The sequence below is a fragment of the Lepeophtheirus salmonis genome, chromosome 4 (assembly GCF_016086655.4).
Source record: "Lepeophtheirus salmonis chromosome 4, UVic_Lsal_1.4, whole genome shotgun sequence".
NCBI classification, from domain to species: domain Eukaryota; kingdom Metazoa; phylum Arthropoda; class Copepoda; order Siphonostomatoida; family Caligidae; genus Lepeophtheirus; species Lepeophtheirus salmonis.
This window is the reverse complement of record NC_052134.2, coordinates 12,630,902-12,775,080: the sequence shown is the minus strand read 5'-3', so window position 1 is coordinate 12,775,080 and position 144,179 is coordinate 12,630,902. Positions and strand designations below refer to the sequence as shown.

General features: G+C 32.0%; 7 protein-coding genes across 9 annotated transcripts; 3 read left to right on the top strand and 4 right to left on the bottom strand.

Annotated features, from left to right (window-relative positions):
* Positions 1–11,754: 11,754 nt before the first annotated feature.
* Positions 11,755–16,941, bottom strand: LOC121116770 (salivary peroxidase/catechol oxidase). The gene is made up of 11 exons (XM_040711055.2): positions 16,740–16,941; positions 16,358–16,673; positions 15,874–16,023; positions 15,351–15,803; positions 14,870–15,216; positions 14,298–14,818; positions 14,076–14,235; positions 13,851–14,018; positions 13,592–13,790; positions 12,168–12,273; positions 11,755–12,093 (listed from the first exon to the last, which is right to left on the bottom strand). The coding sequence occupies exons 2-11, from the start codon at positions 16,482–16,484 to the stop codon at positions 12,027–12,029; spliced, it is 2,298 nt and encodes a 765-aa protein (XP_040566989.1). The 5' UTR covers positions 16,485–16,673; positions 16,740–16,941; the 3' UTR covers positions 11,755–12,026.
* Positions 16,942–51,103: 34,162 nt separating this feature from the next.
* On the bottom strand, positions 51,104–63,022 carry LOC121116821 (transcription factor RFX4). The gene is made up of 12 exons (XM_040711118.2): positions 62,576–63,022; positions 55,070–55,727; positions 54,416–54,558; positions 53,926–54,352; positions 53,709–53,858; positions 53,536–53,650; positions 53,362–53,471; positions 53,218–53,299; positions 52,943–53,153; positions 52,662–52,886; positions 51,772–51,839; positions 51,104–51,716 (listed from the first exon to the last, which is right to left on the bottom strand). Exons 2-9 carry the CDS (start codon positions 55,706–55,708, stop codon positions 52,987–52,989), a joined length of 1,833 nt encoding a protein of 610 aa, XP_040567052.1. The 5' UTR covers positions 55,709–55,727; positions 62,576–63,022; the 3' UTR covers positions 51,104–51,716; positions 51,772–51,839; positions 52,662–52,886; positions 52,943–52,986.
* A 24,635-nt stretch (positions 63,023–87,657) lies between these two features.
* Positions 87,658–92,619, bottom strand: Karybeta3 (karyopherin beta 3). 2 transcript variants are annotated; one of them, XR_005863943.2, is made up of 9 exons: positions 92,437–92,619; positions 92,002–92,381; positions 91,720–91,921; positions 91,082–91,651; positions 90,762–90,915; positions 89,103–90,705; positions 88,825–89,044; positions 88,446–88,739; positions 87,658–88,054 (listed from the first exon to the last, which is right to left on the bottom strand). XR_005863943.2 is itself a non-coding variant. In XM_040711056.2 (8 exons), exons 1-8 carry the CDS (start codon positions 92,509–92,511, stop codon positions 88,632–88,634), a joined length of 3,312 nt encoding a protein of 1,103 aa, XP_040566990.1. In that variant the 5' UTR covers positions 92,512–92,619; the 3' UTR covers positions 87,658–88,631. The 2 variants fall into 2 exon arrangements, 1 of the variants encoding a protein (XP_040566990.1); XM_040711056.2 differs by having other exon boundaries at positions 87,658–88,739.
* A 1,150-nt stretch (positions 92,620–93,769) lies between these two features.
* On the top strand, positions 93,770–97,799 carry LOC121116772 (UPF3 regulator of nonsense mediated mRNA decay). Its single transcript, XM_040711057.2, has 5 exons — positions 93,770–95,197; positions 95,266–95,480; positions 95,539–95,751; positions 96,418–96,963; positions 97,025–97,799. The coding sequence occupies exons 2-5, from the start codon at positions 95,369–95,371 to the stop codon at positions 97,387–97,389; spliced, it is 1,236 nt and encodes a 411-aa protein (XP_040566991.1). The 5' UTR covers positions 93,770–95,197; positions 95,266–95,368; the 3' UTR covers positions 97,390–97,799.
* On the bottom strand, positions 97,740–99,020 carry wds (WD repeat-containing protein wds). Its single transcript, XM_040711058.2, has 2 exons — positions 98,484–99,020; positions 97,740–98,405 (listed from the first exon to the last, which is right to left on the bottom strand). Exons 1-2 carry the CDS (start codon positions 98,815–98,817, stop codon positions 97,780–97,782), a joined length of 960 nt encoding a protein of 319 aa, XP_040566992.1. The 5' UTR covers positions 98,818–99,020; the 3' UTR covers positions 97,740–97,779.
* A 31,839-nt stretch (positions 99,021–130,859) lies between these two features.
* LOC121116775 (glycine receptor subunit alpha-2) lies at positions 130,860–135,145 on the top strand. Of its 2 annotated transcripts, none has more exons than XM_040711059.2 (4): positions 130,860–131,499; positions 132,921–133,963; positions 134,068–134,274; positions 134,364–135,145. In XM_040711059.2, the coding sequence occupies exons 2-4, from the start codon at positions 133,080–133,082 to the stop codon at positions 134,602–134,604; spliced, it is 1,332 nt and encodes a 443-aa protein (XP_040566993.1). In that variant the 5' UTR covers positions 130,860–131,499; positions 132,921–133,079; the 3' UTR covers positions 134,605–135,145. The 2 variants fall into 2 exon arrangements, with proteins under 2 accessions (XP_040566993.1, XP_040566994.1); XM_040711060.2 differs by having other exon boundaries at positions 130,860–132,852; positions 134,364–134,802.
* A 2,576-nt stretch (positions 135,146–137,721) lies between these two features.
* On the top strand, positions 137,722–140,480 carry LOC121116776 (glycine receptor subunit alphaZ1). Its single transcript, XM_040711062.2, has 3 exons — positions 137,722–139,105; positions 139,183–139,389; positions 139,448–140,480. The coding sequence occupies exons 1-3, from the start codon at positions 138,186–138,188 to the stop codon at positions 139,686–139,688; spliced, it is 1,368 nt and encodes a 455-aa protein (XP_040566996.1). The 5' UTR covers positions 137,722–138,185; the 3' UTR covers positions 139,689–140,480.
* The last annotated feature ends 3,699 nt before the right edge of the window (positions 140,481–144,179 follow it).

The following is a 144,179-nucleotide window of genomic DNA, read 5'->3' as shown; positions in this document are numbered from 1 at the left end:
TAACATCTCGATACAAGGATGTAGTTGCCTCATCAAAATTGTTAAGTTTTCAGCATCTTATGAATATGACATCATTTAAAAATGTTGGATGATTTAAGCTTCTATGTCATGAGCATGTCATTTGACAATCATCCAATTAACAGAAAAAGGCTTGTTGATTATATGTGTAATGGATGTCTTTCGACTTCAATATGGAATCCAATGAACTCCAACAAAAACAATATATCGTTTTTCCATATGGTACATAATTTTAAAAATTGTGTGTAAATACTCTACTCACTCAAAGGTAACTTCCCAAGCTGGGTTATTCCTCCATTGGAATTATATTATATATTACTTAAAATTATTTTATTTTATTAATTTAAAATTTGGGAAATCGAAATAGTTTTTTAATCTATCGGCTCCAGTTTGACACCCAACAAAGACACACTTGTTTACCATAATGAATGAATTATTTTATTATTACAAGATTAATATCTATTAAATAAAGTTAATATCATTTGAATGAAACTGATACATCATAATCTTGTACAAACACGAACTGAAGTTGATACTTTATTTTTGAAGGACAAATTTATCCATTTAAATAATTAGTTCAATTATTTTTTTACGATTTACTTTCGAAAACCTTTTGAAAAATATCTAATTTGATTTTGACCCTGTGAACATGAAGTAAGTCCATCATTTTGGGCCCAAAAACCATTTTAGGTGATTAAAAATGCTAACCCAAAATGGAAGAGTTAAATAAAACAGCACGTGATGTTGTTAAAAACTAAAAGAAAGTCAAACTATTTATATTTGGACCATATGAGTTTACCAACAGGAATTTTTCATAAAAATTGATGTTTATCACCACAACAGGTTGTGTGATTGGAGCTTGTACTCCTCCAGATAGTATAAGGACTCATTGCCTTTACTTTGACCAGATAAAAATTACCCGGCTTTTTTGGGGCTTAGAAGGGAGAGGAAAATCACATTGAAAATGGTCAAATTAATTAAGAAAATTAAAAAAAATATTCAGAAAATACTTGTATATACTACATATACTAATAATTATAATAAGAATATTTCGTTAAGGTAGAACAAAATCCTGATAATTCTAATTCTCTTGGATTCTTCAGACTATATCAATCCGGTTAAGTCAGGTAATCTACAAAGTCTCAGCATCGCAAAAAAAAAAAAACTCTTATTATTGTCTCTTGTAACCTTACTAATATTATATTATTAAGAAAATAAAAAAAAATAATATGTTATATAAACTTAAATAACAGCCCAACATATATGCATGTAAAAAATTGTCTAGATGAAAAGTACATCTTTTATTTACTTAAAAAAATTCCTAAATCGAATTTCGCGAAGAAAATTGAAAAAAAAATTTGCACAAATTTTGCAAAAAATCAATAATATCATTTATTAGAAATGTAAAAGAAACACAAACCTACCATTATTTTTTTCGTACTTGCAAAAACAAAAAAGTTATGAAGAATAATGTTATCAAAAAAATAACACTCGATAACTGGTTCATTTTTGCTAATATTGCAAAAATTATGTCATAAAATGTTCCAAAAATTAAAAATACTTTCCAATAAGCATCGTCTAGTGACAATTCTTCTTAAAACTGATAATTGACGTTTGATGAAAAAATGTGGGAAAAAAGAGAAAAAATGAAAAAAATTGAAAAATTATTAAGGAAATAACAGATATTTCAGTTAAACATCAATTTTTATTTCGTAAATTTATATGCAAACGAATCTCCAGACTAATTTCTACAAACTTTATTCCATTTACTAATCCCATATTCTATTGGAGGCTCTCTTTTTTTGTACCTGAAATATACGAAATTGCAATTTTCACCGATTTCTTTATTATTTTCTATATTCTTTATATAGCTCATAACTTTTTTGATTTTGAATAAATTTAGAAAACTTAATTACTCCTATAGTTGTTTATTGAAACACCAATCACTTATTGATAAATAACTCAACCCCTTATCTAGTCTCCATGAGCTGAAAAAAACGACCTCTGTTATCTCCCCAAAAATCAACACCACCGGCAAGCTCAAAAGAGGGATCCATGCAAAATTTCAGCCTCCTAGGTTCGATGGTATGGTTTTTATGTATTAAAAATATCAAGTATGAGTCCCAAGAAGGCATACACTATGAGAGAAAGGAAATAAACACAAATCTCATTCCGTATATAGCAAGGACATATAGGCTGGAATCCAATATGATCCTCAATTCTACTCCGAGTCCAACGAGGGCTTACAATCCTACCTCCCAAGCAAACACTCATTGTTACTCTCCGTCTTTCATGAGTTGAGGGTAAGGACTAACTAGGGCTGGACGTCGAGGGAGGGCGAGGAAAGGGAGGGAGAGACATATTGTACCATTGATTAAAGTTTATTTTAAAAAGTCAGCTCCTTATGATGCTATGGTTTAAATATCAGATGATACTGCTATAAAAATGAGGATCTTAAATATATATTTATTAGAAGAATAGAAAATGCATTGCAGACAAAAGTGAGGCACATTATCTTTAAGATTCTAGAATAATCTTCCACTCATTTTCCAATATACAAAAGTAATAAAGAAATCAAGGGTCCAGGTCATATCCATATAAATTATAAGTCACAAACTCCACTTAATAAATGTGATTGATATAAATTACTTCTGGATTATATACCTACTCGTACATCGAGGAAACTGAAGGACTCTTATCAATGAAATATTTTTCTTAGAGTAAGAGACGAAGCAGAGTGGACTTAAGAAGAAAAGGACTTCAGAATTTCAATATAGGAACAGTGGATGGAGGATGATAACTATTTATGTTCCTCAATTGGGCTTTCATTCGATTAATCTGTCTTTTTATGGAACGCATTAGTTTTTATAGTAGTATACGATTATTCCGTATAAAAAAAGGAGGAATTTATGTATTTTTCAGCATAGAGGCAATGATTCACAAGGTCAGAACTCACTATTTGAATACTGTATTTGGCAAAGTTTCACAAAAGTGTCTTTCTAAAAAGAGGCAAATGCCGGACAATCCTATTCGAAAGACGGGAATCGCTAAAACGTTTATTTGTAGCATTTTAGCTCATTTCCAGATTCAAGGGAGGATCTCAGAAATGGACACATTCTTTATGTCATTCTAACATCTGGAAACCATAATGCAATAAAATCTTCAGGAAAGTTGAAGGAAATATGCGAATCAAGATATTGGATGTCAAAAGGTTTTTATTTTACTTTGCTCTTAAACGGATTGTCTTAAGGATATATAAAAAAATCAAGAAACTTTCAGATAAAAATATGATGGCAAGATTCTCAGACGAATGTAATAAACCTTTCCTTTGGTCACCTAATGCTTTTGAGCCTATAAATCCTTCTTCGTATATCTCAGACATCTCTTTCTCAAAGTGCCTCCAAAACAACTCAAAATACCTCCGAGTTAATGAACCCCAAGCTTCTCTTTCCTAAAGTGTCCCTAAAACATTGTATGAAATATTTGTCTTACTTTCTTTACTCCAAAATAAAAGCACAGACTTAGAAGATTTAGTATCAAAATATAAGGTAAAGTACAAAAGAAATTCCATTTATGAAGATTTTAATAAACCTTCTTGTTTAAACCAACTTCATGTTCTAGCTGTGCTAGGCAAACTTCCGACGGGGAAATGGATAAAGAAATTTTACAACTCATATGATAATCAATTGAACTATCTTGATGCGATTCAAATAGTTAAAGAAGTTTTCAAACGATTAAAAAAGAGTTTATTTGATCCTACATCGATTTGTAAATCAAAAAATGATTTTTTTTGGAGAACCATCAGTTATGGAGAGCATCATTCATAAACTTTCAAGAATTAAAATTAGTTATTCCTTCAATGATATGTTGAAAGCTTGCATTTCTTCCACAATAGCTGTTTTAGTGAGGCAATATAAAAAGTATATTGAATTAGACATTGATAACTTATAAGTCATAAAAATCCCCTAAGCTTCTAACCTCCAAAACTAAGTTTGACACAACCCCACACCTAGTACTGTGAAGAATATAATACAACCCAAGTACCTTTCTAAACAGCTCCCCACTCCATCAACACTTGAAAAAGGAAATAAAATTACCAATTCTGAACCAAAACTATAAATACTAAAGGAATTATAAAAAAAAGTAGAGAAAATATTTTTCGAGAATTAGAATTAGGATTGAATCCACAGTCAGATGGCCCTAGCTTGTTTAGATTTATTTTACCTCTGCACCTTAACCTAAAAATAATGAAGCCATATTCCTTAAGACGTATCAGAAAAGGTAACAACATGACATCAATATATGTATTTGGTATTCATATATCAAAAGTAAAAGGGGCTGTAGTCATCTCATTAAATATTGCTCGTTCATTGCAAAACAATACATTCTGATTGCATTCCTACAAAATAAATTTTGTTCTAGTTGCAAGCTGCATTCTGTGAAGGAGTTGACTGAAACAAGAGTACCCTTGAATGTAACCACCTCTGAAAGTGAAGGAGAGTCAGAAATACTGGAATAATCGGATCATTCCGAAATTATGAATACTAAATTCCAGCATGAAAGAGACACACTTCTAACATCAATATACACAGCCTTGAATGAATTTGGAGAATATCCACTAAAGTTTCACAGCTTGAATAAAAAGCAAAAACTATCAAAATGCAGGGTTGGTATAATAGAAAATGTGGGTGGAAAGCATGCAGTTGTTTTAGTAAGCTTTATGCATCAAAAATCATCAGTACAATTTTTTTGCCCACCAAGAGAAGATAAATGTTGGAATGGGTTGTAATTCTATAATCAGGAAAATGAGTTCTCCATCAAAAGTAAATGGCAGATCTAATAAAGAGAAAATTCAAGATGCAATACAAAAGTGTAATGTGCTACTCTAATATCACTCAATATATTTACATAAGAATTTTGTCATTTTTTGTTTTAATATTATATCAATGTGTAATGATATTAATGAACACAATGGCTATTACATGTATTTCAACAAATAAAGCTAATTGTCAAGTACAAAGTCTATAGGCGTTAAATACAAATACTAAGTTCAATAATAATATTAAATTTGCATTATTGAATTAAAGTTGAAGGAAGAAACAAGCATAAATACATTTTTCATATGGAATATGGAACTCTAGAAGAAATAAAAAAAATAAAAAAATAAAAATTTTGTACTATCCTTCATCCTCAAATTGGGCACCAAAGATATGCCTCTCAAAATATAAAACATTGAAAATCATTGCTTTTCCTCAGTTTTACAGTGATTAAAATATCAAATTCAAGCTCCTCAACCCCAAAAATATATAATTTGATACCAAAATCATACTTCTATCATAACTATAACCTCTAAAATCAGTGATATAAGTCTTTCAATATGTGAGCGCCATCTAGGGGTAAATATTTTAAAAGGGCCATATCTTGCCAGCCAGTTGGCCAATTTTAAAATTATTTTTTTGGAAGTGTAAGTTTAACTGGATACCTACCATTTTTAAATATATTTTAAGATAATTCAACCATGGGTATATTGCATTTGTTGAAATATAATAGAAATACCCTTATCTGAAATATTGAAGGGAGAAATTATGTCGGCAATGTGCCACAATTTGGACACTAAAGAACTAATAGTATGTTTTCAGCAATAAAAATTAATCTTTAAGTGCTACTATGGACTAAATATCATGTCGATTAAGAGCTTCAAAGAATGGTACTATGCATTATTTAGAAAAGATGGATCCACAGTCCTGTAAAATGAAAGAGGAACTGTCTTTACTTGAATGCAATCCAAACAAAGCGCACACACTATTTATTATTTAGAGATTAATTAACTACAATATAAATTGAATTGAAAATTGTATCAATATAATAATTATATACGAAGGTCTTTCATTAATATAAAAATATAAATCTTATGTAATTCCCTTTTTAAGCTCATAATACGTAGAGTCAGTTGCTTTAAATCATACAAGATTCAATAGTCGATTCAAAGGAATACCAAAAAGAAAGAAATAGATCAATCTGGCTGAACGTTCGTCTTTGTTATTCCAAGAGATGCTACTAATTAAACATAACCACGATACGCACGAGTAAAGCCATCTCTCGGACTTTGCATGGACTTTTCAAACAACACTCGTATGTCTAAAGCTGTGTAGGTGAAGGCAAGAGCGAGACATATGATACACTTGACTTAAGGGCTTTTATTAATATTATCTACCTGTTAGATGATTTGGTTTTGGTTGGGAGGGAGAAAATGAATTTCTGTTTTAAGGAGGAGAACCTTCAACATTTAAAATAGCATTAGTGCAGGGAATATATTGTAATTATACTTAAATTCATATTTATATATTATGATATGGGTTTTTAAAACAATTTTATCAAAAGAACGGTGATTTTTCTTAGTTCAAATGGAGAAGTTAACATCTCGACAACCGATTGAATAATGAACAAAAAAAGAAGAAAGAGCACACGCAATAACCATTTTTTCTTTTCAAATTTTTAAAGGTAGTTTTTTCATTACAAACCTCTCAACTCTATATAGTTATGTCATTGTAGCAATTTATCAGTTCTTCAACTAAATTCTTAGTAGGAAGGCTTGAGCCTTTGTTTACAGTTTTCTAGTATTGCATGACTAATTATGGAAATTCAGTGTAGAATGGTTATGTTAAAATAAAGATACCGAAAATCAGCATGTTAACCCTAACAATTTGAAGTATGTTTTGGAGGAGAGAACGAATAATACTCTTGGCGTTTAATTAAATCAGCTACAATCAGCTGTGACAAGGGACGAAGGAGAGAAATAAATAAATAAGGACATTTGCTAGAATTATTTCGATGTTGATCCCCAATTCTACTGTGAGTCCAACAAGGAATTACAATTATAACTCCTCAGTCTTATATGAACACTCAAGAATGTTCAATCAGATTTTGAATATAATTGAATCTATTTATGAAAGGATATTCACTACTCAGGGATTAAATAATAATGACAACTGCTAAGGAAAAGAAAATTCATTCTTTAGACTAACAATTCCAAAAAAAAAGCGGGCTGGTCAAAAAATACACCGGATTTTCATTACTGTGTATGAGTTATGACTGAGCCTTATCTACGCACGCTTAAAGCCCTCAAAGAAAGTAGCGCATCGAGGCAGCTGGCCTGTAAATATTCAATGTACCTGGGTTGCCATTTTTCTTACAAGATTTCGCTTTTGAATCAACATTCTTACGTCACAATTCCATACATCATGTATAGAATTGTGACGTAAGAATATTATGACATATGATGCATGTTATTAATCTCATTCATATATAATTTTAAATTATCATCCATTCAATTCTACCTACTTCATTCTTTAATAATAACGAGCATTTAATGTTATAATAGTATATATCCTTATAAGGAAGTACTTCAGGTAAGAGGGAACAAATTGACTAAGTACAATTTTACGAAATTCTGTCAATTGATTTTAAAAACTAAATATGAATTCTACTGATCTATTATTAGGTATCTTCTCGCGTACTAACAAAAATCCATCTCTTGATCTATGTCAGTGAGCAGTGCATCCTGTATACACACTCAATGTTACATGCAAAGCGGTTGCAATATTTCATTAATGGAATTACATTATTATTTATTCGATCAAAAATCACTGTTTTTCATTCTGACATACAGTTATACCTATATATGTACATATAAATATACTTTGCTTAATTAATATAAATTTTTTTACATGAAAACTATATTTTTTTTAAACATAGCCGCCATAATTATATTGGCTTATCCAAATACTTATTAAACATGCTACTTTTTCAAAATATCCAATTCTTAAAAAATATAGGCAATACATTTTCTGATTAATTTTTAATATACAAAAAAAAAATATTATTTAAACTAGTTATTTTAATTCTTACATTCAATTTACATAGTACAAACTCCTTAATTATGTATATTAGGTTGGGGAAAAAGTAATTTCGTATTTCCTAGCCTTTTTTAACTATGTATATCTTGTTCATTATTGGTCACATCAGATCATACAATAATGTGTTGTAAAGGTGTGAGTCTATGCTACAAACACACTTGAATAGTATTACGCTTAATTGATTCAATTGTGAATTATTGTGCTTCGAGTATGGAGGTGTCAAAGGAAGAAATTCGCCATATTTTAAAAACTGAAACAAAATCTGAACATTTCTGAAGCGGATTGTGACTGGCGAGGAAAAATGGATCACTTAAGTCAATGTCAAACAACAGAGATAGTGGTCGAGAGGCAACAAAGTGACCCAGACCGTTTCCAAGCCAGGATTGACAAACAAAAAGGTGATACTTTGTGTTTGGTGTCATTGGTAAGGAATGAACTGAATTGCTATGATCTGATCTTCTATGGCCAAACGCTGAATTTTGCCCTTTACTTTGAACAACTAGCCTTAAGCTGGCGATTGTTGCGTCTTGACGAGATTAATAGACACAAACTAATTAATTAAAGGAATCCAGATCGACCAAGGAGTAACGTGGAGGAAATAAGACTAGGAACAAATGACGTATATTATATTGAGACATAATACATACTACTCTAACATACAATACGGAGATCAGCCCATTTATACTATGCAATCAAACAGTACTTTAAATATACATATTAAGTAAGAAGAAGAAGAAGATGGAAAGGAGAGAAGGCCTCCTTATCTTTCGTACTATCATAACAACGATCGAACAGAAGCTGCCAACGTGGTTGAATAGTAGATCAATCCTGTTTCATCAACACAACCCCAGGCCGCACACATCTTTGATGACGCGCCAGAAGCTCTGGGAGCTCGGTTGGGAAGTTATTATGCATGCAACTTTCATTTGTGACATTCTCCCAAGTTACTACTACCCGTTCCTGTTTATGGCCGACGCGCTTGGGGGTACAAATTTGGTCTCAATAGAGGCCTATGAAAAGTGATTGTCAGAGTTTTTGCCAATAGGGAAAAGGGCATTATGAAGTTGAAATCTTGTTGGCAACAAGTTATCAGACAGAACGGGGAGTAAATTGGATGATTCTACAAGTTCTTTATTAGCATTGAAATAAAGCGAAAAATACGAAATTATTTTTTCCCCAACCTATTATATAACTTCTTCGTGAATTCGTATCTCAACGAATTAATAAGTTATAGGCTTTTTATCCCATCTATATTTGCAATACAAGTTTAGGATTAATGAAACAAACGAGTTTTTTTGTATGATATTTAGTATTTAAACATCTAAACATCATTCTTCCATTACATATTTCTACCTTGTCATATTATCATTTTCCAAAAAAAATTGGTAGAGCATAAGGGTAATGTCATTTTTAATGGTTATGAACTACAGTTCCCTTAAGTTCCATATATTGGTTTCTAAAGATAAGAAAAATCAGTCCTTGATAATGTTTTAAAAAGTGTTTATGGGTAGATTGTATAAATCTTGCACTTTTACAGATGCATTTGCGCCTTTTATATACTAAATTAAATTGTTAATAATATTTGATATTATAAATAATAAAGACCATAAATATGTACTTGATTGCAGTGATTAGGTTTTTTTACACTTAGGAATAATTCTTCACTTCTCGATTTACTTCTTTATTATATTATCTAGACATGATTAATATACGAAAAATGAATTACTACGCATAAAATGTAACGCAACTTAAAGTTACATTAATAATCACGCAACTCATCCGTACTCAAACTTACTTTTTGTTGACATCACAAAAAATATAAATATGAAAATACTAATTGTACAAGTTGTGTTACACACTTTAATTCCTTAATCTAAAATAAAATATCCCGAATTGCTACAATTTCCTTCAAATTAATATCTTCAAATATTTACTGTGCAAATCACACTCTTCACATGAAAAAACTTCTTTTTTTTAAAGAGACGTCAGTTGCAGATTCATGTGAGAGTCCTTGTCCTGGATCAAAATGGGGTTTGAGTTAGTTGTACATTCAAAATTACATGCTAAGTGTGATTTTTTATAGAGTTTTATAGATTTAAGATAATATTTTTCTTTTCATTACACGAAAGCAAAGGAACAACATTGTTCATAATATATTCCATTCTTTCCTCCGATTAGTTTTTTTATTTATTATTTTTATTAAAAACATGCTCTTTAGAAATTGAAAGAATTATTCATTGGACAAAATTTCATGTTTTAATAAGTTTTACAGGAAAAGTTTGTGAACTACCAGACTTCATGGAATTGAATTTAGTAGATGCTTTGACGACAACTTCTACTAAATCTTCCACACATTCAATATTTTGTTGATATTAATCATATTAACAACCAAGCTGCGGTCTGCCAAAAACTTAAAATGATTTTGAGCAAAAAGAGTATAGAAACTTGATCAATTGCACCACAAATAACCACCTATGCTACAAAAGTCATAATTACATTATTTATATTCTGGCCTCTATAAATGAAATTAATTGTAGAAGAACTTCCCACCTTATTCTAACTTTCTTACCAACAATTATCACATTGAATTTCAAGACGCAGAACACCACTTGTACCCATCAATTAATAGAGAAAGAGAGATGTCGCATAATTTGAACCTCTCTAAATAATTACCTAAAATTATTTTAGAAAAAGATTACAAAGACTGAAAACATTAGATAAAAATGTACCTCCCCAATCTCATCAAATAAGTAGATATAGGATGTGAATAATCATTAAACGTGTCTTTCCAACTTGAATTGACGGGAAAGGAATCGATTTAGCTTCAGAAAAGTCAAACGTCAATAATATAACAGCTTCGGGACGGGACGTATTGTTATTTTCTGCATTCTTTTTAGACATGGTCTATGTGCTCCTTAATACTGTCGTTAATATTTAATTTCTAGTCGACCAAAGAATTTTTTTATAGATTATCTGAATAATTAGACCAATTCTTGAGAATAATTATAAAAAATATGGCAAACATTGCTTCGCCGTTCCAGAAGTCCGGATTCGGGACACACAGTCTTCCTATGACAAATAAAAGAGGATCTACTACAATATTTATCGTACACTTGATCCAAGAAGGAGTCTTTATATTTATCATATAAAACTTCCCACATTCCAATGACTTGGGAAACAAAGTGCTTTAGATCATAATGAGATGCTATATTTCCACGCCCGAAAATACCACGATCCTTCATTAGGTTCTCCATAAAATATTTAATGCCTTTAATTCTTTCATTAATATTTCGATTGTACGGGTTATTTAATGGATTTCAGGTCAACTTATGTTGTTTATGAGTGAACTTATTTTTCAAATAATGAGTGTAAAGTTCTTTAACTCTGGATTTTCTCATAGTCATGAACAAAGAAAAATTGTAAGACCATCTCTCTATCTACTGATTTGGAACTTTATCATTTTAATTTAATATTATATTTTGTAGATCAGATCAATTACCTGTGATAAGATAGGAGGGGGAGAAGGAAATAAATAAGACATTTGGCAAGAATTACTCCGATGTCGATCTCTAATTTTACTCTGACCCCAACAACAACAACATACGATTATGACTCCGAAATAGATCCTCAGGGTTAAGCTCCGTATTTTATGAGCACACACGAATTTTCCTTCAGGTTTTGAATATAATTGAATCTATTTAAGTAAGGAAGTTCACTTCTCAGAAATTAGATAATAATGCCAACTGCTACGGAAAAGGAAATTCATTCTTCAGAAGACCAATTCCAACAAAACGGGCATATAAAAAATTAAACGATTAACATCACTATTTATAATATATTCTTTGATTGAGATGAGGGAATTGACCGCTGACAACAAAATAAACTGGGTATTTTTGTGTTAGCGAGGTAACGCCGTGACATATATCGCTCAATATGAGTACTATAAGTGTCTTTTATTGTTAGTGAGGCTGAACAATACACATTGAGAAGGAAACTCGAATAAATTAAAATATATAAATAAAGGAATAAACTTTGGTCCTGATGAACTTTCATAATAGAACAGTCATCCAATGCTGCATTTCTTCAATGATTTTAAACAGTCCATGGAAAAAGATTTGTTTTAGGAATGGCAGAGGATCTGCATGGAGTGAGGATATTGCTAATGAGAAAGAAAAGAAAAATAATGAATTGACAAAATATAATCATAATAATTCATTTATCAATCGGTCTTACTATATGTTATCCGGTTGCTCCAACGCCAAAGGTTGTATTTCCTTTATGTTTGTATTATCACAGATGAGTCTTGAGAGAGAGAACTTTCTTATTTCGTCTAATTGGGCTAAATTAAGAAACAAATTACGAATTAATACTTTTAACATTAACATACATTTATTATGTCTAATGATATGAAACAAATAACATGTCGTGAGGATCCTACATTCAAAAAACTTGTTTATTTTTCAAGTTATACTCGTACATAATGATTAATGTCGATCAGTTACTTATTATAAATGAATAGTCATTTCCTAATGCCTATTATTTTATACGTATCCGAAAATTCAAAAAATGGAGCTTATTAAAATAATCATACAAATACACTCTAATTGAATAGTAAAATATAGAAATGTTGCTTTAATATACATCATGCTCAGATAAGCTAATTCGCCAAATACCGATTAATCGCCAGTGATTTATCGAATAAACCCGATTGTATATCAATTTTCAAGTAAACTCTAAATATAGTTAAAGCAAGCCCAGTAAATGACAGTAATACTTATAACTAATGCAGAATAGGCATGTTAAAAAAATCGAGATTAACATGATAACCCTGACAATTTGAAAAATGTTTTAAAGGAGATAAAGAAAAATACTCATGAAATTTCATTAGATGAGCTAAAATATGCTTTAGCAAGGGAGGAAGGAGAAAAGGATATATTGCTAGAATTACTCGGATGTCGATCCCCAATTCTACTCTGAGTCCATAAAAGACTTACAATTATACCTCCGCAACAAATCATCAGCGTTACGCTCCGTCTTTTATGAGCCCACAAGAGTGTTGTTTATTGTTCAATCAGGCTTTTATGAAAGGATATTCACTACTCAGGAATTAAATAATAACGACAACTGCTCTGGAAAAGAAAATTTATTTTTCAGATTACCAATTCCAAAAAACAGACCAGCTAAATAATACACCGGATTTTCATCCCTGCTGTTAGCATTGTAAAATCTCACTGGCAATATTGGTTTGGGATTGCAACTCTACATGCTATATACATATTCGTAGGAGTGATTTAACAAGGGAAAGAACAAACAAATGTACGTTAAGTTTTTGTACCTATATTTTTTTTAATGAATAAATACATCATTACTAAATTTTGTAATACATGAAGAATCTTTACCATAAAATGTTTTTGCATCATAATATTAATAAAGGCCCACATTTTTTCAAAGCAATTAATTATGAAGAAGATTGACTACTTCTTTTTTTTTTTGTACACGAGTATAAAACACTGATCAATCAGTACTGGAGTACGCCTTTGTAAATGTTTTTGAATACATACTCCGTAGTTAATAATTTGAAATTATAATTACGCTCAACAACTTTCTAGTACAAAAATTGTGCAGAAAATTGTGAGGTTAAAATAATCATTCCTTACCTGATGTAAAAGAACCAGCTTGATTTGACAAGTCGTAAAAGTATCGATCTCCTTTCTTTAATCGTGCAAATTGATCACTAATTATGCATAAAAATGTTCTTCCAATAAATGCATCTCTAAATTTGTCCTCCAAAGTCATTCCAATAAATAAATCAATGTCATCAACACTTTTGTAGATACTTTTAAGTTGAGCTATTTTCTAATTGATTAATTATATTGATATTAGTGAAAGCTGTATTTTAAATAAGTTTTTACTTACTCTTCGAGAAATATTAGAACCTAGATCTTCAAAAGTACGAGCCCTTCCTAGTCCACAAATCTCTCTATATCTTACATACCCAGGAATACCGTGATCTCTAGCTCTCTGGATATTTAATGCAATTAAATCCAAACCGTCACCATTCCTTTCGAATAAATGATCTGTTATCTAAAATAGGATAAAAAATATCTAAGGGGTATTCCGAATTGTTAGGGTGTTAATTACCTCTTCAGTAAAACTATTATCAAAATCTTCAACATTTTGAATAACCATTCCCAGAGCAACTTCATCAAACACACCAGGGGTTTCTAAGACTCCAGGATCATTAAAAATAGATCTAAGTTGCCATCTTCGAGTAAGGCGACTACTAATAAGGCTGTAAGCTCTGAAAGGAATATTTGAATATGTATTTCTATTATGTACTCATTTTTTTTTTTTTTTTTTTACTTTAAAAAACTAGGAATCAAAGTATGTCCAACACGAAAACCAGCTGCGGCGAATTCATTAGTAATTCTTGGGTCAAAATCATTTCTATAGTCAAAACTAAATCCTCTTCTAAGAGTCCAAAGACCAAATGATTCCATCATGGTTGGGCCCAACATTACTGGAAGCCATTCATTGAAAATTACATGCTGCCATTGAGCTGATACTATTCTCTTGGCTTCTTGGAATAAAGTTTCATCATTCCAAAACGGATTGAATTGAGCCAATTCATCTGCGACTTTATTGTGTTGACGAACCCAAAGAGTATGCATAACGGCGAGAGTTAATTGTTCGTTTACACGAGAATCTCCTGCTAGAAAGCACTCGAATTCATCAACACATTCTTCGTTTTCATTATCCTCTGGAAGGAGGGAGCTTCTCATCATACGAAGTTTACCTCCTCTAAATGATCGTAGCTTGTTTGTTTCTTCTTGGGTCGAACCATAAATATTTGAGCCATCTATCCAATGAGTTAATTGATTCAGCTATAAAAAAAAATTGTTAAATTAATTGATAGGGAAATTTGAAAGTATTACTTGTTCATTGGGCCCGGGATTACAATCTAGGTCAGGAGCAGATAAGGATCTAACAAAATTGATACAGGTACGTGAACCGAAGGATATATCACCACGAGGGATTGAAATGGGAAAACACTGTAGAGAGTTGTTTCCAAACCTTGTAGAACAACAATCAATCGTATCTCCGTTGTCTAGTCTATGAACAGGAACATGAACTAAGTCATGGTCTAGAAACTGACCCATACTCATTAGTATATTAGTATATTGAGAAGCTGTGTTTTTATTTTTTCGTGTGATAGAAGTTGATACGAGTCGAGCTGATGGAAGTGGGCTTCCATTTGAATCTCGTCTTGGTATTTCAAATCCTGAAACATTGAAAAAAAGTGCATTGATTATTACTCTTACATACAAATATAATTTTATAAATGTGAACTTATAACTTGGAATTGCTATATTTACCATGATTATTAAGAACAAGTCGTTGATTTAGTGAACTTACCATCAAAGTAGGCATTTCGAAGGATTCGTTGAACTGGTGTGAAAACAGCACCAAACAAAGGCTGGCGGAGATTATTGCACAGTCCTCTGGGATTTCTATACTTTTCGTTAGGATTACATCTTGGGCTTCGTGGGCAATTTTGATCAAAAACTATATTTTCAGTTCTAGTAGTACACTGTCCATTTTCAAAAGGTAAAACAAATGATTCCCTTGCAGATTGGAGTCCTGTGAGAGCAATTTTTGAGGAAAGAAGAGCCCCTGCTTTTGGAGCCTGATGACCGTTATGAAAAAAAGCAGAAGAACTTTCTGGAATTTGATTTGCCGATCGGAGAACTGTAACAGGAAATCTATCGCTTGTAGAAAATGATGCAGTTCTGAGCAATGGATTGGCTGCCACATTGGCAGGGCATGTTTGACTTCTTTGAGCTGTTTCTCTTACATTAAATGCATTTACTGAAAGACACAATTTAAACAAAAAAATTCAAATGCAAAATTAGTTAGCGGTAAAGAATATCATTTTTACCATCTCTATTTGATAGAAGACGACAACATAACCCCGGTTGAAAGTTTTCTAATGTACATTTGTTAAAGGATCTCTCAGAGAGTGTCATTCTTCCAGCACAATCAACGACAGGCTGGCAAACTCCAGATTGGCATCCACGATTACGGCCACCTAAAATAAAATTTAATTAACTAAGTAAATACTCAAGCCTTAATTATAAGTGCTGGATTTGGGAGTGAAGGGGCAAATGCTTAGGCTTCTGACCTTTTGAAAAAAAATAACAATGAAAAGTTGGGAGATCATGAGGTGTTATCAATATGTGACATCTTTTTTTTAAAAAGACTGGCCTTACACTAATGAATTGATTTCTGCACCCTTTGAACCTCAATATTTAATTTTCAATAGGGGAAAAAAATGTGTTTAAACCTTAAACAAGTATCTATTTACATTGTACACACTAATCCATGACAGACTCGAAAGCCAAAATATGTAAATTGGTACATACCATTGTTAATATTTCCACGGTTTTCAGAGTTGGCAAAGTTTCCAGAGCTTCCAGGGAAAGATATTTGGGCATTAGTACCCAAATATATGAATCCCAAAATGAGAAAAGTGTTTTGTAAGACAACCATTATACTAGTATAAAAACAATTTATTAGGGAATGAAGCCTCTAGCTTCGGATTTCTTAAGAATACTAAATTCAAAACGATTGTAAACCTAATAAGTAAGATTGCTAACTTTAGCCGCCGGTTTAATGAGTAACTAAAGCAGGAAAACCATGTAAAATTCGACTTAAGCGTATGAGCTGGGAATCTTTACTCTAGAACAGTAACAATTATTATTAGATAAATTAGTGTACTCGTACTTTGAGGGTATGTAATGTTACCAGTATGAGTAGTATGGAGTAGAGAAGAAGCTTGTGTCGAAATGGCTCCCGCGTTCCTAGATATATATCTATTATTTTTTTTCCCATGGATGTACGTAAACACTAAGCAATGTTTTTAAAATAACATGTTTATGTGTTATGTATTTTACAAGCTGAGGAATACCGAATCCATGACTTAGTGTACTCATCTTTTTGCAACAACAAAAAATGTAGGTATATAATCTGAGCAGGTACATAGAGCATTTTTTATAGGCTCTAGTCATTTCTTCTAATAAAAAAAGCTCATTCATCGCAAGCAATATGAAATGGAAAAAAATAAACGTCAAATAAACTAATGAAAAATATCTAAAATCTAAATCAATTCACCTGTCGTCTTTTGTTTCTTCTTACTTGAACATTATTGAAACAATTTTGATGATCGAGGAATTTTATAACCTAATATAGGTATACTCTTTGTTAACCCATTACAGGCGATAATTATTAAGGACAGTTAGAAACAATTCGGGGATATAGTATATACAGAGTGTTTCATTAAACTCTGAGCACTTTGAATTTTAAACTTCAACAAGATATAATTAATTTATTGATTAACAATTGAATTTCAACAAAATTAAACCTTTAAATAGATTTACGTCTGAGCTCTTTTAATCTTTAATGTAGCCGCCCTTGGCGGCAAAGATGGATTCCAGGCGGTGGCGGAAGACCTGTCCCCCTCTGCGGATGTAGTCCTCTGTCATGGCGTTCCAGTGCTGGCTAACAGTGGCTTTGAGGGCCTCGATGTTCGGATTCATGCAAAAAAAAAGTGTATGGGATGGAGTTATCATCAGGGGTGTTGAGGGTCAAAAGTGTCAAGAAAGAGTTCATAAGAGTCTTGTAACCGAAGAGATGAGTGTCTTTCATTGCAAAGTGTTAAAAGTGGCCTCTCCACACTCACAAGGCGCTTTCCACTCACTTTTTTGATAGCTCTCTCTGGACAGTCTGTACAGTCTGAAACCTCGACATCATGCATTTAAGTCATTGGACTGGGCTGATTTTTTTAACTCCTCCGGATCCAGTTTACTTTTTTTGACAAAGCCCCACTTCCTCTCCAACGTTTTGGACTTGATGACGGCGTAGACGGGGATCCTGGAGACGCTTAACTGTTTAGAGTGCACGAATGGAACTTTTTTTGATCACACTTAATTGTCAAATTCTCGACTTGTCCGTAAGCTAGAGAGCTCCAAATTGTTTTGTTTTGTAACTAATTGTTTATGATTTAATATATCGAAATATGAATTAATTTCAATCCCTCAACCTTCATTAATTATATAATTAGTAAGTGTTCAGATTTCAATGGACCACCCTGTCAAATAAGATCTTTATAAAAAATCTCAAAAGATCCATTGGATCCCGATAAGAGCCGGTAAACAATCAACCTATCCCCGGTATCTGAAGCATTAATATATAAAGATAACATGATTTGGAGAAATATTTGTTATTAAATTATTGCATTATATAAATCTTTAAAAATTATATTAACATATTCAGATAGGTTTATTTTGTATTTTGGGATAATTATTGAAGCATTGTGGATGTAGCCCAATGTTGCTTCTAAAACACCCAAATTTCGTGTTTCTCTAACAGTCTTAACTGAGGGTTATACCTAATAAGTAGAAGGTCATTGTTGTCTCTCTAGCTCTTGAGTAATATGGCGCTCAGTAAATAAGTTATACTTTCTTTTTATATACAATATTAACTTAAGTACTCAGTAAGACACATAAACAGAAATCAATCAATAATTTTTTCATGTAGATTAAAAGGTGCATACTTATATTTAGTGGTAAATTAATTAATCTATCATCTTTAATGGGTTAATTACCTCCGACGAAGAAGTTGAACGGAGTTCCGTTTTCCCCTTGTTTCTTAGTCATCAGAATTATGGTAAAAGTAAAGGATCAATTTTTATCAAACTTGGTAATTATATGCTCACAGGACGAGGCCATTAAATTTGAAGAGGTCAAAGTAAAAGGGAAGGTGACATAGAGCGTAAAAACCTTTACTTTGTAAGAAATTGAGATGCATCACTCAATTTGATTTTAGGCGGTGGTTTTTCACTCTACCGAATTGTATAAATGCAATTTCATCCAAGAAAACAAAGATTCCAAAAATAATCTCTAATATTACACACATATTATATCCTGATAACCCAAAAATGATTTTTTTTATGAGTATGAAAAAAATTTCCCAAAAATAGGAGTAAAATTTTTTGAGAAGAGCTGTGAATTAAAAAAAAAATCCAAAAATTTAATTCTTTGTGAATGACTGTTGAGTTTTTAAATTTTTGATAATAGTGTGGATTTTTAAATTCTTTTGTTAATAGGAACTGTAGATTTTTGAATTTTTTTCGAAAAAATTTATTTTTTGTGAATAGCTTTGGATTTTTGAAAATAAAATTTAATCAATATTTTTTTAAATTTTTGTCAAAAAAGAAATTTTTTCTGAACAAATGTGGATTTTTGAAATTTTATACCAAAAAATTAAATTTTTGTAGGCAATTGTGGATTTTTTCCTTACAAATTCACAAAACCAAGCCCATTCCCCAAAAAAAAAAAATATATATATATAATCCTACTGACGCATTTATGAAAAATGGTCATAAAATGCAACAAAAATATCTGCCTAATTTTTTGTTTCGGACCTGGATCCAAAAGTTCATGTACCTGAAATTTACTCAAAATAATTACATCTAAGGATCTGAACAGACCCGGATCTGATAGAATGTAGATATGTCCTATTTTTAATTGAAAGTTGAGGAAGGGGTGATTTTGAGTTTTTCTTATGGAATAAATTGTTTTGACTTTCCAAGAAGGAATTAAACTTGTATGAAAATGTATCACTGTATTTTGTTGCCAGCTGTCAGTATTTATATATTTTTTTTTAAATTCTTATCATTGTTCAGAACGTTGGTTGATTACATTCAAATTAGCTGTTGTTAAGCTAAAAATAAACCATTGTATGATTGAATATGAATTCCACAATTGACCTCTTTTCTCCCCGTTTCTTTTTAGAAGATAGGTTGCAATTATTATACAATTAAGAAAACGACGTAATTGAATGGTTCAATTGTAAATTATACATACGCATATTATAAGGGATACATCTTATTGAATCATTAGTTCTATCCAATCCATATAATGATTTTCTTTCTTTCAATGCGAAAAGAAAATACATAAACGAGTTTTTGGGATTTTTTTTTCCTCTCTCAGAAAATAAATTAAAATTAGTCTTAAATATTAGTACAAGGGATTTTCCAAATCACGATAAAACTGCATAATATCTTTATCATGAATCGGAGGGGTATTTCTAGGAATGATTCAATTTGTTACATAACTTTTTTAGGTAGACAACTAAAAGAGCAAGACAGATTAATGATACTGAATCACAGAGAAATGGGGCATTCCAATAGATCAACAACGGTCTTCCACCGTGCCTTTCATGTTGATCCAACATTTACTTTTTAGCAGTATAATTTGTGCACAATAAGGATATTTAGATAGGTATTAAAGTATTTTTATATTACTTATATGGGGTTTGATCAAAATAGTATATTTGCAGAATCAATATTTATTTTTATACTTGGGAAAAATTTACTATTTTGCAGAGAGTAACATGTTTACTAATATCTTTTGTTGATACAAGCCTACGGGTTCACCTTGTTTGAGAAAAACAGTAAAATATGGCTGGTCACAAAACTGTCTGTAAAGTTTTTTTACAAAATCTTATCTTTCTTTATGATATCCAAATGATTCACTTAAATGTGAATAATTACAGACAGGTTATCACATTTTCTTGACGGATTTTTTTAAAATTTTATTTTTAATAGTAATAATAAGTATATTTCATACTTTTCACTATAACGAACATTACATATTACACCACCATTATTTTTATATTGTGAATTATTTCAACTAATCGAAAACCCATCTTTCTTTACTTAAATAATAAAATGAGATCAACAATCTAGTTGCACAACTTTAATAAATATATTTTTCTCTCTCCCCCCTCAAGCAGGATAACAAATAAGTAAATCTTTCATTAAAAATTCTCAGAGATAGAGAAGAAAACGAAACAAACAACGCTCCTGGGATGGACGCTATTTGTCAACAGTGTGATTAAAAAACTATTATGTGGCTTGTGTTATGCCTCCACCTGAGAAGGAGCCCATGATATTAATTAAGGTGAGGAGACAGAGCTTCGGACTCCGAGTGGAATAATTCCATTTGTATGGTTCTCCCCCTAGAGTACTTCCTGGACCTTATATACAATATAATCGCTGTAGCTCATAGACAACGCGTTCGGGATAAGTTATTCCCTTGAACTTAATGTGTGTAGGTTATCGCCCAGGGGATTCCTAGAGAGAGAAATATACTTTATGTATATGGATCTCACCATAAAGATACCTAGGTTAGATGGAGTAAGTGTAATACTATAAAGTTTATTCATATCTTATCAGTACATCTAACCAATTAAAGGAACATTTAAAAAAATGTTCACTGACACTCTTCATTTGAAGAAGACGTGACATGACGTATTGATCATCCCTATTTATAAAGAGAATATAGATAAATTCGGTAGGATACATTAAATTGAAAATTAGTGCAATAGTAACGTCATGGACTATGAATGGTTCGTGTTTTGTCAAAGTCTTCCTATTTTGAAAAATTCTAGCAAGCCCAATTACATGATGGTCTAACTTTGTATTTCCACTAACCTTGGTCGGACATCTATTACCCTTGATATATATTTGTGTCGGTGTGTGTGCATGTATATAGTATCTGTGCAGGTTTTTTTAGTGTGTGTTTCTATTTTACCATCTATTTGATGAGCTTTATGAGAATATTTTTTACAAAAAATAACAAATTACATTTATTTTTATAAAATTGTACTTAAACAAAGAATGAATAAAAAAAATCTACAGATGCAAGGTTCCACATGGAGGTAGGCCAGAAGTCAGGTATATTGTTGCTGCAGAAGTTATGGTGCTTCTTGGAGGTATGGGAAGGGTGCGTCCTTAATGGACTTCTTGATGATGTAGGCAGCTCAAATGGAGATGTCAATGGTCTCTGCTGCCTTCTCGGCACTAACAACGATGCGTTTTTTTGTTTTTTTTTTGTTATTGCTCCGACATTTTTACACTCACAGACTTGGAATAAAAACAAAACTATTTTTTTATTATTTCAGATGTTGTTAAGTTGTGAAATGAAGGCTCGTAATTAAAAATATGCAAGTTTTGGGTCCCCAATTTGTATTTAAATAAGCATATTTATATAAGTAATTATATTAGGGTGTTGATTATTTTTGGGGCTCAGCCCCTCCCCCTCTCAATATGGAAAGCTGGGATAGCCCCTGATCATGGCTATCACCTCTCAATAATGTAGTATACTATAATTTATATTTTATTCGTTGATTGATCAGAGGTATAAAGCTTGGAAAGGGAATAATGGATCCCATATTGTGTACTTAATTGAAGCATATGTTTATTGTAAGTCGGTGACGTAGATTCATCAGGTACATACATCTATCATTTGTCAAATACATAAAATGTATTTATAAAGCTCGAAAAGTTGTTAGTGAAGCAACATAATTTTTATCTAATAACTTAATGGGCATAATCAAACAGCTTTCGAAATGAAATCAAATTTACCTTTTGGCCTTTAAGATCTGTGTAATTTTTATCTGAAAGTATTACTAAAATATTCTATGGTAATATTCCGACTAAATTCATTGGAAGAGTTTGGAATTGGAGGGCAGTAAACATACTACAATTAATGATCTAAGAACAATGACACTACTATTTTTCAACCCTTCCCTCTCATATCAAAGACTTATAATGTCATATATTGAGCGTTTTCATGTGACATAAGAGATTCGTTGATAGTTAGCCAATTAAGTCAATCTTATAATTTATATACCTGACTCGTGCCTATTCGCCTTTCTAGAGCAACAACCATTATCCCTATCAACACAACCGTCCTACAACATTGTAAATAATCATAAAGCAGTTCTTCAAACACATTACTACATATACCGGTTGTTGCATAAATACGCGGACTATTTGTGGCAAATAATTAAATCTGTAATCAAATTCGTTTGACGTATTTTTTTTTTTGAGAATTATATAATAGAAAATTTATTCTGGTATGAAGTTCAATATAATTACTGAATATAACCGCCATCAGCTGCTATGACACCCTCCAAGCGCCCGTGGAAGGTTTTGCACACATTGATGATGTAATGGCCTTCCATGGCTGCATTTTGCTCATTGACACTGGCCTTCAATGAGTCCAAACTCGGGTGGTGGGTAGCACAGGCCTTCTTCTCAATTTGCCACCACACACTGTAGTCAAGGGGATTCAAATCAGGTGATTGAGGTGGCCAAATGTTTTTGTTTCAAAATGGCATGTTGGCGGCAAGCCAATCCTGAATCATTCCAGAGGTATGGGCAGGTCTTTCAGATCTTTTCCCTCCTTGACAAGCTTCAGGACCTTGAACACAGTAGTCCTGGATAGTCCAATGTCCTTGATTATATTTTTGACAGACCTACCGGCGCTGAGGAGAGTAGCAACTATATGACGTTTGGCCTCCTCATTCATCGTAAACGACTTTGTTTGATGCGAGTAAGAAAAACAAAAACAAAGCCAAAAGATTTACCGAGTTACTTGTGCTGGAATTTTTTATTTCCGGTCACGGAACCTCGAGATATAAGCGGCTTAAATATTAGTTCGCGTATTTATGCAACTACCGGTATAATATGTGATTGGATTTTATTATATCACTTAAGTTCATTTTATTTTCTATTTGGATCCGTTATTTCATTAATCTTATTTTGAAAACATTAAGAATGTGCACTAGGTAGAGCGCAAAACCTCCTTCTAAAATCAAATTGAGTTTTGTATCTTAATTTGTTTCAAAGTTTTTACAATAATAAAAACCTTAAGGGTACGTAGACGAGATAGCCACCTCCCCCCTAAAGCCTCAAAACCCCCAATTAAATGCAGCAACCCATTTAACATGCCCCTTAGACTATATTTTCATATACTAGTTTTAAACTTCAACAAGATATAATTCATCAATTATCAAGCGAATTTCAACAAGATATAATTCATTAATTAACATGTGAATTTCAACAAAACTAATACTATAAATAGATGTGTGTCTGTGCTCTCTGAATCGTTAGTGTAGACGACAATAATGGGCTCCAGGGAGCGGCCAAAGGCCTGGCACCTGCTGGGATTGTAGTACTCTGTCATGGTTTCCAGTGTGGGCTGAAAGTAGATTTGTGTGACTTGGGGTTTGACGGATGGACACTGCAGGCCTTCCACTCGATCTTCACCCAAAAGGTGTAGTAAAGCAGGTAGGCTTCATGGCTGTAGACCGGCCAAAAGTGTCAAAAAAGAGTTCAAAATAACTTAAAAGACTCTGGATAGTGAAGTCATAACAATTAATTCGTTATATTGCTGTTTCCCTGTATCATTTATATTCCTTTTTTTAATATGTCTCCTTTTGATATTGTTTTCGTTTTTTCTTATTATGTACACGAGCGAGTTGCACTCCTGTATATATATATATTACTCGTCGTTGTGTGTGTTTGAAGGTGGCATGTGATCGCTTTTAATAAAATTAAAATTACAGTCCATTAATTAATTTGTGTTGTGAATTAGGGCCGTCCTTGCCTCTAAAAGGAAAGAAAACGCTCGGGAGAGGTTAAATTCAAAGTCATTCAAAAGAGTCCTGCAATGAAGGAGATGGGTTTCTTTCATTGCTGGTGTCAAATGTGGCCTCTCGGCCATGGAAGTCGACGGAATGGGAGGCATGGTCAAGTGGGATGTTAGCACGGCTGTGTTCAACCGACACTTCAAGCATCACCGTAGAAGAGGTAGGTGACTCCTATGGAGATTAAGAGCTTCACAGACATACAAGAGCTGGAGGGCAAGTGGGAAGATGTGCCCACAGGGCAAGATGTGCCCACATTTCATGGCAGACAAGGAGTGCCTCATGTCGAGGTTATGTCATGGGGACAGATCAAGCACAAGATGTGCACTACTACTAGGAATCATACCTACGCATTTTTCTCTCTTCAACCACAAGAACTACAAAAAAGACGACACAAGAACCGAAATTCAGTTCCTACGAAAAAATAAGGTGATTTTGGATCCATTCATTTTGATTTTCACATTTAAAATATGATGATATGTTTTCAATACGTCTTTAATATGCTTTAAGGCCTAACTTTTTAGCTTGTAAAAAAAGAAATAATAAATCCCCGAGTGAGAGAATTAAAATGTGTAATGTGTATTTGGTTGATAGTTATGTGTGTGATAGAACTGTATGATTCTGCAGGAAAGTATGAAAAGATAGGCATAGATTAGATATGTGCACAGTCTCTGACCAGAAACACTCTCCATAACTTTCTTAACCAACTGAACAGTCAACAGTTTGCAGTTTCCAGCAGAGCGATGCGTTCTCTCTGTTTGGCTGACAAGCAATATTCCTACACCAAGCAGTATAACTAAACAAGAATTGGCTCTCCCGACTAGTTTGACCCTTTTAAATGGACCACTGAACTTAAATATATGTGGGTAAAGCCCCTTTTATGACAGCGTTTTTTGTCTATTTCAGACGTTTAACATCCATTCTAAATAGGATTTTCTGGTACCTCAAAGCCTTCCCTAGAAAACGATATTTAAAGCTGTATTTATTCATGCATCTTTTTGGGACGAAACTTTTCAGACACCCTTCGTATTATATAAGCCACATGTTACGCAGCTATTTATAATATTTATCATTTTAACTTTATTAGCTACATAGCTAATATTCTTGAAAAGGACAATACTTTTTTGTTAGTTCAATTTTGTAGATTTATAATATAATATAGATAAATATTTTCTTGCATTCATTTTGCAAATATTTTAGAGATTAGATAAATAATCTTTTTGAAAATTGGTGGGGATTTTGATTTTGTCACATCTCTAACAATGAAAGATGTTTTAAAGTTTTGCTAAACGGGTTTAATAATACGTCTGCAGGGGATTGGCTGGCGGAGAAGTAGCCCCCATCCCCAAATTTTGGATAATTTTTTTTTATTACTAGAAAATATAATATTTTTTTTTTTTTTTTACAAAAAATTTCATTTTCCGTGAATATCTATTTTTGGATGTTTCTCCAAAAAATTTCATTTTCTGTGAATAAACATATATTCCACTCCATATCTGCTAATGATATAGGGAAGAATTACAATGATGTATATGCTCAATTCTAAGCATAGTCCAACATGGACTTACAATTATAACGCCCCAACAAATTCTCAGTTTTACTTTTGTCTTTCGCGCAGTTATGACTACTTTATAATTATAAGTTTTTATATTATCTTTTCATTTTTATAACTTTTTGTATTATAGCAATAATCACAACAGCCTACGAGAAAAAAACAACAACATAAATTTAGTTAGACACTACAAAAAACCAGGCCTTTTTTTCCATAATAATATTATTTACATCAATGTAAATGGTTGTTCATATTTACTAGTTGAATTGTTATATTATATGTTACCTTTTTTCTTTTGTTCTCTGGATAGATTTTTAGCTCACCCGTTGTTTTGGATTTGGCAAACTGAAGAGTTCTTTTCCTGAACTATTATCATTATTATTTTTTGCACTGATTCAGTATAATTAAACAATATAGAATTACATTTTCTCCATCTCTCCTAAGAATCTTCTATGAAGTCCATATACATAAAGTATATTTCCATCTCTAGGAACGACCAGGGTGCAAACCTACGCACAATGATTTCAAGACAACAATTTCTTGCGAGAGCGTTGTCCGTTGTGCAACGTAGGTCCATGTTATCATTATTATTTAATTCTCGAGGAGTGAACTTCCTATTCTCCTACATTCAATTATATATAAAACCTGATAAAACATTTGTGTATTCTTCTAAAAGACTGGGAGTAACCTTGAGGATTCAGGGGCGGCCGCAGGAGCAGGGGAGCTGCATGGGTTGTAGTCCTCCTTCCCAAAAAAAAATCATTAAGATAAAAAAAAAAGCCCCTCTCCACCTCACCCCCAAAAAAAAAAAAAAAATCAAATCAATTTAAGAATTTGTTATCTAAATAAAATATTTTTGATTTCTTTTATACAAAAAGGTCATTGAGAGAAAAAAATGGTTTTTCGGGAGAAACTGGATTTATTTTCTTTAAAAAGGTCATTCGATTAAATTATCTATATGAAAAAAATCAAGCCCTCTCCAAAATATAATCCTGCGGACGCCCCTAGGATGTATTCCAGAGTTATAATTGTAAGTTCTTGTTGGACTCAGAGTAGAATTGAGTATCGACATTAGAGTAAATCTTGCACCTGTCCTTGTTTATTTCCTTCTTGCCCTCCCCCTCGGCATAGCTGATTGTAGCTGATCTATTGAAAAATCATGACAGCTAAGCTCTTTTTCTGCAAAATATACTTCAAATCGTCAGGGTTACCATCTTGATTTTTGTTTTATTTTTTTTAACATGCCAAAATGCTCCCGGTAAGCATCCCGAGAATAAAATATGTTCAATATTAGTTGATACTATAAATTTATCGCTCTCAAACTTTCAACGTCCCACTATAAATCTTAAGGAATGTCCGAGAATCTACACAAAAGCAATCTCATTCAACAAATTTTCTTAGCCAGCGAAGTAATCATCCAAATGTTGAATATTACTGAATCTATATCAATAAATCCAAATGTATCCATTTGCATTTGTGTAGGAAACTGTATATAGTGTTTATCATAAAGCTAATTTGATTTAAGAAATAACAATGTACATACTCGTATTAATGAACTATTGCAGGCTTGTGCATCGAACAGGGTGCACTAGGCGATTACTATATTTTTTTTAGCAAATGAAACCCCTTAATTTCGAGGAACGATTATTTTCAGACACATAAATGATTTCATTATTTTAGATACATAAAATAACTTTCCCCTGTTTTGGAAGATTTTAAAATTCCTCTTTTTATAACATATGAATTAAAGGTACCACTGCGGCATTTGTATAAACCAAAGTACTTTAGTTAGACATTTAGTCTACACTAAATAAACGAATGAAAGTCAGTGTAATATCTTAATAAATTAGTTAAGCTTGTATTTGAAATTATATTTATTTTTCTATAAACGATAAAAAATGTCAAAAAAATATTATAGAAACAAAATAGGATCTTAATATTCATAAGGTTAATCGACTTTCAAATCTTGGTCAGATTCGAACAATCGTCGAATTATTGGAAACTACATTCGTATATTCAGCAGTGAAAAGAAACAACAGGGTGGTACGAAAATCTGATCTGATTACGCATTAATAATAGCTATAGAATGAAATTTTTGATGTAGTCTATCTTTTATGGCTCTCTTTAAAATCAATGCACCCAAGAAAACGACCCAGTCCAACAATCCAAACTCTGCCTTCACATAAATTTGAGTACGGCAATTATTCTTTGCCTAAGTCAGTATCAATTTATTCGTCATTGCCTTCATCTCTGCAATGCAAGCCAAATAAAAGAAGAGCAGAAGCCTTACTGACAAAATTTTGACCTCTAATACACATGATAATCTTGCAACTATATTTCTAAAGGAGGGAAATAATGTACTTGCTTCAAGTCAGTCAGATATCTGGAAATGAGTGATGCCAAAAATTGGAAGGCAATTTAAAAAAATTACGGATTTGAAATTCTGATAGTATTCATTTTGATGACAGAAAACTAAGAGGTGAATAATATCATGTACTTCTGATACAAAAATGCCACTTTGAAAACTAAAATTAGTGTTTTAAATATTGAAAATGGTTCTTCCAAGTTTTTCAGAAGTCATAACTTATTGACTATCATCATCAAATTCCTTGATAACCTTTTGAAACATACAATAAGTTTTACTATCCACAAGACATCCATCAGACTTGAATTGAGTTAATCATTTATTTAAAATATATCCCTGCAAGATGATTTGAAGTAGATTTGTTAATTATGCTGGGCCTCTCATAAATATAAAATAACTTCTCATTGCCCTCAAATCAAGTGGAAGAAGCTTCCAAACTTAAATCAGATATAATAAAATTCAAATGCAATATATGTACATATTATTTTTTCCTTTTGCCAGATTCACTTATCAAACTAAAATGCAGAAAATGCTGTGAAACTTAAGGAGGAGCAACATTTAATTTCAAAAACAGAGGAATTTATAAAATTGAAAGTTCGTAGGAAAAAATCAAGTTGAATAATTTAATTTTTGTTATTCAATATAATTTATTTATGCGTACTATTTAATTTAAAAAAAATCAATTATAAAAATGTACATCACGTATACGTATGTATTAAAAATAACAGATTTTTAAAAAACACTAGCTTCACGTGAAAAATAATACCAATATTCTTATAACTACTACACGTAAATACTCATCGTTTAAAAGTGATTTCACATCAATAAAAAAATTTAAAGTTCCTTTACATTGTTAGGTAAAATGATTGGGGGTAGTTTGATTATTAAACAATTCATTGCAAGCAATTTTTATATATACATATTTATATTTAATAATTTTGTTTTATTAAGCCATTTTCAAGATATTTGATGGAATAGGTTCTGTGGAAAATATTTCAAGTGGCAATGCAGCCCATTATATTAGAAGGTTAGACACCCCTGATCTTGTGTATTTTCATTGAAATCTATATTGTATTCAGACAATCAAATTATAGCATGATAATAAATTGTCACAAGAAACTTCATTTTATTTTGCAAAATATACATCGGCCAACAGGTTGTGCAGGTGGACAGCTGGCCCATAAGATCAAGCCCCATCGCCACCAGTATCTTGAGTATCAAGGACACATTTGAATATACTATAATACCCTTCCAGCTCACGGGTTACAAAAGTGAACTGCTTGTTCATAAGGGGGATCAAAATCTAACGCTGCGGCTATCCTGAGTGTCAGACACCCCTTCTAATATCCCATGATACACCCCAGCCGACGAGTTGTGCAAGTGGACCATAAGTAAAAACAGTAGATTATTACCCAATACTACCACTTCCCTGAGCATCAAAGACTCATTTTAATATCCTATCATGTACCCCACCTACGGGTTGTGCAAAATAACCGTAGGCTCAAGAGCTGAATCATTACCTGCTACCACCGCTTCCCTGAGCATCAAGGACCCCTTTCAATGTCCTATAATATACTCCAGCCCTTAAGGTTTTGCAAATTTACCGCTGGCTGAAACGGTGGGTCACTGGCCACCGGCTTCGTTTCACTGAGCATTAAGGTTCTGTTTTAATATGCTATAATACACTTCACTCACGGGGTGTGCAAAATAACCGCAGGTTCAAGAGGTGGATCATTACCCGCTGCCACCGCTTCTCTGAGCATCATGGACCCCTCTTTCAATATCTCATAATAAACCCAGCCCATGGGTTGTACAAGTGAGCCACTTGTCGAAAAGGATGGGGCATTAGCCACCTCGTCTAATAGTCTATAATAGACCTATGCCAATGAGCTATGCAAGTGAACTTGTGCATCTCAGGAATCATATGAGAGAGCAAATGGAGACATTCAAGACATTTTTATGATGTGGCAACGTTGGAAAAAAAAAAAGTAAACTGGCTGATGGACAGTGGTTCGTTCAGTATGCCAAGAATCCCCGCTTTCACTCTAGTATTGGGCTAACTTCATACCAAGTATGTCCATCCGATATAGGTTGGACTTGAGTGCTTACATTTATTCAAAGAGTGTGATATAACCACGGTGAACCATGTATTAGAGATGTGTGGAAATATAGAGCAGGAGAGACATAGAGAGAACGCTGGTTGATTACAAGAAATGGGGATTCTGTAAAAAAATATGTATCTGGAGAACATAATTGTTCCATCTGGGGCCGTTAATGCCACGCTTCAGGAACGCAAGTGCAACAGAGAGGAGCGAATCACAAGCAAGAAGAACAAGTAAACATTATTATGCAACTCTCTTCAAGGTAGTTTAAGGAGGCCCAGGAAAACAATGTGTTCTAAGTATCGACCGCGGAAAAACAGATCCCCACTACGTCTTGGCTGTTGTGATCAATATAGCAGAGAACTGATATTATAGATTAAGGATAAAAAATGATGTCTTAAAACAGCTCAATGTAAGAAACCCGAGTTTGAGTCCGGAAAGGAGTCATTCCTCAGTTTTGATGAAGTTCCCAGAGAGAAGGAAATTACATTGCGACTGACTGCATCAATTATGTCTAGAGGAAATGAACAAGTCTTTAAGGGGTGCAATTGAACAGACTCTTAACAAATAAGTTCATCTGCAAAAAATGGACACCTCTGTAATAGTAAACGCCATAATAGCATATGGTTAATGTGTGTTTGTTAAGGATGTAATAAAATTAGGTACTATTAGGTATTTTCAAAAAAATGATTTTTTGAAATTATTACATTTGATGTTAAAAAATATTCTGTTTTTGTTCATTTTGAAGACACTAATGCAATTAATACTAAATATATATTGAACCTGCAGTTCTTTAATACAACCTGTAGGCCCGGGTGTATTATAGTTATAGTTGATAATATTGTAGAGAAAAAGGGGGGGGGGAGAAAGACATATGGTATAATTGTTTAAAATACTGATAATCACATCTGTATTTATCAGTTGTCTACTTTATTATGATTTTTGAGGGTATAACGAAAGTATTTATTAGCAAAATGTTTAATGAAGATATACTACGTATAATTGATTAGACGGTTTTTATCTGTTACAGTAGATTTGAAAATGTCACACTCCATGAAATTGTAATTCATTATGAACCATATTCTCAGGATAATAACTAATAAAACGACAAAGTAAGAGTGTTTCGAAATATATTTGAAGTTCCAAGTTTAAAATAGAAGACTTAAATGAAATATAATCTACCTACTAAAAAGTAAACCATCATACATTTAAGTTAAATATACAAAATTAAACAATTAGAATCATATAACTAATAATAACAATAAATTATAAATACAGAATATTGAAATAATAGATTGATCTAAATAATATTTTCTTGTTCTAACATCGGAATTCAGTTCAATATGTCATAACTTTAGGTTGCAAAACACAAGTAAGACGTGGAGTTTAATCAAAAATAAAATCACCCTTTTTTTCCTCATGTGCAAGTTGCATATACAATTGTGCGCAGGATAGATATACCTCTACCAATGAGATCTTAATAATTATTAAAAATAATGTAAATGTCAAAATAATAAAATAATGTTAGATTTAAATCCATATCTTCTTCCAATCTTAGTACGAATAGCTTTTAGAATCCCACTTTCATTTATTTTATGTTTATCTAAAAAAAGAAAAGTTAATCCATGCAGTCAAATTTTAAACCTTAATTACTTATCTTAGATATAAAAATAAGACTCCTTTATAACTAATAAGACAATTCAGGCAACCATTCTTGACTTAATGGAGTTTTCTAACATGACATCGTAAGGATTTAGAGCAAAAGCTAATTATGTAGTAATGTCCGGCGATATTACTCCTTATTAAGAGCATCAAAAAAATATTTCCCCCCCGGGTTATTTATGCATGTATAACAACATACCATTATCATGAAGGATAATCAGAATTGCTAATTATAATGCTACACCTAAGGTAACTACCCCGTTGTTATTGCCTTTTTATGAGTTTTCTGAACACCATTTCTTGGAGCTTATGCACCATAGCTAATCCTTAAGGGACAAAAAAGTAATATTTATTGACTATGTAATATTGGAAAACCTAATTATCATACCCAAGTCTTTAAGTGAAGAAATTAGTGTCAGACAAACTAGTTGCAAACCATCCAAAGCTACTAGTCCCGTTGTTGTGACCATTTAGCAGTTGTTTTTGCCATTTAATGACTTGTGTATCATAATTTATGATATGTTTAGCTAAAATAGAATCATATTTTATGGTTAGATCTAAAAAAAATTGAAAACTTACTGTTAGATAGTACAAAATTCAGAGTTCCATTTCGAAATTAGTAAATATTTTATATTTTTTACTGATAACTTGATTGTAATTTGGTGTAGATGACTTAAGACATGCTGAAAATTATCTCAACTTCACAATTTACAATGGGGGTATTTCTCTAAATGACATCATTACCAACATCCTCCATTAATTTATGATGGTTCCTCGGGAAGGGACGGGTTTACCCGTGTATTTCTCCATAAATTTTTTGAACGTAGAAGATGAGCAATGGATAAGGGTATATTACATGTAATAAGCATCTTTGTGAGATCAGAGTTAAAGTCCGACTTGATGTATTCATCATTAACTTGATTTTTTAGATGAATATCCATGCTCTTGATATGAGATGAGGATAATGAGTGGCGTGAAATTCTAGAAAGGCGACTAAAGGCACATTTATATCGACAAATCCGACAAGCTATCTGTTTCTCATCCGGTAAGTATTTTTCAAATTCCTGGGCCTCCATTTTCAGTAATCCAGACAGAAGGCGACGTTATTTTAGACATTTTATTCAGTTCTTTATCGACTATCAGCATCTAATGTTATATTAATATTGAATAATAAAGGTGGGAATGATAAAGTTCTTGATAGAAGAAGATGTATTTTATTTAATCAATGATGCCATAAGTAATTCTTCTCTTCTCCTCGCACGCTTTTGTATTCTTACCAAAATTATCACCCTTAATTACAGTATATCCAAAGGGGTCCTTGATTCTCAGGGAAGCGGTGGTTATATGTTTTGATCCCCCTTTGTGGACAAGCGGTTAGCTTGCATAACCCGTAGTTTGGGTGTACAATAAAATATTAGAAGAGGTCCTTGATACCCAGGATAGTGGTTCCGATAAGTTTTGATCCCCTTCAAGAACCAGCTGTACCCCTCCACAACCTGTTCAATGCAAATGTAAATTAACGTAAAACGACCACCCAATAGGAAATTTTATAGATTGCCCGGGCATTTTGCACATTGCCCGCTATAACGGGTATTTTGCACATTGTCCGGGCATTAAGCAAATCCCTAATTTTCTGCATTGTCCGTACCATATATAAAGAACTAGAAACGTCTCCCGAATGAAAGGAGACAGTAACCGAAAAGAAGAAACAATTTCAACCTTAACACAGTAGAAAAGTGTTGAAATTTATGTATATAACTTTGTTTTATGTCCTTGTAAGTTTTCAAATAATTGTTATATTTTCTTTCATAATTTGTACCATCGATATTGGTTTGCAGTAAATGACGATTTAAAAAAAAAAAAGTATATGGTGATTTCATACAAGAACAATAGCAGAATAGAATATGCCTTTGCAGACCAAATTATCAAGAAAAAGGGAGACTCATTATCGTAAAGAGTCTAGAATAATCTTCCACTTGTTTTTCAAGTACAAAAGAGACTCACAAGTATTAAGGAAATCATTAATCAGGGATGAGGGTTAAAGTATTCAGGTTATATTATTATCCATATATGTAGAACATACATCTCAACCTCCACCTTATAAATTGAATAGATATCATGATTGAGATGAGTTATTTGAAATATGAAATATTTTTCTTAGAGAAGCAAAGATGAGTTAGGAGAAAAAGACTCAAGAACTTCAATGAAAGAGCAGTGAGTATTAAAACCTTCTCTCTGTCCTCACTGGTTCTTGAGTCGATTATTCTGTTGTTTTATAGAACTCAACAATTCATATATATAGAGATATACGATGATTCCGTAGAAGATCTGGAGGAATTTATGGATTCTGGAGCGTGGAAGCAATGATTCACGAGGTCAGCAACAAGGCATTTAGATCTTTTAGATGAAGATATATTAAGAAAAAAAATATTAGTTTGCTAATCTAATAAGTAATAACAACTACGACAAACACGAGACTGAAGTAGATATTTTTAATACATATAATCGGCTGTTGACTTGGATGTCAGCTGTTTAATGCACGACAAAAGAAGGCTGCCCGTATTGTTCTATTAGTTCTTTGGTATGTTTTTTTTATTTTTCATACAGGGAACACTGGTTTGTTTGTTTTTGTTTGTGAGCGCTCGAGAGACTAAAGGACGCATCCCATAATATTAGTTAATTTTCTTAAACTATTGTTTTTATTTTTTCATTCTTTAGGAATGAACACGCCATAGGAATTGATATCAGTGTTCAGTAGCTACGTGTAAATGTGCTCATGAAAAACGAAGAGTAACAATTAAGATTTCTTGGGGAGTTATCTTTTATATTATTTAAACAGCGTCTGCTTGTTTCCATCCCATAATAACTCTGGACAATGCTCGCTACTACCACTAGTTCTTCAATAAAACCAAAACTAGAAATAGAGTAAACAATAGCATGAAAGATACTTAAAGGTTTACTGAATGAATGCAATTAGTAAACTGAAGTTTGTCAAGAACCGATAACAGCAACAGAACGGATTTTAAATTCTATATAAAAACTTATACAAATCTATTTATTAGTAGGCCAAATAAGTCCCAACTGTTAAACTATTTTTTATTTAATAGGTATATGCTAAATCAGTTCATGTAGATCAATGATTTACAACTGAAAATAAAAATGAAATAAAATTATAACAATCTCTAAAACATTTGAAGGAAACGACCAGGACCGTTACGACATGGAAAGGGTGACACTCTTCCGTACAATAAAAATTCCAGGCACGGCCCTGAGCATAAAATTCTTCTTTTTTTTTTTTTCATTTTAATGTTTCAAAAAGACGAACCTGTACATAAAATGTTTTCTTTTATATCCTTTTAATTATTGGGCCGATGTTTGCATCCATGTTCTTAAGTGCAATGTCATATTCTAGAGAAATGGCTGGCAAATTTCCATTAGCATCTCCTTTACTAAAAGCAGTCCTTCTACCTAGAAGTACATAAATTAGTGTCTTCCAAGGTGAATAGAAAATAAGGAATATTACTTTTTACCTCTAAGAAGAGAGTCTATTGAAGGATGGTTGATACAAGTGGATTTGCTCTCGAAAAAGATCATCAAAAAATCATCAAAAGCTTTTGTTTAATCTAACTAGAATCAAAATATTCACTAATTTTTTCATACACGTTAGAAAAATGAAAAAATTTTACTCAAAAAAGGGGGAATGAGCTCACAAATCCTAAATATGTAATGTGAAGAAGGTGTTGGAGTATATTTCTGTTTTAATTTACCATAGAATTGAGTAAATAAAATATAATGGACTTGAGTCAAAATGAATAAGATTGATTTGCATAGCAGTCGAAAAACTATGAAATATGCGGAAGTTTGATGAAATTCAAACTTCCGACTGCCCCATGTGTAGTTCTAAAAAAAGACTTTGAATTTGAAACTAAAGTTATTCACGTACATATAAAATGATCTTAGAAGGGTGGTCTGAAAAGTTTCCGACACAAAAAAAGATAAAAAACATTCGAGCATTTGTCAACAGATGCTAGATCGATGTGACTACTTTTCATTTACAGGATCTGTCATCTCTACGTTGAGGTCGGAAACTTTTCATACAACCTTCATTTAATCATAATAATATTATAGAAGAACTATACTACAGTTAAAATGAGGTACTGATGACTACATTCTCTAGTTATAAGTGACTTTGTGTGTGCAAAGCTAACTAAAAATTAGGCTTTTTGAAGACAATATTCCGCCTCGGTCATTTGTATTCGAGTAATATGTCTTGTTTTGTGTACTTGAGATCAAATATTTAAAAAAAAAGGGGGGGGGGTATCGATTTTTTTAAAGATTATTTTAATTTTACCGTAATATGCCTACATACACTTACATTAGTCATCATCAGTGGTAAATCCCAACTTACTCACAATTCCCGTTATCACGTATCTAAATATTTTCCTACAACATTTTGTACTTACATTTTCCTATTATTTTTTAATAATAACTTTGCCATAGATATACATTAAATCATGGCATTCAACATTTAATGTTCATTTTGTAAAACACTTACTGCATAATTGGTTTGGAAATTCCCAAAATAAAAACAATGACAAGAAAAGTATATTCCATATGAAGAACAAAGCTCTACTCCCTATACAGATTACTTTTTTTGAAGAAACTCTACCTTTATCACTCATTGCCTCTTCATATCCACAGCTGAAAATAATATGATCTGACAGTCTGCTAAAAAAAATCAAGTGAAAGGTATCGTTGAAGAAGAACAGTTTATCTGTTATGACGTTTCATTAAAACAGCTGCAAACAGCTACGAGATGAAGGAAATATACACAAAACCTCACTTCGTATCTAGCAATAAATTTAAAGTTGACATGTTTGAAAGGAAAAAAAGAGTGCAAGGAGAAGCCGGGAGCACGACTATTCCTATTAATGAATTGGTACCCTTGTTAATATCAGCTGTCTTGTATATGATTTTAGAGGGGAAATATTTTAGTGTGATAAAAATTTAATATCATTAGTGCACGGAAAATATCATAATTATAAATAAATTCATATATTTTTATTGTATTATGGATTTGAAAAAAAAATGTTAACTTCAGGGAAATAAATTAACACTTAATATTCAATAATGACCAAAAGACAAGAAAGAGGGCATGCAACAACGGTTTTTATATTTTAAAAGTAGTTTTTCCCTTACAAATTTGTCCACTCTAGCAAATAAAAGTCAACGACTAGAAAAAGCAACTCATTTTCCTTATAATATTATTTTAATCTATGTTAATATCTTTATGCATTGAATACTCAATACCAATAAGCACAAAAAAAGAAACTAAAAATCAACATAGACCTTAATAAAAAAAGGATGTAGATTAAGATTACATTTTTACTAATTACTGATTCCGAAACGATGAATAAGCCAGTTTTATTACCATTAGAGCCTAACTATTTGTTATTATTAGAATGAATTTTGTACTACCATTGGACACGTCGTTACCTATAATATATCTCGAAACATCTACTCCGAAAGGAACAGAATAGAAGGCCCAAATCAGTTAGTAGTTAGCCAATTCTTTCAACTACTCAATTATTATTTAATAGTTATTGATAATTGTTCGCAACTTCTTAAGGACTCTTTTGAATCCAACCAATCCCTATTAAAAACAAAAAAGAAGACTCTTTGACAGTTGGCAACCAATTACAGTGTATATTTTTGTGTTAGTGAGGTAACATCATGTGGAATAACCCAGAAAAGAAAATACTGTTTGACACAAATTTTATTCAATATATGATCCCTCAGCTCTAACAATTGCCTTAATACATTGAAGACCTTGACTATGTAGTCAGACTTTAGCTTGGTCCCCTCCTTTTTGACTGGGCACTCTTGTGAAGATTAGCACACACCCTTTCTTCCAGAAGCACCTAGATAGAGTAGCCCAAGGTGTTGAGGTATGGAGAAGAGGGTAGTCAGATGTTGAGGTCCCAAAAGTCCGGAAAAATTGTTTCTCATGAAGCCCTGGGTCTTAGCGGTGACACGACACGGAGCTCAGTCTTGAATGAAAACAATGTTGTCCCCGAACATTTCTCTGGCCCAAGGTAGCACTTTCATATCTAGAATTTCGATGTAAGCACCTGCAATGAGCCACATCTTCCCCTCCACAAAAATGAGGGCATACTCCACGAGGCCCACGACCATGGTTCCGTCTTGATTTTTTATCCTGACATGTTTCACTTTAGCTTTGTGTGGTTGTGTTCTTTGCCATATGTATGTACTGTTTTTCAATGCATGCATATATGTACTATTTCAAATATATGTATGTATTGTGGTAAATAGTAATGGATTCTTGGCTTACTCCACAACGCCCAAAACCATGGTTCCGTCTGGATTTTTATTCTGAGGACATATTTCACTGAAGCTGAGATATTGTCAAGAGGGTCGGTTGTTCTGCTTATTCACAGTTGCATCAAATGAAAAAAAAAAAAAATAATAATCCGAAAAGAATAGCTCAAATTTTTCTTGGCCTTGAGAAAATTTAGAATCTTCTTTGCTCTTTCCAACCGTCTCACCTTGCTTTGTTCAGAGATAAGATTCTTTTTGTCCTCTTCCTTGATTTTGCAACAATGTCATTCCGGATTGAAAGCAATAAAATGTGAACCAGTAGATAAGATCAACTCTTGAAGTTTTTTAAGATGAATAACATTTTGAGTGTACAAAGCCGGCTTGGATCTGGAATATTTTTGGATAATTCTAGTTTACTTATATCTTACTTGGGTACTTTGGATCCAGGTCTACGACACGTTCTATCTCTACCTATGTGAAATTAAAGAAAATTTTCTAATTAATAATCCACTTCCATGTATGGACAAAATTAATTAGTCACATTTTATCAAGGATTCATTTGTGGGAGGGTACAAATCAAATCCATTTGATAGAGAGGAACTTTTTTTATAGATCTACCTTCTTTGTAATTATGTATATTGCTAACTACAGTTATTTTAAAAAATAACCCAAATTGAAAATAAGCAAAACATTATCTAAATGTGCTTTTAATTCAGCATATGACTATTAATAGTTATTGTGTTATTATACTTATGCCATGCTACTCAGGTATGCATAAAATAAGAATAAGTATTGTACAGGGTCATTCAGGTACCTCTGGACCACCTTTAACTGCACTATGATCAATAAAGGAAGCAAGTAGAGGTTTGAGATCAAAATTTACAAGTTTTAATAATATAAAAGAAAGAAATTATACAATGTGTACACCATCTTCACCAGTCATTCGCTCGATACACAGCCTAAAGTATTTGTAGGCCTTGATCACGTACGTGGAGGAGACTTTGTCCAAGTACTTGATAATGGATACCTTCAAGTAGTCCATGCTCTTGTGTGAATTGGCAGAGACCTTCCTCTCTAACTCAACCTAGAAGAAAGTAATCTATTAGTTTTATATCGGTTGAGTTAGAGGACCAGGTCTGGGTGTCCCAACAAGGCACCTTCTCTTCTTTCAACAAGTTTTGGGTTTTGCAGGACTTGTGACAGGGGGGTCTACTCTTGTTGAAACAGGAATTCGACACCCTATGCCTCACCTTTCATCCAAGATATAACTTGGTCAGACAGTAGTTCACAGTATCTGTTGGCATCCTCTCTTTTGCCTCGAAGAAGATGGGTGTATAACACTGCCGTTGCTCCAATGACCCGAGAGTCATGATGCGAAACTTGGTTTTAAAGACGAGGGAGGATATGGAGCCAACTCGATGATGGTGTCATTCCGGGTCTCCTCCCTTTTAAATACTTAATTTGAATTAAAAGTTCCTCAACTAATTTAAGCCAACGGTTAACATTAAAATGAAATCACTTATTTAAATGTTTTCCTTATTGTTCAGGATGTAGTAAAAGATGATCCGGATTTACCTGTACGACCCTGTATATATTGGGAATTCCATTTATATAGAAGAATGAAGAAGATCCACCAACGCTTCTACAAAGATATATACAAAGAAGTGAATTCAAAAAGTGTGTAGGAAGCCTATGACTAGATAACGTTTTTTGTATACATTGGTATTAAGAAAATGGCTTATAAAGTACAGTTAAAGTTAACCATGTGAGGATTGCAGGGCAGGGTGGTTTTTTTTTTTTTTAATTTCCATTACGGCTAGTTCAGAAAAATTGTGATGTGATAAGGAAATAACAATATTTTGTTGTTCCATGACGTCATCTTTAGGAGCATATCTTGATTAATGATTGAAAGGGAACAAAAGTAATTTATTTCATCTATTAATATTAAAATACAGATTAATCCTTATTTTACATGAATTAACTGTGATAGACATTATTCCAAGATGACTATATATAGGGTTTGTCGGTCAAAGAAATCTTTGCTTTTGTTTATAATTGTACAGGCTAATTTGATGACGTCACAGATGAGACAATTGGGGAGGAAATTCAAATTTATATAAATAATTGTATTAATACATCTTATAATAGGTTGTATTTTATTTTCTTAATAGACAATTCTATTGGTGTAAATTTTTACCGTCCAACGACTACGGTACTAAAATCAATTTAAAAAAATAGATTAAAAGTTGGTTTGAATTTTTTTAAAAAGAGTTCAGAACATGCGTTTTAAATAAATATACTATAGTATTGCAAAGAAATCAATAATAATATATTCAGAATAAATGGATATGTGCACTAAATATGAAATGCTCATCTGAAAAACATAAACTTAAAATAAGATCTTAATTTGTCATTTATATTGAAAATAATATAAATAGAGCTGAATGTAATGATCTTGCAAACATAACCGAAAAGAATATGCTTTGCAGACAAAACTATGAAGAAAAGATAGCCATATTATCTTTAAAGTCTATAATAATCTTCCACTGGTTTTCCAATCATAAAAGGGACTCACAAGTAATCAAGAAATCACTAATCAGGGCTCAGGCTTAAGAACATCATTTAAAGAGCAGTGGATGGAGGATGCTAATTATTCATGTTCCTCACTGGATCTTCCATTCGGTTATTCTGTCGTTTAAGGAAATCCATAGTTCTTATATGTAGAAATATACAATGATCTCGTAAAGGATCTGGAAGAATTTATATATTCTAGAGGATAGAAGCAATGATTCAAAAGGTCAGAAGTCACTATTGTAGATCTTGATATGAAGCACACTTGCACAATACAGGATTCTTCCATTTCATAGGATGATATCCACCGAGTGAGGTACAAAGACCAAAAAGTGAGATCCCTTTAATAAGAAGTTGAAGAGAGGATCAGACGACGTAGTATTGGATAAAATGAAAAAAAAAAGGAATTCCTAGGAACAGAAAGGATGAGTGGATACAGATGAATATATCCGGATCCTTTGTACGAAAGATCCATTAAAAAAACCAGGAATTAAATGTATTTCCACGTAGTTCACAACTTTCTTATCTTCCTTCAGCTTCCAGTTTTTATAAATAATAAACACTTATCAGTAGTGAATAACAATGAACTTGGGTCCGTTGTGACGTAATCAACTTTTTTTGTAAGCTTATGTCAACCAGACTGCGTAAATTGCATTATTCTTATATAAAGTGTTTCTTTGAAACTTCCCCATGGATCCAAAAGAGAAAATAACATAAAATAATTAGAATTTTTGAAAATATAATATAAAAATAATGTCGTCATAGCGGATCCTCAAATTTTCCTAAATTTTTCCAAACTTTTTTGTTCCATAGGATAATTTAAAAAAATTAAAACGTTTAAACCCTTTTTATGGGCTAGAAAAAAATCTATCAAAACTATAATATACAAATTAACTAAAAATGTATTTTTAGTATATATGTTCACAAAATAAAGAGTTTTTATTTTTTCACAATTTGATCGAAACGTGCGACCTAAAGATGAACTCGGAGTACAATGCAGTTTTACATAGTTAGTTTTCTTAAGATATGGCAACTGTTCGCACTAGCCGTTATCAAAATTCGAAAAAAGTTGAAAATAAAAATCTACCTATTGTACAAGTTGCAATCAAAAAATGAAATGACTAATTTTAGATAAAGGATTTACAATCATTGTGAGGAGTAGTGTTCTGCCAGTCCTTATTTAGGACTGAAGACTTCAGTCCCATTTAGTTCACTCCCAGTTCGTTCCAGTTTAGTCCTGTATATTAGTCCTAAAAACTGACAGTCTTAAGGACCGGTGGTAAAACTGGATTGGAACACAAAAATTAGGATTGACACAACATATGTGATGAAGATAATCCAATAATTAAATAGGCCATGGATAGTCGATATAAAGCATTAAAATAAGGTAGGAAAACGTGCCTGTTAGATGTGAGACCTAAAGATGACCTCGTAGGACAATGCCATTTTGTTTTGGCTATTTTAATACCGTATGTTAACTTTTCCGTACTAGCTTGAATCGAAATTCGAAAAAGTTGAAAATCAAACTGCTCTATTGCTGGGGCCTCATGCATTTCCACCTAATGTCATGCTGCCACGGCACATGCATTTTTACTCCATCATCAATCATGGCAATATAAAGGACTCATTGAGAAACACAATCTTATTTCAAATGGGAGCTACCAACTCTCGTCCTGAATGCCTAAAAAATAGCCCAAAGAGATGTTTTATCCATTGAACGACGAATTCTAGTCGAGTTACGAGTCTTTTATAAAATCTGAAATTTATTTTTTCTAGTCCAAATCGAGTCCTCGTTGATTTTGAAGATCCATTTTAATGAGAATTAAGTACAACTCGTATCCGAGTCTCCAACTCTGGTTAGTGAGTTATAATTATAGATAATTGATGACAGAATGAACTTCATAATATTTACTTCCCTGTACTTCTATGTATTGAATGTAACAAAAGGAAACAACACACGTGAGCACAGAGGTTGCGTGAGTCATTTAAGTTCTCAAGTAAAAGATTTATTTTCGATGTTCAGTGTCGTAGCAACAGTATTTGTTTAGGTTGTTCGTTTTTTTTTAGTTGACAACCTGAGCTGTTATCATAATTATTTCATTCCTGAGGAGTAAAGTTCTTTTTTTTTCCTACGTACAACGGTCAAATTATCATTGATCTATACCGGATCTATACCCGTTACCGGATGTAACATTTGTGTTCGCTCTAAAAAGACAGATAATAATTCGAAGGATTGGTTGTGGAGTTATAATAGTTACAATAGTAATTGTTAAAAACAGAGTATAATTGAAGATCGACATTGGAGTACTTTATACTGTTTATTTTATTGTTCCCCTCCTCTCAGTCACAGCAGCTGTAGCAGATCTATTCAAACATTATGGCGGCTAAGCTGCTCTCCGCCAAGACATTCTTCAAATTGTATAGGTTACAATCCTGAGTTTCAGCTTCATTTGTTTAATATCCCGAAAATCCTACTGATTAACATTACTGCTAATGAGCTTATATTTTTTGGTAACTGTGAGATCGGTGAAGTTGTTTCAAAACCATGATATATATCTAGTCTGTATCCTTAATAAATAGTAGATCAACATTGGAAGTTGTGATTGACTGCACAATCATTTTGGAACAATAAACACAAAACTAAAAGCATTGAATGAGGTTTTGTAATACAAATTAGCTAGACCCTGGTTATTAATATTATTTTTCTTTTTTAATTTGAAAGTCGATTCATCATTTAAATCAAGTCGAAGAATTGTTCGTCTCAACACAATACTATGTAGTATATTTTTCATTGCAAATGTCTTCTTCTTAATTATTATTATTATTAAACTGGCGTAATTTACCTCAACCTCTCTTTGTAATTTTCTTAAACTTTTAACACAACTTGTAAATTAAAAGTTTAGTAGTCATACTGAAGAAGAAGAAAATACATAGATAGTGATTGAGGAACTTGATCAAAACTGTGTGTAAACCATATGGTATTGTAATCTTTTCCATGTCCAAAGGATTACAAGTGTTGTAGTAGCGGTCTTTATTTAGAACCGAGGACCGTGTTTCAGTCCAGTTCCACTTTTTGGTCCTTCAAGTAGGTAAATTGAAACCCCGTGACATCATTTTTTGGGATTATTCCGTTATATAAATATAATTTAAAAAAATATATACAAAGTAAAAATAATATATGATCGTATTATATTGAACTAGCAAAGGGTTACACGGCAGAGATATAAAATAATTGCAAAATTATCAGAAATACTTTTATATACTAATCATTATTATAATATGAACGTTTTGTTGTTGTCGAGAAAGATCCTGATAATTCTAATTCTAATTCTCTTACTATGATGTCAATCCAGTTTAGTAAGGTAGACCATAAAGTCTCATTATGGCAACCCTCTTCCCCCAATACTCATACTTTGGGCTGGGCATGGAGCGAGTGTATGTAAAAATCGGGAGCAAGACATATTGATTAAAAGTTATTTTATTGTACAAACTCACAGATACTTGGGGAACAATAGATTATTTCAGGAGTTGTCAGCGCAAAATAATTCGCGAAATAATGAATAAATAAGAAAAAAAAAGGAAATTCAAATCAATGTCAAAAGAGTAATTTATTTGAACAAACAGCCAAGCTTTACTCATACTATTGGCTTTTGGAGGGAATACTTGATTAAATAGTATCCGCTCCTATTTTTTTCTTTCCCTTTTTTTGACATACTGAAGGAAGAAAATTGAGGACAAGGGAATTAAACAAAAGAATAATTTTGACCATTATTTCATTTTTGTTCTTCGTTCTACATATAATAAAACTTACATAAATTTTCAAAATAATTTATTTAATATCATTAATTAAAATTAAGTTTTTTAAAGTATTACATATTTTAGATAAATTATTTCTTTTTCTGTTTGAATGAATGTTTGGTCCCATGAATCACTCAACCAAGTCAAGTCAAAAGAAAGAAATAGTCCTTTATTAGCCCGCTATACAGTGGAAATCGCAAAAAATATGGGATAATCATCGTTGAACGTCTCGTGAATATTCTGAGACAAGCATAGCTTATCCAGATCTTTTTTGATTGATCCAAAATTGTAAATTATATTCTCTCAAGCAAGTCATATATTCTTTGATCTTGCCATCTTTCTCAGCAAGGGAATTATATTACAAAATATTATACTCATATTTAAATGAAATCATGAGTGCTAGGTAATACATTATATGTATGTTTTGAACATCTACCTTTTTTGAAAAGTGGGTAATGAGGTTGATCTCTGAGGAGCTGGTAACTATGATAATTATGCCGGTGCCTCAGGGAATATTATTGGCACTGCATCCAATTTGAGGCTTGGAGTTTTGAAAGATGTGTATTTTTTAGCTCTTGTAGAGTTGGATTCTTTACAGAATCATGACTCGTGGAAATGTCTGCTACAGACACGAGAATGCTTCGAGGGAACAAAATCCACTCTTGGTGTAACTCAATGCCATTTTTTTTTTCAATTCCTGGTCCTTTTGGAATAGATGGAGGGATACTTTGGGTTGGGAAGCCGAAGGAACATAGTTCCTCACTATTTTAAAGCAGGAACCCCGGTTCGACAGCCTGGGCAACAACACATAAGCATCACCTGAAAAATTCACTAAACTTTGGGACTAAATAGATTGCGAACGATGAGATGAACAACACTTTCTAACAGAAAAGTTGAACTAAATCCCTTTTTTGCCTTTATTCCTACTTTGATGGACTCATGCCCACAGGACACCGGCCTTGTGTTTTTATAATAATTTTATAAAAATATAATAGTTCTCATAGTCTCTACCTATACACTGATATTTTTTACCACACCCCAAAAGTTCGGTTTTCAATAATATATGGAAATGAGTGGATTTTAGGTTCTCAAATATTTGTTTTCTTTACAAAGCCATTGAAAAATTATTCAGAAAATGACAGATATTTCAGTTAAACATTAATTTTAATGTGTTAAAAGTATATGCACAATAATTCCTAGACAAATTTCTAAAAACTTTTTTTTTTTTTCGAAACCAATATTTCATTGGAAGCTCATTTTTTTGCACCTGAAAAAAACATCATGCAATTTTCACCGGTTTCTTTTTTTTACCCATACCTCTGTTGATTTTGAATCAATTTAGTAAACATCTTTATTCGTAAAGTTGTTTTTTTTGAGACACCAATTAATTTATGATTTATAACCTCGATCTTGTCTGTTTGAGCTTCAAAAAACAATTTTTGGTTTCCAATATAGAAAAAGCTGCCCTTGTTTACCCCCCTAAAGACCGGTTGGACTGGTCCTAAGACCTGACTGGATCGAATAAATAAGAACTAACACAACATTGATTACATGCCTGCGGATATTTTTAAAGCATTTTTCGGTTGTCGAGGAAAATGTACCAAAGAAATACTGAACATCCTCATGTCCTCTTACGATTGGACAAATTGAAGTCACAAGCCATTTTATAAACGAATCAAGTCCACAACTTTGACATTGTTGTACATACATACCGATGAATAAACGTCGTCTCTAACTAAGCCTAGGCCTTAGGTCATTCATCCAAAACGTAAAGTTAAGGATACATATTATAAAAGGGGATTAGTGTATACGATTAAATATATTTACAACAGCAACTTGAGGTAGATACAACAACAACAACAACAACTAAATAATACTATGTGTAGCCATTTGATGTTATGCAACATTTGAAGTTGTTAAATGTAGTATAAAAAACCACATCTTGTAATTTAATTGTTTCTATGAACCTATAAAAAAGCTTCTGATTATCCAATGACTAATTTACTCTTACAAAAGCAAGATGATTTTTTGTTTAGTAAATACATACATATAATATAAAAACTGGAGTAATTTAGCTGATGTATACATACCTGTCAAGACAAAGCAAAACTAAATATAAAACCTTGATAATTTAATTTAAACAAAACTACAACTTGCAAATACTTCAACATATATTCGTAGGTACACAAGTATTAATTATATACCTGGAATCATTATCAGTATTTAATAGGTATTACATCATGAATCAAACGCTTTTTTTTTAATTTGAATATAGGTATGTTATCCAGTGTCCAAATTTCTTGGATTTCAAATAAATTTGCATCATTTATTGGGTGATTAATTGAGATCTAAACACTAATTAATTCAATAATAAATGAATGTTGAGTGGTTGAAATTAATTCATGTTTCGATGTATGAAAGCATAAGCAATTAGTTACAAAAGAAGAAAAAACGCTTAGCTCTCTAGCATTCGTATAAGTCGAAAAAATGATACTTGAACGTAATCGACGAATTTCCATTCGAGCACTCCAAGCAGTTAGGCGTCTCCAGTATCACCCTCTACGCCGTCAGCATGTCTGAAACGTTGAGAAGATGAAGGGTTCTGTCAAAAAGGTCAAACTGAAGCCGGAGGAGTTAAAGAAAATGTCCATGTAAGAGATCTTGGGGTTTCACAACGGATTGTCCAGAGAGCTATCAAAAAGTGGGTAGAAAGAGCCTTGTGAGAGCGGAGAGGCCACTTTTGACACCTGCAATGAGAGAAACCCATCTCCTTTTTTTAAGACTCTTTCGAATGAGTCTTTTGAGCACTTGTTTCATAATTTTACCCCTCCCTCTACAGACCTGATGCTAATCCCATAGACTTCAAAGGGAAGGCATGCAGTGTCCGTCATCCAAACACCGATGCTCTTAAAGCCTATTCGACCCAAAACTGGGACGCCATGACAAACGGTTACATCCGCAGTAGGTGCCAGTGCCTTTCGCTACCGTCTATAAGCCATCATTACCTCTAAAGGCGTCTAGGGATTCCAAAAAACGGACATTCAAGGCAGTACTCGGAGCAAATCCTTTTTCTTCGTGTTTCTATCTCTTTTCTTCCTTGTTTTCTCTGTGTTTCTATTTCTTCTAGCTGGGGCATACAAATATTTACGGACTTTTATCATGGGATCAATTCAAAAATGAGTTTTATCATTCAAAGGCCTTATCTCCAATTGACAAGGATATAGAGCATATTTGGGTGAGTTCTTTTTTTAAATTAAAGCTCATACGTTCAACTATCCAATGAGATACTTTTAAACTTTTTTGATTTATTCGTTTTGAAGCTACGAGCTTCCGAATGAAAAACATATATTTTCCACTTTAAACAGAGATGACTCGAGTTATAAGTATGATACAGACATTTCAAAAATAGTTTTATAATTTTTTAACATTCGGCTTTTAAATATATTAACATACTGTATCTCTATCTTCAACGCCGATGGCTTAAAATAGCTTTGAAGATTAAAAACAGGCAAACAAAAAATATTTGGCCTTTTTCTGAAGGGTGCAAGGCTCTGGGAGAAAAAATAAGGCTATATTTGTGATCAGGGAATCAAGCTCTATAAAATTGAGCATATACTGTTTTTGTACCATTTTTGTTGTAGGATAGTGTAATCAGAGCACTATTCCACTCAATTAAAATGAGGGGTTCCCATTTTTTTGCTGGTATAGGTGTATTTCAATTTGACAGGTCTTTACTATTGCAATTGAATTCAATATATTGCAAGTTTAAGTATGCCTTAGGATTTGTGACATCCATACATTATTTGCAATATCTTATAATAATCCAAATGATTAATGAAAAAGTTTGGGAAGCACCGTCTTAGGGTACATGTATTTACGAGGTTTTGGGCAATATCATCCAGTTAAGTTTGAGTTTTAAAAAAGGTTTCTCAAGTTTTTGAACTTATGCTTACTTTAGATTTTAAGTTCTTAAGTCAATTTACCATATAGAAATATAAAAAATCGTATTTCAGTTTAGAAAGCCCTTTTAAAGAAATAAAAATTTATGTTCCGACATTATCTCCAGACAGGAAGGAGCTGGTGAACTGATGCCTGATTCATCTTAGAGTGACCAGCTACATGAGCCGCAAACTCATCAATTGAAACTGCAAAGAGTCGCAGGCCCAGCATGGAAAAAAAAATTCTAGCTTATATTGAGACATAATTTCAGCAGTATTTCTTCCAATCTTTAAAATTATTTTTATCTCTCAATTTTTTTGATGTTCTCTCATAAAAGGTAGAAACAGAAAAAGTAATATAAACTTACATAAATAAGGGAAAATTCGAGCGATTTACTCACTTTTCTGAAATGAAATGCATGCTCCCACTAACACTCGTTATTCAAAACAATAAGTTGCTCCTGCTCACTAATGCTTTGATAATTGATCACAGCTTCATAGGCATTTATTCGAATCCAACCAATTAATATTAAGAACACTGATAGAGGGAAAGGTGAAGAAACATCGATTTTATAGACAGCCGTCGATGTTTCTGCTTCTTTTCTCTCAATCTGGTTCTTTCGGAGAAAAGGTTGCGTAATAAATAATGGTAACGACGTGGGCACTGCAACTTTTTGCATGGATCTTACTCGTGGCTCTAATCAAGATCAATACAGATGTGACGTGTAATATAGATAATGTAATATTTGATCTAAATTAGGATTAAAAAATCCGAAAAATCCCTCATACCTTTTTTAAGATCCGTAATATTACAAGTACCCATAGCCAGTATGGATCTCGGATCTTTTCGGATAGTACAAGTTACTTATACCATGTTCGAGTATTTGGAATCCAGGTCCACTACTTCCCTATCTTTAGCCGGAATGGGGGAAGGCATACTTTATAATTGTGACGTCATAGTATCGCAACCTTACAATTTTATTACATTAATATTGCTCTTTGTCTAAAAAAGGAGGGTCAATGGCACCTTGGCATTTATGGTTCCAGCGGCCTGATGTGACATTAAATATGAGCAAATAAAATGATGTTATTTGAAATTTAATGTACACTAAATAATATTATCAATGAAATAATTATTCATATGGGTCCAGTAGGATTAACAAAAACAATAAAAAGAATGGTGCACTCTTGGAATTCACTTTTCCAGTCGGGCCTTCCTTTATTATGTCCACACGAACCAGTAAATAATAATATCGGGTTAGATATTAATAATAAAATCTATAAATCAGATCACCTCACCTCATTCGGACAACTAGAGAATAGGAAACCCTCTTTGACTTTCCACAATTTCTTGGTGAGAGGTCGTGCAATTAAGCAAATATGTAACACACATCGGGAGTACCTGATATTGGGACCCTACACACTGGGTATTATTGATCTACCACTTTGATTATAAGCGGAGTTAGAAGAGGTGTTTCTTGAAGAGCCCTTGAGAATAAACCGAGATATTTTATTGTATAAAAATACATAATTATCAATTCCGTATCCCCCTCAACCACCCTAATTTATATAATGGGGATGTATTCTGTAAAATCCTATCACAAACTAAAAAAAAAACGTGCTTAAGCCATAAATTAACTACAGGCTTCATACAAATAATAAGATCTGAAACTCGCTTGAGAAATATTGTACCTTTTGTAAAATAGAAGTTGAGTCCTCTCGCAGTCTATTCCATAATAGCCCTAGGGTGGTCTCCCTCCGTAAGGAATCAGAAAGTTTATTGTTCAGTGCTTTTGTTGGGATGACCTCGGAGAGCGACTGGCTTATAATAATGAACCCAGCAGTGGTCGAAAATCTAAAGCTGGAGGGCATAGTAACATACTTTCTACTATTAATTTACAAAAAAAAATCCAGAGCAGTGCCTGTCCCACGCCTTCCTTAGTTAAATCATTGAGAAATTACATTAATGTGATGACTAGTGATGAAAATCCTGTGTATAATGGAAATGTTAAAAAAAAACAACGAAAATCAACATTGTAACCCTGACAATTTGACGAATGTTTTGGAAGAGAGAAAGAATAATACTCATGATGTTTGATTAAATCAGTTACAATCAGCTGTAGCAAGGAAGGAAGGTGAAAAGGATATAAATATGGGCATTTACTAGAACTCATCCGATGTCGATACCCAATTCTACTCTGATTCCAACAAGGATTTATAATTATAACTCCATAACAAATCCTTACTCTAGATTCCTAAGTTAGATGGATTAAATGTAATACTAAAATGTTTAATTAACTTTAATCAGTGCAAATCCATCTAACACATTAAAGGAACATTAAAAAAAATCCTTACTCTCCGTCTTTTATGAACACACAAGAATTTTCATTCAGGTATTTAATATAATTGAATCTATTTAGGAAAGGAAGTTCACTAATCGAATGAAATAATAATGGGAACTGCTAAGGAAAAGAAAAATTCATTCTTCAGATTATCAATTCCCCAAAAAAAAAAAAAAAAAAAAAAAATGTGCCTGATAAAAATACATCATGACACATCTTTGACATACTTTGGTTGTCTTCTATTAATGTCTGATTAATTTTATATTATTTTTTTTTACACAAAAACGCTAGCTTTGTTAATCAAAGTTTTACTTATTGTTCTTTTATTGTTTATTTTACCTTGGAGTCTTTGAAGATTAAAATTTTGAAAAACTTGTATTAAATTATAATTGCTTGGTAGAAATTAAATAATAACACTTTAAACTGAAAAATAAAATAACATCATTTATTGTGAGGAAGAAGGTTCCGTTGTCGAGGAAGAAGATTCATGGAGATTAAAGTGAGTTGAGTCATACTCTTCTTGAGAGGGAAGCATCCAAGGTTGATATGAAGATGTCTAATAAATGGAAAAAGTTATATAAAATTGACAAATCAATCTGGAAATAAATTACTAATAATTTTTCCGACGATGTTTTCATCATTTTGAGAGGAGGTGGATTGGAGGGCTCTTGACTCAAATCTAGGGATAATAAAAAAGTTGTTGTATTTTAATATTTGTCATATACATGGCTGGTTATAGGGGAAGACTTAGGTTTCAAGTGTCCTAGACCCCGCTGTTGACTGAGGGCACTGTATTGGGTAGGATTTTAAGAAATTTATTTTAAAAAGACCATAAAGAAATTATGGACGTTTGTCTTTAAAAAAAAAAATTCTAAGAAATAAACAATTATTCCCATTGGATTAAATATACATTTTCTAAAAAGGCTTTTACAGGGTCATTTGAAAAAAATAGGAAAGAACTAAAAAAGTGATTTTGTTCCAGGAAATAAAGAAAAGGGTTTCAACCATTTTTATATTGGCCTTAAGCCTGCTCACCCCAAAACCGCCCCATGTCATAATAGGTTGGTGTAAAAAGTAATTTCGTATTTTTCACATTATTCATTATGGTTTATACGAAGTGTTTCAGCCAAGTAGGCCCTGTTTTGTTCAATAACGTGTTGCCAATGAGAATCCAACTTCATAATGCCTTGTCGTATGATCTGATGTGTCCATTAATGGTCAAGATATATGTACTTAGTTAAAAAAAGAAAAAAAAACGGGAACACGAAATCACTTTTTCCCCAACCTAATATGTTGACTAGAATTGAATCAATCCTATGATTAGAACTAAAACAGTCTTTTTTCTCTTTTCAAAGTTAAATAAGAAAAAAAAACGACATGAAATACTTTGTCTTTTCGCCAAAGTAAATAAGAGTAAAATAAAGAGCTAATAATGTACTTAGTTCTAGAATGGATCCAACACTAATATTTACGGATAAATAGCAACAGTAAATAACTTTACCATATGCAGATCCATGACTATCAAAGGCTGAGGGTGACACCATTTCTTCACTTTTACTTAAGAAATCAATTCCAAAGGAGTCAGTGCAAGTGGCCTCCGACAATTCCGAGGGTTTAGCACTAAGTATCTTTGGAGACATGTCTCGAAGTGCGCAATTAAAGATGGATTTCTCAACTTCATACAAAATAACTTCATTCAGAAGCAAATACATTAAATGAAAACCGCCTAGAGGAAAAGGATGTAAATATTAGTTAGAGAATGGACGCAATATAATTGATTACTTGATGGACTCTCAGATCCGTATTTTTTGAGGGGTTTAAGTATTTTACAACCAATGGCTTGCCATACGCCGAGTATTTTTTTTGGCTTTTGTTCTTATATTTGAGATCTCAGATTTATGCTCGATGTGATGTCGGATAATGTTCACCATCCAATAACATACATCGGATATGGGCCTCTGCTCCAGCATCATTGCATGGAATTTGTCAATATCTAGAAGGAATAAGGTATGATATGTACTCAAGATAGGATCGTATATGTTTATCAATGGCCTTACAGCTTTGAATTAATTTATCATTACAGGTTTTGAGACAAATATCCTCAAAAAACGTAGTATCCATTTCAACCTTCTTCCAATCCTAAACAAAAAAAAAATCAATTTTGTAATATATATATGAAAATAATAATGTTCTTTAAAAACCTTGGCAAGTTCCTGGTAGCATTTGGATGTGCTCATGACTAGAGATGACGTTTGGTACAAATGGCAGACTGAAGTTCCTCTACGAATCATCTTTGCTAATTGCTTGGCCACTAAATAAATATATAGGCTGCTTTAATAATATTTAGATTAGCTTGGTATATAATATGGACTCACGCTTCATTTTAACATTAACTAAAGTCTCTGGCATATTTTTCAACGCGAATTGAAGACTCGCGACAAGGTCATAGGAGAACTTTCTTATGATTTTCAATATATTTTCAGGATACATCTAAAATTTATTTACGGATGTAGAAACAATATATATCCAGAAGCTATCATACACTTACTTGAATGCATGTTGGTAGGACAGCCTTCAATAGGGTTCGATATAGGATCATGTCGCAAACTCCTATTAAAGTAATTGCCACGTTATCGCCCAAATAGTTGGTTAAATGATCTGGGAGCTCCTTCCAAAAGTTTTTGAATATGGTCGAAATCTAATGAATAAATGATATTATGAGCTTTTCATAGGAAAATGGGATTAATATGTTTGACCATCATTACTTCTGTAAAGTTAAAACGTTTAATCACGTCCAACACTTTTTGACAGTGTATGTGGTATAGATCAATGAGGATTTGTAGATTCCTGGAATCAATGACACTTGAGCCGCATATATTCAAATCCACAATTTCTGGGAAGTTTGGGAGTTGCTGTGCAGCAGCAAATTGAACTAGAGAATTCAGAGGTTTTTGGTCCACTTGGTCCATGGTGGCAACCGTGGTAAAGGTTGAAGAGTGCCCTGATGCGTGAGTAAATTGATTCGTGGATGTGCAAATGTTTGAGTTGATGGAATGGTGTAATGAAGATGCGCTAGAATTGTTTTGAAAAGAGTGACTTGACATTTGTGATGATCCTTTGATTGAAGAGTTGAACTTTTGGTTTGGGTTATGCTGTTTGGAAGTGAAGAGTTTGACGTCTTGTGGGGGAATGCTTTTGAAGTAATGCAATAATAAATTTCGTTTATTAATATCCTCATAAAAATTAGAAACTTACAAATCCTCGCTTTTACGATTAGAGTAATTAGGACTGTAATAAATGGAGTCGGGTTTAATGGCGAGCCCAAAGTAATGATAGCGGGACTGTCCTCGTGTTCCTAGTCTTCTTGTTGTCAGGTTTTGAAACATTTGGCGAATAATCTACGAAGAAAAGATTATCTTAAAATTACAAAATTGGACAAGTTGGATCATGGGCCTCAGCAGGGATAGGCTAGAGAGGCTGGGTTTTAGTCATTCTGGTAAATTGCGCAGCAGAGAAAAAATTTAGTAGTTGAAATATTTTTCAAAAAGTTTATTTTTTTGTGAATAGCTGTCGATTTTTTAATTATTTTCGAAAAAATGTAAGATTTGAAATTTTTTAGCAAAATTAAAAATTTGAATTTTTTCTTCAAAAAATTAAATATTTGAATTTTTTTTCGAAAAAATTGAATTTTTTAAAAATTAGCATTGATTTTTTGAGAAAAAATTTAATATTTGAAATGTTTTTCAATAAATTTATTTCTTTTTAAATTTTTTTCTATGACTAGCTATGGATTTTCAAAAAGTTATATAAAAAATTATTATTATTTTTTTTAATTATTTTTTCAAAATTTTTAAAAAAATCAAACACTACCCAAAATATAACCCTGTGGACGCCCCTATGGATAGGTACCTTTCCAAAACTGGCTGCATTGACGGGATGCATGTTATTTTTGCTACAAAAATCAACGTAATTGAAATAAACGACATTCCGTGGTATACAAACACCATCCGCCAATTCATAGTTTTTATCTAACCAACACAGAGTAGCAGGTGTAGAGTGAGGGCGTAGCCGTTTAAAATTCGAATATTGATGACATAAATCAACTTTTGAATTATGAACCGAAGGTTCTACATAGCCCATTCCTCCTCCACCTCCAGGAGTACTAGAGACGAATTGATGCGCGGATTGTTGATGATGAGAAAGGCTTACTCCGCTTCCGTTATTACCGTCATGTCCATGATGGTGCTGATGGTTATTGGGGAATCCGTGTTGCAAATACTCCAAATGTCTTTGTTGTGAGTTTTCTAGTTCGTAGGCCCCATAATTTTGATAGCTATCAGACCGCCAATCCACATTTGGAGAGGCATTTTGCTGAACTCCGGCTAAGTCATCATTGATAAGTACTGCCTTAATGGAGTTGGATAAAGACGATGAATTTCCTCGAGCTCTACTAGAATCGGTTGAGGGTTCACCTACGTACACGGTATATTCGCTATAATCAGGATCTAACTGATGGGATATCCATTGATCAGACGATTGAGAGTGCATTGCTTTGAGAGTATTTAAACTGTTTTAATCGTAGGGAGAGAGAGAGGATAATATATTAATTAGAGTACATCTTGAAACATTTGGAGACAAAGAAGATGAAGGTCTTCTCCCCCTCTACTCCCTATTCACTACTCTTAAGGGCAGATTAACAAAACTTCCAACATACATTTAATTATTTGTATTTAAGGACTTAATCGTTCAAATAAATAATAATGATAATAGCACCTGTCGGATATTTATATCCAACAGAGTTTGGACTCTATGAAATATATGGATTCTGAATAAATCAATGAATGCTCTGTACTTCATTGCTAGGATTAAATCAATCCATAAAAACAACATTGTGAGCAAATTTAACAACATAATAATCAATTTTGAAATTTGATAATAGTTTGATAAATATTTTCACAAATTTTATTATTAAATGAATCTGTGTAAAATGCATTTGATCCTAAGCAAAGAATGAGTATATGCACGTAAAATGATTGTATGAAGGAATACATCGCCCAGGTACATTAATGCAATGATTATTAGTGATGGGATAATTTAAAAAAAAAAAAATCGCGATCCGGATACAATTGTAGTATAAATTCCCGATGCCGATTCATTTATTACTATTTTAAATAATAGTTAATAAATAACGTTTTTGCTATCAGAGGAGACATAAGAGTATATTTCACGGGGGGTTTGTTTTTGAAAATTTGAAAAATTAAAGTTTTTGGAAAAAATTATAAGAAATTGAATTTCAAATATTCAATAATTTGAAAAAAATTTCAAATATACAATTTCATATTGAATAATTTATCTAAAATCTTCAAATATTTACAAAAAAATGAAATTTGATAGAATAAAATTACAAAAACCCATGGCTATTCTCAAAAAATATCAAAAATTCCCAGGTGCTCAAAAAAAAAAAAGTTGGAAAAAAATAAAAAATAAAAATTGGAAAAAAATTTAAAAATTTAATTTCAAATATAATTTTTTTTTTTTGAAAAAAAAATCAAACATTAAATTTATTGTAGAAAATTTAAAAAAATACATAGTCATTCACAGAAACTGGGATTTTATGGAAAATAAATTCAAAAACCTATAGCTATACCCCAAAAATTTCTAAAATTATCATTTGTTCCCCAAAAATAAAAATTTTTGAAAAAATCTGAATTGCAAATTAAACATTATTTCCCTGTTGCCAATTCCGAATAACAAAAAAAAAGATTCTCCGATTGCTGATTCGGATTAATCGTCCCATCACTAATATGTATTTAACCCTTCGTTAATAAACATACTTATTTTAACGCGGTTAATGAACTGAGTAAAACAACTAAAAACAAAACGTATTTCATTATAAAAGAAACAGTTAAACGATTGGAATAACTACGTCAATTAAATTCTGTATTATTTTTTCAACTATTCCACCGTTTTTGCACTCGTAAATATCAATTAAAGTGCTTTAAATACTTGTATAAATATAAGGAATTGAGAAAAAATCAATTTTTATTTATAAATAATCTGAACAACATGAGTCTGTTAAACTGATTTAATGTAAATTTCAGGTATCAAATTAGAACCCATCAGTTTTTGATGAGGTTGAATGTATTTTATAAGATCATAGCTACAAAATCATATATTTGTTCAAATTGTTCAAATAAATTATATTACGCGTCTGTGACATCAGATATCCAGATCCACATAAAAACAATTATAGGAGATGACAACAAGGGCATTCACATGGGCAGTAGCCCCCTCCCAATGAAGAAATTTTAACTTTTTACTTGAAAATGTAATATTTTTTGTGAACAGATGTTGATTTTTTATTTTTTTCCCCAAAAAAATTTTAGTCTTTTCTGAGCAAATGTGGATTTTTGATATTATTTTCCCAAAAAATTAGTTTTTTCTCAACAGTTGTGGATTTTTGAAATCATTTTTCTAAAAAATTAATTTTCTGTGTCTATCAATGGATTTTTCCAATTTTAATATTTGAATTTTTTTCAAAAACTTAACATTAAAAAATATATATATATATTCAATATATAATCCTGTGGAAGCCCCTGGGCAATGATTTGAATAGATATCTTGCCTGTACCAATACCAAAAACAAAGAAAAAAACTCTACTCAGGAATACCGGATCTTGGAAAAATCACATACTATGCCAAAGAAAAATAAATTATTTCGTCAACTGTTGAGTTGCATACGCAATCAGAGCAATAAGGAAAAAAAAGAGTTAGACGCATTGAAAAGTTAGCCAGAGAAAAATAATTGCCCAATGTTGAGATCAAAAAAGAGGATGTTGAGTTAATTATAAATGAGTTAGAGATATGCAAATCTAAAGCTGAATGTGTTTTTGTGGAGAGAAATGGTAATGTTGATGCGGCTCTTACTGTTCTTAGCAATTTAAGTACTTAAAAAGCGAGTATTTGGGAGGTTAAGTCCAAAAGAAAAATGGAGAGGGTCGTCTCATGTCTCTTTTTTTCTGTTCAAGCCGTAGCATTTAATAAATAAGATAATTATTATTTGAGATAATAAACGAACTCCTTTTTTTGACTGAATATAATGCATATATTTAATCATTATTTTCATAGCTGATGTTGTATGCCTCAGTAATGATCATAAAAACATCAACAAGATATAATTTATTAAATTAACAATAGAATTTCAACAAAATTAATACAAGAAATGGATGTCTTAATGATTAATGTAGCTGCCCTTAGCGGCAATAACACCTTCTAGGCGGGAAGACCAGACAACCGCTGCAGAAGTAGTCCCCTGTCACCGCGTCCCAAGGCTGGCTGACAGTGGCTGAGGGTATGGGTGTTTGGATGAAAGGCACAGCAATCCTTCCTCTCAACATGTACCCAAAAGTATAAAAAAAGACCTCAAAAGACTCATTCAAAAGGGCTTTGCTACAGAAGAGATTGGTTTCTTTCATTGCTGGTGTCAAAAGTGGCCTCTTCACACTCACAAGACTCTTTCAACACACTTTTTACGTAGCTCTATGGACAGTTTGGTGTTAAACTCTGATATATCTTGCAAAACCCCACATAGACTTAAGGGTATTTGCCTGAGTTGTTTTCTTAAACTCCTCCGAATGCAGTTTGGCATTTTTGACAGAGCCCTTCCTCTCCAACATTTCGGACTTGCTGATGGCGTAGTCAGTAGTCCTGGAGAGCCCAAGCTGCTTGAAAGCGCAAATGTAAACTCATCAATCACTTTCAATTGTTATTTTCTCCCCTTGTACGAAAGCTGAAGAGCTCAGGTATGTTTTGTTTTGTTACTAATATTTTATGCCTTAATGTATCGTAAAATGAATTAATTTCAATTACTCAACCTTCAATAATTATTGAATTAGCTAAGAGTTCAATGGACCACCCCGTAGATATGTTAACAACGATACTATGAACATTGCCCGAGAAGTAAACTTGACCGTGGGAAATTGCCCGAACGAAATTTGATCAAAGTGGAATATCGTCACAAAAAAGCCTCATTTTTAGTTTGCTTTGAGCGTAAGAAGTTATGTAAAACTAAAACTTATGTAACTCTTCAAATTGCCTGATTTCAATAAAGTTTTGTCTTACAGACAATTTAGTTGTTTGAAAGTTTATTCTCTTCATTCGTCTTTATAATTAAAAGGCTTTATTTACCATATTAAGCTTCTAAAAGCATATTTTTTTGGCCTTTTGAATAGCAATTAATTGAAAATAAAGATGGATTATAAAAACATTCACATATATATTTTCCTTCACACTTTCATTAAAAAGATAAGTTTACCATTCTAATTTGGATTCTAAAAAAATACTTAGAAAGAAAATAACCAAGTTTAATATACCTGTGTTTCAATTGTTCTTTTGCTCCAAACCCTGCTTTGATTAAAATGTTCTGCTTTACAAAAATTGCGAAATTATTTATTGTTTATTTCTCTAAGGATATAGATTGTAACAAACGAATATGGACTTTTAAAAATAATAAGTCCTTGTGGAACAATCTGGCAGCTATCGAGGAACTTTTAAGAATCTAAGTTTGTTCCGGAAGCTTTTTGTAAAATCAAAGCAATGTTATTAAAAAAAGAGGCTATGAATAACAATAATAGACACTTTTTGGTTTTTCGAACGGATTCTCAATTTAAACCAAAAAATATAACATTGCAAAAAAAAACTCTCAAAAATTGAAAATGTTATCAATAGAGGGCCTTGGTACAATAGAAAAAAATGTACAGCAAAACGGTTGTCCATTATTTTCTTTTTTATTATTTTTAACAAATAAAATTACAGGCTGTGGATGTGCAAATAAGTTTATAATAGAATGGATGTTTTAATGTGACGAATATGCTCTCTGTATTGAGCCGAGTATGTCTATTCTAGGTTTAATGTTTGAATACAGCAAACTCGAAGAGCATCCTTCACGTGTAGCCGTTATCTGTATTTATTTTTCGTAACCTCTCTGATGTGTACTGTAACCCTTACTTTGGGAACCACTACCATAGGGAAGGCTTCAAATATTTTTATATTCGATCCTCACTGTATTTTACAACATTTTTATGAAATGTTGTAGTTTTTATAAAAAATTAGAATGAGTCCATATAATATTTAAAGTTATTTATGTATAACTAACTTTATTTTTCCTGGTTTTGGTCAACTAACATTCGGCTTAAAAAAAGTCCCCTTGCTTTTGCTCAGTGTAAGCAATCCATGTATTTTCTCTGTATCATATTGATAAAAAAAAAAAAAAAGAACCCAACGAATCCAAATGAAAAACAAAGGAATCAATTTCTATCAAAGCATTAATTAATTCCCTAAGCCTCCATTAAATATTGCGAAACGTACAAATAAATCACAAACAAGGTATTATCTAGATAAATGAAGAATTGTACATAATCTGATATAATATTTTAGAAGCACACGTAAAGTATTGGGGATAAAATGTAGATTCAAAGGAATAAGATGAATTTTTATAAATCTCTGGATGTAAAATATCCTTGTTCACTAAAGGAAGGTTAATAATGTTTATATAAAACAGGGTTTTTGCATAACATTGCATTGCTAGCAGAACTCTGGCAAGGAGTAAATTATAGTGATATTTATGTTAGTACGATAAAATATCGATCTCAAATAGCAATGCTCATTTTATACTTTAACCTTTCCTCACAAATGGACATACATGTTTGAATATTTTCTTTAAGCGGGTTTTTTTTTTTGGTTTTTTTCACTCACCGCAATTGAACGTAAAATTAACATCACTAAATATATCTTATAGCCAGAATTGTAAGAAATAGCATATAGAACGCATGCTATATTTTGGCTTGTTTGCAATCATAGCAATGTTGGTTTTTTTATTGTTTTTGCTTTTTTTTCGAAACTATTATCATTATTTTTATTAAAAAATAGGTTTAATGTATTATATTTTTAGCTACCGCATTATAAAAAAGATGAATCAATAAAAACAAATAGAACTAATTTTTAATCAAAACAGTTAATTAAATTCAACCTTGATTAAACAGTTGAATAATTATAATAAATTGATCATTTTATTCACTATTATCTCAATTTTAGGACCCTTAAACTTAAAAAATCATTCTTTAATAAAATCTCAACAACATGAGTTTGGGATTTTTACAAGATATCCTTTTTTATTTTTATAGTAAAAATATTAAATTTTTATTTTTGACAAATAAAAATTCTATGAAATACTTATGACTTTAGATACATTTGAAGACTCAAATTAGTATCCGTCAGTTTTGGGTGAGATTGAGTTTATTACATAAAATAATAGCTAAATATATTCCTTTCCTGATATTTCAATTAATTAAGAAATCAACAAGAAATAAAAAAACCATTAATAAAATTCACTAAACCTCCATGAACGAATACAAAATATAGAAATAAATGCTAAACAAGGCATTATGAAGATAAATATAGATTTGCGTATAATCTAATTGAATAATTCTGGAGCATACCCTGAAAAGTGTGTGAGAAAAATGTAGATTAAAGGAATAAGAAAGATTTTTATAAATCTCAGGATGTAGAATATCTTAGTTCACTCAAGAAGGATTGATAATGTCTTAGCAAAATTGAGTTTTTGCTTTCTTGCATAACTTTGTCAATAAATAAACTATATGTTGCCGTTATAAAATTTCGATCTCAGATATCACTATCCTCTAAAACAAAAATATATATTGTTAGGGATTTAAATATTTGCTAAATTGTGTTTGTCAGTAAATATGTCTAATAGATTGAGTTGTATAAAATATTATATGGAAGGCGTGCTATATTTTTTCTTTAATTTTCCTATTACTAGGCATTTATGCCTATAGTTTAATTATTCAAATTAGTACCCATCAGTTATTGATGAGGTAATAAAATAATAACTCCTGAGTCCTCACATAACAAAAAATGAAAAGGAATAAAAAAGAAAAACAAATCAATCAATTTTTAAGCAAAAAAGTAAATTAAATTCACTAAAACTCGATTCAAAAATGGGAGAAATATACAAATAAACCCTATAAAGAGTAGTATATAATCTGATTCAATTGTCTGTGCGATAAAATGTATTTTCAAAGAAATAAGAACGACTTGTATAAGTCTTTGAGTGTATAATATCCAAGCTTACTAACCCCCATCTATATAAATATGTGCAATCAATCATAATTAATTGATTTGGCCTATGCAGAGTTAAATTGCACTATGAACAAGGTATATAGTTTATCTGCTTTGATGCTAATGAGTGAGAGGTTTCATTTACCTCTCAATATCTATCAGTAGCACAATCTACTACATATTATATAAATAATCTATTGTAGAAATCATCTCCATGGTACCTCTCAGGAGGAATACACAAAATTTATCTTATTTAATTATTTTATTTTTTTTACTTACCTAGGAGATCCGACCCCGGCGAGAAATGAATCCAAAATAAAGCGTTTCCCGGGACACGGTGATGGGGGAAATTTGAGAAAGAAAAAAAGAAGGGGCTTTCTCTCCCCCCACTCTCTCTCTACATATAGGAAAGATGTTATTGCTTAGCTCTATCATCAAACCCCTCCCCAATCCCCTCTCTCCACCAATCGGATCCTTCTCTCTACCTTTTTTAAACCACTACTTGTCTCCGTTTTTTATTGTCTCTCCTCCCATCTGCAACCATTTTCTACAATGGTTCTTTCTTTTTGAGAAGGCGATGAAAAATAAATATACTACCCGCTTCACAATCCTTTCTATCGCCTGGAAAAATAAAACAGTATTTAGTAAGTTATTATTTTAATTAATTTTCTGGCCTCTGAAGAATGAATATGACCTATTCAAAAACTTTCTTTTTTCGAATTTTGATAAGTTTCCACATTTTTCCCGTGCTCCATGATGTGAAAAGCTTAAAAGTCCTTTTTTTAGGCATTTAAATATGTCCTCCACCCTAGCTCATGGCCCTTAAATTTTTCCAAAATGCTATTTTTCATGATTTTGTGTAGTTTTTGCACAAAAAGATTAGATAAAACCGACAATTGAATGTCATGAAATACATTAAACTCAAATATGATTATTTTTGAATAATACTTTTTTTATATTTTATTATTTAAGTATCAAAATTGATGAGTAAAGTGAAGGTAAAGAGAAACAGCTTGGTGCACAGACAGCAGTACAAAAAGTGTATATTCCCATCTATCAATATTATCTTTTCTTATATCTATACTTTTTTGTGGAAAATATATGAATGTTTTCGAAAAGTTATACATTCATATCAATTTCTTATATAACGCTCCATAATTTTTATGTTTTTAGTAATATAAGTCTTAAAAAAAGTATAAAAGGCTCTAATTTTTAAATTGCTATAAGAAAAATTATCTGTGAATAATAAATTGAGTTGATTGTATAATCTTAATATATTTTCCACAAAAAAAAGGTAAATATAAGAGATAATAATCTTGATAGATGGTGTTCACATCTCTGTAACCCCCTCCAAATAGTACTCGGCGTTTTTCATCAATGCAAAATAATTGTTCACGAAACACTTTTGGTTTTTGGCTCAATTATTCCGAGTTGGATTGACTTAAACGTCTCACGTTTTCCCACAACAAGCCCTTATGAGTCTGCAATTGTTTGAATCTATTTTAAGGTTACACATTCAAAAAAAAAAAATGTTTAATGACAGCTCCATACTCGATTTTGTAGATCCTCACAAATACACTCCTAACAATTAATTCAAACGATCCTTACATAACAACTGTGCGTCCAAAATAGCTGAAACTTTGGTGAGTAAGTGTCAACAGATGCAAGATAGATGGGGCCAAGGATAATAGAAATATAAGGTGTTGCCATAACACGTGTATGACTGATGTTTGACTTCCACCACATTTTTGTTTATACTGACGTAATAGTGTATGAGTGGTTGCGTGTTTTGTCAAAATTTGTCTTTTTTGCTCAACAGTCTGTACAATACATCAAATTGAAAATCCTGGTCTGTCTGTTTTACCAGCAGTCGGTACGATACATCAAATTGAAAATTCTAGCAAACCCCATTACATGATGTTCTAACCTTGTATTTTTATTAAGCATAGATGTAACTAGCTTTTGTTTGAAAGTGATGCTTTCTTCTCGTTGAAACTTTTCAGACTGCCCTCGTAATTGTTAGATTTTTTTTGGAATAATTATCTAAAAATGTTGACAATTAATTAATTATAAAGTTAATTCCCCTCACAATTTCTCATTTAAAACACAATTTGAAGAGTCGTTGAAGAGGGTTCTTTTGATTAATTAGCATATTACAAAAATATGGGACCAACGTAACTATGAATAAAATGATACCTTTTTGAAGAAAGTGTTTAGTTTTATGAAGAGAGAACAAACTATCATTCAAACATGAACTTTTCTAATGAATACATAATGTGGGAGAACTTAAAATTCGCCAAAAATCCACTCCTACTCCAAAAAACTACTTTTTCAGCCCTGAATTTGGTAGTTTCTTTAACCAATTTTCAAATTAATTAGAAAAACTTCGAAATGTTGTTATCGTTAAAGCCCTTTTATAATAGAAACAATAGCTTTATAATAGTTTAATAAAAAAGGTCATATTAAAGGTTACAAAAAGGTCAATTTCTTACACACTTTTATTTTAACAAGTGTACCAGGATGGCACATTTTTAGGGTCATCTGTTATTTGATATTCTGGTGTGTATTGATGAAAGAATAATTTTCGAGGTAGGGTTTTTTTTGGCCGCAAATTCAAAAAAAAATAATTCTAGAGTGCTTAGAATATGTTTTTGCATTCAAAATAGGATAACATTGAACTTGGTTTTTATTTAGTATGATATACTTATTTGTTGCTTCTTTTTAAGGAAGAATTGTGTGATGAAATAAAGATAAAAACTTCCCTCTGAACGTTTCAGAAGTGAACAAAAAAAGTGTGAACGGATCCTAGCCTGAATTCAAACAAACAACGTTCAGAACACTGATAAGGGGAAAGTAAGTATACAAGCGTTAGGTGACGACTAAATACATAGTATTTTTTTAAGTTAGAAGGTGTTTGTAATCACAAGACTTAGGATTTTTGAGAAATTTTTGGAGTCAAAATGATAAAAAAAAAAAGAGTGCTAAAATTTTGAAAAATAAGCACCCAAAATATCAAAATTGAGCAATTTTCATTTACAGAAAAATACTGTTTTATAAGAATAACTAAAATTGATTAACTGTTGTTTTTTTATTGATCATAATTTATTCATAAATTTTGCTATATTATATAGACAAATCAAGATTTTAGAAAGATGTTCGTCCATTAATTTTTGCCTTCGATCAGTATTCGTTGTTTTAAACATACAAAAAGACTGTTCAACTTTAATATTAGTAGTTGGAAAAATTTGAAAGTGCATTTGATATTTAGGAGTCTTGTTAAATAGAGGCATCTTATCATCCCAACCACTGATTATTTTACGTCCAATCTTTTGCATAAATGGAAGAACAGGATTTCGCTATTTGTACCAAAAGTATACCCCCTTTTTTTTGCAAGATTCAAAGAGGGATTTTTCAAATTTATCCTTCCTTTAATTGGCTGTTGTCGGAATCTGGCTCTTTTATATAACCAATCATGTAATCATAACCGTGAACACAGAGTAATTGAGTCAATAAAGAAAAAGTATCTCTTGAACAATTATTTGGGAGAGAAAAACGCCGAGTACTATTTGAGCGTCTTAGAGAGATGGGACTATTGTTGAAAGAAATTTGTAGATTTACAAGGAGACTATCTTGAAGAATAAAAAAATAAGAAAAAATGTATTGTGTCTTTTTTACGTCGGAAACTTTTCAGACCCCCCCTCGTGCATATTTTTACCTCCAAAAAGAGAGCCTAATAAAAGAGGTTTTTTGCAGGCTGATGTTCCCTCTAAAATTATCCTCAAACCCTGTTGTGTAATCTATATTAAAACCAAATATTTCTTTCATATCAGTTTAGAAAAACGATCAGTTTTTTCCAAAAGGGTGAGCAGTTTTTTGATGCGATTGAACGATCGGTCACTAATCCTTAGTCTAGTTATGACGTAGATTTACCCCTGGCTTATTGGTTTTTTTTTCTTCTACACCTTATAATATATCTCTATTTTTCTCATCATAGACTACTGTTTAAACTAGATTCCTCTAGTATATCAGGGCTCTCATTTTTTGAAAGGAATATCAAATTATATCTACAATGAAGCAGGAACTGATACCTTTTGAATATTTACTAGATCAAGATGTTACCGAGTTGATTCCAAAACAGTCATCAAGAATTTCAAAAACCTCCAAATAGACTTCAATTCGGAAATTGAATTGTTGAACTCATTGCTAAATTAATTATCACTGTTATTTATTTATAATTTTGTTTTTAGTTATTATTTAAATTATTTAAGAAAAGGAAATATAAAATACAGTTGACCAAAATAGATTCACACTGTATATGTGTATCTATTTTGGTCAACTGTATTTTATATTTCCTTTTCTTAAATGAAGAATATACTTGTCTACCTATCAATGTGGACGCTTACATCTTCCTTAAATATCAAACCATTCTAATATTAATTATACATGCAAAAAAAAACCTATTTATTGACAGGTAAAACAACTAATGGCACTTCTGGCTTCTTTTGATCGCTGTATGACAGGGATAGATGGCTTCCATTTGAAACATTGTGGATCTAAATCAGGTTTCTTGTTAAACTTGGAACAATAGCCTTCTACAGAGTTGAGACCCAAAACTTGCATTAGTATTCAATTACAACTATATACCCTTATTTTTAGGTATAAAGTTTAATTACGTATTCAAGCGACAGGTGAACTAAAATTCAACAAGTTTTTTTTATGTCTCTTAAGTAAATAAATGTGGGTGCAATAACAAAACAGGCAAACGTCTGCGCAACCTCCTCCAGGCCAGTGGCACTGCCCAAAAAACTGCGAAGAAAGATCCAACACCATCCGGGCTGCTTTCAACCCAAAAAGTCAATTACAGCCAAGAAAAACCAACACTTCTACACCCACAATATGACTATGACTAATCTGTTCGTCGGCGTGTCGATGCTGTTATCGCGTGGGGAGGAATAAATAAGTTTATGGTCCCCTTCTTTTGGTTTAATGCCTATGACATTACATTAGTATAAAAAACTCTCAATCCTCGGCTTTAATCACTTATGTTTTAGAGATTAAGTAGTATACAGAAGGATAATGTAATACTGTATAAGTCCATTAATTCAAAAAAGTTTTCCTACCCTAAATGTTCTTGATTTCTTTATTGTCAAAACTAAAAAATTGATAAAGTTCCACACACTAGTCAACAAAAACATATATATAGAAAAATTATCCAGTCGCCATGTGTGGACTTTTGGGCATGCATATTTAGAGGGGCTTTTAAGGGTTTATTTGACGGAAATTAAATGGAAACTAAGTGTTGTTTATCCCAAAATCCCTTTTTTAATTCCTAATTAATCGGCTTCAAAAAACCTAATCAGCCAAGAATGGAGTCATTCTGTAGATTTGTATTCTTCTAATATTATATCGGTCTTGAGTTACGTAAATAAATTAGTCGAAAATATTTTAGTAACGTGTTGGGTCTCCACTCCATGACCATCCGCAGGGGATGAACTGTAGCCCCTTCCCCCCCCCCACCCCCCAAATATTCAAATTTCCAACAATTTAATTCTTCAAAAAACGTAATTTTTCAAAATTTATTCCGAAAAATTCAATTATTCTGTAAATAGCTATGGATTTTGGGATTTTCTTTCAAAAAATGTAATATATGTAGTTTAATTTCTGATACCTTTTTCTAAAAATATTTAGAAAAAAGTTTAATTTTCTGTAAATAGCTATGGATTTTTGTAAAAAAAAATCCAAAATATGTTTCTTTAATTTTACAATTTTTTTCCCAAAAAAATAAACTTTATGTATATATACATATATGAATAGCTAAGGATTTTTCTATTTTTTTTGCAAAAAATTTAATAGATAAAATTTTTTCTTAACATTTAATTTTTGTTAATAGCTAAGAATTTTAGAAAATTTCCAAAAAATAATTTGTTCGAATAGCTATGAATTTTTGAGAAAAAATTCCAAAAAAATGAATATTTAAAATTTTTTTCTAATAATTTTTTTTTATTTTTTTTTGTGAACACTTGTACATTTTTTTCTCAATAAATTCAATTTGTAATTTTCTTTTTTAATTTAATATTTGAAATTTAATTTAGGAATTTTTTTTCAAAAAATTTAATTTTTTGGTGAACAGCTGCAGATTTTTGAAATTTGTTTTTTCAAAAAATTTGTTATTTGAAATTTCATTTTTCTGAAATTCTTTGTTAATAGCAATGTACTTTTTCGGAATTTTTAGTTTTTTCAAATACATAATCCTGTGTACGCCCTTACACTATGTAATACAATATTATAGGCTATAGTTTGGAATAATTGTTGAATTACATACATACTAATTTTGGGGGTTTTGGCTTTCATCTTTTTTTTTTAGAGGAAAGGTTGCGAGATTCATTATAGTTATATTCGTGTGATTTATATTGATAAACAAAATTAATAATAAATAATTATTATTATTGAGTAGAGGGCTCTTTCATGAGTAAACAATATGTATCAATAGTATTTCTCAATAGGTGGTAGGCTGTAAACAATTGTCAAAAATAACAATAAAACAAAATAAGGGTAATTACTGGAACAAGAGACTCCGAGGAGGATATTAGAAGAGGATTATCCTTTCTAAGGTTTGTGTATATATATATTCATTAAAACAAGATTTTTTCTCTCTCTCTCAGCACGTGAAATAGTCAATCATCCGTGTAAATAATGAAGTAAATTAAATTGGAACTAAATAACATAATATATATGTATGGTATTATAACTTATAAATAAAGGATGTAGGAACTGTAATTCTAAATGAAATTTCATTTCATTTAGAATTATGAGGTTTCCACTTTCCAGATTAAAGATGTAAGTGGAAAAAAGAAGAAAATCAATGATGGGGTTTAAAGTCTAAGGAAAAAAAGATTTGAAAAATCAATCAATCAATAAATGTGTGAAGCAAATAAGTTATATTCTTTTCCTCTTTCAAATTGAGTAAGTACCCTATGGATATACTCTTCAACTAATTATTATGAGCGATATCTTTTATATATATAGCCATGTAAGCGTTCCACTATTTTTGTTCATCGTTCAGCCATTATTTATGTTCCGTTTCGAATTCCGTACGGCGAATCCAATTACAAGGTAGTGTAGTGGTAGTAACACAATCAATAGGTCCTAACATCCCCATCCCAAAGTTTTTTGATCAATATATACCTCCCACTCTTGAGGAGGGATATTTCTTTGACATTTGCATTTATCTTTTGGAATTTTAATATCATTGCATTGACATGAAGGGATATCAAACATTTCCTCACATTCATTAACGAACTTATTGACCAAAGGATTATCAGCTTTTAACCCATTTTTAGAAATCCTGTCAACTTTTTTGTCTATTTTTTGAATTTTACCTGGAACAAAGTATTTGTTCATTGCAAGAATGCTGAATTGCTCCCATATTGACAAAACTAAATCAGCAGTTGTTAAATAAGTCTCTCTTTTAAACCATTTACCAGGACGAATTTGAATTAAGTCTTCCCTTACAATTAACAAGAATTTATAGCCATCCTTTATAGATGGGAGAATTGATGGATTTAGATCATTTGGCCGACCAAAAAGGAAATACAGAGTTAAACTTCTTGTAGTCATTGTTGTTTATGTTTGAATGCTACCTTGTGAAAAATCACTTACAACGTATTTATAATTAAGTACTCTTGAACAATGATTCGATTTGAAGTTGTTGTATATAAGAAACATGTTAATAAGTCTATTTTTCAAAATACAAAGAGATAGTAATACAGAATGTTAATTTTTGATTTATTTGTTCCAAATGTACGAAGTAAATTTACTTTACAAACATTTAGCATTAATGCTGTCCACATTATTATATGCTAACTTATATAGAATTTAAAAAATAAGATATTGGGCGAATTTTCTCCTTTTCATAAGTAATTTTGATCTTTTTCGTCTATTTTCGTACAAAATCCGGGGGTGCACAACGTTTATCTTGCTGTAGAAGTAAGGCATTTATCATAAACAAAAAATTACATCCCGTGCAATATCATTTTTTTAAGCACCTAAAGCTTTTTTATTAATAAGAAAAAAAAAGTTTATCTAAAACAATTATGAAATTACTTCATACATACACCTTTCCGGACAAAAAAAAAAGGAGGGGGAGGTAATTTTCTTTCTCCGGGTTCTTTTTTAGTAAAACAAATTTAAATTTACCATTTGCAACTTTTGAGGGATCAGAATGTGAGATAGCTCAATTTTGGGCTCCCGTGATACCCCTTAATATACACTGTACGACAGTAAATCGCAACTTCCAATTTGATAGTGTCTGGGAGGCCGTATTTGAGAACTAGGTTTCAAGATTTTTACCGCATAATTTTGTTAATCTTAACGTTCAAACGAGCTACAACTGACTTAGATCGGTTCATTTATTGTTGAGATGGAGACCAAAAGGCAAGGTATAACCTATTTGATTCTTGCCTAGCATAGCAATAAGACAAGAAAAAAATGGGCCGTGGACTAGTTGAGAAACTCCAAAAACAACCATTACCTAGCCTACATACAAGATGAGGTTCTGCAGGCCAATCAGGCTAAGTTCCCGGCCTCTGCGATGATGCTAAGTATCGTGGCATCAGACGGGAAAAGGATACCTCTCGGTGCTGTACGTATATATTTAATCATCCTTTTATAAAAGAAATAATTTATGTATATGTTTATACAATAAACATATAATTACTTACAAAATTAGGAAATACATCCAAATTGACGAAAACGCAAGGTTATGATGAAGGAATAATTTAAATAAAATTCCCAATGTTTCCAGGTTAGCTTCAAAATACCTCGCAACTACAGGTACCTTTGTATTAAGTGAAGTAACTTTTTCGACAGTTGGTGATGTTGTAAGTATTAATCAGTTTGTTTATTACCAGAAAATGTAAACAAAATCATTTTTTTTGCAAAAAAAAAGTTATAAATTTATGAATAATACTTAATATAAACCGTTTGCATTTATATCATTCTTTGTTAAATAGTTAAATAGATAAGTAAAATATTTTTTTGTTTTTAATTTATTTGTTCAGAAAAGAAACTATTAAAGAATTTAATAACTAAAAATTATCTAAAATCCAGAGCTATTCACAAAAATTATAGTAAAAGGCAAAAATCCCTTAATTTGGGGGAGGGCCACATGGAGGCAGGCCAGAAATACTTAAGTTTGGTTCTTCTTGGCTGTATGGGAAGGACACCATCTACATGGGCTTCTTGATGGTGTAAGCAGTCCAGATGGAGATGATAATGGTGTCTGCAACCTTCTGGACACTGACAGTGGCGCCGAGGAGATCGCACACACGTTGCTTTTTTTTTTTGTTACTCCGACATTTTTAGACAAAGATACATGGGATGCAAGCAAAACTTTTTTTTTTTACGGAAGTAACAATGTTCTCACAAAACCTCTCGTTTAAATTTTACTTTTGAAAAATTTAAAATTATAAAATGTGTACAACTATATAGATAAGTATATGGAGTAATAACTACTTCCAGCTGATTTAATTCAACAGGATTACTACGTTCATTTTTAGTTTATTTTATTGTTACAAATCGGCAGGACATATTTTATACAACTCTTTTAATTACTCTTTCCATCGGAGCCCAGAATAGGTTCATCAAAAAATACGTCTATAATCTTCACAAGCAAATCTAGAGAAAATGACGCGGATAACTTAAATGTATTCTGTAAGAAGGACATCGAATTCCATTTGTTCTATGAATGTGGTAGAGTTGAACCAGTACATAATTTTGTGCATAATATTGATATATTAACCCAACATCAGGCTGAGTTATAAGAACGTATGTCTTGACCTCATAAATAGATAATTTAAAATTTTAAAGTTGTTTAAAAAAAAGAGTTTTTTCCTTTGAATATTTCATTAAAAACATTATTTATTCCTAATAAATCCAAAAAAAAAACAACAGTATTATGGGACCCATGAATAAGATTGGTAGAGAAGTCCCTAAAGCAATATATGGATAAACAGCCTCTATATTCAACAATGGTACTCAAAAGTAATGATTTTACTCTTACAGTCTGTCAATGAAACCCATGTCTGGAGTAGATAATATAGACCAAATGGCTCGTTTTTATACTACCAAAGTAGCATCCAGACGATGGGCGGTACAGATTTTCTACAATATATTAGATTTGGCAGCTATCAATGTAAATATTGTCTATAATGCTATTACAAATAAAAGAATAAGTCAGAGGAAATTCATCTTGCAACTTATTGAAGAATTAAAAAATGTATACAAAGTAAAAAATAATGTTGAAGTTGCTGATGAAAATAATTCTTACGAAGAAAAAGAAGAAACAGCACGCTCCATTAAAAAAAAAAAAAAGGTAATGAATAAAAACCTCTTAAAAATTTGTCACCCATGATGTGCTTAAAATTTTTTTTTTTGTATTTTCATTTTGGTTTATGTTGATGCAGCAAGTCAATTTTTTTAGGATAATATATATTGTTTATCTACTTTTAAGGGTCAAAAAGCATATTTATATCATATTTGCTCAAATTCAACGTAAACTATTGCCTTAAAAAATTAAAAGAAGTCAAAATGACTTCTTGGTATTTTTAGTGTTAAATGTAGAAAGTTCTTCTCTCTATAGCAGTAATTCATTTTTTTACTCCAAAATAATTTAATACATAGGTAGATGATAATAACCAGTGATGCCTTAAATATGTATTGTTGCTGTGTATAAGGAACAAAAAAAAGAACACACATTCGTTTAGCATGTTGCATCTAGTGGGTACGTAACTGTAACCCTGGTGTATATCACATTCATATTTGCATCTAAGAAATAACAATGTAGTCCTATTAATAAATATCGCAAATGTGTGCATTTAGTATCTAGCTTGTATTCAGTGTGTCCTGTACTTACCACTCCTTTATTTATGTCATATACAAGTTTTCGTAATTCATGGACTTGAGAGGATTAGCCTGTAGTGTTTTTTTTTTTTTAACTCCCCTTGAATCCAGTTTGGCCTTTTTGACAGAGCTCTTCTTCCTCCCCAACGTTTTGGACTTACTGACGGAATAGACCATGGTCCTGGAGACGCCCAACTGCTCGGACTGTGTGAATGGAAATTCGTCGATCCCGTTCAGGTGTTATTTTCGACTTGTACGTAAGCTAGAGAGCTCAGATTTGTTTTGTTTTGTAATTGATTGTTTATACTTTAATATATCGAAATATGAATGAATTTCAATCACCCAACTTTCATTAATTATTGAATTTGTAAGTTTTCGGATTTCAATGGAGCACTGGGTAAGTATTGAGTAGTGACTTTTGAGTGTGATCTTGAAAATCGAAAGTAACACAGAGGATTTTTTGGGTGAGGTATCTTCTGTAATATTAAAGTAAAATTTGTCTTATATCCGACGCTTCATTACTCCAAGCAAAGCTGAGTATTACCTTTAGTTGGTTTTAATGAAGTTTGTACAATCTCCAACTTCTACATATAAGATTAAGATAATGCGACACATTAGAAAATTCAAGGACCCATTATATTCCATTTCTTACAAATTTGATAAAAATAAGAAATATTTATAGGGTAACATGAAATGATATGATAAATACATAATGGTAGTTAATATAAATGGCGAGTTTATAGATAAAAACACAATCAGACCTACTAATTAGAATTTGTACAAAGTTCCAACTTGTACACAAAAAATATATATACAAAAAGATTCATAAGTGTTCAAATCACACTCAAGTACATTTAATCTTCCTGTCCATCATGGAATGTTAGTTTGAGACACCTACGCCAAAGTCTTTAAACATGTTTTCTATACAAAAATATTATTAAAAAAAAGTTATTTAAATAAGGAGAAATATCATTTTGAGCTCCGTATTTGTGAATATAAATTGTCGTAACTTTTATTGTATCACGCAACCATTCGTTCGAAAAGAAAGAGAAAAAAAGCCCAAAAAATTTCTTATTTTTGAATGATTATTGTTTAATAATTGTTCACTAGAATTCAACCAATCAACCTTCAAAACACTAATAAGAGAAAAAGAAGCAGGAACAGCAACAGCTGACGATATAACAAAATGTATATTTTTGTATTACTGATGGAACGCCGGGTATCTTAATTCCTTACCTTTATCGTATCTCCCAACCTTTCCTCATGCCTAAAAGAAACAGAAAATATTGATGAATCCGTACTCTATAACTCAAATAATTTTTATTCAAATAAATGTGTCTCTCACGAGTCAGCTTTTCCAATCAAGTAAATCATTAACCAAGGAGGGCTAAAACATTAGCTATGATTGAGAAACATGTTCTTATATAATTACAACTACAAGATAACCAGCCAGAGGGCCTAATAAATCTCTCTTAACTGAAACGCAATTAATAAATATTTAGTTTTGATTTTTTTAAATATGGTATCCTTAGGAAATGAATCGAGATAAAATGTATAAACATGATTGCATAAAATGTTACGAGGTACACAATGTTAAAAAACCTAATGTATAAAAGGATTGTCCTGACACTACAGTACCGAGAGAGCTACGAGCCGACGTGGATGTAGTTGATTGATGTATCTACTCAAGTGATATCATCGCCAATGTCGGGAAGTGACCGAGAGAAAAAGAGTGAAAGTCGTGGAGGAGACTTAGAGTATATATAACACTTTATAAACATAATCATACTACCTGACAGTCTCTTGTAACAAATAATAAAGTACACTATAATACAAACAGCTTATGATAATAAAAAGGCAAACAGCCCGGATCTGAAACCATGCGATTTCTATCTCTGGAAGAAGATCGACCATGAGGCCTGTACCAAGTATCATTCGTCTGTGAAGGCCTGAACAAGTATATTACCCATACAACGGTTGAGATTGATGAGCACAAGGTCCCCAAGGCCTTCCAAATCTTCCAGTGCCGTGTGGCTGAGGTTATGAGGACATGTGCATCTCATTATAAATAATAGAATATCCTTAGATGTAGCTTTCAAATAATAAACAATTTATGGTTCTACCATAAATTGTTCGTTATAATTCTTTAGAGATTTTCCTAATCTATAATTCCTCCCTACTCTCTAAATAATATGTTTGATCAAAACAGATACACACGGTAGATGATGATACATGCAAAACGCTTGCGATATCTAATGAATACGATTAGATTGTTATTTCTAGGATCAAAACTATCCATAGGATATACCTCAAGGAGCACAATATCCACTAGTGTATCCTGTATACACGTTCGACAGTACATGTAAAACGACAGCTAGATTTTATCAACATGACTACATTGTTATTTCTTAGATCAAGAATACCTTATTTTCATTCAAACGTTTATAAATATGAAAAGTTTATAAATCGGAGATCAATACTGAGGATTTCTAGGGAGTTATCTTATATATTTCTTACAGCAAAGACTATCACTTTGTCCACGCCTAAAACACGCTATATAATACTTATCCATTATTACTGTTCATTAAACAAATCAATATTGACATTATCGATAAACCACGGAATACTCAGCTATTGCTTCATTCTCATTATAAGTACTCAAAATTATTTATTTAATTTTTTGGTTAAAACTTGTATAGTTTACTTACATAAGTTATAACTTATAAACAATATATACCGCTTGGTCCGTTGAAACCTGAACACTAACTTATTCAATAATTAATTAAGGTTGAGTAATTGAAACTAATTCATATTTTGATACATTAAAGCATAAAAATTTGCTACAAAACAAACCTGAGCACTCTAGCATACGTACAAATCGAAAAAAGGACACTTGAAAGTGGTCGACGATTTCAATTCATGAACTCTAAGCAGTTGAACGTCTCCTGGACCACCATCTACACTTTCAGCAAGTCTGAAACATAGGAGAGGAAGAAGGGATCAGTGAAAAGCCAAACTGGACATGGAGGAGTGAAAGAAAACAACCCAAGCCAATCCCCTCAAGTCTATGAGGGCCCGTGCAAGAGATATCGAGGTTTCATACTAGATTGTCCAGAGAGATATGAAAAAAGGGGGTGGAAAGAGCCCTGTGAGGGTGGAAAGGCCATTTTTGACAGCAAAAATGAAAGAACCCCATCTCCTCCGTTGTAAGATTCTTTTGAGTTCTTTTGACTTCTTTTTTTTTTACACTTTTGGATCCCTAATGCCAACCCCCTCTACTTCACCTTTTGAGGGCATGTCGAAGAGAAAGCCTACAGTGCCCGTCATCAAAGCACTGAGGCCCTCAAAGCGATTGGAACGCCATAACAGAGTACTACATCAACAGCGGATACTAGGCTTTCCACCACTGCCTGTAAACCATCATTGCCGCGCAGGGCGGCTGAATTGATGATTAAGATAACTTAAACACAGATCTATAGGTAGTATTGATTTGGTTGAAATTTTGTTATTAATTAATGCATTATATCTCGTTGAATTCTAAAATACAAAGTGTTTAGATTTTATGGACCACTTGGTACATAATATACTATTCGTTGATAGGGTCAAGAGCCGTTTTTTTGTTGTTGTTACAAAGCAATAATTTGATATAGTGTTAACGATTTAAAAAAAAATATTTGAGAGGGTTACATCCCCTCCAGTCCACCCCCTGCGAACACCCTTGACATACATAAATATTTGCATTTTTATCTTTCTAGGGAAACACAAATCAATATTTTCTCACATCCATCGTAATGAACCCACATTCATTTTAAGAGGAGAGTTTTTCAGTCTACCAATCAAACTTGTTAAAAGAAGTATGACTAAAATAAAATTCATATTTTTAAAATCTCGGTTGTTTTATGTGTCTACAATATATTTTATTGCCTTTTGTTCATAAAACCAAAATAGCTATGATTTAAAATTACATAACTTTATATTCAGTATATATGATATTGAAGTACCGAGTGGTTCATTAAAATCTGTACACTTTGAATTTTAAATTTTAACATGATATAATTTATTAATAAAAAGTTGAGTTTCAATAAAATTAATAATATAAATAGATGTGTCTCTGAGCTATCTTAATCATTAATTTAGCCGCCCTCAGCGGCAATTATGGGTTCCAGGGGTAAGGCTTGACAACTGATGCAGATGTAGTCCTTTGTTATGACGTCCCAGTGAAAGCAGACTTTGAGGTCCTCGGACAAAGGAGGCCTTCCCCTCGACATTCATCTAAAAGGTGTAGTCGGAGGGGTTGGAAATCAGGGATGTAGGGAGGGGGGGGGAGGTTAGTGTAAAAAAAGTTCAAAAGATTATTAAAAATCCATTCAAAAGAGTCTTGGAACGGAGTAGATGGGTTTCTTTCATTCTTGGTATAAAACGTGGTCTTTTTACCCTCACAAAGGTATTTCAACCAACTTTTTTATAACTCTCGAGACAGACTGGTTCGAACCCCGAGATCTCTAGCATGGGCCCTCATGGAGTTGAGGGGATTGGCCATGGCTATTTTCCTTAATTCCTCAGGTTCCAGTTTGACCTTTTTGTAGAGTTTTTCTTCTTTTCCAATGTTTTTGGACTTACTGACGGGGTAGAAGGCGGTCTTGGAGACACCCAACTGCTTAGAGTGCGAGAATGGAGGTATGGAAATTCGTCAATCATGTTCAAGAGTCATTTTCTCAACTTGTACGAAAGCTAGGGAATTCAGGTTTGTTTTGTTTTGTAATTAATTAATTATACTATGCAACAAAATGAAGGCCATGGAGCGCCCGCAGGATATAACAAACATTTTATTATTGTTATTTAAGCTGCAGAATACGAATATGACAATTAAAATTATCTACCCCAAAAAGATTTAGCCTTTAAAGCCTTTTTTTAATTCACGTTTTTAGGGTATAACTACGATTATATTTTGACAAGGTTAATTTAGTTTTTAATTTTTATTAAGAAATTTATACTAAAATAATTAATAATTTTGATATAAGAGGATTAAAACAAGTTTATAGATACTGCATTTTCAAAATAATGGATTAATTGTTAGTTAAAAACAATTAAACGATTGATCGCCCCCCCACGCCGAATATTTGTAATCTATATTTACGCATCCTAACCAGCTTATTATATTTAAATAATTATGAAAGACTAAATTGACCAAAAATCAATAAAAACTGATATTTATTCGCAATTTTTTAAATTGAAATTTAAAGTCTTTCCTTTAATTTCAGGTAGGATATAAAGCACTTAAAGTAAAAATAAAAAAAAATACTAGCTTACTTCATTTAACTCAATTTTTTAGTAGTTATATACATTAACTAGTTGTAATCAGGATAAAGTAATAAATAATTTCAAATAATGAAATGTTTGTAAGAATTTGTTATTTTCTTTGATTTTCATCAACATATATAGTTCTTTCATGTCGGAATATGACACTGAATTGTTGTTGTAACCTGGAAACGTGAATTTTAAGAAAAGGCTTTAAAGACCAAATCTTTTGAGGCTGAAGGTTTTAATGGTCATATTCGTGTTCTACGGCTTAAGTAATAATAATAAATTTGGGTATCAGCCTGTGGGAAAAATAACTGTTAAATTAATAAGTCTTCAAATTTCAATGGACCACTGATTGTTAAACTCGGGGATTTTTTAATTTAACGATCTAGATTAGAGATAGGAGATGTCTTGAGCTTTTCTATAAAAAAACATGTATCATCCAACAAGATCTGAGATCCAAAACCTGAAACAGTTTCAAAAACTAGGAACTTATACGGATATTAAAAAGTATTGTTTAATAAAGGTAATACGGGTCTTGGATCCAGATCTGAAGTACTTGGGTACAGTATATGTATACCTATATTATCCAAAATCTGGGATACAAAGTGGCTTTGAGTATTGGAACTTTAATGAGAGATTTTCGGCTTATATTATTCCTAAATACATTATCCTAGTTTTAAAAAAAAAGATATTAGCTTTATTGAACGTAGTATCTCTATATATTTCTGTATTAGTACTTTAAGTAACGTCTACGTAAACGTTTAACTACATTGTGTAGTTATTCTAATAATTATGTTCTACTATAACTAACATTAGGATATTCATTTTTCAGCATCAGTTATCAGTAAAAATGTAACCTTAATCAGGAGCGTCCGCAGGATTTTATTTTTGGGAGAGCGTAGTTTTTGGAATTTGTTTGAAAAAACATACAAAAATCCAAAGCTATTCACAAAAAAAACATCAAATATTAATTTTTAGGAAAAAATTTCTAAATCTACAGCTATTCATAATTAGGTCTCTAGAAAAAAAATCATCACCTTGAAAACAATTCTTATATTTGAGACATATGAATAAAATTACTTGACTAAAATAAAATTATACTTTTTTTGAAATCATTCAAAAAGATGACTTCAAATGCACGGCTTTTAAATTGAAAAGGATAAAAATATTAAAGAAGCATATTATTCATTGATATTCGACGATTGGCCCACAAAAAAGTTATTTTCCATCACAACAATTGCCAAACTCAGACCTTAGCAGTTACGACTTGAGATGCCCACAGCATTAACAATCTCATGCACCTTCACTTTCCTCTTACCCATCAACATATCATGTATTTAATCAATGACTTCTAGTGCAGTAAACAAAACAGTTCGTCCAGAACGTTCAGACTCACTTGTGGTCATATGGCCACTCCGAAAATTTTGAAGCCCCTTATAAACTTTTCTAATTGAAGGTGCAGAGTCCCCATAATGTTTATCAAGCTTCTTTTTAGTCTCTTAAGGTGTTTTGCCTTCCATAAAGTAATGTTTAATCGACACACGAAATTATTTTTCCTCCATTTTTTTCAAATCACTCCATATTCTCGATTCAAACGAATGCCAAACAGAAAGAAATTGACTGATCTGGCTGAAAGTTGGCGTGTGTTCTTCCAAGAGATGCTAACAAATAAACATAACCTCGATATGCGCCTGTAGTGCCATCTCTTGGACTTTGTACAGACTTTTCAAACAACCCTCGTATATCCCCAAAAACTTTATAAAACTGACGAGCGGCATGGATTTTAGAAACAAAGGTTTAAAGAAATAATGAATGTGGATCTTAAAAAAAAAGTTTACTACCTTCCATAGTTGTTCAAGCCCCCTTTTTACAGGTGAATACCCAAGATGTTATATAATAATGAACATAAAATACATTTTAGCACTGAGTGAAAGCTTTTAAGAGGGACGTCATCTCAATGTTACCAAAAATCTATACTAAATACGTATGTAATAGCGATACCTCACTAACACAAAAAATATATATGTATTTGGTTGTCAGGTGTTATTTTTTTAACTTCTTTTCCCTTTATCAGTGTTATCAATGTTGATTGATTAAATATAAATTAGCTCCTACTAAGTTGTGAATAATTTTTTCCACAATTTCCATCAATTATTAAAAATAACTTCATAATTGTGAAGAATTGGCTTACTATCAATTGATTTCGAGCCTTATTTTGGTTTCTTTTGGGAGGAAAGGTTGCAAATAAAGGTAAAATAAAGGAACATAACATTAAACTGATAACACTGAAAAAAAAGGCTCATAGCTTCCACTTTAAACAAAGATAACTCGAGCTAAAAGTATGACGCAGACATTTTAAAAATAGTTTTATAATTTTATAACATTCTTCTTTAAAGTATATTAATAATAATTTATCCCTATCTTTTATGTTGTGCTCTGTTGACTTGATTCGAGTTGAACTGAATGGAAGAAGAGGAGATCAAAAGAATAGAGTTAGAAAAATAGAAAAACAGCAAATTGTTTTTAAATGTTTTTGGTACAAACAAAGGCATACATACTTGTAAAATATTTACTTCCAAAAAGGGTCTCCTATTACATATACTCGTACGTATTTAGAGATAAAGTGAATTTTAATCAAATGGTTTGGGTCGTTGTTATGTATTTGAGTCTCAAGGTATCTGCGTGGACCCTTCATCAAGGTTGACAAGTTCAATTCCACTCATTTGAATTTCGAGTAGATTCAATAATATCTATACTAATACAGCAAAGTATATTTGTGTACTTGTTTGTTTATTTGAGTGTCGGATGGGCACTCATTTTTAATAACGAGCTCATATGAAAAAAAGTAGAAAAGAAACTACGTATTATAAATAGGTGAAATAAAAAGTTATGAACGTTTTCCCCCATTATTTTGAGAGTAAAATTAAGATAATTAGGATGATAATCTGATTTAGATGGTTCCAAGTGGTCTTCTGGTAATCTTCAGTTTCTGGGCAATTGCATAAGTGTTCACATGCTGATCCAACTCGACGATTTTCCTTATTTTATTATCCATATTTTGGACGTCCATATTACCAGAATGGAATCCTTGAAACCAATGGTTTGCTGTTGCACCTGCAACAGCTGGCACCTGCTCCGACCTTTCACCCAGATCTTAGTGATACTGAAGAATGTATCCAATTTTCTTTTTTTTACTTCCATTTTTGAACCCTGTAAAGCCCAACTGGTTTCACCAAACACAAAACTATAAATGCACTTTTTAAAAGTGTTACCTTTAAGCATATTTTAAGCTTTTTTGATGCAATGTATTATTTTGTGAGATGTAGAAAATGATGAAAAAATTCGGTGTACTTTTTAGCTGGCCCGTTAATTTGTAATTCGTAGTATAAAGAATGAATTTTCTTTTCCTTAGCAGTTGTCATTATTATGTAATTCCTGAGTAGTGAGCATCCTTTTCTAAATAGATTCAATTATATTCCAAACCTGATTGAACATGGTTTCAATCATTGATTCATGTGTGCTCATAAAGGACGGAGCGTAATCCTGAGGATTTATTGCGGAGTTATATTTATAAGTTCTTGTTGGACTCAGAGTTGAATTTAGGATCAACATTGGAGTAATTCTAGCATATGTCTTTGTTTATTTCTTCTCATCCTCCCTTGTCACAATTGATAGTAATTGATCTAATGAAACGGCATAAGCATTATTCTTTTCTTATTCATTTTTCAGGGTTACCATATTGATTTTCGGTTTCTTTTTTTTCTCTTTTCTTTTTTGACATGCTTATTCTACATACACTAGACTTTCATCACTGCACGTGATGATCTTGAATCTAGATAATAACTTATTATTTTTTTTTAGATATAAAGTACTTACAATATAAATATTCGTACCTATGTTCAGAATAGCAAGTTGAGGAGAGAACATCTAAGTATTGAGTAGCTAAGTGTTAGTGCCAACTATTAGATTAATTTGAGAGAGATAAATATGTCCTAGATCATTTTTTTAACGGTCATCTGGCTAATATCACTAAACTGGGATCAAATTGATGGATCCGTACTTTATAACTAAAATAAATTTGTCTCTCACAAGTCAGCTTTTTTGATCATGTAAATCATTAAACAACAAGGACTAAAACAAGATGAATGTGCAAAATGTTCATAAATTATTATAACTCCGAAGGGGCTAAAAATTGTGTTTCTGATTGGACTTCCAAAATGTGTTTATACTCGAGGTTAATTCTTGTAATCATTATTACGTTGGTTCTATATTAAATACTTATTATTTACCTCAAAAAATGTAACTTAAATTATGGATTAAAAGCCTAATTTTAATTTGTACATCCATGGTCTAATTTAATGCAACAAGTCATTATCATTACCAAGACTCAAGCTGAAAACATACCGAATTTGTTCATTGAAATCTGAAGAGTAAAAGCATGTCATTGCTTCCCAGTGCTGGCTGACAGTAGCTTTGAGGCCCTCAGTGTTTGGATGACGGAGACTGCAGGCCTTCCCCTCGACATGCACCCAAAAGATGTAGTCGAGGGGGTTGGTATCAGGTCTGTAGGGGGGGGGGCAAAGTTTTAGGCCAAAAGGGATTGTTGTTGGCAAACCATTTCTGCACCTTATTGAGTGGTGTGGAGGCGCGCCATCCTGCCGGGAAACTATATATCCATCAGGATAGCTTGCCTGCACCCACGACAAAAGGTTCTCCTACAAGGCAGTGACATAGTTGTACCTCGCTTGCCTGTAACTGACCCGGAACCACGCCAGAGTGGCTACCTTGCCGTCAGAAGGAAGCAGGGTACTTTCTGGTACTAAGTGTCCTCATTGATTTATTAATGGCTCCAAGGCTTAAGTACGTGTCATTTTGCATGTTCCTCACAGGGTGTTAGGTCCAGGTTTTCTCGTAGCTGAAGATAATTCCCCATTTAGCTTTGGTCTTCTTGAGGTCATTGAAAAGAGTTTCGCAAATGAGGAGATGGTTTTATTTTATTGTTGGTCTCAAAAGTGACCCTCCACCCTCAAAGGGGTAATTTCAACCCACTTTTTTTTTATAGTTGTCTGGTCAGTCTGGTGTGAAACCACGACATCTCTTGTATGGGCCCTTATGAATTTGAGGGGATTGTCCTAGGCTATTTTTTTTTTACTCCTACGGAACTAATTTGGCTTTTTTGACAGAACCCTTAAACCTCTCCAACGTTTTGGACTTGGTGACGGAGTAGACGATGGTCCTGGAGACGCTTAACTTCTTGGAGATTTCTACTGGGATTTTTCCAGCGTCACGTCGGTCACATTCAGTGTTATTTTCTCACCGTCACTTCACTTCCATTAAAGGAACACCCGGTATTTCTTAACTGATTAAAAGAACTAGTTATTGTCAAACAGGATGAAGGGAATAATTCCATTGATAAGACGCATAAAACTATAAAATGACTTAACATTTTGATTTATTTTAAGAATTAATTATGTATCAAAGCAGCTATAAAAACTAAAAATTGCATAAAATATTGCATTTGTTCCTTAGTGCACAATTTAATTATATGGACACTACGTAATAATTAATGATAAATCGTTATTATTACAATATTGGAAAGGATTAATTATGTATTTTAATCATCCATACCAGGATATTATCCTATTTATCTAATACTAATACACCAGGCTATGCTCAAACTAAACATGGTCCTGTGTACCGGGTGGTCCATTGAAATCTAAACACTTACTAATTCAACAATTAATGAAGGTTGAGAGATTAAAATTAATTAGTATTTCGATATATTAAAGCATAAAAATTATATAGAAAAACAAAACAGGACCTGAGCTCTCTAGATTACGTACATGTCGAGAAAATGACAATTGAACGTGATCGACGAATTCATAAATGGCTGTGATCTCTAAGCAGTGGGGCGTCTTCATGATCACTATCTACGCCATACGCAAGCCCGACTCGTTGGAGAAAAAGAAGGGCTCTGTCAAAAATGCCAAACTAGACCCAGAGCAAAAAGAAAACAGCCCAGGCTATTCCCCAAAGTCCACGTTGGCCCATGTAAGAGATCTCGGGATTTCACACCAGTCTGTCCAGAGAGCTATCAAAAAAAGTGGGTGGAAAGAGCCTTGTGAGCGTTGAGATGCTTTGACACCAGCAATGAAAGAAAACCAATCTCCTTCGTTGCAAAACTCTTTTATGAGTCTTTAGAGTTCTTCTAAACTTTTGCCCCCTCCCCCCTAAAGCCCTGATGCCAACACCCAGGAATACACATTTTGCCTGCATTTCGAGGATGAAGGCCTGTATTATCCCTCTTCCAAACATTGAGGCCCTCAAAGGTGGAGATTGGAGGGGCTGTAGTCGATCTAAATTAAGGAATTTTTGTCTTGGTGAAGAAAATATTACTTTTTTAGAAGAACATTTATCAATAGGATATCCGTGAAAAAATTAATTTCAAGGATTTATCTTATTAAAAAAATGTTCATTCTCTCGAATTCTGGTATGGAGATGGAATTTTAATATTTGATTTTTTTTTAAATTAAAAAAAAAAACAAGCAAAAAATAAATATATAATCCTGCAGACGCCCCTAAAATTAGGCGAAAAGTAATTTTTTTTAACATTGGGTCAAACAGGGCTTATGTAAGTAAAATGAAATGTTCCGCATGATTATATTTTTTTCAGGGACTCATTGATTTTATATAATTTTTTGAAAAAAATTTCAAAGATTAAATTTTTTTGTTCTGTTGCCGTTTTTTTTCTTGTTTTTTTTTTTAAAATTGATAATCTATATTATTTTCCTTAGCGGTTGTCATTATTATTTAATTCTTGTGTAGTGAAAATCCTTTCCTAAATAGATTCAATTATATTCAAAACCTGTTTGAACGTTCGTATGTGCTGATAAAAGACGGAGTGTATCCCTGTGGATTTGTTGCAGATATATAATTGTAAGTCTCTGTTTGACTCAGAGTATAATTGAGGATAGATATCGGAGTAATCATTGCCCATGTCTTTTTTTATTTCCTTCTCCTCCTCCTTCCTTGTCACAGCTGATTGTAGCTGCTCTCCTCCAAAACATTCTTGAAATAGTTTTGAAGTTTTTTTTTTAATGACCAAAATAGACACGATTTTTATCGTTATGGATAAGACATGTAGTGCTAACATGAAACATTAGAAAAGTTTTCCCAATTTCTTGGAACGAACCTCCAGACGCAAAAATAGACTCATTGGACTCCACCTTAAAAAAGAGGAACGGAACACGAGAATTCAAGAATATTTGTATCTATTTATCTATGAATTTTTGACGTTCAAATTACCCACAAAATTTGCACTTATCCATTTTTTTGCATTATCTTGATTTTATGCGAAGTAAAATATGAGTGTCTTAAGAACAAGTTACATTTAAGGGAGTTTTTCTTTTATCCGGAATTGATGATACAGAGTAGACGAGAATTGGAGTCCCATTAACTTTAAAGTAATTAAATTAAGCGTCCGTAGAATTATTATAATATATATATATTTTTTTTTTTTTTTTTTCGGGGGGTGGATTTTGGAATTTTTTTTAAATTAAAAATTTATGAAGAAAAAATTAAATTTTTTAGAAAAATTTTTGAAAAATCCTTGGCTATTCGAGGAAAATAATTTTTTTTGGGAAGAAAAACTTGGAAAATTAAACTTCAAATATAAAATTTTTTGGAAAAAAATTTATCGTAAATAGCAAAAATTCATTAATTTTTTTTTGGGGGGGGGAGCCACAACCCTTCCCGCCTACCCCGCAGAATCCTATGTTAAAAGCATTGTGGGTTGATATTTTATTACCAAAGTTGCGAATATTGCAGATAATTTTGTAAGCTTTTGTCTCCCCTTTCGTTCATTTTGACATGTAGGATACGGTCGAGGGTAGATTACTTTTTGGGATTTACCCTAAGATCTTGGGATATTGACTTTATGTTAGGGATTATACGTATCAAAATCAGAATCTTAATCATGCAACAACAGGGGTGTTTGCAGGAAAATATATATATATTTATTTTTTTTCCAAAAACGAATGACCTTTTTTCTAGAAAAATAAATCCATACTATTTTTTTTGACAAAAAAAAGATGGATTTCTCATTTAGACAAATTTCTTCAGGCATATATATATCTTAGTAGTTTATAAAACAATTTTTGCCAAATCAAAATTTTCGCGAAGAAAACATTTTGCATTAATTTTTCAAAAACAATAGTAAATAACATTTATTGGCATTGTAAAGAGAAACACAAACTTTCCGGGATTGTTTTCGTACTTGCAAAAAAAAAAAATTATGGCGAATAATGTCGAAAAAAATAACCCTCAATAACTAGTTCATTTTTGCAAAAATTATGTTATAAAATATTCCGGGAATTGAAAATACTTTGTTGTATAATTTACTTTTCAAATTTTTTGTCCAAAATGCATCTGTTAGTGGAATTTCTTCTTAAAAATTGACGTTTGATGAAAAAAGAGAAAACTTATGCAGAAAATGAGATATTTCAGTTAAACAAAAATTTAAAGTTTATTTCATCTATAAGATTCCATCGAGAATTCATTTTTTTTATGGCCATTACTTTTTTTTGATTTAGTTTAGAAATATCCAAAACGCCAGTCATTTCATGATTTATAACTTGACCCCTCTATAGTCTCCCTGAGCTCCCAAAAATATTTTTTGTGTTTTGGGTATAGAATAAGCCAACTTATATGACCCCCGAAAATAAGCACCCCCTGTCTGAGCCTGACCAGGTTTAAAATAAGTACTCATACAAAGAAAATTTCAGCCTCCTAGACGCCACGACGTGGTCACATGTGAGGAACACACAAACTCGTATTATATTTATATACGGATAACCAATTCAAGGCGAGTGTCAAATTGTGTTGATATTCCGTTGACTACTATTATTTTCTTCGGATTTCAGCGTTGATTATTAGGGGGAATCTAGGATTATTATAAAATTATGATCGGCATCCTATTTGAGGGAGAAACCAATGCAGTTTCCAGACTCGGCAAGGACTTCCTAATGACAGCCGCAGAGACACGGATTCCGAAAGACTTTGCAAGTTGCGTCCCCACCAAACTGTATAGAACAATGTTTATATAGAAATCGCCAAGAGTCTATTATTTAACAATAAAACAAAAAGACACAAAGAAGTAATTGATTATTAATCAAATTTAATATTGAGCCACATTACACACAAAAGTAAGCATAGATAATAGTAAAAATAGATTAAATCAGTAGCACAAAATACGTACGAGTTCATTCTACAACTTAAGAGGATATAATTTATGAACGTATACATATATCGTGATATATATACTTTTAAATTCAGAGGTGAGGCATTTGTAGTTTAGATACATAACAGACATAATAATTATTTAGTGTATATAGTTTTACTGTATCCGTATGATCACGATACGATACGTATTACATTTCGGTAATGTCCTTACTTTTTCCTACAGAAGTAGTTTAATACAATCTCATTTATTTTTTTAAATTAAAAAAAATAACTATCTGATAAATACTGGACGAATATATGTATATGATAACTATACTTTTGGATAATGGGATGACATAACGACATTTTTTTAAATTTTAAATTCATTTTTTTTTCGGTTAAAAAATCAATAACAAAGTTAATTTACTACTTTGTTGACATATTATAAGCTCATAAAACTACTCCAGAAAAAAAAACCGCACACAACTACCGAATACATTATTTATAACGGGTATGCTCCTGAAATTGATTTTTATATTGCCATAAAAATATATAATTACTATAATTATTAAGAAAATACTCAAATACAAATTCTTTCCAAGAATTTTCCTTGTTTTATATATATCACAGAGAATAGAATATAGAAATCATTCGTAGGACTGTAAACAATTACTTTAAAAAATTAAAAAAATGTCACGTAAGATAAAGGAATTCTAATTTTCCTTACTTTTCTAAGAAGAGAATATACTCAAGTAAGAGAAACAAATTTACATAAGTCAACTAATAAATAACCCCATAACCAGATAAAAGTGTAGAGATATGACAGGCCCAAAAAACGACTTCTCAATAATTCTCATGTATCATATTCTTATAATATTAAATGGTGAAAAAAGTTTGCTTCTTCTATCATGTTTTAAGGTGCAGCGGCTACAGGAACAGCGGCAAGTGCTTCACTTAACGCTCTCTTTTGAGGCTCTGACAACGAGGTCAAGCATACTTCAAACAATTGGGCACTTGAAAACTGGAAAAAATAAATAAATAAATAATCCATCAATATTATACATATATAATAGAACTTGATATGATGATGTAAAACGAATTTATACCTGAACATGTTTGACAAGATTGACAAGTCTAATGTACGCCTCACAATCCGTTGGTAAAGCACATAAACAAAATGACTCTGCTATCAATGCAATTATTTTGGGAAGATTGTCATTATTGGCTCCCAAAATTCGGGGATCATTGGATTCCACTAAATCAGCCAAATATGCATATATGTACGGAGATTCTTCTAAATCCTCATATACCGGCAACCAACTTATCCTGTTAATATATAAATAAAATTATAAATCAATAAAAAAAATACTAAACATCTAATTACCAGTGGAGTAAAATTTCATCAACATTGACAGCAGTTGCGTTCCACTTGAGTATTTTAGTAACTGCAGATATGGCGTTCTCTGTCGGATTGTTAAAATCAGTATCGGCTCGCTTTTCTTGAATAGCTTTCACTAATAAAGGAATTGCTTGAGACACAATCTGTGCATAGCTAGGGCCTCCAAACTGCCCCATTACACCACACCCATATGCAGCAGCTTGTCTCACTTCTGCTACAGGACTATTCACGTAATGAAGCATGGGATTGAGAAAATGTTCTTGGTAATTCAAAGAAGCGGGTCCTGTGTATTCGATGAGGTCATCAAATATACATAAACCCCATTGTTGATCCGTCCATGGATGATCTTGACCCAACAACTTTACTGCAAATGGCAAAATTTGATTGAAAACTGGCAAGAAACCATCTTTATGTGTGGCAAATAAAACGTGGATGATGTCTCCAAGTCGCTCAAGAATATAAACGTCATCATCATTTTGGTCTTCCAACTTTTCTTCAACACCCTCATCATAATCCTCCTCTTTCCTTTTTGCCAGTCTTTCCTCTTGTCTCTCGAAATGACCAGTGAATGATTTGATCATAGTGCCTAGCAATTCTTGCATTTGCTCATTATTAAGACATCCCATGCCTAACAGCTCAATGCATCTAGCAAGAGAACGAAGAAAGTCAATCTTAACATCCACATCAACTTCTATTGCAATGGCAGTTAACAAATTTGGACATATGTACTCCCATGTACTTTGCAAGTATTCAGGTCCACGAATTCGAGCACATTCTAATAGACAAGGAAAAGAATCCGCAGCCGTTGATCTAACTTTATCATGCAGAAGAAATTTCAACATAGGTACCATGAGCTTTACTGTGTCTTCAACATAATCAACAAAATGTTCCTTGAGCTCACGTGCATAGCACACCAACATTTGGCAAGCAGCTGCCTTTTCCTCCAATCCAGTGGTTCTTATTCCAAAATTTTCATCGTTACCCAGGCTCACAAAGGTCCAATCATCCATATCATCCTCATTTTCAAGCTCGTCATTTTTTAAAAAGACAACTTCAGTTCGGGAGGAGACTGCCTTCATAATGGGGCCCATCACAAGGGGTAAGTATGGGGCAAACCCAGATCCTAGTATCTTACAGATACGAGCCCATGCCGCTAATATATAAGACATTTGTGGATCGTCATCCGGTATATCTTTATTTGGTTCTTCTGTTTGTGTCTTGAGTAACAAATCCATAATATCTCCTGCATCAGCGACAAATTTCTCACCTCCAATAGCAAGACCAATAAGCGAAATACATTCTATTGTTTTTCCTCGAAGAAGGCGAAGTTCAGGAGTATTCGCGTTTTGAATAATATACTTAAGACAAGGAAAAAATCTATCATAGTAATTGACAAACTTTTCTTCCGCAGTATCGGCAACAGAGGCAATGGTAGTAACAATTTGTTCCAAAACCATTTTATTACCTTTTTCAACTAGTTCTCTAAATTTAGAGGACAGTATTTCTTCTAATTTTTGAATAATTGGATCAAGGTATGGAGTTAAAATATTTTTAGGGCAATCTTCACTAAAGTTAACCAATGCCGCTCCTATATCAAATATTAAAGTATACAATTCATAGTAAAGATAAAACAAAAATTCTCACCAGCATGAGCTTGAACTCTGGGATTGGCCGAGTCATCCATAAGGTGTAAGAGGCCAGGAATAACTTTGTCGTGAAACTTTTTCTCAAAACAAGGGGCGAAATCTGTTGACATTTGTCCAATAGCTTGACAACAGGCGTATCTAACACGAGGATGCTGTAAGTTAAGAAGACAAAAATATAAATTAATTTGAATTCGTATCACTAAGTATTACATATCTTTAAGTCGTAAAAATCCATGCAAACAATCCAAGATCAACTTTTAACTTAATGATAAAGCTCTATTTGATATTGATAATATACTTTTCAAATGCAATACTTACTGGATCATTCACAAAGTTCATAACTCCTTCCATAATTTGTGGAAGATATTCTTCCATTTGCTTGTGGCATCCTTCTCCTGAAGCAGATATTGCCATTAGGGCAGCGTGTCTGCATTTCCAGTCGGGTTGTTGAAGAATGGTTGGTGTACAGGATAGGATATGAGGAAATATAGTCTTGCCTCCAAGAGCACAGGCGAGTCGATCAAGCGCTGATTCCGCAACAATAGAATGAGAGTCGCTGTCTTCATTGGCCAGTTCATCTGATGTAGCCCAATCATCCTCATCCTCGATTTCCATCATCATTTTTAAAATATTTTGAACAACTGTGCCAATATGATTCCCAGCCACATTGCGTACCATGGAAGGGGCTGTTTCACTCAGAGTGACAACCACTTCCAAAGCCAAATAACGCCAATTTGAACATAACTCAACATTAGAAAACAATTTGATCATTTCCCCATAGAGTTGATCCAACTGTGCTCTCAAATATTTGGGGATACCCTCTGCAAGTTCAACTAAAGCTTTAAAAACTGTATCATCGACTCCTTTAGTGATAGTTTCCATTGTAACCTGAAATACATAAAAGATAGCTGATTTTAGAAACTGAATATATATTTGATGTGTATATTAATCTTTACCGTAAGAATTGGGGTTAGCATGTCTTGGCAGCGCTTCTGTGCGGGAGGGTCTTCGATCTTTGTCAAAAGAAATTTGATGGATGCTCTGGCGGCAGATGTACGCACCTCTATGTGGTTGGGATCCATGAGACCGGACATTAACATTTGTTTAATAGTATCAAAGTGTTCAGCTTCTTGATTTCCAAATACACTTGGAACAGAGCTGGAAATGAGGAGAAGGAAAGAGATAAGTTGAATTAGGAAGGGCTGCTCTTGCTTTGGATTCGAGTTTCAACGCGTTACCTGAATAAGTGAAATGCAATTTCTTTAATTTCTGCATTAGGGGAATTGGTGGAGTCGAAAAGGAATTTAAGGAATTGAGGCCATCGGTTGTTTCCGTCCACGTCGATCAGATTGATTGCCACTTCCGCAACCATGTCTCCCATTTTTTTGCGCACAGTTTTGTCAGGCTCTCGATGCAATGCCTCCAAACACTCATTCTTGAAATGCTCCTGATCTGCTCCAAGAGCAGTGAAGAGTTTCTCAAAGTCCGCAGAAAAGAGCTGACGAAGAAGGACAGCACAGAGTTGTCGTCCCTCCACTGCTACAAGATTTTGTTTGTTGGAAAGGCGCTCGAAGAGCATGAGGAACTTCGTCTTCGACTCCAACTCCTCATATTTTTTCTAAAAACAAATCATTCATTAAGAAATATTAAAGACGACCAAACGTGAATCTCACCTCTGCTGCGGATCTTATATCGTTGTCCGTACTCAAAAGAGCTAAAATCAGATCCGTATCACTTGGACCACTCATTTTGCGACTATCTTCCTCGTGTGCCACACTTGGGATTCTCTACTAAACCTACAATCAAATTCCAAAAGAAAAAAATGTGGAGTCTTCAGCATTGCAATGAAAAGAATCAGGCGTGCCATATATACATCTCTATAGCCACACACACTTAGTGCGACCTCTTACACATACCGGGGGTATCATGGAAATTAGGAAACCTCTTGTTAATTTATAACTTGAATTTATGTAAACCAATTTCAAAGTTTGAATTTGAGTCAGAAAGTCGTTCAAATCAAGATCTCTGTACTTCTTTAGGCGGGAATAGCTCCCACAAACATTTCTGACCAGAAATGGCAGGGCCACCCGAATCAAGGATTTTTTTTGCGTTGAGAAGGATAACAATTTATCGCTTTGTAAGAAACATTTTCAATGATAAAATAGGGTATTTTTTTTAAAAGGGTTTAAATCAAATCATTGGATCAAATTCAGGCAATTTTTTTTTTTGAAAAACGCCCTGCATGGTGACTAGTAACACCCTCTTCCTCGTCAAGCACTGGCTTATCAGGAGTAAGAATGAAGAGGAAGCTCTCAGACACAAGTATGGAAGTAGGGACCAAGAAAAAACTTCAGTCCCAAGTCGATGTGGTACCTCTACAGCTCTGACTTGAAACCGCTTAACTTTACGTTCTTGCTCCAAGTGGAGTCAAGGGCCTACACCATCCGTCACCTCACCATTGTCACCTTGAAGGCCTCTATCAACGAACACTAGGAGGTAATGCACAAAGAGACGATCCGCCTGTAGGCCATCATCGCTGCCATGGGACGTACCACATTGAGAAGAAATAATAAGTCTAGTAATGCCCTGAGTTCTACATATTTCATTGTTATATAAATATATTGGTTGAAATTATAGTTGAAGTGTTTTAATTTCCATGCAACACCCCGTACAAACATGAAAGATCCATTCCCCGGCCCTTGCTACAACATTTTGGAAAACATGTAGTTCTCATCATTTTTGTTGTAATCTAGGTGGATAATATTTTGTAGTATTATATTCATGAGATGCAGTTGAAGCTCATGATGGAATTACTCATTTCTTCCTCAAAAGTGAAATTGGAAAGAGGATTTCACTTTAACAGTTGCGAAATCACATTTCATACTACTTAGTTAAAGCAAGATTGCTAGCTCGCTGGCGATTGAAAGAGAATTGAGATGAAGGGGGGAGAAGGAGGCGGGAACAAAGTAAAGTATTGAGTCATCTACTTTTGTTTGTTGTTTATTCAATCCATTTCTTTCTTTACTCCATTTCATGAATAAATTATTACAAAATCCGCTTTTTGCCTTATCTGCTACACTCTCGTTTTTCTATTATCAACCGTAATGATTCTGTTGATTCGTACACGTCTATGAATAGGAATCCCGTTTTAGGATTAATACAACTTATTATAATGTCAGCATCAGCGAAGTTCTTTTAACCTATTAATTTATTATGTACTCTGTAATATGCAATTCCTGCAGCCATAATATTTCAATTGTGGCAACCACATTGTCGTCACACTGGATACGAACAAAATAGTAGTGAGCAGGTTACTAGGACACAAAGTTTATTATGATGATTGATGAACTACAGTTAAAAGGAAATATTAAGGGGATCTCTATAATAAAATGAGGTAGGAGTTCCATGTTTGCACGTACGTCATATTTTCTCTTTCTATCTCGATGTCGTAGAATGTGACAGCGGAAAGTTGTAATTTAACCCTCGCAACCTTTTCATAATAAAGAAAAGACTTCGCTAAGACTATTACATAATAATTATTGTCATTGTAGTATGAAGAGCCTATTAGGCCAGGTAGCATTTTGTAGGATATTGAAAGTAGTTGGGAGGGGGTGGGTGAATCAGAGTCGAACTGTGTACTAAGGAGTGAGAAAACCAAATCCCAGTATGTAAGGTCAAGGTACTACGACTTTTTCTTGCATCTATCATGAATCTTGATTTTCTGCCTCCGACCTCATTCCTCAGACTACGGTACCTCCTCCGCATACTGTGACCTTTCATCTACTTTTAAGATCCCCTATCATATGGTAATTCAAAAATAATATATATGCTTCACGTAGCTAGTGAAGGTTTATCCAATGAGTTCTTATACTATCTGGAGGAACACAAGCTCCACTCACGCAAGCTGTTGTGGTGAACATCAATTTTTAATCTTTTTTTTCTTGTAAAAGGTTGCGATGATTAAATTTCAATTTTCCGCTTTCGCTGGCTCCAATTTTGTGATAAAAAGATAAAATATGACGTATGGGCATAAATGTAAAGCTTACCCTTACTTTTGGTATTAGGATAGCCTGCGCCAAGTTGGCAAATTTGTTCATTTTATAAATCATGAGTATGGGTTATTTTATCTATTAATTTATAATCTCGCTTTGATGATATATAAAATAAATTTAATGAATAATTTGGTAACTTGACCCTATCTTCCCTAATTCCAAATCTAGTCAGTGAAGATGATGAATTTGGCCGCAAGTGCCTCAATGACGTCATATTTCATTTCTTTGAGTTACAAATATTGGCTAATAATTGTAATAACTAAATATCATTACAAATCATTATTTTAATCATTAATTATTATCAATGACGAATTCCAACAACCCTGAACCTAAGGAGGACGGACCAAGAACCAGATCCTCTAAAAAACCATTTCCAACAAAAGTAATTCTCTTAAGATCTCCATTTTTTATGTGTGTCTTAATGTTTATATAATTAATATTAATTATTAGATCGTATGTCGACGATTGCCTCCAACGCTGGACAAAACCAACTTTTTGGATCTCGTAAGTCCTTTACCCGAGTACAACTACTTCCGTTTCGAAAAGCCAAACAATGAGGATGGGAATATTTCCTTTTGTCGGGCGTATTTCAACTTTTTTGAAGCAAGAGGATGTGTTTAATTTTACGGAAAGGTTTGATGGATATGTATTTCTGGATAAGCAAGGTGAGGAATGTCTCAAAGTCCTCCCTTATTTAAGACTCTAATAAATGATCATCCACAGGGAATGAATATCCAGCAATTGTGGAATTTGCTCCTTATCAAAAAGTGTCCAAAGTGAAAACAGATCAACGTCCAGACGCAAAGTGTAATACCCTTGACACGGATAAGGAGTATTTGGCCTTCGTTGAGGCATATGAAAACAAGGAAAATGAGAATATTGCGCATCCTACACCTGAACAATACTTGGAAGAAATTGAAAATCGTGAAAAAATTAGTGAGTCACTATTGATGGATGATTTTAGTCATATAGAGAGTATTCATGTCAGCATTGTTGATGTCCACCAAATTGTATAACAATGAACCCCATTTTTTCATTAATATTAAGGAAAATAGTGAACCATTGGATGTTCAAATGGGAGCATCAAATAAAAGGCCTAAACCCCTTACTGTATATCAAAAATCTATCCCTCTGGTGCATAGTTTATATATATTAAAAATAATTGATTACATCGTTATACAATCTTATTTCCGTATTTTAATAACAATGAATTACTACAGTGAAAAAGATTAGATATTTTTCTCTAATAATCCTACTTTTTTCGTTCCTAATCGATCAAAAAATAATAATAATTTTACAAACTTGGAATTAATTTTTAGGATTATTAATTAAAATTTCAATGTTTATCGTGTGCATCAAGTAGTATTCAGTGCGGATGTTAAGTCTTTTTTATTCTTAAAACCATTTGATGAAGTTTCATCACAATGTATAAAAATTTTTAGCTAGCATTTTATAAGCCATTTTGATCATTATTCAACAACTAGGTATAATTAATAATTCATTAGAACTTACATTATAGTTGTTCGGATAAATTGGGTATTGTGTTAATTATTTATAACCTTTGATTTTGTCACTTATTTTATTATTCATTTATTAATTTAGAAGAAACAAGCACTCCACTTTTGGAATTCTTAGCTCTAAAGAAAATTAATAAAAAGGGGAAATTTAGGGAAAAGAAATCTCGTCGTCAAAGAATGGGAGATGCTGGACATAAGCATGAAAAGGGATGGCGAGGCAAAAATGATTCAAAGGAATCCAATGAGCCAGGAGAAGAACCCGTGAAAAAGAAGCGTAATGATGATGAAAGAAGGAGTCGACGAAATAGAGAAGATAAAAAACATGCTTCAGATTCCAAAGATGACTCATCAAGAAAAAATTACACGGAGGACTCTGGACATGGTGAAAGAACTAGACGCCATAATAGAGATGAGAATAAGAATGGATCAGAGTCGAAGGAAGAGCCTTCTAGAAAAAAAAATACTGATGATGAATCAGATAGAAGTTGGCGTCAGTCTAGAGAGGATAAAAAAGAATCCTCTGAAGGAAAGGAAGAAGTAGTGTCATCTAAGCGATACTCAGATCGACGGCATGACGATAGAGGTCGTTGGGGTGAGAGATCAAGGAACAAGTACAAGGATAATGACGCAGGTTTGGTATTACTGCTCAATTTAGGTTTTTGATTGAATGGAATTCGTATTTGATTTCTTAGGTTACTCTCAACCCATAACCGTACTTCAAAAAGATGATTTCCCAGCCATAAATTCAGGATCCAAAGATAATGAGAACGATAGTGGTGGAAATACTAAGTCCAAGAATTCAAAAAGAAGTAACACAGAGAGAATAAAAAACAAAGAGCGACCTGCAATACAAATTTATAGACCCGGTATGGGGAAATTCAGTTCTCAAACCATCAAGTCAGACTCTGCGAAAGAAGATGAAGGTGGGAAATGTGAAGAGCCCCAGGATTCAGGGAATAAGAGCTCAAAGTCTTTTAAGAAATATTCTCATAAACAATATTACGCAGGTGGTGGGGCACGTTTTCGTCGTACCGAGAGAAAAGAGAGCAATGATTAACAACAATGGTCTTATTTTTAAAGATCTGGTTTTCGAAGTTTGTATCTTTTCTTAATGTGTGTCTCATTTATAAGTAGAGGAAAATGATTTGACGTGTATTGATACGTTGATATTTTTCTCGGGTCTGGAGGATTCTTGTAAATTAGGAGTTTAGTTTGCGTCAAAAGAAATCATTTTAACTGTCTTAGGTTAAACATGCCTTACTAATTTGATGTACGACATTTCCAAGAGGATCTTTTAACTTGTATTACAGTGCGTCAACCTTATATATATATTTTGTAAATATACCCAACACATGTTTGTATTACATCATATATCCAAAATATTTAATAAATGTATTAAAAATGATAATCATTTGATGAATTTGTATTTTGTTTCTATAAATAAATATTATGTGTCACTTCTCCAAAGCTTAATGGTTTTGTCATTTTCGAGTGCAGCGGACGCTATAATATTCTCAGTTGGGTGACAAGCGGTACTTAAAACGACATCAGTGTGTCCTTGCAATTTTTGGACAATTTCTTTAGTTTGTAAATTCCAAATATAAACCATATTGTCCTCTGAGCCTGATACAATCCACTTTCCACCCGTGACACTAAAATTTGCGAAAACACAATACTTTTCATTTCGATGCCCAGAATAGGTTTTAAGACATTTTCCTTTGGAATATTCCCACAATTTAAGGGTATTGTCCAATGTTGCTGCTAATATATATTTTCCATTGGGACTGAATTTTACAAAAGAAACAGGGGGATTGTCGTTGTCGATCAGAGTCTTGAGACATTGACCTGATGCTGTATCCCAAATTCTGCACAAGCCATCATATGAAGAGGAAACAATGAGAGATCCGTCTCGATTAAAATGAACTGCAGAGACCGGGTCTGAGTGAGCTGGAAGTGTTTTCAAGCATTTACCGGTACGCACATCCCAAATACGAACACTCTCGTCGAAGGAGCCAGAGACCACCAAATTACTTTGGGGATTAAAGTTACAACAAAATACATAATTGGAGTGACCTGAAAACAAACAAACAAACGTGAATGAATACACTGAGATAGTGAATTGCTTTCTCTCTCTCAATTTGGGATTCGAACCTTTTAAGGTCTTGAGGCATTTCCCTGAGGAAAGTTCCCAGATTTTTAATGTTTTATCATCAGATGCAGACACAAGGAGTCGAGAGTCAGAGCTCCAAGCTACGTCCGAAATTCCCAGTTTATGACCGGATATTGTCTTTTCAAATTTTCCGTCATAGGAGCCCCAAACTTTGATCAATTTATCCGCCGAAGAAGAGGCCAACCATTCGCCATTCGGACTGAATTTCACGGCTGAGACACCCTTGGTGTGACCTGCCAAAGTAAACTTTAAACTGTAGTTGGGTCGTAGTCCGGATTTGCTGCTGCCTCCTTGAGAAGAAGAAGAGTGATCCATTTCCTTTCCAAAGGCCTTCACTACTCACACTTATCTTAATTAATAATTACTCCAATTTTCCGCCACTCAAAATAACACGATTTTCATATTATAACGAAAGAAAAAGAAGAGAAGAGAAAGAAGTAAAGAATCACATCTAATATAATTTGGATTCTCAAACAGCTCTACCACATGACTCCATCCCCTTACTATCTCTCCCAACCTTCCAAAATGACACTATTTGGTCATTTTTATTTAAATACATTTACATAAAAGTATACTGTACATATTTTATAATTGAAGGAAGACATACTTAATTCCCCCCTCATTTTTTTCATATATTATACGTCTTATTAGTAACATACTTAGAAGTCCAAGTCATGGGCTATCAAACTCCTGAACTTGCATAATTAGATTTGTAGATGGGACAAAGGAAATTATTTGGGGTTTTACACAACCCAAAAATGTTCGTTCTTACTACAGGATATGGTAACTTATATAACATATTACAATTTGATATACTATTCATGGATGATTCAAAACCCGTTTAATATATCTATACTATTTTACATTTGGTAACCATGAGTGTGTAAACAATATAAACCTTAAAAATGAATTTTGATATATTATTGTTATTTTTCGGTCCAATTAAAAAAGTGTTTTTCACGAATGCGTGATTATGTCTTAGGTGTTAAATCAACTTTTTAGTATGGTGCTTTCCTTAAGTGTATAGATACATTGCTTAAAGATGAACGCGTTGATTAATGGTTTTAATAGCGTTACAAAGAGTAGATAAATATATTATATAGAAATAGGTCAATTATTATTTTGATGTAAATAATAAAATGATTCATACACACAAGTTGACTAATATGTTTATTTTAATTAATTACACCATTGAAGTAACCTCTTTGGCTGTTAGAAATAACATTAACATATTAATATTATGTTGCGTGTATGTCATATTTAATGAAGTAGTAAATTAATGTAAACAAGATCAAAAACTTCCTGTGAATTTGTTTAAAAAAAAAAAAAAAAAAAAAATTATGAATATCAGTAGGAATGTATAAAATATGTCCTATAAAAAGAGAGCGACTTTTCTATTTGCCGATCTGAATAGGGTTATTTATTTTCCACAACTGTTATCATTATTATTTAATTCTTTAAAGAAAGAAACTCGAAATATAATGTAATGACTAGCGTGTGTTTTCCTATACAATGACAGTGACAATGAGGATTTGCTCGGGAGCACAGGGGCCAGAAAGTATTTTCAAGTGAGAGGACAAATATGATGAACGTTTTGCTTTTTTATAAATGCCAAATTTGGAAAATAACTTTTTTTTTAGAGACAATTTTTTTTAAGAAAATTAAATTTGAACCAGGGCTTTGGCCTTAAAGGGCTCTAACCCCCCTCCCCCAATTAACGAATTTTTGCTTTGGACTATAATTTTTTAAAGAGCACAGTCTACATGTCTACAACCACTGGTAGGAGGACGTGGCACAGAAGAGAAAAGCCAACAAGTCGATCTAAGACAGTGCTATACCCCCTCCCCATCTTCTTTGACCCAAAAGAGAGGGTGGGTGCCCACAAGTACTGTGAATTCCTGTCTTACCATGTGATACCTGATATGAAAGCTGAGGCCAATGGTGTCGAGTTCCTGTTTCAATAAGGTTCAACCCTCTCTTGCAAGGCTCGCAAGATCCAAAACTTGTTGAAAGAAGAGAAGGAGCCATTTGGGGACCTCCAGATCTGACCTTCTAACTTCCAGGCTTGGATATTGAAGGGAAAAATGAACAGCGTTCATCCGTTCATTTTTGAACGAATGAACGATCAATGGGGGGAAAAATGAACGATGAATGAAATGAAAAAAAAAAATAAAAAAAATGAACGGTGTTCATTAGGTCCTTCATTTTTTATTGATTCCAAGGGGTCAATATATAACTATTTAGGAAACCTATAGGAAATAGGTATTCTGGGTTAGGTAAGAGTGCAATTTTCTACATAGCCATTTATTTTTATTCTTATTGCTAAATATTTAATTAAAATTTGAATATAATTTAAGACAAGGTGGTCAATGTAGTGTAAAGTCAAACAATTTAAAAAGTTTAAAAAAAATCGATAATGAGGATACTTATAAATAATATGTAAGGTAGCATTTTTTTTTATTTGGGGCCCTGAAGTAATTTATCTCAGATTATGTATTTTCAGTGCTATGCTGTTAGGACCAAGGAAGGTGTAATGGATAAATTTCCAAAATTCTTTATAATGTAATAAAATATTTTTGGTTCCTCTACTTCCGATCTACCTCTGAAGTATGAACGAAAGATTATTCTATTTAACATTATGAGATATCCGCTCTATTCGTAACCAATCAGTTCCAGAATTCCACTAAAAAATAATTATTTGCTACAGTGTCCAATTTATATTACTAATGATTTAAAAAAGTTATAATAAGTAGTTTCTTTAGAAAATCATATGCATAAGGCAAATCCTTAAAGGACCCTATTTCCAAAATTCCTTAATATTAAGAGAACCCATAACCGTTGGTTGGCTGATTTAATTCAAGTTTTTACTGATAGTAAAAATAGATCAAAAGGATAATTTATGTAATGAATTTTATTAACTTTATTTTTAAATTGATAATGATTTATAATCAGTTATAACGGGTATTTTTTTTTCTATAAAAACAATTACGGAGCCCGAATCAGTTAAATAATTGAGGTTACGCCAAAGTCTAAAGATCCTTTATACCTGATCAAGTCCTGATTGTCACTCCTCTTTCTCGAGGTCATCTAAGTCTCAATAATTCTCAAGATATGTTTTTCATTGGAGTAGAATCCAACTTACACTAGACACGGAGCACATGTAATAATTAATTATTACATAAATATTGACATACATTCTTTTGCAGTACATACGTACTACAATAGACCAAATTAGATATTTATAAGAAGTGTCGAATATTTTTTTTAAAGACATTTCTATAGTAAGTATGTTTACTAAGATTTTTCTATCTTTTCACACAAGTTGTTGTCCATGCCTTAGCTTCAGGAAGAAGAAATGAAAAGTTGGTTCATCAAAAAATATATAAACTAAATGCATATTCATATTTCCAGTTTAGTTTCCAATGCTAAATCCAACATTTTCCCCTTTTTAATCATTATAGTCTATCTGAACTGACTCACACATCAAATATATCTATTATATAATTCGGCAATGTGGTCATTCAGCAAACTGTCTGTACAGCAAAGTGGCTTTCGGCAATGTGTCTTAGAACTAAAATAGTCAAAGATTACATCGTGATATATGATTTAAATATATACATCCCAGGACTGTAAATCCTTCATTTAAAATTCTTTATCTCATTTTTTAGTTGCAACTTGTACAAAATCTTTACTTGTACAATGTACAGATTATTAAACTATAAATACTAAGAAAAATTAATCTAAATATTAGTGTTGGGTTTCGGTCTGGAAATCCCAAGCCGGTCTGAAACCCTTATAATTTTTAGAGGACCGATCTAATTTGATAATTTAAAGAAGTCCGGTCTGAGCTGGTCTCAAAGAAAAACTCGGTCTGGATCGATCTTACAAAAAAATTAGTATTATGGAAATTGTTGTTTTTCATTAGTAGAAATTTAAGAGAAGTTTCTTTTTGTCAGAATTACAATGAAATTAGATAAGAAGGAGCAATTCTAGCTCAAAGGAATCAATAAGTTTATAAAATAATTAACAATATTTTAGTTGAAATGCTTTTAAGAACATATCAATCAGTTGACCTGGTAATATATACAAATGATACAATACACGATCCAACCGAGATTCTTAATTCTACGTAGCTACATAGAATGCTTCCGAATAAGGAGTCATTAAAATTTGGTGTTATAATAATTTTGTTAAGAAATGTAGATGCTTATTAAACTTCGTAATGATACAAGATTGATTTTTAAGAAGATTATGTTTTATCTTTTAAAAACAACCATAATTATGGGCACCTTAGCTGGATACATTTTTTATCCATGCCTTCACCGTGTCAACCCGATAAATTAAAACTTTTATGAAACTTTAGTTGTTTTTTTTATTCATCTAGAAATGTTGCATCATACAAATATAACTTTTCTAGATGTTTTCAGTTTTGTTATGAGCATTAATAAGGTTTATTTATAAAAGCTTCAAATTTACTGGATTTGTTGCTATGTAGTCGTGGGAACATTTATCTTTATCGTCACCACAAAACTTTCTTCTTCCATATTTTTTTTTTGTCGAAGTTAAAAGTGAACGAATGAACAAACGGAAAAAAGGTGAGCCGGTCCAAGCCTGCAAACTTCCTGATATGAATTCTATGGATTACTTCTTTTAGGGCAAGTTTGAGAGGAAAGTTTCTGTCAATTCACACAACAGCAGTTGCTCCTGGAAGGCCTCCATCATCAAGTACTGGAACGAAGTATCCCCCGTGGATGTGGTCGAGGCCTGCAAATCCTTCAGACCCCATATCAATAGAGTGATTGGAGAAAATCGTGGATACAAGGAATATATTGCTTCTTTTTATTATTAGAACTAATGAATTTTAATTTAAAACCTGTATTTGCTACCCTTATTAATCAGGATGTAGTTAAAGGTGGTCCGGGTTTACTTGAACGACCCTGTATTTCTAATTTTTGTTAGGAGAATACCAATAAAATATTTTTTGCTTGTTAGAAGTTTTCCATGGGTTACACAGATATATTCAGCTATGGTATACTGTATTCATTGATTATAACTGTCGTGACCTTTATTGTATCTTGCAGGCCTTCCTCCAAAAAGTAAAAAAGGCCAGTAATAAGTAACCAGTTAATCAATTATCCCCCATTATGGAATTATTATTCAATTAGGGATAGTACCCGGGAGGTCCCGCTTGTATTAGGCGTCCACGAAGAGACATACCTTACTGAAAATAGTATAGAATATAGCCCCTCAAGAAATCTTCACTATTACTATCCGTTTTTCAAACGTATTGTGTTAGACCTATTCAAAAATATACTTTTTGAATTTTGATATGTTTCGACATTTTCCCAAGCTTTAAGATGTGAGAAACTCGAAAATCCTTTTTTAGGGATCAAAGTATATCTTATACCAAGCCTCATCTACCTTAAAATGCCATTTTTGATTAATAACTTAATTCAATAACTTCTTGTCGTAATTTTACGTTAGAAGTCTAAGAAAATATGTAAAATAATATAAAAGGTATATCATTCTAAAATAATACATTGAGGGAAGAGTATAATCTTTCGAAAATATTAAAATCTCATAGTATATTAGTATTAAATTTTATTACTGCGGTCCATGCATCTATATTTTTCTCTTTACCATTTCACTGGATAATCTTGATACTCCAGTTAATAAAACATCTAAAAAGTATTATTCAAAAATGATTATATTTTAGTTGAATGTCTTTTTTTTGGTATTCAATGATGTTTTTTTACTTATACTTTTTGTCCAAAAACTACAAAATCATAAAGAAAGACATTTTGGAAAAAACTTGATGATGAAGGCTATAGGACATACTTGGATCCCTGAAAAAATGATTTTTGAGCTTCTCACATCTTAAAGCATGGGAAAATAAGAGGAACCATATTCAAATTCAAAAAATAATATTTTTGAATAGGTCTAGTGTTGGGTTTTTACCTAAGATATAATGAATATATTCATATCCAGACTCGTCGCCAACCCAAGAAGTAAACTGAATTAAAGAGAGGTGACTCCGTACGAGGTATAATTTAAAAGGGTAGGGATATTATGCAATTTGACTAAAATAAATGGTGTAAATAATATAGGAGCTAAAACACAATCATGAATCTAGAGTCCGGACCAGGAACCAAGTGACAACTACCTGTTCCTGTCTATGGCAACACATTTGGGGCACAAATTAGGCCTCAATAGAGGCCTTTGAAAATTGTTTGCCAATAGGTATAAGGGCTTCTACAAGAAGGACATTATAAAATTGGGATTTAATATTTATAAAGGAAAAATTGATTACTGAAACCTAAATGGCTTTAGCAGCAAGATGAATAGGATAAACGAGGGTGGGGAAACTAAGAGACAGAGCTCTCTTGTTTAAGAGAGTATATAATCTGGGCTATAACAATGGAAAGATTGCACAAATACACAATTTCTACCTAAAAATGCAATAACTTTTAGTTTGTAATAGTCATTAAAATACATATTCTGTAAACTATTATGCCTAATAGGTCTAAGTTTGAAATCATTTTCTATGTAAATATAAGTTAAACGTATTTGTTTATCCATATATTAGTTATAAGCCTGAACCCTCCCAACTTGGATATTATAAATCCTTCTTATACATTTGAATCTACATTTTATCGCAAATACTTTTAAGTAGTATGCTTCTGAAACATTAAATTTAATTATATACGATTCTTTATGCATCTCGATAATTTCTTAATTATGATTTATCAATATATTTAGCATTTATTATTAGATTCAAGTTTCAGGGGTGCTTGCACGGAGTTGGCTGAGGAAGCTGTAGCCCCCCCCCACCAATTAAGGAATTTTTGCTTTTTCCTAGTAAATTTATTATATATATTTTTTAATTTCTGATTTTTTTAAAAATTTTATTTAATTTTTAATTTTTTTTTCAAAAAATTATAATATTTCAAATTGAATTTAATTTTTCTTTTTTTTTCAAAAAAAATTATATTAGAAATTTAATTTTTGAAATTTTTTGAGAGCAGCTGTGGATTTTTGAGTTTTTTATTTTTATGCAAAATTAGTTGTTTTGTGAATAGCTATAAATTTTTGAAATAAAAATATGTTATTCTTTTGACATATTTTATTAACATTATGAAATAATAATTTGTTACTTGTTTGTCCAAAATCTATTATTTCAAATTGTGTGAAAAGAAAATACAAATTTTGACAAAATACTTTCATTTCTAATAAATTTTTTTTTGGGTCAATGTGTCTTTCTTTTATCCTTCGTTACAACTGTGTGGTGTTTGAACACCCCAAAGAATGTGCGTGTAATATTTTTTCCCCCACATTCTACGTAGACTATTAATTAATCACATACTTCCTATATTCATTTTTTTAGGAGATGTTACTTCATTCATTTCTGAGTTATTAACAAATCGTATAATTAATTATCGAGATTTAAAAGAAAGATTTTCTATGGTTTCTTATTATTAATCCATCCCAAGGATGAAAGTGAAAAAATGAGATAAAAGAGGAAGTGAGGAATATGTCACATTCTGTGTAAAACATGTCGTTTTTAATACTAATTTATTAATTGTAAAATAATCCACCCTATTCTACCGGATGTTGCGTGGAAGTTATGACTAAAAATATAGTGTATACGTCATGAGTCCTTGTACATTTTTTATACAGATAATAACATTTAAATTTCGCGAAAATTTCATAAAAAGGGAGAAATAAAAAAAACTCGTATTTCATCATTTTTATCTTAAAATCAGCCGTAGCTATTTTAGGAGTTCCAAAATACAGAAATGGAAAAACTTTGTCAAAATAGTAGCACGCATCAAAACTGGTCACAACCCCTCCGTGATTGCACGTAACTTCGGGATAAGTAAGACCACTGTATACAACGCCAAGAAGACCAAAATCGGTGTGCACAAAACGCCTCATAAGGAGTGTGAAGGCAAACATGGACACAAACCTTTGTGACAACATTTGCCAAATGCAAATACATTGGATATAAAATGAAAAAATGCTCAAATTAATTTTTTAATACTCCCAATTGAGAAACAGAGTACATAAAATTAGCATGCTATACAAATTGGGGCCCTTCTCCTGATTTATTCTCACGTTGGATGGATTTAAAAAATATTTTTTTTTAAAAGACCAAGACATTGAAAAATATGATCATTTTATTAAAAAAAAAGGTCATTATAAAAAAAAAAACAAGTCAAGAAATGAAATATGGACACAATTTACCATAAAAGGCCAAAAGAAGGATAGGTCTATAGTAAATAAATGTCATTTTTGAGATAAAATAGCACATAACGGGTGGTCCATTGAAATCTGAACACTTACTAATTCAATACCTAATTAAGGTTGAGTGATTTAAATTAATTCACATTTCGAAATATTAAAACATACAGAATTTGTTACAGAACGAAACAAACCTGAGCTCTGTAGCAGTCGAGAAAATGATACTCGAACGTGATCGACCAATTTCCATTCACGCACTCCAAGTAGTGGGGCATCACCAAGACCACTATCTACACCGTCAGCAAATCTGAAACGTTGCAGAGGAAGAAGGACTCTATGAAAAGGCCAAACCAGACATGAAGGAGTTAAAGGAACAACCCAGGCCAAGCCCCTTAGGTCTATGAGGGACTATGCAAAAGATATTTGGGTTTCACACCAGACTATCTATTGAGGTATAAAAAAATGGCTGGAAAGTTGTGAGGGTGGAAAGGCCACTTTTGATACCAATAATGAAAAAAAAACAAAAACCATCTTTTGAATTAGTCTTTTTATTTCTTTTTTGTTACTTTTGCCTCCCTTATAGCCCTGATGCCGGCACCCTGTACTACAACTTTTTTGTACATGATGTGAAGAACGCCTGTAGTGCCTACCATCAGAACATGGAGGCCCGCATAACCACTTTCAGAAAGCACTGGGATTCCATAGCAGAGTATTACATCCACAGCGAGTGCCAGACTTTTTACCGCCTGGTAGCCATCATTACCGCTAAGGGCTACAACATTAAGGATTAAGGGAGCTCAGCCACACATTTATTTGTAGTATTGATTTTGTTGAAATTCAATGGTTAATTAAAATTTGAATCTTGTTGGAGTTTAAAATTTAAATTGTTCAGATTTTAATGGATCACTAGAGTTATTTTGCAGAATAAGATTTTTTTATTAGTCATATTGTCAGTATTTAATTCCATCAAATAATTTATTTATTGAATTAGTTTATATACATATTTAATTACTAAAGAAACAACTCCCAAAAAAAATTTTAGTACAAAATTAGTCGGACTTTTGGAACTGAGTCTAGATGGGCTCGAAGTGGATTATAATTTTTGAGACCTCACCCTGTAAAACAGTGGACTCGAGTCACATGACTTGGACTTGAGTAGACTCAAGTAATTAATTTAACGACTATTGACTCGAGTTTGACTTGAACTGAAATGGCTCGTCACTTGACTTGGGGATAGAATGACTTGTATTATATTATACAATTATATTGTATATAATGTATGAATAAACAAGTATACAAAATAAAAATATATTGATACACTGAATTGGGTGGAGCATAGGTGTATGAAATAATGAAAAGTGGGATCCGCTTTAGCAAGAACACACGTAAGAAGCGGAGACAGAATTGAGTCAGCTGTTATGAGAAAAATCATCTGGTTAAACGAAGAAAAAAGTTGGAACTGTGTGGAACTGTAATGGAAAAATAGTTCATTCTGCAGATTCCAATATACTTGATGGTCTATGATAGTGACTTCTGACCTTGTTAATTATTTTTCTAGGGGCGTCCGCAGGATTATATAAATATATTTAATTTTTTTTTTTTTTGGGGGTTTGGAAAAAAATTGACACATTAAATTTTGTGAAAGAAATTTAAAAAATCCGCAGCTATTCATAAAAAATTTCAAAAATACTATTATCAAAAAACTAAATTTTTTGGATTTTTTTTCTCAAAATTTCATAACTATTTACAAAAATATAAAATTTTTGGGGAAAAAATTCAAAAATCCACAACTGTTTGCAAATAATTACATATTTTAATTTTATATTAAAGAAGACGAACTTGAGTCAAGCAACACAATAAAACATAGACGTTTAGAGGATCAGTAAAATTTAATCAATTTTGTCTCCATTGGGGACCTCTTCAGAAATAATAATAAAACAATATAATTAAACTTTTGAAACATTCACAAAAAATATATAAACATTAAAATTTATAACTAGGAATATTCAAAATAATATATCAATAATCTATATGCGTACATTAACATATTAATAATAAGATATTGAAATATATTCCGTTTACATGGAGTGGAACAATGATTTGATGGTTGGATTGTAAAAGGTCGATGATGTGATGATTTCATCCAAATTATTTATGAGAACCATGACGGTTACGCAACATCAGAGTTTTTGACAATGGTTTGGGAGTTAGTTGTTTTCTCTTCTGCAATTACAAACATTTTTCAAAGTTGGGATCTTCAAGAAAATGCTCCTAGTCGAAGTAAGGAGTTTAAAATTTAAAATTTGAAAGAAAACAAACTTACCCCAACCAACCTAATAAAACATAGATGTTTAGAGGATTTGTAAAATTTGATCGATTTCGTCTCCATTTGGGACCTTTTCAGAAATAATAATACAAATCTTAAAATTTTGGAGGGGGGATTACAGCCTCTCCAGCCCACTTATGAGTCTCTTTTGTCGAAAGAAACAAGTGGAAGATACAATTATAGAGTCTAAATGTTTCTCTAATTTCTTGATATTATGGTCTGCAAAGCATATACTGATTTGCTATTACTTACAAATAGTTATTAGGAACAGTTAAGTGATGACGTTTAAAAAAAAATTTGGAATATTTGAATGTCGTTATAATCCCAAAGTTATTGAGCCAGGAATCCTCTTGTATCTCCTCATTATTATGAACCAAGGCAAGGTTGGATTTATTTCTTGTAAGCTCATATTCTACTCATTTCCTAAGATTAATAGAAATACAAGGTTATACCCTAACCCTTGTACGACTGATGATGTTTGACTTCCACCACACTTTTTAATATTGACGTAATAGTGTATTAGTGGTTGCGTATTTTTTTTCCCTTCAAAATCTGTCTTTCTTGTAAATTCTAGTAATAGTAACGTCATAGACTATGATTGGTTGTGTATTTTGTCAATAACTACCTGTCTTGTCCAGCAGTCGGTGAATAATCGTAAGGAGTTTAATTGGCCGTCTAGTGACCTGTAAGGGGATTCACAAAACTTTGATTGTGTTGGACAACGAAATATTAAAATGGTTCCCAAGAAAAAAAGTGCTCGGACTTAGAGAAACAAAACAATCGATACTAAGCTGGAAATAGAATCCTGAGAATGATTTAACCATGAATCATATATTGAAAGTATCCATTGAATATATGTCATAATCTTGCCCAACTAGATCCGTTATATTACTTCTCGAGACGGAATTTGAAGCACGTCTTTATTAATATATTCTCCTTTTTGTCTTTAATTAATATTACTTAGGGTGATGAGGGAGATTTCTCTTTCGAATTTTTTTATTTATTTTATGTACCGCGTATCCGTTTCAATCTTTCTTCTTCCTCATAAAAAAAATGGGACCAATCATATTAAAGAATTCCAAATATTCTGCTACAATCATTCAAGTGTTTGAAATATGAAAAGTGGGATACCCCATCATAGGGCTTAGTTACACAAGTAGACAACAAAGGGATAGACAGAGCTAAAAAGAAACTAATTCCTACTCTTTTTTGAATGGCTAATGTGTGATGCCATCAAGTCAATCTCGAGTCTTTAAACAAAATGACTTGATAATTACTTGTGACTCGAGGTATTTTGTATTGACTTCTGAGTCGAGTCTGACTTAAAAAAAAAAAAAAAAAAATGACTTGCAGCTCGAGTCTGACTTGAATTGAAATGACCCGTAACTTAACTTGGACTCGACTTCGTCTCATCTCTGCCTTGATTAATGGACACTCTTGTTAAATCTTATGAAAGTGTGTTCAGAACGAAACGTTTGGATCAAGATCTCTGCACTTCTCCGGGTGGGAATAACTCTTAACATATATTTCTGAACAGCTCAAAGTGTCCAGAAAAACTGTCTACCTCGTCCAGAGGCGGCTCTCTAGTAGTGAGAATGAAGAAGAAGCCCTCGGTCCACTTGCACCAGAATGTATTTGCAAGTAGGGAAGGGGGGTCAAATTATTTAATGTTGACGTCATCAGGGGAACAGTGGACATAAAAAACATTCTATAGGTTTTTCTTTTATAAATTCCAAATTTTGACAATGAAAAAAAAAATAAAAAAACCATTTCAGAGTTAAACATTTTCGGAAGAAATTAAATTTGCGCTAATAACTTTATTTTAAGAAAAAGATGGTCAATTGATTTCTTATATTGTTGCAATTAATCAAATTCTTCAAAAGTGGGGGGATAGCAATTTGGCCCCCATGGTTCCGTGCGCCACTTCCTCTCACACAAAACTGGCAGTGGGGATCAGGACTCGAATTTGACTTTACATTCCTGCCGCACATGGAGTGAAGAACCTGAACCCTTTTCCATCCATACATTGGCGCCTAGAAGGTTTCTGTTAATTGAGACTGGGAGGAATGAGCGAAGAGACTATCTACAACGGGTATGTAGGCTTTAAATGAAGTTTAAAGGCCATCATCGACGCCAAGGGACACTGCATTGTTCTCAAGGAATGTGTTTTATAGCTGAAGCTCTACTTATTGTTATAGAAAAATGTTTTATTGAACCCATAATTGAATAGTGTCCCAATACAATTTTTTTGATTTTATTCATTTAGAGAAGTTACATACAGCTACATAAATAATTAAACCTTTTAATTTGAAATGAATTATCTAAGCCAAAGTCAAACAACTTGAAAAATATTTTTGCATATTCATCAATTCATTTCCAGTCAAATGTTCTCCCTACATGATTACCAATGGTGATAAAATGAGCGTTTTTTTTTTAAATGAATTTTTTTTTCCCTAAATTATTATATCAATGTAATCTGTATTAGAAAATTGTTGAATAAAACTAAATGCCCTAGCGGCAAACAAAAATGAAAAAAAATAATTTTTTGAGAATAGTTATGGATTTTGGAAATTTTTCTGCGAAAAATTTGATATTTCAACTTTTTTTTCTTAAAAAAATTATCTTTGAAATTTAATTTTAGAAATTTTTAGGAAAAAATTTTCGTTTTTTTTAAACAGTTCTGGATTCCAAAAGATTTATATATTAAAAATTTTTTACCAAAAAATTTAATTTTTTCAATTTTTTTTCAGAAAATTTTAATTTTTCAATTTTTTGGGAAAAAATATAATTCTTGGATTAATTTCTTTTTTACATTACGAAGAGCAGACCCTGCCCTCCCTCCCCCCAAAAAAAAAAAAAAATAATAATATATATATTAATGATTCTGCGAACGCTCCTGACATTGTATTTTTAAGGAAAGCCCAAATAAATTTAATGGCATTATAAATTCGAGCTATGTTCAGTGTGATAAGATTTAAACATTCATTTCAATAACTTTATCTAACCTTTAGACAATCAGTGAACGCCAGTATATACCTACAGAGTAGCAATTGTATAAAATGACAACATCATACCCTAAAAACTCAAAATCAGTCAAAGAAACTTATTAAATATAATTTAAAACGTCATGTTGTTATTATATTTTTAATATTATATTATTACTAGGTCCGCCATTTGCATGAAACTTCCCTCTGATTATACATATATTAACCTTCGTTATATATTTTTGACACTTTTGTCTTATCAAATCGAATCCTTGAATTTTCGAATACCCAAACATTTCCTCTCATTCTGTTTTATGGAACCAAACACGCCCCAACTAGTCGCAAAGTGGCTAGACTTTTACAAAAGAGGCCATGATATATTTTTCCGCCACTAGGCTACATATTTAAAAATAACAATAACGTACAGGCCTTTGAACAAATTGGGAACACAAGCTAAAATAAAGTAACGAAAATGTTTGAAATGTCTTGGGATGTTATTAAAAATCAAAATTGAAGAGATTTCTTAAGCATCTTGTTGTAAACATAAACAGTTCGAACTTTTGTTGCGATAGTTTTAGAAGTGAGGTCCTCCGTTTAGGTCAGATTAAATACTCTTTAGTGGAAAATGGAATAGAAAATAAAGGAAGTTGCTGTTTTTGTCCACTTTGGTCAGACCAACATCATGATCATTATTTCAGTCATCAACCAGACAATCTAGAAAATCTTGTATTTTTTTTCGTCTTGGGCCTTTCTATTAGAAAGTCATTTGTAATTAATGCCTTAGGGAGAATCCTGAAATTAATGATCTGTTTTGATTACTATTCACTCTCGTAAGAGTAAGAAATATAGGCTTACTTTATAATCGACGTACATTTGTTATCCGTTGTGCTTTTCAAATATGTTTAGAAAATTTGACAAATACTCTTTGTGATGTAGTATGAATAATTTATACCTTTTTAGTTCTAATACTCAGGTAGTTATAATAGAGTATGAAGAACTTAAACAAATAAAATGTGAATAAATATATGATGGCAACCTACAGTAAGAGTTGCAGAAAATATGTCATGTCACTCTGACAAAAAAGAAAGCAAAAACTAAAAAGTGACATGGTATCAATTAATTTTCAAAAACTGTATCATTATTCTTGGTGTGAGAACATCTATATATATAGTAATCAGTATTGAGTGTGCTGATCAATGGGATATATTTAGTAATAAATGTATTAGTGATTGAACGATTTTTAGGAATCGGAAATCCGAGAATATTGTGTTTTTTTCTGGAATTGGGATCGGTACAGGGAAAATAATGTTTAATTTTCGATTCCAATTTCTTATTTATTACTGGTGTTAACTATTTATTACTTTTCTAAGTTATGGGGAAAAAAAAAAAAAAATGGCGGGGAAAGAAAACAAAAAAATCCACCCAATTCTCGGATTCCCGATTCCTATTAATCGTCCCATCCCTAAAAATACATAGTTATTCAAAGAATTTTTTTTTTCAAAAAATTAATAGTATAAGAAATTTAATTTAATTTTAATATAATTTTTGTAAATAAACTTAATTTTCTTTAAATAAACCTATATTTTCAAAAAAATTTCACCAAAAAATTTAATATTTGATTTATTTTTCAAAAGTTTTTCCATTAGAAATTTAATTTTGGAAATTTATTTCCAAAAAATTTACTTTTTGTAAACAGGTGTGGGTTTTTTTAATTTTTTGAGAAAAATTTGTGAATATCAAACACTCCCCCAAATGCAAAAAAAAAAAAAAAAATCGACCAAAAACGTTGAATTTACGTTTTATTTCACCGATAAAGTATATAGACAAAACTTGCATCAATGTATAGTACTATACATGGGCCTTATAAAAAAACAAAACTGACAAAACATATCCGCTCTGGAAAATTAAGCCCGATCCGCCCCAAAAAAGTATCCCCTCCCTTTAGATTAAAACAATATGTTGATTCTGCTTTATCAGGACATTATGCACCTTATAGTTCAAGAAACCCGTCCATAGGCAATTTTCAGTGAGGTCTGGAGGCCAGACCCAGCAGGTAGGGGCAGACTGACAAAAGAAAATTTAATGTCCTAGGTGACATAAGTAATTTCGGGGTTCAAACATTCTGTACCTTATCTGGGGGTGAAATCTTTACAATGAAAAAACAAAACAAAAAAAACAATATCCCACCTGCCTTATAAATGTAAAATATAACAGCCAATATACGATAAACTGGCTCGAAGCTCTCAAGACTTTCGTTGATGATCATTGACAGTCCATGAGTCACAATTATGCTGTTATCATCTGTCAAAGCATCCAGCACCGCATCAAGCCCACTATCAATGTAGATGGATGGTACATTGAAGATTAGAAGTGGCAACACATGTTTTCAACATATGTACATAGTTTAGTTAATGTAGCTCCTCTAGTTTCTGAAATTATTTAAGTAGGAATTTTCCAAAATTCAAACTCGACTTACTTTGAAAATTAGGTGTATAGTCCTAATACAAGCTTGATTTGATACAAAAAACTCAATCAAATTAGAATTTTTTTACTTCAATTCAACATTTAATAAATGAATTATACGACTGCTTCGTTATTGTTTTAATTTGAAATCGTTAATGTGATATTTTAGCTCTATGGCCAGAGGTGTTCCAGGGTTACCATGAAAGTTTAATATTTACCTCATTTTCAGTGTGTACCAACCTTCAAAATACAGCTGTCAAAATTTCATTAAAATCTGTTATTTAGTTTGTGAGTGATTATTCTACTAATTGTGACACTACTTTTGATATTTCGAAAATAATGGATCAAAAACAATTTAGTTTTTTAATTTTACACTGCTTCTTGAGGGGGAAAAATACCGTTCAAGCCAAGCAATGGCTTCTAAAGTGTGATTGGGACTCGCATAAAGCGAATTCATGAATAATAATATTTAAAAAAAAAAACAATTTTGGACGAAAAAACCCCCGGTTTTTTCTCTGTTAGGCCCAGTTCTTTCCAAGTGTTATCTATTATTTACTTACTTATATTATAAGCTCAAATTAACAATATTAAAACACATCTTATTCGTATTCTGATAAGAGGATGATTGATTTTTTTAGATGAAGTTGAGAGAATTGACATTTGTTACTATAATATTTATGCCTATACAATTTGAAAGAAAATTATTCAAATACAACGTCGACATCATTTTTCTTTTTCTATAAGGCGCCTCTCACAAAAAAATAATAATGTCATAATTAACAAACGTCAACTTCAGACTCCATTTTACACATTCAATATTCACACATTAATGATATACATCATACATAAGTATAATTATGTTCTGTACAAGTTGCAATCTGAGTATAAGTTGTATATTGTAAAACAAGTTTGTACAAGTTAACATTTCTACGTTTTTAAATAGCTAAAATGACCGCAATCCTATCAATCCGGCTCTGATTAATATTGTGAGGTCATAGGTTTGGAGTTTGTGATGTATAATCTATATAACTGGGACCCTTGATTCGTTATTACATGTGTGCCTCTTTTGTCATTGGAAAACGAGTAGAAGATAATTCTAAACTCCTTAAGATAATGTGCCTCTCTTTTCTCGATAGTTTTGTCCGCATTGCCAATGCATATTCTTTCTATTCTGCTAATAAATATATTTATTTCTGAATAAAAATGTGTCATTTTATTTTCTATATGTATAATTGTTGCGTCTTGACGAGGGAGAGACACAAGCTTATTTATAATAGGAGAGATCCAGGATGACCAAGAGACATGAGGAGAAGAATTCACGTGGAGGAATAATGTAACACTAGATCATGTGTATTCTAATTATACTCTGATATATTTACAAAAGACGACACTATTTATAATACGTAAAACTCAGTACTTATAATACATAGACGAATATACAAGAAGATAAAAACCAGAAAGGACATATTAAATACATAACAATAATGCCACTAATAATTTGTGGAATCTATTTGTTTTATTTTATATTAATAACTTCTATATCTTATCATTTTAAATTGATCTGATTCTTTGTTTATTTCTCCTAGTTAAAATCAATATAATTGTTTTTCTAATTGTGTTTTTTTTTAAATTTACCCATACTTATTTAATTTACTATTATAATACTTTAATAAATTATCATAATAATGTTCACTATTTCAATGTAAAAATAAAAACGTCATTCTTATTGTGGTTCGTACAAATTCAAATAAAATAAATAATAATTATATTTGAAAGTGGAAAATTTGGAAGTGGATCCATTGAAAATGGATCTCTTCAATGTTGCAATCTTTTAATCTCCTTTGCAAGGAAGGAGTCGAATCTGCTCTCTTGAGATAGATGATCAAGTAAAAGTATCTTCCTTCGATTTCCTCTATCTGGCTTTGGTCCTATCTCTCGGAGAACATATCTGAAAAGTTTTCATATTTTCGTCTCATTATAAATACAAACCTTGATTTTTGCAGTTGTAAGTTGTGTTGTATCTGGATTTACGAACAACAAAGAAAAACTGTCTGAATGGTCTCAAAGGAGGTCTTAGCTTTAAATAGAGAGTAAGATATTTGTCTAACATCCGTTTCTTCGGTTAAAAACTTGGGTATGCTCCATGGATTCGAACATGTAGATGTGGAATTTATTTAAGATAATTTTAAGTCTTTTTAGTGCATTTGAAGTATGATAGGACGAAGACAAATTTTATTTCTAAGTGTTAGCCATTAGTCTTTGATAACTCATTGTATAACATATCATTTTAGCAACTTAATGTGAAAAAATTTAAGAAATTTCAATGTTAATACACAAGCAACAATTTAACGTTGATATAACGTTGTATTAACGTCTGAACGTCAAGTAAACGTTAATTTTGGTTGCTCCATGTTTAGTACATGGTTGTTCAGGAAAATTGTCTACATAAGTGTTGTATTAACGTTATCTAATAGTTAAAAACTACTTTCAAACAACGTTGATCGAACGTTATATCATAGTTGTTCGGTGGTTAAAAACAACTTTCAAATAACGTTGATCTAACGTTATCGCCTAGTTGTTAAATGGTTGTTCTCAACTCCTTAATAACCCTATTGTAATCAAAACACTTTCTAATGAACAGAATACTACGTACCACAATGTTACATTTTATAAAATAAAAAATATTAACATCATATACAATTACATATAACACCAAGACTGAAATAGTAAATAACTTAGGTATTCATAAAAGAATAGCATGTAAAAAATATTTATGAATAAAATATATATATTAATATAATATAAATAAGAAGAAGATCATCTTCAAGTGCCGACAGTTTAATATGGTGCTTCAAAGCCCAGTGTTATAAAAAGTTATTGAGTAAGTTTTGCCCTTCACTATCCTCAACGCTAGAGTCATGTGATAACTTATTAGTATTTATATCCTCAATAATCTCAGGACAAACACTTTTACTTAATGGTATTTCATTTGTCGTCCTATTCTCAGTCTCTGACTCAAACAATGGAAAGAGTTTGAACCCGTTTAAGCTATTTTGCACACCCACAAACATATATATATATTTGCAAAATTCCCGATATTCCATATTGCCTATAACATATGTGTATATATTTATAAACTTAGTACCCGGTGTGGGTGCAGAAGTTTATTAAACCGATTACTATGATTGAAGTTCATTTTGATGATAATTAGAAATAAATATTATTTAAATCTGCTAAAGAATTAACTTTGATAATAATCAAAGATGAAGGAATCCTATATTATGAGCGTTTCATAAAGAGTTTCATTTTGGACCTTTTTTGTCCTTTTGTTGGAATATCTTTGACTTCAATCAAGGATATGATTAAAGACTGATAGTTCCCCCCCTGAATGAGTGTAGAAAAAAGTCATTTAATAATTTTTCCTCTATCTTTCACCCAAGTAGATAATCATACATTTGGGTCCGATACTTTAATAATCATGATACAAAGTTATAATAACTTAGCTGTTTCTTTATATTATAAAAGTGAAACAACGTCATAATAACTTAAGTAAGATTGGTCTAAGTTAGTATTAAGTTGTCTCATGGTTATCAAAATAACGAATCTATTCCTTATATTTATAACCATGAGTCAACGTAAGTATGACGTTAGTTTCTGGTAAATTTCTAACTAACCTTTATTTCACCATATTCTAACGTTAAAATTACGTTATGCGTTGGTTGGGCAGATCTATAATATAGAAATATGAAAGTCATTTTCATGAGTTCCACGAAGTAAATCAAGTATTCTTGAATTTGAAGATTTCGACTACTTTTAATAATAACTGTTCTGGTCCAATTTGAGATATAGAAGATTCTCATTTCTATTGTAGAATCACGTGATATTCTATCCTCCAAAACCGTAACTTTAATCAATAGTACCCTATGTCTCTACACATACTCGCTCGATGCCTTGCCCTACTCATAACTTCTTTCAAAGAGGTGATTTACTTGAAGTTTAAAGTAGGAGCTGTGGGCTAAAACTTTTGATTAGAGTTAGGATTCGTGTCAGAGTGCGATTAGAAGGTTAGAGCTAGCTTGTATTACTGAATTAAGATGATTGCTCAATGAGTTGCCAGCCATTTGATTTTTGTAGAAGAAAGTTAATTACTGCTATAAAGAGGAGACCCTTCTGCATTGAAATTTGCATTAGTGTTTGAAAATGCTATAATTATATTGAAATTCATGTACAATTAATTTATTAGACATTTTTAAAAGAATGTGCAATAAAGATAGGTGAGCTTTCTACTTTTAAAGGGAGATATTAACACACCCACAGCTTATTGGATAATGAACAAAAATAAGAAAGAACACACTCAACAACCGTTTTTCCTTTTCTAATCGGTAAACTTAGTTTTTTCTTTACACAAGTCCCTTATTTACAAATAATACTAGAAGTTCAATGCGTTTTAGCTAAACCTTTAAACCAATTAGCGGAACGAGGAGTCACGTGATCAATAGCTGAAAAATTCAAAACCCAAAGCTGTTCCAAAAAAAATTAATTTCATACATTGAATTTTTTGGAAAATAATTTATAAGTATATAGCTGTTCACAATTTAAAAAAAATATATATTAAGTTATTGTAATATTCTCATCGGTAGTACTCTAGTTTTTTATTTTTATTTTTGGATTACAACTTGTACAATTTGCGTATACAAGTTAAAACTTATTTACAACATATTCTCATATATATGTATATACATAATACATATTTAGTGATTCTAATGGATCGTCCGTTTTTTGGAGTTGACAACTTGAATAGTAAATTTTCTTTTCCTAATCTGTTGTCATTATTATTTAATTCCTGAGCAGTCAACTTCCTTTTCTACTTCATATACGTTATCATTGATATATAGGAACCCGGAATGCCCATTTGCGTATGCTCATGAAAGACGGAAAGTAACTCTGAGTATCTGAAGCAGAGTTATAATTGTAAGACCTTGTTAGACTCAGAGTGAAATTAAGGATCCAAATTAGAGTTATTCTGTCCTATGTTTCTGGTATTTTTTTCTTCTTCTCCCTCCCCCACAGTTGTCACATGTTCAATGTAGCTTTCTTGAAACTCTCCAAATTTTCCTGTGGTAGACAATAATTTGTAGTAAGCAGCTCCTTTTTTCTGTTTCAGTTGGGATTCGATTCGCCAAGTCATTCATCAGCTTCACACCTCTCATAGGCACATCAAAGGGTTACTTTTATTGACCCCACCAACTGATGTGCTTTCCTGTCGATTTAATTATATTCCCAGGTATCAGCAGGAGCTATAAACTAGTCCCATTTCACCCCAAGAGCATCAAATAAAAGCAAGACTCTCCTCTTACTAAGTCTGTGAAAATTGCAGCTGCATTTACGATAGGAACATTAGCTTGCTTTTTACATAAATCTTAGGTTGCTCTATTTCTAATATCTTGACGGAGAGTTTCTCCTTTGATGCCTTGTTCATGCTGTCATGCACACCGAACAATATGAATGGCTCCAGTTCCTGGGTCAGACACCGGGGGTGGTTGATCATTTTGTTGAGAATAGAAGTTGCCAGTTCTCCTGCTTGTATTGTAGTATGTTCTTCATAGCCTGGAGGTTATGGATAAGTTCATCGACAGGAGATGTAGTGCAGAATAAGGTTAATGAACTTGTTCATCCTCTCCAGCTTGAATATAGTGGCTTTGCTGTATTTTAATTGATTGGAAAATATGAGCATTTTAATGCAGTAAATGTTCCTGACAATCGAACGGGCTTAGTGAATGACACCAGGCTTGACTAAAGGTCTTCTGTGCATATTATATAATGGTGGTTTGTTGGTGGAAAACGCAAAAAAGCTAAATAAGGAGCTCTGTCACGGCCATGACTAGGATTTTTACTTATTCTTCTTTTTGAAGGGAGGAGAGATAATTGCTAGCTCCCACTAATTATTTTTTCGAGCTTATAAGTTTTTTGTCGATGATAAATTTTGAATTACTTATGTTTTAATCCAAAATAGAATCATTTGGAATAAAGAGTAAATTAAATTGGACATTTTTTATTACATTTTTTTCCATGACGCTATGCCATATTTTTTATGTGTCTCCAAATGCTCCATTCACTCTAAAATTGGCCCTGGATAAAGTGTAGTCCTCCCAAATATTATGATATGATATTTATAAATTAAAAATACATTAATTAATCAATTAATTTTTATGTACCAACATATATATACGGCATAAAAATACAAAAATAAATTAATAAATGACTAATTGTTCACAATATATATCTGAAGATAAAGGTGAAAAGTAAAATTACAGTTTATATATTATATTAGCAATTATAACTTAAGGAGAGCAGTAATTGTATTAACAGATGAAGGGAGTATAATAATATCAACAATTCAGAAATGAAAAGGTCTTAATAAGCGTACACAAGTACCGAGTGCCCCAATAAAATCGTAACGCCTTGAATTTTAAACTTCGACAAGATATAATATATTCATTAACAATAGAACTTCAACAAAATTAATACTATAAATAGATGTGTGTTTGACCTCTCTGAATCATTAATGCAGCCGCTAATAGTGGCAATGATGGCTTACAGGCGGTGGCAGAAGGCCTGACATCCGCTGCAGATGCAGTTCCCTGTCATGGCGTCCCAGTGCTGCCTGATTGTAGCTTTAGAGGGCATTGGTGTCTGGATACGGAGATTGCCGGCATTCCTCTCGAAATGCACCTAAAAGGTGTAGCTGAGGGGGTTGATATCAGGGATGTAGGGGAGGGGGGGGGGAGTAAAATTGCCTAAAAGAGTTCAAAAGAGTCTTGCAACAGATGAGAAGGTGTTTTTTTTCATTAATGGTGTCAAAAGTGGCTCTCGCAAGGCTCATTCCACTCCCTTTTGTGATAGCTAAAGTGGATAATTCTGTAGAGAAAAACGCGTGCAAGGAGAAGAGGGGGGAAGAAAGACTTATGGTATAATTGTTTAAAATACTGATGTGATTATCAGCTGCCTGCTTTATTAGAAGTTTTTTTTGTATAAGGAAAGTATTTATTAGCAAAATGTTTAATGAAGATATACTACGTATAATTGACTTAGACGTTTTTTATTCGTTACAGTAGATTTGAAAACGTCACACTCCATGAAATTGTAATTCATTATGAAACACTTTCTCAGAATAATAGCTAATGAAACGACAATGTAGAGTATTTCGAAATATATTGGAAGTTCCAAGTTTAAAAAAAAAGCTTAAATTAAAGAGAATCTACTAACAAAAAAATAAACCATCATACATTTATGTTAAATATACAAAATTAAACAATTGTTATCATATAACTAATAATAACAATAAATTATAAATACAGAATAATGAAATATTAGATTGATTTAAATATTATTTTCTTGTTCTGACATGGGAATCCAGTTAAATATGTCATAACTTTAGGTTGCAAAACACAAGCCAGACGTGGAGTTTAATCAAAAAGATAATCACCCTTTTTTCTTCATGTGGAAGTTGCTATATACAATTGCGCACAGGATAGATATATCTCTACCTATGAAATCTAACTAATTATTAATAATAAAGTAAATGTCAAAATCATAAAATTAGACAATAAATATACTAATAAAAAAAATGTTAGAATTAAATCCATCCTAAAGATTTAGTGCAAATGCTAATTATGTAGTAATGTCCGGTGATATTACTCCTTATTAAGGGGATCAAAAAAGAGTCCCCCCCGTTATTTATGCTTGTATAACAGCATACTATTATCATGAAGGATACGCACAATTGCTAATTTACACTCAATCTAACTACCCCCGTTGTTGTGACCGTTTAAGCAGTTGTTTTGGCCTTTTATGAGTTTTCTGAACATCTTTTCTGAGAGCTTATCAACCATAGCTAATCCTTAAGTGATAAAAAAGTAATATTTATTGACTATGTAATATCGGAAAACCTAATGATCATAGCCAAGTCTTTAAGCGAAGAAACTTATGTCAGACAAACTAGTTCCGATCCATCCAAAGCTACTACCCCCGTTGTTGTGACCATTTAAGCACTTGCTTTTGCTATTCAATGAGTTGTGCATCATAATTCTTGATATTTTTAGCCAAAATAGAATCATTTTTTATGGTTAGATTAAAAAAAAAAAAATGAATACTTAATGTTAGATGCTACAAAATTCAGAGTTCTATTTCGTAATTTGGTGTGGATGACACTAAACATTAATTTCACAATTTACAATGAGGGTATTTCTATAAAGGACATCATTACCAACATCCTCCATTAATTTAATAATGGTTCCTCGGGAAGGGAAGAATTTACCCGTGTATTTTTCCTAAAAATTTTTGAACGTAGGATGATTAGCAATGGATAAGGTTATATTACATGCAATAAGCATCTTTGTGAGATCAAAGTTAAAATCTGACATAATGTATTCATCGCTAACTTGATTTAATAAATGAATATCCATGCTCTTGATATGAGATGAGGATAATGAGTGCCGTGTAATTCTAGACAGGGACTGAAGGCACATTTTTATCGATAAATCTGACAAGCCATCTGTTTCTCATCCGGTAAGTATCTTCCAAATTCCTGGGCCTCCATTTTCAGAAATTTAGACATAAGGCGACGTTATTTTAGGCATTTTATTCAGTTATATCGACTATCAGCATCTAATATTATATTAATATTGAATAATAAAGGCGGGAATGATAACGTTCTTGATAGAAGAAGATGTATATTATTTAAGCAATGATGCCATAAGTATTTCTTCTCTTCTCCTCGCACACTTTTGTATTCTTACGAAAATTATAAACCTTAGTGATAGCTCTCTACACAGTCTGGTGTGAAATCCCGTGATATTTTGTATGGGAGCCTCATGGACTTCAGTGAATTGATCTGGTCTGTTTTCTTTTACTCTTCTGGGCTAAGTTTGGGCTTTTGGACAGACCCCTTTCTCCTCTCCAACGCATCGGAATTGTTGACGTAGTAGACTGTAGAACCACCCTACAGCATGGAGTACGTGAATGGAAATTCCTGCATCACGTTGAATTATCATTTTCTCGAGTTGTACTTAGGCTAGAGAACTCATTGTTACTAATTTTTTATGCTTTAATAAATCAAAACATGAATTCATTTCAATCACTTAAACTTTATTAATTATTAAATTTGTAAGTACTCAGATTTCAATGGACCATCTGGTCAGTGTTATTTTCGAATCAATTTTATTGTTAAATTATTTATTTTAAAAAAAGCGATGGTAAATTGAGTACTCGGTATAATAGATAAATCTGGACAAAGTCTGATTTCATCAAACTCTATAACAAGGGCATTTCAGTTGCGTGAACAGCCATATATGAAAGGTCGAGAGTCTTAACAACCATTTGTTCCAACAGAACTCTAAATTGCCCCACAATGGGATCCTTGGCTTTCTTGGACGTCGATACTTGACTCCCAGCTCTCTTAACACGTTTACATTTAGAGAGAGTTAGAGGAATAAGGATATGCCAAGTCCCAAATCTTCGTAAATACCTTAAATACACTTAACGTGCGTGAACCTAAGAAGCTGGAAGAATTAAAAAAAATCTTTTGGGATTTATGGCCAATAAAAATAAAAAAATATATTTTTTTTTCAATTTGTTGGTAATTTTTTGGTCTTTATTATGTAGTCGGTTTTGTAAGCTAAAATTTTGGAGTAATTATTGTCTGCATACCTATATTGATAAATAATTTTTGATTTTTTTATATTAATTCAGCATATTATATTTTTCAAAAAAACAACAAAACTACTTGCTTACTTTTTCTAACTGCAGTAAATTTTATACTACAAAGTTTTTTTAGTATTTGATATACAAATGTCAGAACTTTGACTATTCTGATGATGAACCATCGACAATCAAAATAGTGCTAACGTGGCCATGGGACTCGACGCTTTCCATTATTTAATCTATATTTTCGGTAGTTGGGCTCGCATATTTGACCTTCAAATATCTGTAATGGAAATTTATGGAAAAAAAATTGTGCAAGATTGGCTGCTACATTATCAGGACCATAAACACTATTAACATTTTTATCAGCCTTTTTTCCAAAAAAAAAAAATATATACATAATTTTCTGATCATAACTATAGATTTTAGAAATTTTTTTCAAAAAATTTAATATTTGATATTTAATATTAAAGATTTTACAAAAAAAAAGTTTAATTTATTGGAAAAAAATTTTGAATTTTAGAAATTTTTCCAAAAATTTAATTTTATGAGAATACGCTAAGGATTTTTGGAATATTTTTGGTCAGATTTATATTTTAAAATTAATTAAGTTAATGTTTTGAAACCAGGACTCTGGGATATTGCAAGAAATTGTTAATATATAATAGTGGGTCTAGTAAAAAGAAATCAATTATTTTTTCGATAGATATCTTTAGTAATCTGGATCTTGAGTTGTATACGTCCCATTAGGTTCGGCTAAATGGTATTAAAAACATAAGATTTTGTATTAAAATTACTTCAAAATGAGTATCCTGTATAAGTTTGCCCTACACAATTTTTTTATTGCTTGACTCAGTATTGTTTGATCGAGCATCATAGATGGAAACAAGCAAAGAGAAATCCTGCTGTATTTTACAGTTTTTCTTTGATAAAGGTGAAAACTTTGAACAAAAAACCGTTTGGATCCACTTAGATAAGTATGTATTAAAAAGTTAACTCATGAAAACCTCTCGAACCGATTTTATATCTGCAAATCCCTGCTTAAACGCAACAAAATCGATCAATTTCTGAAGCGAATGGTAACTGGTGATGAAAAGTGGGTCAATTACGACAACTTAAAGCGAAAACCGTCGTGGTCCATTTGAACGAGCTGGTGCAAACGGTGGTCAAGGCAGGATGAACGGCCAGAACGATTTTGCTGTGTGTTTGGGGGAATTATCTACATCGAGCTACTCTGTTATAGCCATACTCTTAATTCGGAGTTGTACTTTCAACAATTGGACCGTCTAAAGGAAACCATCCCCCAAAAGCAGTCATCTTCGGCCAATAGGAGAGGAATTGGGTTACAACGTCAGGTCACACACATTGACATTGACTCGCCGGAAGATTGGTTAGGAGGTTGGCAGCAAGTTGGCACACCCTGTTCCTCTCCATGGCGAATGATTTTGTTGCTGAAAAATTCGCCTCCAAAGATCCTTGAGAAAATATACTCTCCCAGTTTTTGTCGATAGGAACGAGGATTTCTATGAAAGAGGCATTATAAAAAATGATTCAAAATGGCAAAAAGTTATAAAACAAAACAGTTTATATTTTATCTAAATAGGATCATTCTTATTATGGCTAAATAAAACATTGAAATGAAAGAATAAATAATTGATTTCTTTTTACTAGACCTTATATGTACTGATTTGTGTCCAAATAAATTAATGATGGGACATACCACACAGAAGTCAAAATTTTAAGTTATTGATACGGTATTACTTAGGTTACTAATTTTATCTGTAATCAATTAATTGGAAATTGTTTGCACTGGTCCTCTGCGACTTGTAGAAGATACTATAATTGTTTTTCATTTTTTATAGATGTTCTTCTAGTGTGCAGGACTATTAAATAATCTGGGGGTTTTTTATCAGTCTAATGTAGATTTGAATCCGTATTATGTACGATCTTACTATTCAGAAATTAAATTTCAAATAATGGATGTCTGTTTATGACGGATCAAAACATTTTTTATAATAATGATATACTTTGTATTTTCTAAGCTTTTGGAGAAATAAAAATGAATTATGATTATCTAACTGAAAGATCATGAAAAATACAAATAGCATAACATTTTAAAATATGTTGCTTAACAAATTAATTTCTTAATAAATATTGATGAAAAATATTATATACATAAAGAGTCTCGGTTCATCACCAAAAAAACAAACAAAAAATCGGTTCCTTAAGTCCTTTCTTCTTTGTTTTCGCCTGAAAATTATTTGATAAGGAGAAAAACGTTCCATGTAAGTAATAAAATGGAAAATAAATTATATTTGGAATATTTTTTCTAATGAATGCTTACCTATTTAGCGCGTTTTCTGATGCAAAATTTTACTAAAATATGCACACACTTAACAACAGGATAGTTTTATATATGAAAAAATTGCAATTTGGCACATTTTATTTGATTATTATAAAATATATGCAATATACCAAAAAATTATGTGTAAAATAAAGCATGTAGAGTTCAGAGATTTTTTTTCTAAGCCTATTTTTTCGGTCCAGACGGTGGATATATTGATCAACCGTCAATAATGTTTTCGAAATATTAAACAAGGAATTATAAATATCTGGATATACGTTAAAATCTAGCAGCCTTAGATTCTTGAAATTTTTTTACAAAAATTTAATTTTTCTGTATAGCTATGGATTTTTGACATTTTTTACGAAAAAAGTTTAGTTTCCGGATTTTTTTTTCATTAAATTTAACTTTTTGAGAATAGCTCCGAAACTTTGTTGCCAATCTCTTTTTCTAAAGTAAATAATGTATTCATACAAAATTTCGAATCCATCCATCTATATATAAGGTATAGAAAAAGATATCTCTTATTTTTTTCTCAAATTAAATGTTTTATTAAGCATACTTAGAATCATGCAACTTAGATCAAATATCCACTGTTTTCTTTTATAACTTGTTGCCATTTTGAAAGTAATTTCATAATGCTTCTTTCATAGAAACCCTCGTCTCTATTGACAAATAACTCTTGGAGTTAATTTTCATAAATTTCTTTTGAGGCAAATTTTTCACAAATAAAAATAATTCGCCATAGAGAGTAACAGGTAGTAATCATTTGGTCTGGACTATAAGGTGGATGTATAAGAACCTCCCAACCAAGTTTCTAGTGAGTCAATGTGTATGTGTGTGGCCGGGCGTTATCCTGATGGAACACAATTCTTCACTTATTGGCCAAAAATAGCCGCTTTTGGGCGATAGCTTCCTTCACTCTTTATGACCAGTAACCATCTCCTTCAGAAATGGATCGATTTTGTTGCGATTAAAGAGGGATACACAAATGGAAAATCGATCTATGAGGTTTTTTTAGTTAACTCGTGTGGCACCCCATATATCCGGCTTCTATTTTAATTCAAACCATGTTTAAGTTGTTCCAAAGGGTTTTTTAGTGTAAAACTTAACTCTTGGGCAATTGAGACAATGCTTACTTGACGATCGGCTTCGACTATTTCCATAATTTTATCGATGTTTTCGATAATTGGTCTTCCAGAGCGTGATACTTCTTTGGCATCATAATTACTGAAATAGAATTGACGAAACCAATATTGTGCATAATTTGATGGTACAATATACGGACCATAAACATTGTTTACATTTTTAGCCACCTGGCAGGCGTTGTCTATTTTGATGCTCCTTAAACCATACTGAGATATGCAATAATAAAATTGTTTAAGAATTGTACTTTTAATACAAAATCTTATTTTTCTAATGCCATCTAGCTTAACCCAATCAAACTTTTACAACGGGAGATACAGATTACTAAAGATATCTATCGAAAAAATAATGGAGTTATTTTTACTAAACCTATTATTACAATAGTAAAGTATAACCATAAAACTAAAAAAATATAACCATTTGAAGCTTAGATATGCTTTTAATTTGATAACTACTGAGGCCTATGATTATTCTTAATTTCTCCAAGAGTTAGAACTTTAGAAAGATAATGTAATCAAAAGGAATAATTTGCTAATAATTTGATCATCCATCTCAGGAGATGCTCGAATTCGGACTTCCATATTCCAGGAGGGACACCAGGATGAAAATTGCTCCAAACTTCATATGACGTCATTTTACCATGCTCACAATTTGAAAATTCATATAACGTCATAAACAATTTATATGTAAATCGGTCTAGACCAATTTAATAAATAAGACCGATTTTTTGAGGCAGAATTATACAGAATTATTCCTTTCGCACAGTAGTTCTCAACCTGTGGGTCTTTTGAGGGGAATATTATACTATATAATCCGGTAAAAAATATATTGAGACACTTCATACTTTGCCACTAAATGTAACAGTTCCTTAAGTCACTCAACACAACGTATGAGCCAGTATTAAACATGTTTAACTTCTGCTTTGTTTTGATCGCGTCACGGGCAATTTTTTCAGCACTTACTGTTCAGTTCAACTCAAGTTATAACGGTCTCATACTAGAGGTGTATCGGGATAGAAAATATCGAGCTTCAAGCTAAGCCGGGCTACGAAGTATTGGGTTTTGGGCCAGCATGCAGGCCAAAATATGAGAATATATATGGAATAAAATATTCCAATATATGATCATTGCTCATGAGAGCTAAATAATATATTCAAAACATCAGAATGTAAAAACTAATTGATGAAGTCAAATATTAGAGAACAGGGGCATCTGCTGGATTATAATAGGGGAAGTAACAAGTTCCGAGTGTTTTTTGCTTTCTTTTGACGTATAATTAACATTGTTGATTTAGATCAAAAATGTACCATTTTGTTGGATTTTTTTGTCCTTTTTGAAGGTAATTTCATAATTCCGCAACTGAATAAGAAGTTTTATCGACATTTTCGATGGTTAGCCTACCAGAACGGGCCTCATCTTCGACATCAAAGTTACCAGAACAGAATCGTTAGAATCACCCTTTTGTTGTTATATTCGATACTGTAATGGGCCCATAAACAGTACCTTTTTTTTGGCCACCTGCTCCGTCTTTTCACCTTGGTTGTAGTGATACTAAAGAATGTATTGATTTCCCCCCTTTTTAGTTCCACTTAGAAACGCTGTAACACATAACTGGTTTCACCGAACACAAAACTGTAAATTAACTTTACGCTTACACTCATACATTTTAAGTTTTTTTATGCAATGTTTTAATCGTGAGGTATCGCGTAAAAAAGACATATAGCGAAAAACTATGAACTCTTTATTTATCCTAATCTCTTTCTATTTTTTTTTTTTTTTTTGGGGGGAGGTGGTTTGTTTTTTTGGATCCCCTGCATCATTAAGTCGACTTCTTTTTATAAAAGAAATCCATAAAAAAATTATTTAAAACCTAATTTATCATTCAATTTTTTTTCCCAAACGAAGAAATGTTATAGTACAAAATTTTCAATTTCTTCATTTTGGGCGTGTCAAATCAAAAATGAAGTAAAATGAGTTCTAAAGGAATTATTCTACATTATAAATAAATGTCGGGTGGAAAGTTCGGGCCAGTGGCTTTTCGGTCTTTGAAAGTGAGGGTTCGGATTCGGATCTAGAGCGAATTCACCTTTATGTCAGACCTAAACCCAACACTGGACTATTTACGTAGTAAAGAAAATGGGTATGTTATATATACATAAATGAGTTTCTTGTGATTTAAAAAGAATAATTCTCTAAATTACAGGTCTTAAAAAAAAGGAAAAATAAATAATTTATCCTGTCTTTATGGCAGTATAGCTTTATATATTTTTTTAAACTAACTACTCTGGAATAAAAGATTTTTTTTATTTTTATTTTTTAAATGTGAATGTATAACTTGAATAAATCCAAACTTTCTACATATTCCTTCTTTTTATTTTTTTATTATTATTATCTTATGATAATTTAGAAAGTAGTTTAAAAACTTTATTTTATTGATTGTGTTTCAAAATTTTCATATCATTCTGTTTAGTAGTACATTCTACAACATACTACGAGAAAGTGGATATGAGCTCAAATGAATGAGACTCAACATGTCGTTTATACTTGTTATTCCAATATATATTCTGAAGAGAGTTATAAATTACAGAATGTCTACATATTTTTATATATCCTCTTAAAATTTGTAAAAATACTGTTTTATAAAGTATTATTCCTGTATATATATATATATATTATGTATGCGATACGAGGATATGAACGTTATGTAGTTTTGAGAAGAGATTGAACTTGTAGTTTTTATTTATGTAATAATCATAATATTTTCATAGATTTCTCAAGTAAAAAAAAAAGCAAATAAACTTTTCTTTTTCTTAAAGAAAGCCTGAAAGGAAGAAGAATAATCTAAGGAGTTGAATATATATATTCCTCTTTCTTTTTTTTCTCTTTTTTCCTCCCCCTTCTTCTTCTTCTCTCTCTTTCTTCATGACTTCTAAAAAAGACAACTACTACTACTCTACCATGAGCAAGCTGCTGAAGAAACGAAAAAAAAAAGAAAAAGGAAGAAGAATTAAGGGGAAAAAAGCACGCCGTATAAAGGACAGGGCCATGAATTGCCAAGACCGTCAACAATATGCCTACCATTGAAAAAACGGGGGGAACATATACATATATAAAAAATATCCTTTTCTACCTTCAAAATAAGAGAGGACTTCAGTACTACTTAATAGAACAAACCCTTCAGAGGTCTCTCCAGCCTCGGTCATAGATATATCTATATTTGTCGTTGTTTTTGTTTATTTTTCTTCTTTATTTTATACATACCATTTGGAGATTTTTAGTTTATATTATTTGGATATACAGAAATCCACAGACTATTCAATGTAATCTACTAATCAAGTAATTTGAGCGAGTGTTGTTGCTTTGTGAATCACACATCCGAGTCCTTCTCTTTCTTTCTTTTATTTCCTCTGCGGCATCTCTTCAATAATAGTACTACTACAACATACATATACTTAATACGACTGCTTCTTAGTTGCTATTGAAGCAAATACGACAACACGAAATATTCATAGCACGGGTGAGGACATACTAGCATACCGGTCCGATTCTACAACACTCTGCGGTACTCTGGATTCAGAAGAGGATCCACGTTAAAGAGAGAATGATCAGAAAGAAAAAAAACAATTATTTGTCGTCAAAATGAGTTGTTTTTATTAGGGAAAAAGAAAATAACTAATTAAATTTCGTCATTGGCATCATCCTTCAGTTCATTATTATCCTCGTGTCCTACTCAACTCCTCCTCCCGGTGGCGACACAAACCTTAGAGTCAACTAATACTTCTACTTCTACGAGTACAAACACATACAGCTCATACTTTGTAAAGTGTGGTTCAGTGATTTGACAATTTTTCCTTTCATATTTTCTTTTTGACAAAAAAGTAAAGGAATTCTTTATTTTTTTACATACATACCTCCCCAATATAATTTGAAATATTAAAAGGAGCTAAGAGTCATAAAATAGGCTTATAACACAATCCAATCATAAGGACTCACGTCTTCTTCCTACCAGCTTACTAAATGAGAGAGAATGGCTTTTTGCACACAGTCTATCTTTTATATTTAAAAATGAGATAAAGGTCTATGTGTAATATTATTATTATATTTAAAGAACTTCTTTAAAACAAGCCTATCAAACAAATTTATTTGTGCATTTATACAAAATGGCCCACATCTGTCACACACTTATTTATTTATGGCCCTAAATATAATAATGGAAGTAGTAAGGAGGAAGCTGGTTCCTATAAAAAGGTCCAAATGAAAGAAGGGAGAATGAGTGAGGTAGATACAGGGGCATAGAGAGAGAGAGAGAGAAATGGGAATGGAAAGAAACACAAACTACAATTTTTGATCTTTCCTTTTCTTATTTCTTTTTATAATAATAAATTGTTAATAAATAAATAGTGACCGATTTCTTTTTCTATACATACAACATATATTGTAGTTTCTTATTACAATAAATGTTATATATACATATATATATTCTTAGTCCATTGCCTCTCTCTCAATTTCTCTGCTTCTTTGATGATGATAAGAAGAGTAGTTGATTCTTCTCTTCTTTTATATTATACTTATGGTTGGATTATTTTTAAAGTCCTTTTTACTCATGAGTAGGATGTTGATGATAGGGATTATTCATTAATCAATTTGGAGCATCAATTGATTCTTTCAACACCAACCCATCAAAGTGTCCATTTTGTCTAAATAAATAAATAGGCCGATAATGGTTTTTCCTTGCCTTTTCTGTACCTTTTCTACCTAAATATATAGCATACAATCATTTTCTCTTTCCTTCCCTCTTCTTGTTGTATATATGTTCTTCTTCTTCTTCTTATTATTATTGAAAAAAGCCTTTTGTCAATTGGATTTTTACAAATTTTTTCATGTATTTTTTCTGTCTTTCATCATGTTCTTTACCTCCTTTAAAGCTCTCTCTCTCCTCTTGTATTCTTTCTTCCTTGTCTCTTCCTATATATATATATATGTATACATACTAAAAAGAGAGTATATTATTAAGTGTATAAGCCTATAAAAAATGACATGAAAAAAATCTAAGCCATTCATTCAGAGAAAAAGCGGGAGGGCCTACTTTTTAGTTCTAGACAATGTTTTTGTTTTTACAACTCTGAGACACACTTTTCAAAATATGTAATTAAATATACATTAATAATAACTATTACATACGTAATTAGTAATCTCATGTTTTAATTCCATAGCAAACAATTCAGAAAACGAATGAAGGCCAGAGCAGAAAAGAAACGGAGAATGAATCTGATGAGCAGCACTTTCTTCCTGTACGATTTCTTCACGCTGTCGTCAATTACACAGATTAACTCCTGCTGATAAATAATACACACCTACATAATTCATTCAATATGTACATAATTCGACAAATTGCTCAAGGGATTGGAGGGCAAAGCCCTTGGCAATCCTCTGCCCTACGAACCATACTGCCTCGAGGACTCATGACAAATGAAAGTATTCTCTATGTATTTTTTTTGTTAATAATTTCCGCAGCAGTAGAGACTCGAGGAAGTGGATTTCGATGTGGAACTGGAAATCATTTAGCTTGCACTCCTCGAAACTACTCCAAGTTTGATCTTCCCGTTAAAAAGGGAGTGAATCACATCACTGTTTCCATAGATATTGCAGAAGTATTAAGAATAAATGATAAGGACTACAGTATTACTTTCTCGGGCTATTTTAATGTTAAATGGCAAGAAAGTCGAATTGAACTGAGTCCAGACTTTGGAGAAGAAGTAGCTGGCCCAGGTGTCAACACCACGAATAATCCGAACATTGTTGTTCCCATGAGTACTGAATTTGTCAAGGATGTTTGGATGCCGGATATATTTATTTATAGCTTAAAGACATATAAAGTGATGGATGTTCTCAATAAACTTGCAGGACTCTGGATTGGTGCAGACAAAACCATACTTTACTCTCAAGCAACTCACATTACCTTCATTTGCCCAATGAGATTTGATAAATTCCCTCTAGATACTCAAGTGTGTAAATTTCAAGTTGGTTCTTGCTCCTACGATGATACAAAAATGCGATTCATGACAGAGAATGCAGGCTACCAGAGCCCCAAGACTGCCAACTCGATTGCTCTGGATTACGATATTCAAATCAAAATGTTATCTAAAGAGGATCAAGTATTCCTTGGTGGTGGCCTAGGGAACTTTTCCTTGGCTGGATTCGAACTGGTGCTTCATAGATATGTTTCTACATATATCATTACTTATTATTTACCTAGGTGAGATAATAATTAATTAATTATTCATCTTGCTTTCTGTACGAAAGTTAGTAGACCTACCTTACCTAACTATTGTTCATATTTTCTCCCTGTTATTCATGCAGCGGATTATTCGTTATTGTGAGCTGGATCAGTTTTTTGATACCAATGGATGTAATCCCTGGAAGAATGGCTCTTTTGGTCACTCTTTTTCTTGTCTTGGTGAATATTTTCAATACAGTAACCACGAATACTCCTAAAGCTGAGGGTCTCACTGCTATTGAGGCCTGGATGCTTGCCTGCATTCTCTTCGTATTTGGAGCCTTAATAGAGTAAGTCCTCATTATTTATAATACTTTAGAAAGAGAAAGCTGTCTTTAATTTAATCCATGTCCTTTTTATCTGTCCTTTTTCTTTCCAGATATGCCGCCATACTTTTTAAAAAGCAACGCCATGTCTCGGCTCAACATAAATTGAATATCCGGGTTGTCTGTAAAGACAATCTCAAGTATGAAGTGCATGAACAACGTCCTCCTCCGACTCGTGTGAGTTTACAGCAACTTGCAGAAGAATATTGGAGAATCGATAAATTCTTCCTCATTTCTTTCCCTATACTCTTCTTTATCTTCAACATCATTTATTGGTTGGCTTTTATCATGTAATGCAGTCATTACACAACCAAACCACTCATAGTTACTCACACTCTTGTCAAAGAAAGAAAAAAGATGGACACATAAGGACAAAAAAAAATCATCTTCATTATTGTTGTACACTTTTTGTTGTTTTTGTATAAAAAAAAAGTATCTGTGAAAAAAAAATCAAACAAACAAATCAAAAAAAACCAAAAACCAAAAAAAAAACCAAACATAACTGTTTTTTTTTTATTTTAATTAATTTATTTCAAAAAGTATATCTGATGTATCATTCGTTATTAAACTAACTAATCATTAGCAAATGTTGCCATGAAAGAAGTCAATTTTTTCTAATTATCTTTGCTAAAGAAACTTTATGACCGGCATATGACATTTATGGTAGGTCATAATATATTAAATATTCTAAATCATAAGCGCTTATATCAAAGATACTTTAGTGTGCTGATAAATGTAATTGTATTTGTTGTTAATTGTTATTTATTAAATATAATTTTTTTTTCATGAAAGGATGTAAAAGGAACACACACAGAAACATTGGTGTAAAAAAAAACTGGCTAATAACCAATCATTTGAGACTACTTGGAGAGAGACATTCATTCATATTTTATATCTTTTTAGGCCAATAACTTTTTTTCATTCAATTCAAATTGGTGAACCCATACGCCACCTACTACTAACTTAAATAATAATAAACTACTTAATTAATTATTATATATAAATAATTTTTTTTACTCAGAATGTTAAGCTTTAAAAAACTAAATAAAAAATTATACAAATACCAATAAGTTACAAACCATTAGGAGCAAACTACTTATTTTTTTTTTTTTTTTTTTTGATAAATCAGAGCCTCCATAGACGATGATGAATCCCTATAACTACCTAAATACGACTAATAACAACAGCAAGGTTCCAATCCATGGTGCAAATAAATCTTTTTTTTTTGTTTTCTTGAAAAGCAAGTTGAGACTTCTCTTAAATTATTTTTTTAAATATTATTTGTTTGTTTCTTTCTAATTAATTTCATCATCATTTCATTTGACACCCACTATAGTAAATATTTCCCCATTCTTGAATAAGAGCTGGCCCTTATTCATTCCAACCCAAAGTAGAGAAACCATTAATAGTTAATTATCCATAACTAAGTAATTAAGTATACCTCACTATTTTTTTGGTTATATTGTTTGCTTTAAGTTTTTTTAACCATCATTTATTGTTATTTTCAGGGGCGTCCGCAGGATAATATATATATCTCTGTTTTGGGAGAAAGGACTTGTTTTTTGGAATTTTTTTGAAAAAAAAATTCCAAAAATTAAACTCTCTCGAAAAACAATTCAAAAGTCTATTATGCTCTTCACAAAAAATTAAATTTCAAATAATAAATTTTGTTAGAAAAATTTCAAAAATCTATAGCAATTCCCAGAAAATTAAATTTATTAGAAAAAAAAAAAAATATTTTTAATTATTAATTCAAAAAAACAAAACAAATTTTATAGTTATTTACATAAAACAAAACTTTTTGGACAGAAATTTCCAAAATTAAAGTTAAAATATTACAATTTTTTGGAAATTTTTTTTGAAGATCTACAGCTTTTCACAAAAAAATTCAATTTCAAATATAACATTTTTCCGAAAAAAGTTCCTAAAATCCATAGCTATTGACAAAAAATTAGATTTTAGGAAATAAATTTCTAGTATCAATCAAAAATTTCCTAATTTTTTTTGGGGAGGGGGCTACATCCTTTCCATCCCAACAACACCCTTGGACGCTTCTGATTTTTTATCTCCTTAATTAATTAAATATTATTATTATTATTTATCAACTTGTTAAAGCAAAAAAAAAAAAAATCAAATCAAAATCTTATTAGTAATATCGAGAAAAAAAAGATGTGAAAATTTATGTCCATACTAATAATATATAAATATAGCTAATTTGGCTATGCATGATGTATAGAAACAAAATACTCGGTCTATTGTTTTATTTACTACACACTTCCTAAGATGATGCCTTTTTTCATAAAAAATATATATATTTAAAAGGAAGGCTATGAGTTTCCATAGATTGGTTTTCATTATATCAATGTAAGGTTAAGGGTACAAGTACATATTTTTCAAAAAAAAACACACATTTTTTTGTTATATCCGTGGATTTTTGAATTGTTTTCGAAAAAATATTATTATTTCAAATTAAAACTTTAAAATTTTTTGTTAATAAATGTGGATTTTGAATTTTTTTATAAATAGCCTAGGATTTTTGATATTTTTTTTTCAAAAATAAAATTTTTTGTGGATGGTTGTGGATTTTTATTTAAAAAAATATGTGGATTTTGTTTTTTTTCCATCAAAATTTAATTTTTCATAAACAACCAGTGGAAAAATTTAATATTTGATTTTTTTTCCAAAAATTAAAATTTTTGTGGATAGGTGTGGATTGAAAAAAAAATATATATTTCAAATTAATTTTTGGAATGTTTTCCCCAAAATTTTATTATTAAAAATTTAATTTTTGGAATTTTTTCCAAATAATTTAAAATTTAATTTTTGAAATTTGTTTCCATAATTATTTTGAGAATAACTGTAGATTTTAAATTTTTTTCCCAATAGTTGGATTTTTTATGAATAACCATGGTAAAAATTTAATATTTGAACTTTTTTTTCCAAAAATTATAACTTTTGTGGATAAGTGTGGATTTAAAAACAAAATTATATTTCAAATTAATTTTTGAAATTTTTTCCCCAAAAATTTTATATTAAAAGTTTAATTTCCAAAGAATTTCCATATCTATGCGAATAGCTATGGATTTTTGATTTATTTTTATACGTTTTTTTTCGATTTCTTTTCTAAAAAATTCCGACAACCAATCTCCTTTTTTGAGCTCCCTTCATAATTTTACAATACATCAGATATCTTCTTTATATAACATATATTATGCATATTTATGAAGGAGAAAGAGTTATTTTAAGAATTCCAGAATGAATCAAAATGAGGTCTTTGGTAGTATACACCTTTCTCCTTCCTATCTAGCCCACTGTTTTTAAAGCCATGAGTAAAAGTAGGAATGAAAACGACATGAAAGTGTACCTTCTAACCATTTCTCTCTCCCCCCTCTCTCTTGAAATAATAGGAGAGAGATTCATTTAATACTTATAGGGAGAGAGAGAGAGAGGCAAAACACTTTTCATGACTTCTCGTTCATGGATCAAAATCTTCTTCCCTTAGATTCTACACTCTTTCTTCTTCTTCTCCTCCTTCAATGCGTGGAACCATTATTGTTTTGCCAGGATAAATTCATGGGCTGTTTACTCTTCACTCTCTAAGTATGTAATTTAGTCTTCAGCCATTTGAACGAATAATCAACCTCTACATACTTCCATGAACATCAACAAAATATATTATCATATGTGATCTTCAATCATTACAAGTTACAAGTACCAATCACCATTCCAAATGAAGGATGTCCTGCGACGTCAAAACTACTCTTTTTATCAGAGTGTGAATCTTCCTTCTGTTTCATTGACTCTTCAGTGGTGCTTTTGTATTTTAGATTCATAGCATCATTCCCTGAGATTCATTCTGATATGCAACCATAACCATGTTGACTTTACAACAACAACAAAAAATAAAACAATTACTCAACTTTCCCCTGCTACATTGCCATAAGTGGATGATGGTATCCTTTAGGTGCGGAAATCCCAAGGCTCAAGCTCCTAAAAAGCGATCCAATTTAGAGCTTATACCTCTTTTCTTCCTTATCATTGTCGTGTCCTTACCAAAATTAGCAGAGTCGAATGGATTTCGCTGTGGAACTGGGAATCATTTAGCGTGTATACCTCGTAATTACTCAAAATTTGATCTTCCAATAAAGAAAGGAGTAAATCGAATCACGGTGTCCATCGATATTGCTGAAGTACTTCGAATAAATGATAAGGACTACAGTATTACTTTCTCAGGTTATTTTATTGCAAAATGGCAAGATAGACGCATACGATTAGGCCCAGATTTTGGTGAGGAACAAGCAGGATTGGGAATCAATATCACAGAGAATCCAAATATCGCAGTTCCTGTCAATACTGAATTTATTAAAGATATCTGGATGCCAGATATATTTATTTATAGTTTAAAGACATATAAAGTGATGGATGTTCTTAATAAGCTTGCTGGTCTCTGGGTTGGTGCAGACAAAACCATACTTTACTCTCAAGCAACTCACATTACCTTTATTTGCCCAATGAGATTCGATAAATTTCCATTAGACAAGCAAGTATGCAAATTTCAAGTTGGTTCTTGCTCCTACGATGACACCAAAATGCAATTTATGACTGAGAGTGCTGGTTATCAAAGTCATAAAACTGCCAATTCAATAGCTTTAGATTATGACATTGCAATAAAACTTCTTTCAAAGGAGGATCAAGTGTTTTTTGATGGAGGCCTAGGAAACTTTTCCTTGGCGGGATTCGAACTTGTGCTTCATAGATATGTTTCTACCTATATCATTACTTATTATTTACCAAGGTGAGTGACATTGTTTAATGATTCGTTCTTCCCTTGAAGGAGTGACGAAACAGAATAATATATTTTTTTCTTTAAAGTGGTCTTTTCGTTATTGTGAGTTGGATCAGCTTTTTGATTCCAATGGATGTTATCCCTGGTCGAATGGGACTTCTTGTTATGTTATTTCTTGTCTTAGTTAATATTTTTAATACAGTGACAACAAACACTCCCAAAGCGGAAGGTCTTACTGCTATTGAGGCCTGGATGTTGGCATGTATACTCTTTGTCTTTGGAGCACTTATTGAGTAAGGATATTCCTTGTCAACATATTAATTAAAACATGAAATATTATCACAACCCTAGGTATGCAGCTATACTCTTCAAAAAACAGCGCTACGTCTCTGCTCAAAATAAATTGAATATTCGCATTGTATGGAAAGACAATCTCAAGTATGAAGTATATGAACAACGTCCACCTCCGAGCACTCTTAGTCTTCAGCATCTTGCAGAAGAATATTGGAGAATTGATAAATTTTTCTTAATATCCTTTCCAATTTTATTTTTTATCTTTAATATCATTTATTGGCTCTCCTTTGTCATGTAGATTTTTGTTCCATTCTCATTGTCCTACGATTCTTTTTACCTGATACATCCTGGAGCACTTTTTGATTGATTCTTTCATGTTGAAAATGTTATGTAATGGATTCAACCTCTAGTATATTTATTGTAACCTCATCTGACCCTTTTTACTGCAATTGATCTTTTAGGTTGTGAATGCAGCATAACGCACAGACATACATATAGCCCATGTGAGGGAAATTATACATAAAATATTCCACCTTAGCAATCAAATTCATTCTGTATATTGGAAAACACTTTGGAAAATTACAGTTTTATTGGTTCAAAAAATACAAATACTCTATTTTGGTTCATTGAGCTTCCGTAATACCATAGCCACCCCTGTGTTCGTTTCCTTTCTTTCGAGAAATTAATTTATTACTCAGTCTTGTTTATAACATAATTATAATATTATCATCATTAATAGCCTGCCAAAAATTTGTTGTACATAGACTAATATAACAGTTCTCCCCCACCCCCCTTACATCGACTATTTTTGTCATACACAACCATAGAAGTCAATTTTAGTGTATTTTCATTCTATTTAAAATATGTAAATCAAGATTTGAGTACATCCTTATCCTCACTTATTCATGACAGTACACTATTACGACGAGATCCCTTTTAAGTCCTCCTACTTTTTCATAATTACTTCCTATAATTATCAAAAATTATATTATTATTTATATCTTGTTATAAATCTCAATACGCTTAAAAAATTTTTAATCTATTATATCTCATTCGTTTTTTGTATTCAATAAATATTCGAAATCAAAAATTGCATTATACATAGTTAATATTCCTTTGTGTAGAATATTTTTACTCACGTCATTAATTGGGGGATCAAAGTAGATATTTCGATTACATACAGAAAATGAACAAATTTTCAATCAATCTTGATGAAACTTCATCAAATGGCTTAAAGAATAAATTGTACAAAATTAAATAAGTTTATCTGTATTAATTTCATATTTCACTAAAAATATCTAAAAAAACCCGTAAAAAACAAACAAACTAAGGAATATATCCTCTTAATAACCACACACCCTTAATCATCCTCTTGATCATTACCGATTAAAAGGATGGCGGGTGGGATCCCAATTGTCTATCTACCCGCTAATCATATATGAAATTAATTCAAATAAACTTATTTAATTTCTTAGATTTGACGTCGCTTCGTAGATATGCAATTATTTCTCCAAAGTATAAATCACCATAATTAAAATATCTATTCTAAACAAACCAAAAAAACTTAAATTCTATATATTCTTCTAATACAAATATCCAAAAATAAACTAAATATCTTTATAAAGTATATTCGTAAACTGCACAAATACCAAACAAATTCTAAATAGTAATTATCATTGAAACGAACCAATTCACATCAATATATTTACCTTCTCCCTCAGATAGTAAAGATAAAACGTAAAATCTTTTGTAAGCATATGAGTCCCTCGACCAGAAGCCAGACTCAATTATTTCCTTTAAGGAAGAGCCACCATGTCGCCTAACCGCTACGACGGACGACCTTGTACTGTGGGGTTTAAACACCCCTGTGCTAATCCCCGCTTTACTCAAAGTGTCTCCACCTTTTACCTGTCCTATCAAGGTAGGAAGAAGGTGAAGTGAGCCTTCTCGGATTTCAACCACTTTACTTTTCAAGGCAAGTACATGCTACCCCAGATCTAAGGCCGACTTATTAAAAGAAGCGAGTGTAACACCCCCTCTGAATGTCTTGATGTATAATTCTTTTCTATGTCCTTGAACGGGTTGAAAATAGATCCATCCTCATTATTCTTATTGAGCTCACTCATCAAAGGGTTGGCAGAACTACTAACGCTAATTCTAGGATAGAAAATTCAGATGGGAGTCCCGGTTGCTCTAAAAACTGTATTAAAACTCTAACAGCTTTATGTTTAGGCAAAAGATGTTTCCAGTTGAATAGGCCCTTCATGAATCAGGTAATATTCTGATTGTTACGAATTAATCCTACGTCTACCTAATATCTCAAAAAAGCAGCACTGTGACACCACACTCCACTGCATGACACATTTTTTTATTTGGCTAGAAAGGCCGGATAATGAATTGATATATCTACATTTGCTCTTAATGGATCTCTCCGAAGATGTGCACATTTGTCCGAAAAAAGATTGAAACAGGAATTATAAGCTTTCCTGAAGATTCCCTCACACCTACCAACATCAATTCAATTGCAACCATTCCAATTCCTTGTATTTGTCAATTTTTTCTTAAAGTATCCAGGCCATTAAGATCCCTAAGTTTACTTCTGGGAGGCACATACTCTCTGAGTTCCATAGAAACTCCCCTACTGTACCTAGGTGCATTGATTGAGTAGCTAGCTCCTGAATTTCGGGGAACCAAAGAGCCCCCTTCCAGCATGGAGTTATAACTATCGCTGCAAAAGGTCCCAGTTCTCTGAGTCTTGCAACTGGTGGGAAAAAGGATCCGCCTGACTTCCATTTCACCGTAAACACATCCATCTCTATCACCTTGTTGTCTGGGATCCAGGAATAATAGCTCAAATTTCCAAGTTCTTAGAGCCTCGCCAGATAGAAAATCTGCTTTGATATTTTCCTTCGTCGGAATCCAACAAAAAAGAGGTCAAATATATTTCCTTTCCAAATTCTCCCCGATCTTTAGCGCAAGATCTAACAAGTTCCTACTCTTGGTTCCTCCATTAACTTTCGTTACGTAAAAAGGGTAGTAGTATTATGAATATGTTTAAATTGGCCCCCATAGAGAGTTGCTCATTGAGCTAGGAACACCTCTCTTGGCATTTTTATGGACTCATCTTTAAGGGGAAAGTTTTCTTATTTTTTCCCAGCCTCCGTACCCCTAACATGGCTGGGGCCTGGTTCTGGAGACTCAAATTTTTCTGTCTTCTGCTGTTGAGCCTGAGCAATTAAGAGCTGAATCTACTAGATTATCGCTCCAAACGAGCCTACTGACGAGTTCCCTTGCTAAGAAATTGATGTACATGATTCGCTATCTGATTCAAAATTAATGTTCCTGGGGGGGGGAGGGATCACATCCGGTTTGGTACCCACCGGCTCATTTTCGCTTTCCATTTCAAACTTTTCTCGTTGGATGACATAATAACACTTAATAAATAACCACAACTTCAAAAATTAAAAACTAATTATATAGTTAAATATACATATATAAAAACTTGACAGAAAAAAACAAACGTGCTCACTCCTCAGTACTCGAGAACGAAAATAGGATGCGAATGGGTGCGTGGTTTTTAAGGGGGATGGGGTGTATTCCTTTGGTTTTTTTCTTTGCGGGTTTGTTATGTGTTCTCCAAAGTACTCGGGCAAAGGAAGGAAACAAATGGTATATCTACGAAGTGACGTGAAATAAGACTTAAAACTTGCATTGAATACTACTTGATGTGTATGATAAACATTAATATTCGAATTAAATCCTAGTAATATGTACTAAAAATGCCTAGATGTTTACAAAAGTAGGATAATTAAAGAAAAATATAGTTAATTTGTATTTATAACACGGAAATAATTAATAATTTATTTCCAAGGACTTTTCATATTATAAGGTTCATACTTGAACAATTCTCTTTTTCGTGGCAAATATAGGGGCATAGGGGCGTCCGTAGGGACTGGATAAAAGGGTTGTAGCACGCCCCCCCCAATAACAAATTTTTGCTTTTTACTAGAACTTTTTTTGGTCAGGATCAAGTGATTTGACACTAAAATTAGCTAATTTTTTTTTCCAACAAATATAATATTCAAAATTTTTTCCAAAAAGTTAATTTTTTTGCAAACTATGTATTTTTGTAATTTTTCCCCGATTTTTTTATGAAGAACAATGGTATTTAAAATTTAATTTTTCAAATTCTTTCTTGAAAAATTTAATTTTTCAAATTCTCTCTCGAAAAATTTAATTTTTCTAATTCTTTCTCGAAAAATTTAATTTTTGTGTGCAATTGTAGATTTTTTGTGAATAGATATCGATTTTTGAAATATTTTTACAAAAATTTAATATTTGAATTTTTTTTTCAAAAATATATGTTTTGAAATTTTTTTTAAATAGCTATGGATTTTTTAATTTTTTTTCGAAAAAATTAAAAAAGTCAAGACATCCCTGAAATAAGTTTTTTGATTTATAATATTTCATATTTGTAAGGGTGAAAAAGCCATTATAAATTACATTTTGACGCACGAAAATTATTCAAGTTTATTTTCTCTCCCGAAACAAGAAACATTTTTAACCAGAGAACTGCTTCATTTTGAAAGGGAGAATCGTAAATGTATTGAGAAAAAGATTTATCGTACACGCATGATAGATGTGGTAACTAGATTATCTCCGTCCTTATTTATTTGGTTCAGTATTTGTACCGTATGTCCTTCGGACTATCAGTACTAAATCGGATTAAAAAAGAAAAAAAGTTGAGAGACGTCATCAAGGACAGACTTCTTGGACTGATATACAGAAC

Excerpts from the sequence above, each read along its gene's own strand:
- LOC121116770 (XM_040711055.2), bottom strand. The coding sequence starts at position 16,484 with ATGGTTGTCTTACAAAACACTTTTCTCATTTTGGGATTCATATATTTG. Across the intron at positions 16,024-16,357 it reads CCGTGGAAATATTAACAATG|GTGGCCGTAATCGTGGATGC; the intron begins GTATGTACCAAT and ends ATTTTATTTTAG. Across the intron at positions 14,019-14,075 it reads ATAATAGTTTTACTGAAGAG|ATAACAGATCATTTATTCGA; the intron begins GTAATTAACACC and ends ATCCTATTTTAG.
- LOC121116821 (XM_040711118.2), bottom strand. The coding sequence starts at position 55,708 with ATGCACTCTCAATCGTCTGATCAATGGATATCCCATCAGTTAGATCCT. Across the intron at positions 53,859-53,925 it reads AACGTTTTAACTTTACAGAA|ATTTCGACCATATTCAAAAA; the intron begins GTAATGATGGTC and ends TTTATTCATTAG. Across the intron at positions 53,651-53,708 it reads TCCTACCAACATGCATTCAA|ATGTATCCTGAAAATATATT; the intron begins GTAAGTGTATGA and ends AATAAATTTTAG.
- Karybeta3 (XM_040711056.2), bottom strand. The coding sequence starts at position 92,511 with ATGAGTGGTCCAAGTGATACGGATCTGATTTTAGCTCTTTTGAGTACG. Across the intron at positions 91,652-91,719 it reads TGCTAACCCCAATTCTTACG|GTTACAATGGAAACTATCAC; the intron begins GTAAAGATTAAT and ends TATGTATTTCAG. Across the intron at positions 89,045-89,102 it reads GATGAAATTTTACTCCACTG|GATAAGTTGGTTGCCGGTAT; the intron begins GTAATTAGATGT and ends ATATATTAACAG.
- LOC121116772 (XM_040711057.2), top strand. The coding sequence starts at position 95,369 with ATGAGGATGGGAATATTTCCTTTTGTCGGGCGTATTTCAACTTTTTTG. Across the intron at positions 95,752-96,417 it reads TGAAAATCGTGAAAAAATTA|AAGAAACAAGCACTCCACTT; the intron begins GTGAGTCACTAT and ends TTATTAATTTAG. Across the intron at positions 96,964-97,024 it reads GTACAAGGATAATGACGCAG|GTTACTCTCAACCCATAACC; the intron begins GTTTGGTATTAC and ends TTGATTTCTTAG.
- wds (XM_040711058.2), bottom strand. The coding sequence starts at position 98,817 with ATGGATCACTCTTCTTCTTCTCAAGGAGGCAGCAGCAAATCCGGACTA. Across the intron at positions 98,406-98,483 it reads ATGCCTCAAGACCTTAAAAG|GTCACTCCAATTATGTATTT; the intron begins GTTCGAATCCCA and ends GTTTGTTTTCAG.
- LOC121116775 (XM_040711059.2), top strand. The coding sequence starts at position 133,080 with ATGTACATAATTCGACAAATTGCTCAAGGGATTGGAGGGCAAAGCCCT. Across the intron at positions 133,964-134,067 it reads ATTACTTATTATTTACCTAG|CGGATTATTCGTTATTGTGA; the intron begins GTGAGATAATAA and ends TTATTCATGCAG. Across the intron at positions 134,275-134,363 it reads GTATTTGGAGCCTTAATAGA|ATATGCCGCCATACTTTTTA; the intron begins GTAAGTCCTCAT and ends TTTTCTTTCCAG.
- LOC121116776 (XM_040711062.2), top strand. The coding sequence starts at position 138,186 with ATGTTGACTTTACAACAACAACAAAAAATAAAACAATTACTCAACTTT. Across the intron at positions 139,106-139,182 it reads ATTACTTATTATTTACCAAG|TGGTCTTTTCGTTATTGTGA; the intron begins GTGAGTGACATT and ends TTTTCTTTAAAG. Across the intron at positions 139,390-139,447 it reads GTCTTTGGAGCACTTATTGA|GTATGCAGCTATACTCTTCA; the intron begins GTAAGGATATTC and ends TCACAACCCTAG.